At 44.6% G+C, this 140,399-nt stretch overlaps 2 protein-coding genes and 1 long non-coding RNA gene across 11 annotated transcripts; 1 reads left to right on the top strand and 2 right to left on the bottom strand.

The window, feature by feature from the left end:
• Positions 1–23,872: 23,872 nt before the first annotated feature.
• LOC140898580 (uncharacterized) lies at positions 23,873–33,866 on the bottom strand. Of its 4 annotated transcripts, XR_012155029.2 has the most exons (5): positions 33,802–33,866; positions 33,225–33,263; positions 26,370–26,499; positions 25,985–26,102; positions 23,873–24,284 (listed from the first exon to the last, which is right to left on the bottom strand). It is a non-coding gene; the product is annotated as an uncharacterized LOC140898580 (long non-coding RNA). The 4 variants fall into 4 exon arrangements; XR_012155030.2 differs by lacking the exon at positions 26,370–26,499; XR_012155027.2 differs by lacking the exon at positions 33,802–33,866 and having other exon boundaries at positions 33,225–33,742.
• Positions 33,783–90,931, top strand: GNB1L (G protein subunit beta 1 like). Of its 5 annotated transcripts, none has more exons than XM_073312574.2 (8): positions 33,783–33,959; positions 56,776–56,837; positions 63,530–63,667; positions 63,951–64,076; positions 66,953–67,115; positions 79,215–79,313; positions 83,475–83,690; positions 89,125–90,931. In XM_073312574.2, the coding sequence occupies exons 3-8, from the start codon at positions 63,552–63,554 to the stop codon at positions 89,431–89,433; spliced, it is 1,029 nt and encodes a 342-aa protein (XP_073168675.1). In that variant the 5' UTR covers positions 33,783–33,959; positions 56,776–56,837; positions 63,530–63,551; the 3' UTR covers positions 89,434–90,931. The 5 variants fall into 5 exon arrangements, with proteins under 5 accessions (XP_073168675.1, XP_073168678.1, XP_073168674.1 ...); XM_073312577.1 differs by lacking the exon at positions 33,783–33,959 and adding an exon at positions 34,036–34,125 and having other exon boundaries at positions 63,540–63,667; XM_073312573.1 differs by lacking the exon at positions 33,783–33,959 and adding an exon at positions 34,036–34,125.
• Positions 90,932–110,404: 19,473 nt separating this feature from the next.
• Positions 110,405–129,575, bottom strand: TBX1 (T-box transcription factor 1). Of its 2 annotated transcripts, XM_073312676.2 has the most exons (8): positions 129,445–129,575; positions 127,298–127,649; positions 121,318–121,419; positions 118,341–118,512; positions 117,096–117,251; positions 114,100–114,167; positions 113,753–113,853; positions 110,405–110,826 (listed from the first exon to the last, which is right to left on the bottom strand). In XM_073312676.2, exons 1-8 carry the CDS (start codon positions 129,476–129,478, stop codon positions 110,405–110,407), a joined length of 1,407 nt encoding a protein of 468 aa, XP_073168777.2. In that variant the 5' UTR covers positions 129,479–129,575. The 2 variants fall into 2 exon arrangements, with proteins under 2 accessions (XP_073168777.2, XP_073168776.2); XM_073312675.2 differs by lacking the exon at positions 129,445–129,575 and having other exon boundaries at positions 127,298–127,710.
• Between the last annotated feature and the right edge of the window lie 10,824 nt (positions 129,576–140,399).

Here is a 140,399-nt window from a genome sequence, read left to right as displayed (position 1 = left end):
ATGCCCATATTGGCCTAATTCAGGGATTTTTGAAATCAAACTCATCTCTCCAAGCTTACTTCACACTTAGCCACGTTATTTGTATCAAACACATTGCCTGCTCTTTCAGACTCAGTGCGCACTGTGTTAAGAGAACTTTTGTTTTTTAGCATTGCATAGAAGAATTTTCTAATGATGCTCCAGCAAAAAGCCACAACATACACACATGCAGTGGTTCCAGCGCCAAATTTAAATTATATCAGGGGGATTAAAAACCAGCGGTTTTTGCAAGGCAGCACATACAGGTTCTGATGTAATTACTTTAATTGGTGAAAAATTCTGAGCATTTCTGTCCATTAAATGTCAGCTAGCTAATTATATTTCCATCGTAGCACTCAGTCAATATTGTCAGCTCTTCTTAGTTCTAATCCTCTACATTGAAGTTTGAGGGGCCAGGTGAAATATTCCTTTCAGCACCTTATTGTAGCCCTTGTCAGTCATCTTGCCATGAGACACATGAACGTTAAAAAGACCCTGGCAATGTTGTGGTATTATGCATCAGATTTAACAGTGTTTAATCTTGTGTATGCCTTAAGAAAACATTGTTCAATCTACTGGTGCTCTGTAGCCCTGGATGGGACCCTACTTGTTGCGGGAACAAAGGAAAATGATCTAATTGTTAATGGGTATAATGAAACCCTTAAGCCATGTCAGCATGCCGGCAGGTTAGTGAACTTGCCAGTCTAGGGAGGAGTTAGGATAGTAAATTGATGCTAAAACTGAGCACCGTATCCCACACTGTCAAGTAAAATAATATGATTTCCTAGCTGTTTTTGCAGCATGCGGTTGTAAATCTAGGAATTATTTTGGGGAAGTTGTCTGGCCTGTGTTCTACAGAAGGTCAGACTAGATGAGCATAATGATCCCTTCTGGCCTATGAATCTATAACATGCATGCTAAAATTTCCCATTTAAAGAAATCTCTTTGCATAAAACTAGCCAGTTTGAGCTCTTCCTCAGCCATAAAGGTGAATTGATGATTAAGCCCATCTGAGAAGGAACAGGTGGAGTTAGTATAAAACCAGGAAGCTGGCAGTAGAAAAGAGCAGGGCTGCAGTGGAAAAGCCTGCAGTGACTCTCTGGGCATTAAAGAGAGAAAGAAGGAAAGCCTGGGGTGCCAACCCCTGAGGGAGGGGTTTGCCCAGAAGGGTGATGGTGTGAAAGCTTGAGAGAGGCGGAGTAAGAAAAGGCTCAGGGAAACAGTAGCAAGGTAAGATGTTGCAGACCTTAGTTCCTGATGAGAGGGTCCTTGAGCTGGAACCTGGAGTAAAGGGTGGGCCTGGGTTTCCGTGCTGGCCACTGGGGAAGTGATGCAGGCAGGGCAGTGGATTTGAGGACTGCCTGGGACAGTTTGTCCTGTGGGACTTTGATACCCCTGGAAGGGGAAGACACATAGCAACCTGGCTGGAGGTCCAAGCACAAAGAGGGAGCAGCCTGAATTACGCAAAGAGCATGGCTGTGGGGCACACACAAGCGACGGAAGGGGACGTTGGAGCTGGAAGGAGCTAATCTCCAGAGCAGCCAGGAGGAGGTGCTGCTCCTGCAGCAAGTGAATCCTGGGACAATTTGGTGGAGATTGCAGGCTCCCTTGCTCCAGCCCCCCTTTCTACTGCCAGCTTCCTGGCTTTAAACTAGCCCTGCCTGTTCCTCCTCAGCTGGGCTCCAACCTCAATCAGGAGTTAGGCCACACCTGAGGGGAATTAACTTGCGTAGGCTATCTGGTTAACTGGGCCCTTTTCAGCCTCATTCGCCCTCTCCAGTCTAGCATGAGGTGAATGCCTCATTTTAGTGACACTTTGTGTATGTTCAGCACCTACCTGACATGTTCAGTTCCATGCAATAATAAAGCCAAGAGCCATTACACGTCTGTCTTACAGAAGGCTTTTTATTAAAGGACTTTCAGACCCTTCTATACAATACACATGGAATTCAGATAGTAGCCTGGAGGCAGTTTTGTGAAGTGGATCGAGTACAGGACCGTGAGTCAAGATTCCAGGTTTCTAGTTAAAGCTCTAGTTTATGACACTGGCATCTCACTTCATTTTAACCGTCTGTAGAATGGGTATAAAGGCTTAATGTTTGTAAAGTGACATGGAACCATTAACCAAATGGCACTCAAATAAGAATGTGCTATTGTTACTGTATGAGTTGGACAAATATTCTACACATAGTTTGTCACTCCTTACTACCTTAGATTTCTGTAATGATTTAATGGCATTTAAAGGATGCCAAGAGGGCTCCCCTCAATATACTGCTCCTGTACCCACTCTTTATGGGTGCTTAGTATAACCACTATAACAGATTATTGCTCCTGATGAGTTTTGTGTATCTTTAAATTTATACTTTTACAACAATAATCATCCAGGATCAAAGCACTGGTTAAAGCCTCTCTTAAAAATATACCTTTTGAGAATTATCCTATAATCCTATTTTAGAATCATGGGAAGACCACCTTAGATTATCTAATCTACCTCCGTTCCAATCCAGCACTGGTCCCTACCATGCATTTCTAAGCACGGCATCTAAGTACTAAAGGTGCCATCATATTTTAATTCCTATAGGCAAGATCTAGCACATTTAACAACTGCTGGTCCTAAGTGGAAAATTAACATCATCCCTGGAAGGCTGGGATGTAAACTAACAAGGCAGGTTTCCAGAACCTGATTGCGTCAGTCAAAGTTACAGGATGGTGAGAAAACTGGATATTCCCTCAGGCAAGAGTGGAAATGGAGACCAGTCTTGTTGGAACAAGGTTCTCCGTATTAACTAGATGGAGGTATTGGAAGTTTGCAGCCTGTCACAACCAGCAGCTCCAAGGAAAACTTTGTTACAAGCAAACGTCTCTTTGCAATTCCGGGGTGGCAGGGGGGGAGTTCAGATCACCCCATGTATTAATACTCCAATTCAAGGCGACTGTTCAACATTCTACCCACTAACTACAAAACAGATTGAAACATGTCCGTGCTCCTCTTCTTCTTCTTTTTTTTTTTTTAATCATGTCTGAAGGCTTGAGAGATTTTGTTTCACTTTCTGCTTGTTTGCCTACCTTAGAAACAACAGCAGAATCCAGAGCGGCTTTCCCTGTGTGGAGTGTGGGAGCTTGCCCAGTGGTCAGGCATCATGGCAGTGCTCTTAAGTCTTTTACAGGCAGCGTTTTTCTCCCAAATCTTTGTTAACAAAACGCAACGAAAAACAAACCAAACCCCAAGATTTTAAACAATAAGACTGCAGAGCTCTGCCCCACACAACTGCTCATGTCTTTAGCTCATGTGGTGTTAAAACCCCACTAGTTCTCCAGCAAAACCACGGAAATAACCCCCCCCCGCCTCTATTGTAAGAAAAATAAGCGGGGAGACTTTCAGTCTTCTTTAAAATACATAAAAAACAAAGAGGGGGAAAAAAAAAAAACCAAGGGCACAGACATTTGTCCCCTTTGCAGGCCACCTATAAGAGACAAAGTCCAAAGCTATTGGCTACCTTGTCCTAGCACATGCTGTTTAATGGCCACAGGCTGTTTACTGAAAGTAAGCTACTTTATTCTGGTTTCTTATTGAAGTGTAAACGCACTTAAATGAAGTGAGGCAAGCTTCCGTTCAAGCTTATGTAACTAGTGCCCGGTTCCCATAGCTGTTTTGGGTTTATTCAAGAGGTTGAATAGTCTTATGTGGGTTTGGAGTCTTTAAAGAAACTCAAAGCACACAGGAATCTGGAATATTTATTTAAATATTTGTGTTTAAGAGGGGCTAAACAAGTGCGACAGTGCTTTTTATCACCTTTGATCATACTGCGCGGTCCCTTTCTGACAGGACGAAGAGGCAGTACATTAGTTTTCGCCTTCACATGAAGGCGGGTTGTGCAAACACAGCTGAAAACATCAGGAAACCCAGGTTTTTTCCCTTAGAAAAATGTAGTTAACTAATGCTCTGTTGGCAGGAGACTTCAGTAATCCAGAAGACATTGTTCTTAAATGCGGTGGTTTGGAAATCTTACCATTCTTAGTCTTTATATTGCTGTTCACTTTGGCTAGACCAGATGAATGGTTTCAGTAATGTATAAAGCAGCAATTACAAAGCATATAACAGGAAGCAATTTAAAGAGCACAGGACACTTTGGAGACCTGAGAAATGGCGATTTCGATTGCCAACGCCCATCTCTTTCTTTAAGTACTTCTTTTGCACTTGGCTTGGATCTAACTAGAGCTTGAAAGACCATTCTGATTTTTGCCTCTGCAATCTCTCCATCTAGTTTATGCCACACACCTCAATCCTATGGATGAAAAGAAGCAAGATTTTCTTGAGGCTTTGGACTGTGCAGCGGCAGGGTTGATCGGGAGTCTTAGCTTAGTAGTTTGGGTCCTAGTCTAAATAGAGTTTTACATGTACTCTAGGTCTTTAGAATCACCTCCTAGTGTAGCTCAGCCTTTAGAAGTAATGGAGGAACTGCCTTATATTATTCTGTATCTTTGTTCTTTTGTACATTACTTCTCCAGTCCATGGCTAGTGCTATATTTCCATATAGTCACTCAGCCTGATGTCAGTTAGCTTTGTCCCTGTTCAGTAAGTGCCTGGGAGATCCTCTTTATAGCTCCCTGAGCACTGAGGGATTCCCTTATTGTTCCTTCCTCTAAGTCCCTTACCTCTGTGGCTGCATATTTCCAACTACACCCTGAATCGGATGCCCATCACAACCCAGCAATGCTGCAACTGCAGAGGGGGCAGCTTTAAAACCATGCCGAGCATTTCCTCCCCACCGTGAGCTGCATGGACTCCCTAGGCAGTTCACACAGCCTCTTGTCTGTCTGAAGTGTAAGGGACCAGGCAAGCACTGAAACCCAGGCCTTGGGCATGGCACCGCTGGATCCCCTAAAGTCAATACGCATCTGATTCACCAGTTCTAACAAAAGTACCTTGAGATTTTAATGATCTGTGGCAGAGCAGAACATCAGCTAAACCCATCTTGCTCTGTTCCATTGAAGCACATGTCCTTGTCTTCACCTGCCCCCTTGGTTATTTTGACTTCTTAGCTCCCAGGGTATCATGCTAGTGAGCCGTAAACGCTCAGATACAAGCATGCAGCTCCCATGGACTTCAGTGGGATGGCGTGTGAGAGGCATAGACGCTTCTCTCATGCTGGTTTGTCCCCTTGCTTTGTGGTTTTGGAAGCATTGTTAATATCGCTAGGTTTACAAAAGCAGGTGAATGTTTACCCCCGAGCTATTGGCTTGAACTCCAGATAGCAAAGAAGAGATCACTTGAGTTTGCTTTACTGATCCAAGCTCTCTCCTAGCTCTGTACTTCAGCATAGTGTCACCAAGAACAATGTGAGAAGAGCTACTATAAACGACAAGGGAGTTTCTCCCTCTGTGCTGTTCCTGCATTAGCCTGGCTGAAGAGAAAAGAAGCAGATACTTGAGCTGCAAAGTACTTTTGAGCTGCAAAGGGCCTGGCCATTGCTTGAAGGGGGAAGCACATGAATGGCCCACTTGTCATCATGTTTTATTTTTCCTCCAGCTTTGACTAATGATGCATTTCCTCTGACCTCCCACGGGCTGTCCGTGGCTGACTTGCTTTGTCACTCTTCACGTCTGGTCGCTGCCTTCCTTGTCCACCCTGTTCCCATGGCAGGAACGCAGTGTCCTCCCAAAAAACACCCAGACACAAATCGTCTGTCATTCTCCCCACTCCTCTTTCAAATGGCCACTTCCCACTTTGTGTGGCCTTGCCGGCTGAAAGCAGCGAAAACACTGTCTGCCGGCCCCCACATGCCTGGAGTGCATGCCAAGTCTCCTTGTTTGATAAGGGAGCTCCTTCCATTAGTATGCCCTGTGAAAATACTAACGGGCCCTCCCTTTTAGTGTGTTTGGAGGATAAGTTGTCTGGATCAACAAGGAATTGTCCCTTTTAGCCTCTTTGAAGCCGACATTATTAGGGTCAAATTAGGTTTAACTCAAGAAATAAATTATTCCAAGAACAAATAGATTCATCCAACAAGTGTTTAAATTTAACACAGCCAAAGAGGGGAGAGGAGGGTAAGAGAGCACAGGAAGAATAAGCATCAAGGGCCAACCAATGTGTGGGAGAGAGAGGGTGATGGCAACATACGAGCACCCTCCTGAGCGGTAATGACAACCCTGGAGTCAGCTCCAGGCCACAGCCCTGTGTCCTGTGCTGGGTTTGGTCTCCTGCAGCCGCAAACTGTGAGAGTCGTCCTAGAAGTATGCAATGATGGTATTTTGCTTGGGAATCAGACTTGTCCCCGTGAAGGATGCACTAGGGAGAGCAGGCTATTTGGCTTCTTCCTGTAAGACTGTGGATTTCTGAGTGGATGCTTGAGTTTGCAGTTGCTTTACTTTCAAAGCTCTAGCTACCGACCTGGTAGAAACAGGCTGTTAAGGATTCTAATATCTTGGGCCCTTTCTATTAGAAGACTCTAATCGTTCCCCACGAGTATGGCACTATGGTCATCGCTTTGTTGCTCCACATCGCGTCAAGGCCAAGCTGAACAGGGAAGGCAGTTTGCTGGGATTTATTAATGTTACAGATGGTTGGAAATATGTTTGATGTCTGCATTAGTGCCAGGGAACTTTACATGGGCATATCTCTATTATTCTTTCACTTACAATGAAAAAATTATAATTTTTTTTTAAAATACCATGTTTTCAGAAGTCTTTGAGCTAATATAAATTAGCTCTGCAGGGCCACATCTCCAGATGGTGTAAATCTTTTGGGGCTACAACTGATTTATGTGAGCTGAGTATCTGGCCCTTAGAGATATTTTTGTACGCAAACCACGCTGTCTCACCTGAAACAGTGTCCTTCTGAGGCATTAGCTTCACTATCCTACATGCTCTGTAGCATTTGATTATCAGCTACCACCTGCTAGTGTAGCCACAGTAACAGTGGTTACGCTGACAACTATAAGGGCGAGATTATGGGGGAATATGACGTTTCTTTATTTCACTCTGGCAAAATCTGCAATTAATAGAATTAATTGAGAACGGTCATGTCATTCATTTTTTGTTATGGTGCAGGCTATACAAACATTGATTGGCTTTTGCTAAGAGGGGCCTGATTTGGATTATACTACAGCCAGTTTACACCAGTCTAAGTGGATTTATGCCCTGTCTATACCAGTGTCCCTGACAGCAGAATTGGTTCCTAAGGGACATTTCTAAGTCATTGCCCTGGTTATAAACCATTCTTAAGGGCCAGTCTACGCTACAAATTGGAACCCTTCTGTAAAGACTTTAGGGGACCACTGTGTTGTTTCCCCGGGTTTCTTGATAGGACAGAGGTTGTGGAGTAGACCGTATCTAGGAAGCAGTGCTGCCCAGTTATCCTTTCCAATGCTTGGGTTTCTGTTGCTTACTTTTTCCCAGCACTGTTCATCATGGTGGTTCTGCTCAGTGGGTGAATGAGGCTGCTGCCAACAGTCAAATTCGACCCTCAGACACATGAAAGCAAAGTATCCTAAAGTTCTCTGGGAGCTGTGTATCTATTGGGCTCTCGGAGCTCCAAAAGTAAAAGCTCTGAATCCTGAGCCTATAAAAAGCAAAAACTCAAGGTGTGCTGGATTTGCTCGTTATTGCTACAAAGCTCTATTCATTTGCTGGCAACAGTCGGAGATTGGCCTTTTTCCATGGCTAACTTCCACTCCCTTAGCCAGCCAAAACGGACGATGGGAGAAATTCATTCTTGTATTCATCTCATGAGACGTACTGCATCTACCAAGGCAGGACCCAGGACTTGGAACCATGGCCTGCTAAATCTGCAGCATGATCTTCTGCAGCAGGAACTAAGTTTTCAAGGACTTTCCCCTTCTCTTACCAAAACTAATTTTTTTAATCTCCTCTCCTTGACTCCTGATCCAGCCCCAGCTACAATGAACGATTGCCTTCAATGCTGATGAAAGATCTGTTCCTGTGCTATCAGCCATGCGTCTTTTGCCATCTCAATTTCGTACCAATTGCCTCTGCGTAGGAGCCAATGCAGCAGCAATAGTTATGCTTGGCCAAAGTAGTCTCTTGAAAAGGAGGATGATGGATGGCACTGAAATTATTTCCTTCAACACAGCTGGGGCACTGAGGATGTGTGAAACCCTTTTCTTTTCTTTTTTTTTTTTTAAATCTTGCCACATTTTTTTTTTCCTTCTTCCATGCTGGGATTTTTGAAAATGAATCACTGTGCTGATGAATGAATATCTCAATTATGTTACAATAACTTGAAAAAACATGTTTAATGGAACTACCTTGCGTCACTCATCTCTCAAAATCAAATTGTTATGAAGGAGTTTACTGTTGTAGATGGCACAGTGGGTTAATACATTTCGGCTTTCCACTTTGATGACCAAACTAGGACACAGTGCAAATGAATTTGATTACCATAGCCTTGGTCTACACTAGGAGTTGAGGTCGAATTTAGCAGCATTAAATCGATTTAATCCTGCACCCGTCCACATGACGAAGCCCTTTTTTTCGACTTAAAGGGCTCTTAAAATCGATTTCCTTACTCCACCCCCTGACAAGGGGATTGGGACTGAAATCGGCCTTGTCGGGTCGAATTTGGGGTACTGTGGACACAATTAGACGGTACTGTCCTCCGGGAGCTATCCCAGAGTGCTCCATTGTGACCACTCTGGACTGCCTCAACTCAGATGCACTGGCCAAGTAGACAGGAAAAGGCCCGCGAACTTTTGAATTTCAATTTCCTGTTTGGCCAGCTTGGCAAGCTGCAGGTGACCATGCAGTGTTCATCAGCAGAGGTGACCATGATTGAGTCCCAGAATCGCAAAAGAGCTCCAGCATGGACCGAACAGGAGGTACGGGATCTGATCACTGTATGGGGAAAGGAATCCGTGCTATCAGAACTACGTTCCAGTTTTCGAAATGCCAAAACATTTGTCAAAATCTCCCAGGGCATGAAGGACAGAGGCCATAACAGGGACCTGAAGCAGTGCCGTGTGAAACTTAAGGAGCTGAGGCAAGCCTACCAGAAAGGTAAACGGCTGCTCCGGGGTCGAAGCCCCAAACATGCCGCTTCTATGATGAGCTGCATGCCATTTTAGGGGGTTCAGCCACCACTACCCCAGCCGTGTTGTTTGACTCCTTCAATGGAGATGGATGCAACACGGAAGCAGGTTTTGGGGATGAGGAAGATGATAGCTCACAGCAAGCAAGTGGAGAAACCTGTTTTCCCGACAGCCAGGAACTGTTTCTCACCCTGGACCTGGAGCCAGTACCCCCCGAACCCACCCAAGGCTGCCTCCCGGACCCGCCAGGCAGAGAAGGGACCTCTGGTGAGTGTACCTTTTAAAATACTATACATGGTTTAAAAGCAAGCATGTTTAATGATTAATTTGCCCTGGCATTCATGGCTCTCCTGGATGTACTCCCAAAGCCTTTGCAAAAGGTTTCTGGGGAAGGCAGCCTTATTCCATCCACCACGGTAGGACACTTTACCACTCCAGGCCAGTAGCACATACTCGGAAATCATTGCAGAACAAAGCATTGCAGTGTACGTTTGCTGAAATTCAAACAACATCCCTTCTTTATCTCTCTGTGTTATCCTCAGGAGAATGATATCATTCATGGTCACCTGGTTGAAATAGGGTGCTTTTTTTAAGGGGACATTCAGAGGTGCCCATTCCTGCTGGGCTGTTTGCCTGTGGCTGAACAGAAATGTTCCCCGCTGTTAGCCAAGGGGAGGGGGTAGGGGGAGGGGTTAGCCACGAGCTGGGGGGAGGCAAAATGCGACCTTGGAACGAAAGCACATGTGCTATGTATGTAATGTTAACAGCAAGGTTTACTGTGAAAGAGTGTACCCATTGTTCTATAAAATGTGTCTTTTTAAATACCACTGTCCCTTTTTTTTTTTCTCCACCAGCTGCATATGTTTCAAGGATCACAGGATCTTCTCCTTCCCAGAGGCTAGCGAAGATTAGAAGGTGAAAAAAACGCACTCATGATGAAATATTCTCTGAGCTCATGCTGTCCTCCCATACTGACAGAGCACAGATGAATGCGTGGAGGCAGACAATGTCAGAGTGCATGAAAGCACAAAATGACCGGGAGGAGAGGTGGCGGGCTGAAGAGAGGGCTGAAGCTGAAAGGTGGTGGCAGCGTGATGTGAGGAGGCAGGATTCAATGCTGAGGCTGCTGGAGGATCAAACTAAAGCGCTCCAGCATAGGTTGAGCTGCAGGAAAGGCCACAGGAGCACAGCCCCTGTGTAACCAACCGCCCTCCTCCCCAAGTTCCATAGCCTCCTCACCCAGACGCCCAAGAACAAGGTGGGGAGGGCCTCCGGCCACCCAGCCACTCCACCCCAGAGGATTGCCCAAGCAACAGAAGGCTGGCATTCAATAAGTTTTACAGTTTAAAACTTTTAAAGTGGTGTGTGGCCTTGTCCTTCCCTCCTCCACCACCCCTCCTGGTGCTTCTCTCTTCCACCACCCCTCCTAAGCTATGTTGGTAGTTATCCCCCTATTTGTGTGATGAATGAATAAAGAATGCATGAATGTGAAGCAACAATTACTTTATTGCCTCTGCAAGCAGTAATCAAAGGGAGGAGGGGAGGGTGGTTAGCTTACAGGGAAGTAGAGTGAACCAAGGGGCGGGAGGTTTCATCAAGGAGAAACAAACAGAACTTTCACACCGTAGCCTGGCCAGTCATGAAACTAGTTTTCAAAGCTTCTCTGATGCACACCGTGCCCTCCTGTGCTCTTCTAACCGCCCTTGTGTCTGTCTGTCTGCTTAGCCAGGCGATTTGCCTCAACCTCCCACCCTGCCATAAACGTCTCCCCCTTACTCTCACAGATATTGTGGAGCGCACAGCAAGCAGTAATAACAGTGGGAATATTGGTTTCGCTGAGGTCTAACCGAGTCAGTAAACTGCGCCAGCGCACCTTTAAACGTCCAAATGCACATTCTACCGCCATTCTGCACTTACTCAGCCTGCAGTTGAACAGCTCCCGAGTACTGTCCAGGCTGCCTGTGTATGGCTTCATGAGGCATGGCATTAAGGGGTAGGCTGGGTCCCCAAGGATAACTATTGGCATTTCAACATCCCCAACGGTTATTTTCTGGTCTGGGACTAAAGTCCCTTCCTGCAGCTTTTGAAACAGACCAGAGTTCCTGAAGATACAAGTGTCATGTACCTTTCCCGGCCTTCCCACGTTGATGTTGCTGAAATGTCCCTTGTGATCCACCAGAGCTTGCAGCACTATTGAAAAGTACCCCTTGCGGTTTATGTACTCGCCGGCTTGGTGCTCCAGTGCCAAGATAGGGATATGGGTTCCGTCTATGGCCCCACCACAGTTAGGGCATCCCATTGCAGCAAAGCCATCCACTATGACCTGCACATTTTCCAGGGTCACTGCCCTTGATATCAGCAGATCTTTGATTGCTTTGGCTACTTGCATCACAGCAGCCCCCACAGTAGATTTGCCCACTCCAAATTGATTCCCAACTGACCAGTAGCTGTCTGGCATTGCAAGCTTCCACAGGGCTATAGCCACTCGCTTCTCAACTGTGAGTGCTGCTCTCATCTTGGTATTCTTGCACCTCAAGGCAGGGGAAAGCAAGTCACAAAGTTCCATGAAAGTGCCCTTACGCATGCGAAAGTTTCACAGCCCCTGGGAATCGCCCCAGACCCGCAACACTATGCAGTCCCACCAGTCTGTGCTTGTTTCCCGAGCCCAGAATCGGCGTTCCACCACATGAACCTGCCCCATTAGCACCATGATGCATGCATTGGCAGGGCCCGTGCTTTGAGAGAAGTCTGTGTCCATGTCCTCATCACTCACGTCACCGCGCTGACGTTGCCTCCTCACCCGGTATCGCTTTGCCAGGTTCTGGTGCTGCATATACTGCTGGATAATGCACGTGGTGTTTAAAGTGCTCCTAATTGCCAAAGTGATCTGAGTGGGCTCCATGCTTGCCGTGGTATGGCGTCTGCACAGAAAAAGGGCACAGAACGATTGTTGTCTGTTGCCCTGATGGAGGCAGGGGTGACTGACAACATGGCTGGCTTACACGGAATTAAAATCAACAAAGGGGTTGGCTTTGCGAGAAACAGAACGGCCCCCTCAAGAATAGAACTCAAAACCTCAAGGATAGAACTCAAAACTGGGTTTAGCAGGCCGTTGATTTCACGGAGGGAGAGAGGAGAAAATGAATACAAAACAAATCTGGTCTATTTCTTGTTTTGATCCACTTCATTTATCTTTATACATCTTGCTAGCAGCAGACTGTGCAGTACGACCACTAGCCATCATCATCTCCTGGGTGCTCGGCAGAAGACGGTGCAATATGACTGCTGGCCATTGTCTTCTGCTGGCTGCTGATTAAAAGACAGTGCACTGCCGGTAGGACTGAATCGCCATGAGACGAAACTTAAAAGGGAAATGACCTGGCTGAGTTATTCCCATGTTTGTCCAGGTGCCCCTGACCTCATTGAGGTCGGTTAAAAGAGCGCCCAGGACTAGGTCGATGATGGCTACCAGTCATACTGCACTGTCTGCTGCCAAAAGGCAATAAACTGCTGCTGTGTAGCAATGCAGTACCGCGTCTGCCAGCACCCAGGAGACATACGGTGACGGTGAGCTGAGCGGGCTCCATGCTTGCTATGGTATCGCGTCTGCACAGGTAAATCAAGAAAAAAGGCGCAAAACGATTGTCTGCCCTTGCTTTCACGGAAGGAGGGAGGGAAAGGAGGCCTGACGATATGTACCCAGAACCACCTGCGACAATGTTTTAGCACCATCAGGCACTGGGATTTCTACCCAGAATTCAAATGGGCAGCGGAGATTGCGGGAACTGTGGGATAGCTACCCACAGTGCAACACTCTGGAAGTCGATGGTTGCCTCGGTACTGTGGACACACTCCACCGACTACATGCACTTAGAGCATTTGTGTGGGGACACACACAATCGACTGTATAAAAACGCTTTCTACAAAACCGACTTCTATAATTTCTACCTAATTTCGTAGTGTAGATATACCCTAAGCCTAGTTACTAGTGGGCAATTGTTCACACCATGAATTCTGCTTCCTTTCCTCCCCACCATCCTCTGTACATAGAGATGAACAATTTTACATGTTGCCAGTCTTTGCTTCAAGAGATGCCTAGGGTCAGGGTGTTGTGGATCTGGTTTGGAATACAGAGCCAGATCTGTAAAAGGAAGCAACACCCTGCCAAGGTTATTGTCTGTGTTAGGGATTTTTGCACCAAAGTAGCTACACTAGTGCAAACACCAAGGTAGACATGTTGCACCACTGTAGAACAGGGCTTGTATCAGGGCAACTTACCCTGGTGTGTAGCTATGCTAGTGCAAGAATCGTGAATGTAGACAAGACCCATGATGGTTCCCAGCTTCAAAAACAGTCTCTCTCGTGTTCATGTGCATTGAAATACACCACAGTGCTCTCTGAAATCCATTTTGGATGCTCAAGGAGCTTCATTAGCCAAATTCATATCTCTAAGTTGGGTTTGGCTTAGTACAGTCCTGATCTGATTAACACAGTTCTATGGGTTCTGAAGGTCACAGAGACCAGCGGTATCTTTCTCTGTACCACATGGTACTAGCCCCTGCTGGAGACAGGATACTGGCCTATATGCACCACATACAGTGTCACAATTCCTTTGTTCCAATGGAGGACAAGAGGGGCTGTGCAGAGGAGTCATGGCGGAAGCAGGCAGAGTGAGGAGGAAGAAGCAGTTTGCCTTCCAACAACTGTGTTGTGCCAGAGGAGGACTCAGTACTGCCCAAATCTGACCTCGGGCTGGTGTTTGTGTTTTCTGAGATGACTGTTTCTAACCCTCACATTCTGATCGGGCCTGTGTGCTGCCTCCCAGTCTAACTGTAAAAAGGGGCGTGCGTGCGGGCGTGTGATCCCCATGTGCCTGTCAAAGACTTTTAAGTTCTGGAGAAACTTCTTCTTTACCCGCTGTAGCATTGCACCTGTGATCTGTTGCTCCCTGAAGCTGCTGCGAAGGGAACAGACTCTTCTAAGTGTCTTTCTTGTCACTCTTTTCAATAAATTATATTTTAAAAAGTAAAAAAAAAAACAAACAACAACAACAACAAAAAAACCCAGGCACCTGGAAATCCCCTGCGAGTTGTGCTGCACTGCAATGTGATTGCTTGTGAGAGCTCTGCTGGCACTGAGGTAGCTGGAACTGAACTGTGTGGGTTTTGTCCCATTTTGCGCTTGGCGGATGCCCAGGTCCAACTTGGCCCGCGCTCTAAGCTGGGCATCAGCAGCCCAGATGTGGAAACCACAAACCCAATTCATATGACCCTAAAGATTAAAAAAAAAAACAACCCTCAAATAAGCTTATAAATAAAACCAGACTTTTGGCTGATATGTTTCCATATTTGTCTATAATAGACCCTTCTCAATATGTTTGTTTTATTTGGTTTGGTGACCAACACAGGTATTTATATTTCCAATAAAAACTTAAATCAGAATAAAATGTACCAAATAAGCTTAAATTATTTGTGCAGAAGATGATTGCAACCACCTGACGCATGTAATTCCTTACATGAAATGTTAGTCCACTTTGAATAGAGATTTAACGGACTCACCATTTGGCTAATGCTCAATTTATAAATGAAAAGGAAATTTCAGACACAGTGTAGGCCTCCAGGATCAATCAGACTAGGGTTGATGAGTTTGTGCTTAAGGTACAGGGCTGGACCTCAGGAGACCTGGGTTCGATTCCTGACTTAGCCCCAGACTTTCTGTGTGATCTTGGGCAAGTCACTTAACCCAGTGGTTCTCAACCTGGAGTACATCAACTCATCTAGATATTTGCCTAGTTTTACAACAGGCTACATAAAAAGCACTAGCAAAGTCAGTACAAATTAACATTTCATACAGACAATGACTTGTTTCTACTGCTTTATATACTATACACTGAAATGTAAGCACAATATTTATATGCCAATTGATTTACTTTATAAATATATATGGTAAAAATGAGAAAGTCAGCAATTTTTCAGTAACAGCGTGCTGTGACACTCTTGTATTTTTATGTCTGATTTTGTAAGCAAGTAGTCTTTAAGTGAGGTGAATCTTGGGGGTACACAAGATCAATCAGACTCCTGAAAGGGGCACGGTAGTCTGGAAAGGCTGAGAGCCATGACTTTGCCTAACTTTTGTCGCAGATCCCTGTCTGTGACGTGGGGATAATAATCCTCCCCTTCATTTGGGGTGTTGCCAGGCTAAAATCTATTAATGACTGTGAAGCACTCAGATACTACAGAGATAAGAGCTATATATAAATACTTCTTGTTCATGACATTTATCTATTTCTTGCTTCCCTGGCAGAATCCACCACCCTGTCAGAGGGATACATCTGAGGATCTCCATTCACTTATTTCCTTGCCTTTCTCTGTCAAGTATCTGCACTGAAGACCCCAAATTCCAGCCAAAGAAGAGTGCTCCACAGTGACCACCTGGAATCAGTGGTGCCAAACGATTTGAAGCAAGGTGGAGCATGGCATTCTGGGACCTGCGTCTCCGAGGGCCAGTGCTCTGTATTGAAGGTGAGCTTGGCCACAGTCACCTCTATTTAAACACAGATTTGTGCGGGCTTTGGGCTCCCAGCAGGTTGCCATTGCACCTTGTGATTGGGCAAAGGGAGGGCCTCCTGATCTATTTCATCTCACATTTATGGTACAGTGCAGGCCTGGCCTGTTACAGAGTGAAATTGACCCTGTGTGTAGGGCTTGCACAAAGCCTATATACCACACAATGCCCTGTGAAGGCTTAAGTGAGACTCTGGCTCACAAACCTTAGGCGGGCTCTGTGAACAGGGGTGACTATCACCCACAGTGCGTAAAACTAAGCACCTCATTAGGTAGACAAGGTGACCTTTTGTACTAGACTTGCTCTAAGACAAAATACACCAAGAGCTCTCTTCTTCACGCTCAGAAAAATAACAAAGGAAAAACCTCCCATAGCTTTTGTTAGGATGTCAGCAGCAGAGGAAAGACACCAGAAGTTGTTCCATTCAAATGTCCAGTTTTTCTTTCCAATTGTTTCTCTGGGTTCCTTTTTAATTTTTTTCCCCCTTCAGCTGTTTGAGCAATGAACTGCGCTTATGAGACAAGTTAAACATCTCTTCAGCTTCACAATGGCCCTGACATCTCATTGTTTGAAAGGCAATAGGGTCACTCAAAGTAAACTCTCCCTCGCTAAATAATGTTTTTCCACATGGAAATGTTGGAGGGCCACTATGTGCTGCCAGGTTAGAGAGGCCAGAAGATGCCTTCAGAATCCCCAGGTGCCTTTGTGTTTGTTTTTTTTTAATGTTCTATCACATGTAATTATTATGTCCAAAGCTTCCCTGTTTAAATATGCTCAACGCGTCCAGTGCATTGCACAATCTACCGTAGGAAAGAATTAAGGGATAAAGTCAATGCCATCGTATATTAACCCCTTCTGCCTCTCAGAAAAGACTAAATATGAAATTCCAGAAGATTAGAAAAAAGCTAATGTTACACCAATATTTTAAAAGGTAAAAGAGATCAACTCCAAATTACCTTTGTCAACCAAACTTGTTATCTCACACACAAAAGATATCCAGTTAATTTCACAGGATGTATTTTCCAATTTGATCTCTTTCTAGGGTGAGATTTAGGGTGACCAGATAGCAAGTGTAAAAAATTGGGACAGGGGGTGGGAGGTAATAGGAGCCTATTTAAGAAAAAGCCCCCAAAATCAGGACTGTCCCTATAAAATCGGGACATCTGGTCACCCTAGTGAGATAACAAGTTTGGTTGACGAAGGTAATGGAGTTGATGTAATACACTTTGATGTCTGTACGGCTTTGACTTGGTACCACACAACATTTTGATTAACAAAATGGAATGACATAATATTAACAAAGCAGACATTAAATTGATTAAAAGCTGGCTACTGGATAGGTGTCAAAATGTAACTGTAAACAGGGAATCATTTAATTGGTGTGTTTCTAGTGGGGTCCTTCATGGATTGGTTTTTGGTCCTTTGCTATTTAACATTTTTATCAATGATCGGGAAGAGAACATAGTACTGCTGATAATGATGGTTAAATGAAAATGTATACATCTAAGAACAAAGAAGGTAGGACACACTTACAAGACAGGGGACTCTTTCCTGGGAAGCAGTGACTCTGAAAAAGACTGGGGGGCTGGGGTGGCGAATCAGCTGAATATGAGCTCCAAGTGAAACACTGTGGTCAAAAGGACGAATGCTATCCTTGGATGCATAACCTGGGGAATCTCAAGTAGGAGCAGAGGGGTTATTTTACCTCTTTATTTGGCACTGATGACATCGCTGCTGGAATAATGTGTCTAGTTCTGGTGTCCACAATTCAAGAAGGATGTTGATAAATTTGAGAAGGAAGAGCCATGAGAATGATTAGAAAACTTACCTTAGAGCAGGGGTTCCCAAACTTGGTTTGCAGCTTGTTCAGAGTAAGCCCCTGACAGGCCGTGAGAGGCTTTGTTTACCTGAGTGTCTGCAGGTACGGCTGCTCTCAGCTCCCAGTGGCCGCGGTTCACCATTCCCAGCCAATGGGAGCTCTGGGAAGTGGCATAGGCCGGGTCACCGCTTCCCGCAGCTCCCATTGGCTGGGAACAGCAAACCGCAGCCACTGGGAGCTGCAAGCAGATACCTGAGGACACTCAGGTGAACAAAGCATCTCACGGCCCCCCACAGGCTTACTCTGAACAAGTCTGGGAACCCCTGCTTTAGAGTGATCGACTCAAGGAGCTCAATCTATTTAGTTTAACAAAGAGAAGGTTAAGTGGTGACTTGGTTACAGTCTAAAAGTACCTATATGAGGAATAATTATTCTATAACGGGCTTTTCAATCTTGCAGAGAAAAGTATAACACAATCCAATGCCTGGAAGTCAAAGCTAGACATATTCAGCCTGGAAGTAAGGTGTAACTTGTCAACAGTGAGGGTAATTAACCACTGGAGCAATTTATCAAGGGTCATGCTGGATTCTCCATCAGTGGCAATCTTTAAATTATGATTGGATGTTTTTCTAAAAGATCTGGTCTAGGGATTATTATGGTGAAGTTCTCTGGCTTGTGTTATACAAGAGGTCAGACTGGATGATCACAATGACCTCTTCTGGCCTTGGAATCTATTATATGATTTGGTTAAACTGCAACAGAATTAGCTCGTGTTCCCTGGTGGAACCGGGAACAATAATTCTGTCCACTGCAGGAATTACTGGGTAAAATTATGTGCCCTGTGTTATGCTGGGTGCGGGGGGGGGGAGGCATCAAATTAAATGATTTAGCCTTAAAACCTATGAATCTTAAGATGTTGCTCCCTTCCCTATGGCCCACTCCACCTAAGGGCAGGAAATAAAAAATGTGCCCTATCCCCTGAAGGGCTGCCAAGCATGGAGTTTGGCAAACAGACACAATTTCAAGTATATGCTAGACTGCATTGCACAGAGTGTCCAAGTGCTGAGTGAGCGTCCAATGAGCCGTAACGAAATGCACGACTGAGTCAAAGGAAAACTGAAAATATTTCATAAAATCCATCTTTGCATCCCTTTTCTCTCTTGATATATTGCCCCTTATTCATGGCTGCCCAGGCCTTGGCCCAGGTGTAAATATGTCAGTGCACCAATGAGATGGAACATGGTCACAGGAAAATAGATGACTGTTCCTAGATAAAATGCTGAGCTGGAACTGAGGCATTTACTGTAAATAAAGGTCAAGGCAAGTTTGTCTTCAGGCTCCAGGGTCTGTTAATCCAGCTCCTTTCATGACCACCATGTGTGTGTGTGCAAACGTATTTACTTCCAGAATGCAGCATACTGATCATGTGACAATGCCCCATAATATTGTAACAAGTCTGTAGTCACCTTGGACTTCATGGTGCTCTCTATGCTGCACGCCATGACCATTCAGAAATTCACAGTGGTGGCAGGTGCAGAAGTTGAATTCTTGTGCTCCAAAACGCCAGCTTGATTTAAAGGCGAACCTCCATAAACTGGTAGCAGTAACGGGCCTGTGACACAGTTGAGCAGTCCTTGCTCATTTCAGTAGAGAGCAGTGGTACACAAATACTAGCCAATACATTTTGATATTACCAAGTGACTGTCTTTAGCAGATGTGGTCACTTCTTTGCTTTAGATAATAGTACAGTGGAGCAGTAGTTGTTCCCTGTTCCATGTACTGTGTACGTTTGTCATTTTGGGAGTTTTTAGATTATACTTCATTAAAAATTATATATTTTAAATTAAACTTGTATCTGTGAAAATCAGCCACCCGGCGTCTTGACTGGCTAGTACACTTGCCATTTGGCATTGTTCTAAATAGCCACCTGGAAGTAACTGGGGAGGCGCAATTGCCTACAAACTAGAACTCTTTCAAGCAGGGGGTGTCTGGGTGGAATCTGGTCAGGGTTATAATCCAAATCCCACTACCCATCACATTGCTGTAGTGGTGCCTCTTGAGAAATTTGCTGAGTCATAAAACCAGTAGCTCTTCACAGACCCTGACTTAAAGCCCCTTACAGTTTCACTATAAATGTTAACTTTTTTTAAAGTGGACCTTGCAAGTCCTCAGTAATATCTAGGATTGCTACAAAACATTAACATCTCCTATTCCTCCATCATAGGGAAATGCTACACTGGTGATTTCTGGATTTTTGCAATCTCTTCCCTCCACTGTTTCAATATCCTGTAAGTCAAAGATCCTAATGGAGAATATTAAAAATGTAGGTCATGAAGAAGGTAATTATTTTTTTAGCTTAGTTAGTCTTATTCATATATGTGATCTCATTTCTCTGCAATCAAATTTTAATACTAATAAGGAATACATATTAAAAACATCTTCATAAATCTTCATCTGGTAGTCTGACATGGTCTAACCTTGAATGAAGTAACTCATATGCAGATAATATGGAACAGTGACATCTGATAATATTTATATGCAAGACTCAGAGATCTCCAGCCTATACTCTTGTGATGACTGTAAATGCTTGGACCTCTAGGTTACCTAGTTACAAGAAAACTGGTCTCTGCATAAGAGAACGAGTCAGCTCAATAAGAGAAGGTAAACCAAAATGCGGATCTGCTTTTCCCAAAAGGTAGCTGCTGGATTTGTGTGGTCATTAAATGCTCTAGAGATTTCATCATCGACTAAAGGACTGATTTGCTGCTGAGCACCACAGTTCCTTTGAAAGTCAATGGTTGACAGCTTTAAAAATTAGGCCCCTGGGTCCTAAAAATAGCAAATGTGATTTCTCCAGGTTAGATGAGGTGCTGTTCTGATGAAATATCATTGAGGTGCTGTTCTGATGAAATATCATAGCAGACTAGGCTGTAATACATCTTTGCACTTGCCCATAGTAGGTCCTGCATGTTCCAAATGGAAACCGGTAGAATATTGTTGCTAATATGGAACTCACCTGTCTAATAATCATGGCATCCTGGTTCCCTGTTCTGTGCTCAGACCACAGCTCACATGCCTCGAAGAATCCAGACTGAGAACTGCTGTCATCGTTCCAGTAAAACAGAGAATCTGTGTGGTCTTCAACCTGTTTTGTGGGGGGGAGGTGACCCAGGGATCTCGTTTACCAATAGGCTTGGTCTTGCAGTAGTTCTTTGTGTTTCCTGCTAGGTCAACCAGCCTACCTTTTGGGATCCGACATCCCTCCTCTCCCCCCTGTGGAGGCCTGGCCTAATGGCATTCTGTCTTAATTTCTGTTATAAATCATTATTTCCTAATACCATCAAATTGTGGGAGTGGATAGATGATAGATTTGTCCATAAATTGGTTCAAGAGCAATAATTCCCCTCCCATTTTGAAGGATAATATCTTTGTTAATGGCTCTTTGGCAGCTTAATGGGTGCACATGGACTGGAGGCTTCTGTTTTCTCCTTAGAACCATGCGAGTCTGGGGAAATGCCAGGCTCAGCCCCTCTAGCACTGAGAAAGGAATGACTTGCATCAACCACCCCCAGTGATTTCCTGATGTTTGCTGGTGGAAAATGGCCCCATTTCACCCTGAAGAGCATTCATGAATACTCTTGAGTCTGATTTTATCCATGTAGCACAGAAGCTGGTAGCGTCATCCAGATCGGCTTCTCGTGGTGAGGGTTTTAGGGTTCACTCCGGCTACCACCCAAAGCAAATGCCATAGTTAACCCTCAGAAAGCCTGACATCAAACTCCTTAAATTTTGTTCTGCTAGAAACCGATTCAGTTATTAGCTGACACTGGCTGAAACAAAAGCCAAATGTTGATGAATGTCTTATCCGAAATGTAAACAGTTTGATTTTTCTTTCTTTGCAAGTCTGGGACCCGCAGGGGTTTTATCTGATTTTGGCAATCTCAGGCACATTTTGAGGCCCGAAGCATGTTTTTAATTGTTATATCACAAAACTTGCCAAAATAACGAAGTATACGGCTTAAAAACTCTCTCTTTATGAAACTTCTCCACAGTTTGACTAACACAATAATTGCTGGAACTAGATCGTATTGCCTGGTGGCAAATGGAACTTTTTCATAATGATGCTGTCTGTCATTAACTGCAGCATTTGTTCTTTTCTCTACAAGAGAATGACCAAAAATGTACAGTATCCTTTTTTTTTATTACAGCTAACAGGCCTGGATAGGGTAATCTATTATAGGTGTAGCTATACCGAGCACAATTTATCCTGTCCAAAACAAAAATGTGTTTAATTGGGCTGTTAATCATTTTGTAATTCTAATAAAGTTGGAGCTGTATAGGTTTATATTTTGCTCTGAGACAGCGCTAATATTTCCCATAGTATTTGTTGATATTGTTTTTTTCCAATAATAGTGTTTAATGGAAAAAATCCCCAAAATAAAATAATATGGTAACTCCATTCATTAGTAGAAGCCTTGACAGGCTGCAATTTACATGCCCTTCTCTTCTCTTTTTTTTTTTTTTTTTTTTAACCTCTGGACTAAACCAGGAACAATAACACACTACTCCTCCTAACGAGGTATCTCTGATTCTAGCAAGTACTGATCTTTTTGTTTCACTAAAAGTTTCTTCTTTACTATTTTTATTAGATGACAGTGTTATGGAGACTGATTTTACCAGGGAAGAGACGTCTAGTGATTACAAAACAAGACTGGAAGTCAGGAGTTCTGGCTTTTATGCCCACCTCTCCTACCGACTAGTTGTGAGATCTTGGGCAAATCACTTAATCTCTGTGCTTCTGTTTCCCCTTCTGTAAAGAGGGTATTAAGATATCTGCCTCACAGGAGTGCTGCAAAACTTGTTAAAGAGCTTTGAGATCCTTGGATAAAAGGCGCTATAAAAATGAAAAGCATTATGAGTTGATGGCCCCTATTACAACCTGTCTGAAAGCCTTTATGAGGGAAGAAAGGAGCTTTCACGTTACATGAGCCAAGTCATAAATGTGGAGATTATAATAGCATCGAAACTCCTCCCCACACTACAATTGAAACTGTGCGAGCAATAACGGCATTTTTCCAGCTGCAATGGGGCAGAGCTAAAGGATTTGTAGCTACAGGGGAGTAGCCTAGCAAAAGGGCACTTTGTTTTTCCTCTTTATCATTATTTCTTATTTCTGTCACTGTAACGTTCAGAGTGCTCAGTTGGGATCAGGGCCCCATTTTGTTGAGCATGCTTCTGGAATGTAAGTTCCACATAAATGAATCCTGATAATGTTAATATTTGAGAATTGACACGAATATGTTCAGACTCTCCTTCTGTCTGGAAGGGATAAAATCTCATGAAATCCCTACCTGCCTTCAACTGAAGGCTCCATTCTAGATTCTGTATTTTGGACGAAACTCTACTTTTGTTGTTCAGCATGCCAGGTTCCCCTTCAATTATATGTAATTTTTTTTAACCTTCGTTATACCTCATGACTACGTGTTTAAAACAATAAGCACTGCTCCTGCAATTGGAGCTGGATGTTGGCTTCAGTCGGATTTTGTGCGGCCCTGATTACAGGACTGAGACCATAGTGTGTACTAGCAGAAGAGGATCTGGAGTGGGTTCAGTTGGGTCTGTGAACGTTCCCAGAGTGTCCCTTTGCACAACTTAATGATTCCTGCTCCTCTCACTTGTGCAGACTTTGCGACGGTTAATTATCGCATTAAATAAAAATGAGAGCTTGCTATAATAACACCAACAGCCTGTGGTGGAGAAAATATGCGGCTACTTTGATACAGATCCCCTTTTAATGAGGACATAGTAGACCGGGAGGGCTGTTTTCCCAATATGTTAGTTGAAACCTACAATTCCTGGTTCACAGACATACCCTATTGACCCCACAGATTTGAATGTTGGATCAAATGATTTTATTATTGCTGTTTGTTGTAGCTGTTTTTGTCACCTCATTCCCTTGATTTTACCACTTGTCTCTGTCAAATGAAAAGATGGGAAAAGGAGACATGAATTGGCTGGTGGGGTGTAAATGAAACAGGTGTTATGTGTGAAGTATCTGCTTTCTAATTGCTGCTGTTGGAATTTGGGGTGGCGGGAGGGGAAAAGATGGCTACACTTAATTAATAAGGCAGGACTCACATAAGCTCCAGCTGTGAGCATGGGATCAGTCTTTAAAAGATTAAACTCAGGAGGTGGGGCTGAGGTCTTGATTTCCTCCTAATGTTAAACCCCAAGACATGCTGCTGCTGGGTACAGAGTATGTGTCCACTAAGCCTTTAGACTGTTGCGTTTGAATCAGAAATAGAGTATCCATTGCCACTCACCTACCCCTGTTCCAGGGGTGAGAAATAAATATAACTATGACAAAATCAAAGGTTGTATAGCTATATTTTAAATATGGAACAAAGCCTCCATACTTGGACTCTGATCTTGAACCCCTAAAAAGTCTGAGGATTTTTTGATCGTGTTTTGGCTCCACCTTTTATAAAAAGAGGTACCATTTGCAAAATGTGGATCCAGATAGGGGTTTGGATTCCAATTGTCTTCTTCACCCGGTACAAGGGGTTCGGATCTGGAGTTGTAGCCTGGATCCATCTCTAAGGTTTATGAATAAACATAATCACATCTGTGGTCGCTGCTGTGAGGGAGAACCCAATTTGATTGTGCTTCGGTGATGGAGAATGCTGCAGAGGTACTGTGGGGAGCTCTTGGAGGACCATGACGGTGAAGGTCCTAACATCATCTCTCTCTTTCTGAAAGATGGCAGCCATGACTTCAGGACTTGGCTAAGGCTGTGAGGGGATCATCAGGGAGCTGCCAATAATATGGAGAAGCCCCTAAAAGTACATTAAAACAAAAACATTTTTACCATAACGTAATGTTTATCTTGCCGTCTTCACCCACTGCCACAAAAAGCAAACAGGTGCATGATCACCACCAACGCAAGGTCATTCCGAAACCAAAGGACCGATTAAAATGGTGCGATGCTATTGATTTCAGTGGGGTTTTTAAACTGTTTACACTCATGTCAGAGGGAGCTGATTCAGACCCCGAAGGCGAGGCAATGTCACTGTGTTGGCTTTAATACTTTTGAATTAATCCACAGGGGAGTTACTTATCATTGGGGGTAACATTTCTGAAAAATTCAGGGATGGGAGGGGGTTAGAGTTGTTAGTATATAGAACATTACATGTGATTATATCATGCAAAGTCCGGGGGTGGGAGAGAGGGAAGAGTGGAAGACATGAAGTATATAAATGTATGAAAAGTTGGGGTGGGGGACCAAATGTTCCCCTTACCTCATCGCAAATTACGCCCCTGCTTATCACTTTAATTTGAGCTGAAGGATTCTTCATTTCTGCTTTGGATTTTCTGGGGTTTTTTCCCTTTTCCCCTGCCCTTTATTTTGAATCTCACCAAGCTCCAGGGGCTAATGTAATTTTTATGCTGGGGACACTTCAAATTTTCTGACTAGACTTTTTGTTGTTGTTTTGAATCACGGTTGGGAGAGAGGGAGGAAAGCCCAAGTCCCTACCAACTTCAATCGACTTGGCTAACACTAGACAGGGAGACCTTCCACCACACAGAAAACCCAATTCTAAATGTTACAGCATGTTTCCAACAAAGAAAGGTGGGGCCCCGTTTTCCAAAGCTGTATAAACAGCAGCTCTGAGACCTAACTGTGTTGCTGTTTTCAAAGGTTGCTTTCAAAGTGCTGACTCAGAGTAACGAGCCAGTATTGTTTTATCTGACTGAGATTAGGACTCAGAATGTTGTGGTTTTGTAACATAGACTCCAGTGGAACCAGCTGCATATTTGACACAGGATTGTTATTCAAGCTCAAATAACCATCTAATTTAAGGTTGAGGTGATTTTATATACTATTTTTTTTCTTTTCAGGAGTAGAGCAGTCATGTATGAAACAGGACTCCCACTCAGCCTCCCTTGGTTCCTAATACTTTCATTTTCATTATTCATTTATTTTAAGATTATGGCCTTGACTGGATAGTTGATAATATTTCCCTCTGTCCTTCCTTACACACCCATGAAGGAGGGGGGAAATTCTCTTATTTGAAGAACTTACATCTAAAAGTCAAGCCCGGGGCAGCTCCCATGCCATAAATAATATTTTATATCGTTATGTTAAATCTTTTCAATTTGCCTCCCTCTTATCTTCCTCTGATTTGAGAGGATGTATTATTTGGAAAATAGTCTTACTCTTTTGTTTCTCTTTATTCATTTGTTTGGAGGCCAAACATAAAATATGGGATGCATCTGAGTGAATTATTTGTCAAAAAGTTGCAAATAATAGTTAGGAAATGTGCAAGCATTATTTTGAGGGATAGGTGATTTTTCTGAATAATAGACATTTTTACAATGAAAATTAGATAAATTTGTACATCCCACTCATCATGTTTTCTTTTTTTAACTTGGCAAAAATTATTTAAATGGGTATAACAATTTAAGCCCCCAATTCAACAGCCTGTCTCTATTCAGCACTTAGCAAGTGCTTATCTTTTCACTCTTATTTACTTACCATTGATTCCATGTGCTTAAATGCTTTGCTGAATTGCAGCCCAGTGTAGTCAAAATAAGACGGCACATGTATCCTCTTGGAACTCTTTTTTTACTACCTTAACTCCTTTCCTGAGAACCTGTACAATCATAGAATGACAAAACAAAACTGTCACGTATCACTTGCCTCTCTCTTTCACTACTGATTGCTATGAAATGCAGCACTACTTTAGATCATACTTCTAATTGTGTTGACAGAGAATCACTATTTTTCACCACCAATTTATTTGGGGGAAAAAAATACATTCAAAATGATGGGGGGGGCAGCTGACTGACTCATGGGCTCTGTATCGTTTTACCAATCTATCACCTTTGATTTGAGTTGGTTAGTGATTAAAAGTGGTTACCTTATAAGGACAGATGTCCTTTATGAAATGACACTGTAGTCTCAGTTCACTGCCTATAATGAACCAGTTCTGGTATAGGACATCCACAGAATCATGCTCCTGAATCTCAGCTGAACCTCAGCTCTGAAATCTGAAGAGAGTATAAACTGCTGCAGTACTTTCAGCCTGAGTCTGAAGACAGCCTGCAACTATAGCTAGGAGACGAGTGAGCTGCTCTTATTCAGCTCAGTGAAATCTACTCATCTCAGTCTCTGACTGACTGCCCTGTCTGCACTAACATTGCCAGTGGTGGAGCTGAACTGGTGCTGGCAATGGTGAGAAATATTTCTAGTGCAGACAAGGTTAGTGGTCAGTCACAAATTGCTGATAATCCTCAGTATCGACAAGGCCAGGGAGTCTAGGTTTATTAACCCTCGCGCTTATACTACTAAACTTTTTCCTCCAATGAATCCATTATCATTGATAAATCAAGTGTCTCTGACTGCCGAATCAGATCTGGTGATGTACTCATAAGCATAAATCTGTTGTGTTCCTCTGCTTATGAACTGGCACATGCTGTCAGGGCTGTGCATGCTTCAGAGAAAGAGTACAATTTATGTGATATCAGCTGCTTGACAAATTTTAATATACATTTGCTATAAAACAGGCAGCAATTAACAAAATGTGATACCCAAATAAAAACCCTTGATTCATTTGCACAATAGATCTTCAATTTACTCACATTCATGCTAGAGACACCCATAAAAATGATATCCAGCCTTAAAATCACTTAGAAGCACATTCTGAAAGACCCCACATTTGCAAGTGATACTCCAGTACTTATCTAATGCTCATGTTTCTATGGCTTTGCCTTCATGATTCTTCCAGTGGTTCCTTTATGTTTTCTGGTATTCTGCCAAACACCTGTGACTCAGGGTGCAACAACTATTCTTACTGTTTAATTTAGCTTTGCACAGAAAGGCTGTATTAGGCCTGATGTAGGCCTAATCCCAAACCTCTAAAGAGGTTTAAGGAACTCTAGTTTCACCTAATCCCGAAACCTAAACCTAGAATCCTTGAAAACCTCCATAACACCACAGGCATGGGCAAATAAAGGTTTTCCACTATTAAATTATTAAAAGGACACAGTGTGTCTTTTGGATTTGAAACCTAAAGCTTTACCTAAGAAGCTGGGGACTACCCACAATAGAGTGTTTATTCTGAAGATAATAGATTGGAGGGTTTATTTGACTAAAGTCTTATCACTAAAAAACTAGAGGAGATATTTCTGTGCAAAGTATATCCAGGTTTCTGTTTATGGATAATCTAAATTAAAGCCTGATATCAGGAACACATAGAATGGGACCCAATGCAGGACTGGCACCTCAGACACTGAAGCTTGCTCACAGTAAACATTTAATATTAATATTACAGGTACAATTTTGTCCATGATGTATACATTGTTTTTCAAAATTTTGAATCCAGCTAGTTTTGGGGTGTCTTATTGATGATCAATAACATGTAAACACTTGTAACTTTAACTTACAAATTGCATCCAACGGCAATAAATTCTTGCTTATGTTATTTCATGCTTAATTAATTGAATTCTTCCATTCAAGAGGCCCACTAATCACTTTGTCTTGCCACACAACTCATTAACTTTGTGCTGTGAAAGGGGATGCTTAATTTTCAAGGAGACTGTAAGGAATACTAACTGCATCATATTCTAATGCACTATTTTTTTAACAAATGGAAAACCTCAGGATACAGTGACCATTTGGTTTTATAATACATAAATTTTACAGCAACAAATTGCAGTTTTAAGTCTCTTTTTTCTAAAGTGATATGAATTAAGACAATAATACATGAATCCTATTTGTGCATTGTACAATGCTGAGGATATTGTCTCTATTTAACAAATTGTTCATAATGAGAAATACAGAAGGTCACTAGTGTCCATGAGGTTGCTTAATCATGTAAATATGTTTAGAGGGTGCTGTAGTAGTTGGACTGAGGATTCAAGATTCCTGGACCAGAATACCACAGTGATAGGGTCTTATCACACCCAACTAGAATAGAAAAAATTACCAGCCTACTCCTCTGGCCCAATGACTATTTAAGTATTTATCCACAGTGGAATAGTCATTGGGCTGGAGGGAGAGAATGCCTCTGTAGATCAGTGGTTAGGGCACTCGTGTGGGAGACCTTGGGTCCAGTCCACTTGCTCTAGCCACTTTGTCATTATTTATCCAGAGTGCAACAGTTTCAACAGGAGAGATTGTGGGAGGCCACATCAGAATATCCATAGCTCAGTTGTTAGGACATGTTCCTGAGAGATAGGGTTTGAACAGGGCTCTCCCTTCTTCCCCGCTCTGGCACAGAGGTGGGGCAATCGAACTTGGGCCTCTCAAATCCCAAAGTAGTGCTCTAATCACTGGGATAAAAGTTATAAGGTGGGCACCTTGTTCTCTGGCAGAATGGGACCCTATCCAGTAGGCATACTCAGATACTATCAAATTGGGCTCTGTATGTGACTTGGGTGGCCAAACACCTGTCTTTCCCTGCTTTGTGTAATGCTCTGGGGTTTAGGTGGGAGGCAAGCACCTAGATGGCTAGAGTGAAGCAGCAGTGTGCATAGGCACAGGCAGAAGCTTAGGGGCCAAGTGAATGTAGATGCCTACAGGGTTCAGTGAGAGTTTTGTGGGTTTCAGTGAAGCCATAACTGGGACTTAGATGCCTAAAACCTGAGAGTTAGGTGACTATCTCTGTGGATCCCACCCTGTATGCCTTTGTTTGCCCCTCTATAACCCGGATAGAGTATTGCTTATCTGTCAGGACAGTCATGCTAGCTTTCAAAGGTGAGATCCTTAGATAAACTGCATTGAAATACAAAGCATAATTATAAGAATACAGATTATGGGGCAGATCCTCAGCTGAACCTCAGTAGAACTAGAGCAATTCACACTAGCTGAGAATCTACCCCTGAAATGCTACATAAAACAAGGGTGGTGTTTTCACCTCTGTGATCTGGTGTCATAAACAAATGAAACACGGTTTCTTCACTTTTTATTCCTTGCTGCAGCTCTGAGGATCTGTCCCATTTTGCCCATCACTGAGCCTTGCATCATAGCAACCATCCCTCTGGCTAAGAAGGCTGGAAGTATGTCCATCCTCAAGTTAGCCTAAATGCATTTGGAGAATGATATGAGACACTCCCACTTTCCAGGGTGGGAGTAGTATGCCTTTCTCCACAGTTGTCAACTACAGAGCAATGGACTTAGCTTGGGTTCTGAACTGTCTTCAGACTGCCAGTACAGCTGTTTTGGGAGTATAGCTCAGAATGTCACCAGAAACCCAGAGTTCAATTACAGTCCCACATACAGTATTTCTGCTATAACAGCAGAATTTCAATTTACTAGTCTGGTCATTTAATTATTGCCCAATATGTTGAGCTCTTCTACCGGCTCATTAATTACTGTTTTAACAAAACTGGTGCTAATTGCTCTCTGCTTCACCAGTCAACTTGTCACTTTAAGTAGTTTGTTCTGCAAGACAACAATGGTAAATTAATGTCTAATAGCAGTTGTGCTGGACTGAAATGTTTTGTGACAGTTAGCTTAATGGTCCTGCCATTAAAGGACTACATGAAATTATCTCACAAAAATTAGGATGGGTCGCAGCCTCACATAGGAGGCAAATTACCTCTTTTATTTAGAAGTGACAAAAATGACAAAGAAACCCTGAGTGAATCAATCAGCTGACAGAGTTCCTGGAAAATTACAGGTTTCAGAGTAGCAGCTGTGTTAATCTGTATTCGCAAAAAGAAAAGGAGTACTTGTGGCACCTTAGAGACTAACAAATTTATTTGAGCTTAAGCTTTCGTGAGCTACAGCTCACTTCATCAAGGAATGCTAAACTGTATTACACTGTTTGACCACTAGGTGACACTGTAAAATTCCTTATTTAAAGGAATCTCCACCATACCTGGCAGAGAATTAAAGAATCTTATGTTATGATGAACACAGCTGGAGTGTATAAGCAAGCTCTGTGACCAGTCCATATCTGGTACAGAAGTACATGACATGGTGTCAGGAGTAAACTAAGAACAGAAACAGAAGGAAAAAAGGAACAACAGTTGCAAACAGGTGGTGATACTGGATTTTTGAAAGGAGATCCAGTACAAATAACCTTAAGAGACAATGCTGAATCATTTACTGTAGATACAACTCACAGGATTCCTAGCCCGTTATGTCATAAAGTGGAAACTAAGTTAAAAAGAATGGAGTGGATTGGCATAATCAAGAAAATCTCTGAGCCAACAGTATGATATGTGCCAATGATACCAGTTATAAAGAAAAATGGAAAAATAAAAATCTGTGTGGATCTTAAAAGACTTAATGAAGCAGTTGTGAGAGAAAAATATATCCTCCCAACACTGGATGACTTCCTCCCCAAAGTGAAAGGAGCTATATTATTCTCCAAGTTGGATGCCTTGTGTAAATTCTGCCAAATTCCTTTATCCAAAGAATGTGCTAAACTGACTATATTAATCACATCCTTTGGGACATTTTGCTTTTGAATATTACTTTCTGGGATTACCAAAGCACCTAAAATTTTCCAAAGAAAGATGGCAGAACTGTTGATGAACATAAATGAAGTTGTAGTTTTCATGGACAGTATTCCTAAATCTAGTCAGTCAGTCTGGACTGAAGGTAAACAAGGAAAAATGCATTTTCTGTCTACCCCAAATTGAATTTTTGGGACAGACAACAAATAGGACTGATTCCATCTTTAACTGAAGAAAGTCAAAGCAATTAGAGAACTGAATGCACCAACTAATGTACCAGAACCAAGATATATATTGGGGATGGTAAATGACCTTGGTTGACTTCTATCAGTCCTTTGTACACTGAATGAACTGTTAAAGCCCAGCACATCTTGGCTCTGAAGGCCAAATTAAGAATAAACCCACAATGGTCAGTACAGGGTAAAGCAGCTATGGCCTAGGTTGTGTATTGTTGCAACAACATGGCTCTGAGTGGAAGCCAGTTGCATTTTGCTCTCGCGCACCCATAGAAGCAGAAAAATGATATTCACAGATTAAAAAGGAGTGCCAAGCAAGCTTATGGGCATGTGAGAACTTTTTCAGATCTTTGCGTGAACTGGCTTCATTTACGCTGATAACAGACCAGAAATCGTTTGTAACCCGCATCAACAGAAGAGACCTGGATCAAGCAGCACTGGGATGCCAAAGTCTATTGCTAAGGTTAATGTCATTTAACCCAATTGCTAAATATGAGAGATTACACCAGCAACAAAAAAAACCTTGACAAACATGCAACTTCAGGAAGGCTGCTGGCCAATGTATCTAAAGGACACTAAGGAAGAGACAAGAGACTACTCTGCGGTGTGTAGACAATTGAGTCAAATGGACTCATGATTACCGGCAATTGCATCATAATTCCAAATGAAATGAGAGGAGAAATCCTAAACCTCATCCATGAAGGATATCAAGGATTAACTAAATGCTGTGAACTGGCCAACCAGTCAGTGTTGTGGCCAGGCATCAGCAAGGACTTAAAGAATAAAATATCTGCATGTGGACACTTCAGAACTAACGGAACACACAGAACCTTTAACAATGCTTCTACTAGACAGACCTTTAGAAGAGAATAGTTGCAGATTTATGAAAACATTTACGAAGATGTCTGTCTGGTAGGTTAATTCTTGGTCTAATAACTTTGGCAATGTGCCTTTAATAGAATGTACAGTACTCTGAATTCTATCTCCTTCAGGGCTTTCTGTTGTGCCCATCACTGTGATAGAAGTACTTTCAAAATGACCTCTCAATCAAGCTTTCTGAGACCTTGACCTCCTGTGTGGTCTTATTATCCTGAGTCCATGAAAAGGAGCCAGCTAATCCAGAGTTCTAATTCTCTCTTTGATAGTGATTCCTTCAGTTTAGGGCAAGCCACTTCACTTCTTTTGCGTCAATTCTTCTCTTTGTAAAATTGTGATTCTACTATTTACAGGGATGATGTATTTAAAGGGATGACTGTCAGCAAAACACTATATGAGTGCTAAGTATTATTTTATAATTCTTGGCCATTAGAGATATAGCTCTAGAAAACTACCCTGAGTATAGTGGTTGCTTGTGTATTTTGAGCCATCAGTGACTGATTAAAAGGTAAATACACAGAGTGACAGATTTTGAAAGCTGACTGCCCACAAAATTATGTGCAAACTCCAAATTGGGAAGCTGGCTTGAAAAATCAGACCTGGAAAGACTGTAGCCAAGATTTTTAAAAGTGATTTAGGGTTAGGGGTGAGACACCTTTAAAGAAGCCTAATTTTCAGAAGGCAGGTGCTCAGCTCTTTCTGAAACACTGGATCTGTTTTGGGTCTTTCAAATGGGTCATCCCAAAATCAGTAGACAATTTTGAGAAACCTTGGACAGCCTGCTTTGTGCAGAAGCACCAAGCAGCTGCACACAGCCCTTATTTCCTCACTTTGGCCTCGGATAACCTTATTGTTCTCAAACTGTTAATTTATTTACTTTAGATGTTGGAGTGAATTTGGTTTGTAAAAGGAAACAACACAGAGGATCACAAAACAAAGCTTTTCCCACCCAACTACACCATCCGCGAATGATACTGCCAACTAATAATGGATTCATCCCTGTGACTGTTTGTTTTACTCTGGTATCTTTGGCAGGAGCTCATGTCTTTATTTCTACGGAAAGGGGAAAAAAAAATCAAGCTTTCCTCTTGCAACGTGGTAATGGGTAACTAACTTCCCCACTGGATTTTAAGCAGTTTTATTTACCTTCAGTCCTCACAACCATGTGTTAGAAAGTGGATTTTAAAATAGCATTACCGGGGGTATGAGATGATGGTCCATACATCAGGCTGTAAACTGTAAGAGGTAAAATTAGGGTGTCAGGTTGCTGGAGAAACAAGGAATCTCTTCCTCCCCCCCAGGGCCCCCTTCTGATTGTTGTAAATGACACGGACATAACTTATGTATACCCCAAAGCAGGGGTAGTCAAGAGGGAGACCCCGGGTCCAACCCAGACTGCCAGATCTTCATTTACTTTATTTACTTTTATTATTTTTATTTTATTTTCCATTTTTTTATTATTATTATTTTCTCAGGAGTCCGGACCTTGACCAAGAAATTTGGCCCTTGACAAAAACTAATGGGCCAAGGGCGCCCCAAAGCGCCATAACCCAAGGCGGCTGCTGCTGCTGCAGAAAGTACCACATCCCCCGCCCCATACTGCTGCAGGGGGCGGAGCCGGCCCGGCACCCCCCGGAAGCACCAGGGCCGGGCTCCGTCTGTGCAGCCCTGAGCCGGCAGCGAGCCTAGGAGACGCTCGGGCTGCTCGGCGTAATCATCCGGGCTCCCTCACAGGAGGGCCCCACCTCCCCGCTCGCGCCACCTGGCCCCTCACACAGGCCACACGGCGCATGCCCGCCGCTCTCCCCAAGAGAGAGGCGATCGCAGACTTGGCGAGGCGGAGGAGGGGGGGACCTAGCGCGTCACGTGATTTCTTATCATGGGGCTCGACGCTCTGCTGCCTCTGTCTGGTCCCCCAATGAATCTTTAGGTGTAGGTAGTAGAGCGCCGCGTGACCGATCCATTTCGTTCTCCTCCCTTCCCTTCCCCTAGTCCCCCCAGGCAGCGGAGGGATGCCGCGTCCCCCTCCCGCGGGCAGCCTGGTGAAGACCCTCTGTGTGTCCGTTACCTCCGGGCTCGGGGAGCACCTGGGGAGCCGGTCAGTGCTACCACGGGGCGGGAGGGATCCACGTTACCACCGTGTGGCTCTGGGGGCGAGGGGTCCGTGTCGCTGTGGCTGGGGGGGCTCCGTGGGGGCAAGGGGTCCGTGTCGCTCTGGGGTGGAGGCTCCGTGGGGACGAGGGGTCCGTGTCGCTCTGGGGGGGGGGGGCGGGCGAGGGGTCCATGTCGCTATGGTGGGGGCTCTGTGGGGAGTGAGGGGTCCGTGTTGCTGTGGGGTGGGGGGGCGGGCGAGGGGTCCGTGTCGCTATGGTGGGGGTTCTGTGGGAGTGAGGGGTCCGTGTTGCTGTGGGGTGGGGGTTCTGTGGGAGCGAGGGATTCGTGTCGCTGTGGGGTGGGGGCGAAGGGTCTGTGTTGCTGTGGGGTGGGGGTTCTGTGGGAGCGAGGGGTCCGTGTCGCTGTGGGGGGGGGCGGGCGAGGGGTCCGTGTCGCTATGGTGGGGGCTCTGTGGGGAGTGAGGGGTCCGTGTTGCTGTGGGGTGGGGGGGCGGGCGAGGGGTCCGTGTCGCTATGGTGGGGGTTCTGTGGGAGCGAGGGATCCGTGTCGCTGTGGGGTGGGGGCGAAGGGTCTGTGTTGCTGTGGGGGGTGAGGGGTCCGTGTCGCTGTGGGGTGGGGTTCCGTGGGGGTGAGGGGTCTGTGTTGCTGTGGGGTGAGGGGTCCGTGTCGCTGTGGGGGGGGGCGGGCGAGGGGTCCGTGTCGCTATGGTGGGGGCTCTGTGGGAGCGAGGGATCCGTGTCGCTGTGGGGTGGGGGCGAAGGGTCTGTGTTGCTGTGGGGGGTGAGGGGTCCGTGTCGCTGTGGGGTGGGGTTCCGTGGGGGTGAGGGGTCTGTGTTGCTGTGGGGTGAGGGGTCCGTGTCGCTGTGGGGGGGGGCGGGCGAGGGGTCCGTGTCGCTATGGTGGGGGCTCTGTGGGAGCGAGGGATCCGTGTCGCTGTGGGGTGGGGGCGAAGGGTCTGTGTTGCTGTGGGGGGTGAGGGGTCCGTGTCGCTGTGGGGTGGGGTTCCGTGGGGGTGAGGGGTCTGTGTTGCTGTGGGGTGAGGGGTCCGTGTCGCTGTGGGGTGGGGCTTTGTGGGGGGTGAGGGGTCCGTGTCGCTATGAGGGGGGCTCCGTGGGGGCGAGAAGGCTCCGTTGCTGTCAGGGGTAGTGTTGAGGGGATCCGTGTTGCTGGTGGGGGGACTCCTATGCGATATATGGGGGTGCTGGGTTGCTATCTCTTCTGAGGGGAAGAGGGACTGTGCGATGCCGCCACTTGGGTGACCTCTGTGCTGGGAGAGGGGTTGAAGGGCCCTGTGTCACTATTACTGGTGAATCAATATACGGTGGTTGCTTTTCAGGCATGACCTAATTTAATTGTCAGAACATTTATGTGAAATTGTTATCTCCAGTTTACAAATGGGAAGACTGAGGCACTGAGAGGTGAAGCAACTTGTGGAAAGTCACACAGCTAGTCAATGGAAGAGCCAGGAATGAAACCTATGGGGCTTCCTGTCTAGCAGCCCTGCTTCAAGGCAACACATTGACTGTACATACGTTCAATATATAAGCCCTTTGGAGCAGGGTCAGGGTCTTTGCATGGCACCTAATGCTTTGCACAAAGGGGTCCTGATGCACAGTGGGGCCTTTGGACACTACTGCAATACAAATATTAAATAACATTAACTTGTTGCACAATTATACCGTCAGAGATTAATTCAAAGCTAAATGAAATCAGGACTCATCAATATTTAAGAACCATGCCTCACATCACCTTCTCAGATAATATCATGGATTTTCCCTCCCACTCCTATCTCCCTGTGGATGGATTCTAGGTTTTTTCCTAATCTGGAGCCTCTGAGCTTCCTTCCATAAGAGACAACAAGCTGGCAGCAGTGAGATGGACACTGGGCTGTTGTCTGCTACTCCATCTTTGACTGTGTTCCCTCTAGGATCCCTCTCTCTGACTGTGTGGTTTAGATCCTGCCTTAATGTATCCCTACAGATGGTCACATTTAATTTGTTTCATATTCTCATTTTAGTTAATAATATTGACAGAAATGCATGGAGTTTTGAACTAGAGGAAGAGTAACTGGAGATGGGGAAATACTTCACAGGACAAATGTTTGTGAGGGGCCTAGTATCTTTGTCCTACATAACGATAATACTAGAGTGAAATAATAATATTTTGATTACCATCCAGGTCTTTGTAATTACAGTTAAACTGTTGCTCTGAAATATTCCTGCAAAATGTTGTTGCAGGTATTTGGAGGAAAGAGCATCTTTGGAGAGCCTCTGTGTAATGATTTCTTTCTTCTAGCAGCTGGCATTGGTGATGCTAATGCCTTTTGCCTGAGTTTAGAATATATCACCTCAGCTTTTTAATATCCGTGAGCCACAAATACCAAACAGAAATGTAATCTCTGTGCATTTATTTTATGATGAACAAGAATGAGTATTTTGTCAGGTTTTTTAAAGAGTAAGGTTGATGACCTAGGAGGATTTTCCTAGCCATTAAGGGACATTGCAGCTTGAAGAAGAGTGTGGTCTACTGGCTGTAGCAAGGTGGGACAGGGAATGTAATCTCTTGGGTTTGTACCCAACTCTGCTACTAATTTACTTTGTGACCTTGGGCATGTAATTTAACTTCTATAAGCCTCAATTTTCCCACCTGGAAAATTGTAATAGTAATACAGTACTAATTTATAAAGTATTTAGAGCTCTTCAAATGAAAAGCATTTACAAACATAAAAAGTATTATTATATTTGGTACATTATAGCTTTTTAGTATCAAATTTAGCCCAGGCAGAACTCCACTGAGGTCAGTGGAATTGCCCCTAGTTACACAAGGATTGAATTTAACCCAGAAACTTTTACTACCTGTTACTAATCCCTCTCAGAAGCTGGAAAATACTCTTTTCTTGCTAGATTTGTCATCTTCCATTTGGTAAAGAATGTTTCTCCTCATCTGCTTTTCTGTAATGGCTTTGCTGTACTTTCTCATTAGGAGCCTCATTGATATTGTCACAGTTTTGACAATATGCTTTTATTTACTTTTGCTCCCTCTACTGGCTGCCTGATTTTACAGCAACTGAGCAATATGCTACGAGATCATGCATAAAGTAGGTGAAGCCCAGTCTACAAATGGCTACACGATGCATGAGCATTTAGATTATCACGTAGAAATGTAAATGTCATTTCATGGGCCTGCCTATCTATTTGAGCACACAGATGCAGAATTTAGATTTGATATTTAGTTGCCCATATCTAAAATTTGCATTCTTTTTTTTGTATCTTTACTTGTTACAATGAGAATAGGTGATATTTTTATTTCATTAAAATAGCCTGTATTATCCCCTTGTGTACAAAAGTTTAAACTCTGTAATTCCACAGGGACTGCTGAATCTGCGTATTCTCCTTCCCATGCTCCCAGCCTCTGTTACCCTATATTCTCAGACAGAATTCCCTCTTTGCAAGATTTCTTGAAGAGCGGCCTGCAGTATTGGAGGAACAGGCTTTCTACCCCAGCTTGTTCCTGTCTCACCTCTACTCCTTTCCTCTCCCCCAATCCCAACGCTACTAACTTCTTCCATGAATTCAGTCAGAGGGAGCAGTGTAACTAAGAAGGATTCACAAAGGGACTTAGGTGTTGCAATGGTGAGCATCATGGCATCCTATCTTTTAGGCCCCTAGAAAATTCAGGAACAACACTGTGATCTGCAAGGCCGAGTTAGGCACCTAGGCTCCCAATGCAATGAATGGGGAGAGGAGCAAGAATGGGATCCTCAGAAGCAAGCCCACTAGGTGAGGAGCCACCTAAGATAGCACACCTCCCTCTCCTTAGCACCTCTTATTGGCTAAGCCCCTCCCCTCTCTTGAAGATAGAAGCTTAGCTCTGCTTAGTGATGCACAAACGGCCACCTACTGCCTGGCATCAGGCAGTTTAGGCGCCTAAGGTGTTTATTGCAGAAATGAGTTAGGCACCTATCTCACTCCACACAAGACAGCCGGAGGTGGAGGGGCATATCTTATAATTTCCAGAATCTCTCCTGTTGAAGCTGGTCCGCTGTGGATAAATAATGATAGTTGATGGAGCAGGGGGTCTAGACGAGGGGTTTCCTCCCTTCCAGGTGGATGCGTTATTTAAGTTTGTATCCACAGTTGAATAGTCATTGGTCCAGAGAGAATGACTCTATAGTCCTGTCATTAGGGCACTGACCTGGGAGGTGTCTAGAGGTTTGGTGAGAGTTTTGTGGCTTGCAGCAAAGCTACAACTGGGACTTAGGTGCCTAACACAGGGGCTTGGGTGCCTGAGTCTGGGGTTTAGGTGTCTGAATACTTTCGTGGATCCCACACATCTTACTTAGTTGCTTGCCCTCTCTGAATGGGTCTACCTGGTTTTTTCTCACCTGTACTGCACACCAGGGGAAGTATATGGGCCTAAGTTATTTAGACTGAAAAGGACACTCTCTTTGCAAGAATTTTTAATTGTAATTATTGAAAATGATGTCTCGTAGTACTTGTATTGTCTATTAATGAATCCTAATGAAATTAGCTCAGTTTACAAGGAAATATTTTTTCATAACCAAAATAATTTTGGAAACAAAATCTGGGCTCCTTCTGGCTTGTTTGTCAACGTCAGTGATAAAGATTCTGCAGTCAGAACTGTTAATGGTGTTGATGCATGCAACAGAATAGAAACTAGCTCCCAATCTTTCATGGCTCTGCAGTGCTAATAGGAGTAAAAACTGATTTTTGTCATTAAAATCAGCAGACTGAAGTCTTAATATGCATTGGGAGCTAACACGCTGAAGAAGATGATGTCATTTTTGACTCATTATGACTTCCCTGACCGTAATTGCATTTTAAAGTATTACAGATTACCTTTTGCAGCCCAACCCTTCACCAATGTCCTTTATGGGTTCTTACATTCCTAGCCAACAATTTTCCTGTTTTGTACCATGCAGTATATCTGGCTAGAACATGTCTTGTGTTCGCATGCCTTTTATATTTCAACTTGAATACTAATTCTCCATAAGCCCAGCCATAACAACACACAGTTCCCCTGGAATAGTAAGAACTGTGAACCAGTCAGTTGTAACTAGTTTCTTCACAAAAGCCAATGAAAACAATACTCACAATTCCCTTTTTCCAAGATGTATGTATTTTTCCAGTATTAAAGGAAACTTTAATGCTGACGAATCAAAGCTTGAACTTTTTGCTTTTGAGTTATTAATGCTGTCATGTTGCAATTTGCACAACTTTGAACCTAAGTAAAACATGTGTATGTTAAAAGAGAAAAAGTAGTTTAAGTTAAATGGCAGTAATAGCATTCTGGGTCAAAAAATGTATGTAGGTGGATTTATGGATCATTTTTTAAATATTAAAGTTTGACCCATTAAAATGCATTTGGTACTACAAACGAAGAGTTTAAAATTGCAGTTGCTCAAAAACCACTGTAATTGCTGAGCAATTTCAAAATTGTTGGTCTCTATGGAGCAGTAAAAGTGATCACAAAACAATCAGAATAAAATAAATCCATGAAAAAACTGTTCAATTTTTGCCACAGATGAGAGCTGAAGAAAAATTTCCTTTGAGTGTAGTATTTGCACACTGGAATGTGACAAAAAGTGGACTCTTGATGCTATTGTTGTATACCATGAAACCGCTCTAGATTGCCACTGTGATATAGGTCATTTAATGCTTTGTTCCACTTCTGAAATCAGAATCAATTGTGTTATTACAATGCTAAACAAACCAACCTATTTTCAAATGGTGGTGGTGTGAATGAGTATGTATATTTAATTTTTATATACACACATACTTTGAAGTAGCATGCAAGTGATGGTATCGTAGAAAAGATTTACTAATTTGAGTTTCTCATAGCTGTATTACTTACATGTGTGAAAGCCATGAATGAGGTCATCCCAAATGATCTCAAAATCTAATATTTCTAGTATCAAAAAACTTCCAAATATGTTATATTCATGTAAGTACTTCAGACATAACAGTTCAAAACGTGAATAAAATCCCCCTTTTTTCCTCCTGAAAAAAAACCCACTATTTTCTTCACAAAAAGCCCTGTTGAGAAGTCCTGTTATGATGCATTTTGATTATGTGCTTCTTATGGTAACTTTATTCAGTACTGCTTAACTTAGCTGGGTGGTAGTCATATATGACTTGCTGTAAAGCATTAGTGTATAAAGGAATTCTTCCAAAGAGATGGGTCTTTGACCGTTGTGAAGCTAGTACAGGTCTGCCTTCTGGAGAAAATATAACCCATTAAACTGCAGTTGCTAGATGAACCACGTTGTAAAAATTGGACATTTAGGTTCTATGTACACTGCAAATCCTACTGAGTAAGGGGACCCAGTAACAAAAAGGTAGTTCTTGGCATGATTAAAAACGTGTATTGCAGTGTAGACGGGACATATTAACTGTGTTCCCAAACTGAGCAAAAGTCTAGGCTGTAGCAGGGTTCAGAAACATAGTTAAAACATGATTCAGTCTCATCTACGCTGCAGGAATGAAATCTGTTATCGCTCGGTTGCGAGACAACCTGTGCTGTGAGCATGTCACTTAGTGTGGTAGGGAGGTGAAGCTGAACCGGAATTAGCTGAGGAGGAATGTAGACCAATGCTCTCAGTATGAGAGTTAGTCCACAATTTTTCAATAGGAACCAAAGACCTTTGATATTATGGGCGGGGGCTGAATTCTCCTCTAAAAATGTACCAGATAGGAATCTCAGGAAAGACTTTGCACATTCAGGCAGCTAGAACAGTTGTAGATTTCCCCACTGAGATGTAAAGGCAGTGCTACAAGATTTAAGAAGGTAGAAAGTGTGACTAGTTCAGTGTTTCATAACAACTGGGCCATGGACCAGCGCCGGTCCCTGAGATCTCCTTGATACAGTTTAGGAAGGCAGCAAGCCAGTCCCTGGTATCAAAAAGGTTGAGAAACCTGGACTAAAGTATTAAATAGGAGGGCCTTATGATATGAACAGGGTTCAAAATTTGGCTTTGTGTTCATCATAAAGCAGATCCTGGTATTAAAAATAACAACAACCACAACAAAAACTTGTTCCACCACTTCCCATACTTTTTCCTCAGGAGAAAACACAGAATATAACATAGGTAATAAATCTATTTTATGGCCCGCATGAGAAAGGGTGGAGAAAATCCCTTTACTCTGTTTTCTTCCCATAAATTGAAATGTGCATGAGATAGTATGGGGGATGCTGGGATTTTCATCCAACAAATTCACAGCTGGATTCTGCTTTATTATTTGTTGAAACCTGATCATTTGTCACTTGATTAGCTTCTGGCTGTCAAAACCATCACTTGCTCAGTGTCCTGTCTGGTTAGTAGGTGTGCTGCAGAAAAGATACTGTAGCACATGCACAGAAACATAGCTCAACTGGTCCAGTTAGTCAAAAACCGCCTCTCCTTTATATGCGAGTTTCCATCATCAAAAATGGAATTTGAATAGCAGAAGATTTGATCATGTGAGAGGTGGGGAAAGAGGAATTATGCAAACACATCAGTTCTGTGAACACTATTTTTTATTCTGCATCATAGATCAATGGGATCTGAAATCAATGGGATTATTTGTGGAATAAAGTACTATACAGCGTGAGTAGAGGTGGGAGAATAGACTAGACTAGACTGGACTAGACAACATAGCAAGGATGGATGACAAAGAAAGGAAGGGGGTAAGGGAATGCATGAATTAGATCAGGGAAAGATTGTGAGGTATGCTTGTTGTTATATATGCATTTTAACTTATTAACATGTGGGGTAGTGTCCAGAGTGAAAGCAGAGTGAAGGCCAGTGATCGTAGGTTGACCAAAAGAACTACATTGTGAGGGAGGACTTGAAGTGGGAGAGTGTGGCTGTGTGCTTTACAGAGTGAGTGAGGGTGTGTCGGGTGTAGTGTGCAGCATGAAAAAAGGCATGGACATGGGAGAGCAGGGGAGCAACAAGGTGAGCTGAATTGGCTGAGCATAGGTATAAGTGGGAGAATAGGTGATAGCTAGAAGTGAGACTTTAGCTGGGACAGAACTATGTAGAACCTTCTAGACAGAGATGAGCTTGAATTTAAAATGGAAGACAGGCAGATTTATCATAAAGTTGCCTCTGCACATAGCTCTTAAACATTTTATTTTCTATATTTTAGAGTATATACCAAAGAAACTCCTAACTTTTTCTATCCAATAGTACACGTATAGTGTCAAGGGACATACCTGTGTCTCTGCTCTTAACTGCCACCACAGCCATCTGAGTGCACAAACTGACAAGTTGTGTTACAATGAGTCACTGTTGTCTTTGGGAAAGCAAAGGTAACTTTTTGGCATGACTGAGAAGTAGGATGAAGAGTGATGCAGCTTTGTCCCAAATAGGAAGCCTGTGTGGTGTGAGCACTTAGCACTGTGTGCTTTTAATTATTATTTTAAAAAATTCAAAACCAGTTTGACACATTTTTGTGTCTACCGTTTCTTTATGATGACTGACATCTTCTCCGTTTCAGATTGGTCAGGGATTTAGAAGGTAGATGCAGAAAGCAAATGAAATTAAAACCCTGATAAGAAACCATAAGAGTAACATAACCTTGCTGCTACCAATACATTAGAAATCCTGACTCCTACAGGACTATCTGTCAGTTTTACGATCTGTTACATAAGTGGGTGGATGGGCAGGGAATGATTCTTTAATTATCAGGGGTTGGCAGAATATGCTTATACTGATATATTGCCCTACTGTTTTTTGATTAACAGCTAATAAGTTCCAGACCCATAACTAGAAGATTTGGCTCATTATGTTTTTTAAAAGTCACAAATATGCCTGATGTGGGCTAAATGGTATGGATAGTTTTGTAGCATCACATTAGCTCTGCTTGAGTCCATAAGAATTTAAGAATGGCCATAGAATGGCCATACTCGGTCAGACCAATGATCCATCTAGCCCAGTATCCTGTCTTCCCACTGGTGCCAGATACTTCAGAGGGAATGAACAGAACAGGACAATTATCAAGTGATCCATGTCCTGTCATCCAGTCCCAGCTTCTGGCAGTCAGACGTTTACAGACACCCAGAGCACGAGATTCATCCCTGACCATCTTGGCTAATAGCCATTGATGGCCCTATCTTCCATGAACTTTTCTAATTCTTTTTTGACCACTCCTTTGGATGTAGCTCCATTGAAGATTTTATTTCTGCTAAGAGACCTGTGAGCAGGGACTGTTATTTGGTCTGGGTGGCTGCGTGTGCATGTAACCACTGTAAACCATGACTATTCCCCGTTTAGATAATCCACAATGGAAACTGCAACGGGCCCACATAGCAGTCTCTCCAGTTCAGCCAGCTTCCATAATGTTCTCCCACTGCTTCCTTCTCAATATTCCTGACACTCATTTATGTGCCTAGCCCACTAGAATTTAGTCCATCATGCTCATAAATTTGTTCATTTTTATGATTAGCCCATTTTGACTTCTTGCACTTCGTTTGTCTTTAAATTTTATCGTTTGTGCCTCAAATTCTAACACCTGTTGGCAGTTTCACCTTGTTGAATTAGAACGATGACTGTGGGGATAATTATGAGCAGAAGGAACATTCGGGAATTGTTTCAGTTTTGTTTGTTTTTTCTAGTTGCATTTACAGACACCCCCCCCCCCCACTCCTTACTGAACAATTGAGGGTGTTGGTTACTTCCTTCTGTGTTTATGTAAGAAAGCTGTTTATAGTCAGTTTTTCCAGTTGGCATATGTACTTCCTTGACTGCAGTTTGACACATCATTCCTCCCACTCCCTCCCTACAAGTGAAGCTAATGAAAGTCCTTTTTTAATTATTTGTGATTGTTGGTGTTAACCATAGAAGTGGCCACCATTCCAGCTTGGAAGTGTGCTGCTTGACATACTTGTTTTTGCTTTTTAGTTCCCAGTGGTTGAGAAACCATGTACACTTCACTGGGTGCTCAAACAGTTCCGTAAACTGTCACACACCCTGGCTTGTTTAGATGAAATGAGAGACCAAATGGTTTATCAAAGCAGTGGGGGGTGGATAAAAATGGATTTTTTTTCTTTTTGTTGCGTGAAATTGTAACACCAACGGACCCCAGTCGTTGGCAGGCGGCATCGAACCGGGGACCTCTGGAGCTTAGTGCATGATCCTCTACTGCATGAACTAAAAGCCAACTGCCCCTTAGCTACGGCTGTAGAGCAGACTCATTAATGGCTAAGTGGTCTCGGTGCCACTAGAGGGGACAGGGCAGCACACCCGGGAGGGATGTGGGTTACAAAATATTTTAGTTTATTGTCAAATGTAAGAAATTTTTCAGAATGAGTTATAGTTCAGCCCATCCCTGCTGGGGTGCACAAGTTGGGGTGAGAGGATATAAGGAACTTCCTCACCCACCCTTGTGCACTTACACAGGAGCCTGGTTCAGTGGCAGCATTTGAGCTTTACAGATTGCAAGCTGTGCTCAGAGCTAGTTCCCGCAGCAACACTAGCTGCATCATATAGGGAAGGAGATGACAGGGCCATGCTCCACTTTACTGACTTGCACAACCACCCTGTTCTAGGAGGGTGCACACTGCACCCTGTCCTTGGATGGTGCAATATCTGGTTCCCCCTTACTTTAGGTAGGCCATGGTGTGCTGCTGCCCATTGTGCATCCTTGCTACCTTCTGTCCTGAACTGTGATTTAGCACCACAGTTGAGCCATTAGAATTAAACTGTTTTATCATCTGTCTTTTTTTCTATGACAGATCAGTTATTTAAATTGTTTGCCAAAGGAAGGGTTGTATATAATTTCCTACATTTTGGATGGTTTTCATGAATAAGAGTTAAGTATTGTAACTCATTTTTCCAATATAGAAATGCAAGATTTTTAATATAATCGTCAAGGTGATTTACAACATTAATGAACTGAGCCCTGACCTTCCAATAAGATGCATGCAGGCAGACACCTGTGTCCATGTGGAGCCCATTTGTTAGATGAAATTTCATTTAAAGGTGAACTGAAATGCTTCATAACTATTAAATAAGTTCTTCAGTCTTCAAGATCTTTGATATTTTCATGCCTCACTATACCTCAGTTTCCCTGAGTGACTAGTCATAAGTGAGGGGACACAGTAACTCTGTGGCCAAGTCAGGAAAGAAACTCATCTCCTCCTGACTGCCATTTCCCCCTCTAACCACTAGACAATACTGCCTTCCCACAATTAAAAAAAGAACACATTTCTGTGAGAGACAGGCACAGTATAGTCGTCTAATCACAGGAGTGGGTTTTAGGAACTCCTGAGTTCTAATCCTATTCTAAAATAGCTACTTTTGAGCCCTTAACAAGACATTTCATCTCTCTTGGACTGTTTCTCCATCAATATAATGGGAGTAAAACCTACCTCTATTTTACTGCTCCCTATTTATATAACAAACAAACACACTTAATTGTGTTATCTTTTACACCATAAATGCTGTGTAACCAGATGGCTCCAAAATGTAATTAAATATTTAAAATGTACCCTATATTTAAAAAAGGTAAGGAAAATCTCTATCATACCCATGAATGCATCCGATGAAGTGAGCTGTAGCTCACGAAAGCTTATGCTCAAATAAATTTGTTAGTCTCTAAGGTGCCACAAATACTCCTTTTCTTTTTCCATGAAATGTGAGTTATTGTACTTAGGTACTTGAAGTATATCTTCTTCTTAAATAGCATTCTTCTTCTGTGCCATGCTAATGCCAGCATTGGACAAGTAGAGCCATGTAGGGGAGTAGTGGGAAGTAAATGTGCTCTCCTATGTCCCCTTCCACCATCTCCCCTCTTGACCCCATGCCATGGCTGCTTTTGAATGCTTTGGAGGTATGTGGGAAAGGACAGACCATAAAGCCTGCATGCTTAATATTTCCACCACCACCACCCTGAGAAAGGGGGAGGGGCAGGAAATGGGCTCCCCTCTGTGTGCTGGCCTGAGGTGCTGGCTAGGAGTAAGGAGTGAGTAAGCTTCACCCAAACTTACTCTCCTCCCAAACAAGAAGGGAGCAGGGAAGGAATTGTGTGGCTCTCCAAGTCAGTTTCTTCCTGGTCCTCCTCCTTCAGCGGTGTAGCTACCTGCTGCCTTGACACAGGGCTGAGTCTCAATCTAGCCTGTTGCGAATATTTTAGAGAAGTCCTAATTTCTGGTAATTACTTTAATGCAATGTAATGTTTCTTCTGTCTGATTTCCTTTATGATGATTTTTATGCTTTATCTGCTTTGTTCCCTTCTTAGTTCTTCCAGCAACTGTGGAGGGTGCACCTTTAGCAGGCAGTGAGAAAGCTGCTGTTGAACACAATGGACTGTGAATGGGTCCTTGAAGAAAAAATCTGACATTGGACCTGTTTCTGAGAAATGCTGAAACTTTGAAACTACTGACTTCATCGGGAGTTGTGGGTGCACAGCAGCTCTCAGAATCAGGCTCTTGATGGTGTAAGGCCATTAACATTCCTCTTGATTGCCTGAAATTACAGCTCTTGTGGATGCCTGGGACTTTCTTTCAGAGCCAAGTGCTGAATATAAACTGAATCCAAAATGCCCAGTGCTGAATGGGTATATGAGGAATAGCTACAATTTAGGTTTCAGAGGGTCATCAACACTATTTATTAGAGACTGGTAATAATAGTGAACAGATACTTTCCATACCAAGCTCTCCAGGGATTTAAAAATACCCGAAGTCCAGCCAGTGAAATCCAGCCAAGTTTTATAAAAATTATAGTAGTGGCTTTTATTAAATATAATCAGTGCATTTAAAATGTATAAAATATTCAGTTTACTTAAAGGAGTTATTTTGCCAAACCATAAATGTACCAATAACTAAAGCAAGGAATAACAGTTTAGGAAATCTAAATTTACAGTGCCATAAAAAAAAGCTTTGACTTTCAGATTTAAAAAAAACCTCTCTGCTTAAGCATGTGATTCATATTTAATCCTGGTTATACTGAATTCACATTTGTATATATGTTTATAGTGGGGTATATGCGTCACATGATGTATGACTTGTCCCCATTATCACAATACCAACTAGGGTTTAGCTATTTTGAGCCCTTGTTTAGAATACAACCCTCTATTCTGTTATCTTTTACATGTGGTTTTGAAATCTATCTCCTCTTTTATCCACAAGAAATTAATGAACACACATTTCATAGCATCCAATAAAACTTTAGAATAACATTCTGCAAACATAAACAAAGGTCATTTATGTAGTAAAAAGGTCCTAGCCTTAACCATGAAGAATTTATTGCAATAGTGGATATAATACTCTTGGCACATACATTCTTCCGTGAACCCAGTACTTGCAGTTTTTGCAAGAGCAAGAGACTGAAGATCTTGCAGGGTAAATTATAATACTGTTTTATACAAAATATATGATTTTGAAAACATTTATGTTTTGAGGTCCTTTAAAAATAGTCACCCAATGAACATTTCATGGTTCTGTGATATAAACCTGCACAAACATTATTCACGTGAATAATCTGTCAAGTTACTTTTGTCTTGTCAGCATTTGGAGGATAGGGCCATTTTACCACTGAGGAAACCGCAAAAGGGCGTTGCCTTAGAATATTCTCATATGTAAATAAATACACAGTTTTGCAACTTGTGCAGAGGTGGGTTGCCAGCAATTTAACAAAACTGGGCTTCATTTCTCCTTGTAAAAACTGTGTTGGAAATATGGGGCCTTATCCCGCAGTCTTTATTCAGGTTAAACTCCAGGTTTTTTTCTATTTGTTTGTTTATTTTATTTAGGAAATTTTAACTAGTTTACAAATCCTTGCCATATAAGTATCAGAAACAAATCTACACCAGTTAGTTTTTGTTCAAAGAACCGTTATCCAAGAATATTGTCATTAGATCTTTCTTTTTAACATGGTGTTTATATAACAGAGTCAGCATCATTACAACACCTATAATATGTCACTTCTAGTGATTTTATTAAATTGAGTGAAAAAATTTGGTGGGAATTTAACCTGAATAAAGACTGCAGGATCACTCCCATAATCATTTGAGGGCTGGGATGTTTCTGAGACAGTCCATAGGAGAAAGAGGAATGGCCTTACTGCACCCTGGCTGTTTCCTGTTCCTGCAAGACCCATACATACTATGAAAGTTGGGAATGTGAGTTAGGGCTGCCCTAGCCTGTGCCACAGGCTGAACTGCCCCCACACCCGCAGAGTCACGGAGATATGGACACCCTCTCCTTAGTTCCTGGAGCTGGAGTTTGGATGAATTTTCTCTGTGATACTTCCTGGCTGTGCCTATTTTTCTTTTCAAAGCTACACTGTATGTGCCTGTTCACATCATTATTACTCCTTATTTTTTGATCAGACATTTAGTTGCACGTTTTTATGGAAATTAAGATGATGAGAGGTGCATATAAGAAATACCCATTCCATCCCCAGCTTTACATATGACACCAAAGTAGGGCAGGATATGTCCATATGTAAAATACTCCATTGAAATGCAGCCAACTCTGGAGTGGAGAGTGGTAGCCAACTGGTATGCTGCACTGTACTGTGGAGAACAGAGATTTTGGCCAACGCAAACTCTTACAAAAAGTGCCAAGTGTTCTATAGTGTTGATGCAGAACAGATAGACTCTTTAAAGGTCTCCACTGAAAGATAAACACGTGGTAGATGGAAGCGGGCTGTTTAATGTAGAAGGATGAAGGACTGAGTCATTCTGCTGGGATTTTAACTGGTAGTTCCAGGAAGTCTGTGTATTTAAACTACTATGCCATTTCTCCAGCATTTGAACAGTACAATCACCATCTGCTTGCCCAAGTACTCACCTTTACTATTTACCCTTTTCTCACTTGCTTAGCCCTGCTACAGAAATCTTAAAATTCTTAGAGCTCAGGAGAGACTTATGTTGGGTAGACTAACTGGAATAATATTTATTCAATAGAGAAACACCTTTTTCCTTTAAAAGGCACATCTGATTTTGATTTTTATAACTTTTTTTTAGTGATACAAGTGACATTGTAAGGGGGGAAACTCCACCTTATGCTGGAGCTATTCGTATGACCATTAGAGCTTTATAAAGGGAAATGTAATAAGAATATTTTGTACTGTGTTAATATTGATTTTAATGGATGCCTTATTAATATGCTACTTGAAATATTTATACTCATTTCAAAGTTGGAGCCATTGGTATTTCAGTACCTATCTATTGCTAATTATAGTTATAATGACCTTTGATTGGAAAAATACGAGACTTGGGATGTTAGCTTTAGTAGCTTTTTGTTGTTCCTGGCAGTGAGGTTAAGTTACTTATGAAGGGGAAACTGATCCAGGTGCGGATGTGCCGCGTGATGCCCTGTGCACCATGTAAGTCCTGTAGAGGGACGTACATGGAAAATTGGAGTGGAGTAATTCCACGGAGTACCTCCACACTCCCTGCGTGCTGCAGAGATGTCTTCATGAAAATTCCAAATAGACCAGCTTAGAGGGAACTGCAACAGGTGGATTGGAGAAGAGGCCGGGGTTTAATGCTTCCGTGTCGCCAAACCCTCACATAGGAGTTGCAGCCACGATACCAGTCCATGGGCTTCAATAGCGCCATAGTGGGGCTATGAGGTCCCTGAAGATGTGTGTGTGTGATTCCCACCCATTTCCATTCTCACTTAGTGCCCTGCCACAAATCCTGATCATTCAGGCTATTTGCTAGTTGGGTAGTATTTCACCCTAAATAAATTGAATGGTTGTTTCCTGTAAAATAATTAACTTCTGATCATTATTAAACTTTTTGTTGGCTTTAAAAGTGATCTGCAAAGGGGATGCTGGATGAGGAAATGAGCTTGTGCCTTCGTAAAACGTTTCTAAGGTAAAATATGAGCAGACAAAACATTAGGGACATCATGTCTTGTATTCCCTGTTTTTGTTGGAGGACTCGCTTTGTTTACACTGAAATTTTTTACATAGCTGCACTGCTGTATCTGTATCAGGACAAACCCTTAGTGTTGCATTGGTGCAAGTCATAGCATGCACCAGTGCCTTTATACCAATGCACCATGTCTAAGCTAGGGGTTTGCACTAGTGTCTGAAAATCCCAGTGTAAACAAGACCTCACTAGTGGTCTCAGCTGTGTATTGTGACTACACTCTCTGCCTATAAGAGAAAGGGTGCTGAATCCTTAACACAGACACCTTTTTATTTCAAGAGTTTTGCTTAAATATATGTTAACAAAAACAAATTTTCTCAACTAATGCATCCGATGAAGTGAGCTGTAGCTCACGAAAGCTTATGCTCAAATAAATTTGTTAGTCTCTAAGGTGCCACAAGTCCTCCTTTTCTTTCAATTAATTAAGTTTCACTTCCTTGGTATCTGTGATGTTGCAACCATGTATGTTTTCCAGACATCTAAAACCTTCCAGAGAAGAATTTCAAATATAGGGGAAATATAAATAAATAAAAACCCATCAAGCCTTCTTTATACAGGCATAAGCCCATGTTGGGGGTAAGAGGGGTTGTTTTGTTTTATTTGTGCAAGTCCTCCTTAAAAGAAAAAAAATACCTCTGGTTGTTCCAAATTATAGCAATACCTCATTATTATTCCTTAAAAATGTTAAATTGTTATATTTGCAACCAGGATGCCATTAGCTTCCCTATTAGTATTTAGTTCAAAGGAAGACTTATAAGTACAAAAAAAGTTCTGTTGTATAAAACTGAATGTGTGTTTGATATCACAGTAGTTTTGGGAACAATGCAAAGGTCAATTATGTTGCTTGCTCTCCTGTCACATGATGTGCATGTGTATATGAATGCATCCCTGGAATTCCACTGTGGGATCTGCATCTTTGAAGCTGATGCTAAAATTACTGCCTAGGCTCTTGCAAAGGCGGATACTGATAGAAGATTCAATGAAATCGAAGGTCGCTGGTCTGGTAGGTGTTGAAAGATACCTGGCTATGATACTATTTCTGATTTAATAATGCGAATGGGAGGCTAGTCTTTGTAATAATTAGGACTAATTACTGAAGAGGTGTTGACAGATGGGCTAAGAGGAAACAAACTGCCTTTATCCAGTGGTTTAGAGTCAGATTACTGGTCTTGTGTTATCTGTTTCTCAGAAAGTAGAAGCTTCAATCATTCACTAAGTCTTCAAAGGGGAAAGGGATCCTAACAATATACAGGATTTGGGATGAAGTTATGAAATAAATCTTTGACTCAAAATGGCTAAATTAATCCCTTTTCCGTAAATTATTATAGTTTTTAAATTTGAGTTACAGATGAAGAATCTGATTATACTTCAAAGTGAGTCAAACCATTATTGGTGACCTTTTTTTTTTTTGCTGCTGTTCATTGATTAGTTAATACCTGATTCCTTCCTCTCCTGAATGCTCGGTTTCCTCTTTAAAGAATGATCTCTATGGCTGATATCCAATTGGAATAGGGAGGAAAAGGCAATTGCTTAGGACTTTCTCTTCTTCTTAGTACATGAAACATAAGGGTTTTTAGCACATAGACACAATATCTCTGTATGAAAAGCATGTTTACCAAATTTCAGTTATCTAGCTCTTTATACAAACAGACAAGAAGTTGGAAATTTTAGCAAAAATTGGCAGATTTTGGTTAGTTTTGTTAGTCTGGGAATTTTTTTTTACCATTGAATATTTTTTAAAAAAAGTTCTTCCCTCCCATATTCTTTCTGATCTGACTTCCATCCCCTCAATCTGGAGCCTCTTGCCTAAGCAGCTGACATTGTCCGTCAGATCTTTGTCTGGTGGGAATGGGTTTAGTAAAGACATTAAAGAGTTAATAATCTTTCACTGGAATGAACATTTGGAGTGGCTTACTTCAGACAAATGATTTAAAACTCTAGCTATCCTCCATGTTCTCAAATGACTCCCTTTTATATTCACATCTTCCCACCATCCACCCAATCTTGACCCTGATTTTCTGTGAAGCAGTGGATAAATATGGTGGACTTGGATAGTTTTATAAAGAGAGGTAGCTTTCAATTATTTATTTGCTTTTTAACAATGGAGGCACTTTAATTAGTGTTTAAATATTTATAATCAGTTTTATTGTGCTGTAAAATCTGTTATACTTTGATCTAGATTTTCTGCTTTGAGATAATGATGCTTGTAAAGGTTTTCTTAATGAATTTGGTCAGAATTTGACATAATCTGATTATCTGATGAAAGACTGACACTTCAGTTCCTGCCAACATAAAAGAGCAGTACAAAAGGGGGCTGTTCAGAGCCCATTCAAAGGCTGGAAGTTCAAGTTCAGGTACTGCAGGCTGTTTCAAGGTTCAGAATTAAGATGGTGAAACAGTTTTAGATTTCACTGTTGGGTTTTGTTTTTTGTTTTGTTTTTCTGATCGATTGTGGTTCATACTGGACAAGGAGACTGAAGCTTTAAATAAGTAATAACACTTTAAACATGTTAACTGTCTTCAGGAACTTTTGGTTTAGCAAGCAGAGAGAAATAAACAGCTAATGTTAAGACATGACCCCTTAAAAATATGGAAGAGCTAGCTGATCAGAATGTGCCAGGCATCTGTAACATTTAATACTAGAAATTCTAGTATGAAGGTCATTGAAGAATTATTGAACTGGTGTTGTAGTTGTTCACTCTTTATTAATATCCTTCACATTTTGACTATTTACCTGTTTGATATTGTTGTCTCAGGAATGGGGAAAATAAATATTGCAGGGTTGTAGCTATGTCGGTACCAGAATATGAGAGAGACCAGGTGGGTGAGTTAATATCTTTTAATGGATCAACTTTTGTTGGTGGAAGAGACAAGCTTTTGAGCTGCACAGAGCTCTTCTTCAGATTTTACCAAAGATATTAAATATTTAAAGATATCACCTCACCCCACTTGTCTCTCTCAAAATAAGTATATTTAACAACTCCGTCCTACATGGTCATGGAAAATGGATCTAGAATTATGTGATCAAATTCACATGGAAGAACAATTGTGGTTTTGTATCTAAAATCTAAGATTAGACTAAGCAGTTAAAATAAACATTTGTTGTATTTGATGATCAGGTGACATTTACCCTGTAAATGTCATTCTTGTTTGCACCAGAATTACAGTGCATTCTTGTCACATTTCTTGGACTACTTTGCTATCTGATAACGTGGCTTATCCAAATAACATCTACATATATTGTATCTGATGGGAATCACAGTGGACAAAAAGGAGGTGCTGATACCAATTCATGTTGAATTTTAATGAGACACACAGCAGAAGAATGCTTTTTCATCTGCTTCTCTGAATCCTAAATTTGAAATGGTTGATATACATGACATGGGGCCTTTTTAAACAAAAAATAAAAATTGATTCTTGAAATAGTAAAGATTATGGACCAAATTCTACAGTCCTTATTGAGGCAAAACTCCCACTGACACCAGTGGGACTTCTGCCTAATAAAGCCTACAAGTTTTGATCTAATGAATTAATACAGAGTAGAGGAACCTCACACAACCTTATTATACAATTTGAAGAGTTCTCTTTTCTTAGAAAACTTTTAGTGAGTTCACTTTCATTGTGCTTACGGAAGGGTTTGAGCACAGATCTGGGAGACCATAAATCCTATGCTGATCCTGGCTCTTTCAGTGACTCTCTATTACCATGGGCAAATCACTTAGCTTCTCTGCCTCCGTTTCTCTCTGTCTGTAAAATGATTTATAATAATACTTGCCTCGCAGCAGTACTGTGGCTTAGTTAACAAACATAAAGATTCTAAAGAAGGAATGAATTTATAGATATTATTCCTGCACCCATAGAGATGAAATAATTTAATATCTTGATTTAAGGGCCCAATTCTGCAACCCTCACTCACTTCAAAGGGATTGCTCAAGTGAGTAAGGATTTGCAGGACAGGGTCAAAAATGTGGAGTATGAAAACAAGCAGGAACTAAAACAGCTGATTTACTATTTGATTACTTCAACGATTTGTGACTTCGGTGGGTTTTTTTAAAAAAGTTGTCTGAAACCTATCTATAAAATAAATCTTAAAAACCAGAAACGAGGTGAAAAAAATAAATACAGTATTCTGTTGTATGTGTATCCTGAAATGTGCCAATGCCTAAAGAATTTCTTGCTCAGTTTAACCATAAAAATGCTTTCCTTCCTCTCCGCCTTTTCCAATGATTTTGTATTTTGTCAGTGCTGTCTAGGCGTTTTAGAAAATGGGGGAACAAGGATAAAATAAAATATTTTGGGAGCTTTTTCAGATAGCTCGGCCAGGAGATAGTTTGGGTACAGTTTCTTACAGTACACAATGAAATAACCTTGCTCCCTCTAGAACTAGGATCATTTTGGATAAGTGGTATCTGTGGTCAATGTTGTATATTTTGTAGCAGAAAAAATAGCATAAAATCCAGTAACTGATTCAAAAGATTTAAAGAATATGAAGTAGCATGTTGCTTCCACATATGTTTTTAAAACAAATCCCTTCTCAATTCCTCCTCCTGAAAAAAATACACACCGAGATGGGGTGCCAACTTTGAGGTGACGGCCAGTGCTAGGATTTTAGGAAAGGATACACTGAAGAAAGTTTAAGGCCTCCTAACAGTAAAGGGTCAGCAGTGGCTTGTGGGATTTTTTTAATGGATAGTTTTTACCTCTAAAATGGTAAAGATGGGAACAAAAATACCACTGTTACTTCTATTGGTAATATTTAAGTACATTTTTGCTCTAACATTGTTTAGTACAAACAGATACCATTCCTCCAGAAATAATTATTTCTAAAGTGAGGTGTGAGAAGGCTTATTTTGGCTGAAACTTGTGTAAGTCCATTTTTTTTAAATGGAGGCTAAAATTACACAGTAAAAGTTTAATTTGGGTAAAACTGATGGAGACATTAAAATAAATGTCGTATTATGTACGAACTTTGTAAATTAGTATGAAAGATTTTATTTGACCCTTCCTCCCCTATTGTCAGTTATCACGGGACGATCTCCTGTGCTGGAACTGGGGGTCAATAGAGTTAACCCAGTTTACTCTAGCTGAGGGCCCGGCCCTGTACGTCAATAGTCAATTGACTAGCCATTTTGTGATATATGTTAGACCTATAACATCATTTCTTAAGAGTTGTATTTTTATTATATAGTATCATATTGCATATGCATTGATACTGAATTAAAGCAAGTTTTATGTTCTATTTCACATTTAGAAGGAGAAAATCTACAGAACACAAAAAGTTATCCTGTGCGTATTGTGTTTCATGTTCATATGCCCTGTGGGAGGAAAAGAAAAGTAATAGAACAGACAAATAAATAAACGTGGTGTTGAAACTGGCATTACAGAGTCTGCTGTTGCACAATAGAACCGCAATCAATTTACTGTCTTTATTGGTCGACTGCCAGAAAAATAGTATAATATTATACGAGGCTAGATTAATTAAATAGTAATTATAAGGGAATAAATCAAGTAATCATAAAAGTTTATCATGGGAAAAATATGTGTCTAGAATTAATTAGTTTTCTAATAAAGTATGTATTTTAATTGCTCAGAATTACGGAATCCTTAATTGCAGACATGTAAGTTTGGCCCGATTAATTTCAGTTGCTGTAAGAACTTGATATATTTCTTCTCTGTCAGTTTGCTGTTTTTTTTATAGTTTGCTACTAAACAAGAGTACTTCAGGAAATGTCTGCTAAAATGTCTCGAAGGTGTTTAATTAAATCTTTGCAGTCTGAGGACAATATTAACTAGTTATTGCTTTTGGAAGCAAGAGATTCATGCCTGATGCTGAAGTAGGCAGCACCCCTAATTTCGGAGGCTGGGTAGACAGATCTCTGTTGCTGACAGATTGCTATGCATGGCTGAACTGAAAGGCTACTCAAAACAGCCTTTTGATGGTCCTTGGCTTATCAATTTTCTGCTAGATTGCAATGATTTATCAAGTGTGCAAACTTGAATTCAACTTTAAGCCTGAATGTTGTGTTGTACAGAGACAATTGTGTGAAGCCTTTTTTTCATTTATTTTGTGCATTTTCACATTCTTTAATTTTTCAAGGAGATTTGGCATTAGAGGTCCTATATCTTTTTGCATTAGCCATATGGGGAGTCTGTTTTGGAGTTGAACTACTGTGTACTTTGTGTCAGATTTCTTTCTCCTAAAACAAGGCTTTCTATAGTTTTATCATTGCACTTTACTGGGCAATTAATGGCTTCATAAAGCAAAACAGATGGGTTTCTTTTTCTTTAATCTGGACAATGAACCTGTTTATGAAACACTAAAATTTCATCAATTTCAGCTGTGTTTTCATGCTGTGTTTTAGCTTGACATATTAAAAACAAGTGCAATGGCATAACTGTAGCCATGATATTCGGCTTTCTCAAAAATGTTTATTTCAGTGAGATTTGCAATGCCTAAAATGTTTAACTGTGTTAAGAAAGGTCAGCCAGCTGATAGCTAAAGGCGAGTATGTCAAAATGAAAGACTGAAAAAAAATTATCATTCTGACACACCAGGAGTATTAGAATGATTAATGTTTATGTTAATTTATGGCTTTTACATGTTGATTAATAGCTTTTTGTTTCAGTGACTAAAATGTATAGGGGCAATGAGATCCATATGCTAACTCAGTATTCTTAGTTTTGTTCCCATGCTGAATCTGTGTTTTCATATGGAAAATAATTATAGTGAATTTTTTAAATTGCAGATGGAAGTATTTGGACGTTATCCTCAAGATACCAGCTCAAATCCCAAATATTTCTGAAAATCGTATGTTGAAATTTACATGCATTTTCTTTACAAACTTAATTATTTAAAGACATAAGTGTATTGTGTTTTGTTCTCTGTCAGTTAGATGATGACTAGTTAGAGGAGAAAAGGTGTTAAAAATGTAACTAGTCATTCTCTGACTGAAAATGATTGAAAAAAATCACATTGTATTGCTATTAGTAGCCATTCCCCCCCCCGCTTTGACTGGATTTCTTGGCATATATTTTTACCAGTGGCTGATAAACAAATCAGTTTGCTCCCTAACCATTTATTGGTTTATACAGTGAAATGTGGAAACCTCCGTTGTTCCCTAGATGGGGTCAGGAAAGAAGCTAACTTTGGCGCAGATCCTGAAGGAGGTTGAGCTCCTAGCCTCCTGTTTACTTCAATGGCAGAGGGAGCTACTTTGCTTCTCTCAGGATTAGGCTTATAGTTTTGAAGTCTTCTTCTGAGCAGTCAGTCATTAGTGGTCATTAACAACTATTTTGTGACCAGTTAGAATGAAAACTCTGGCAGCACTGACTTCCCAACCTGTAAAAATCCAGGCCTCTAGTCAGTTGTAACATAGGATGTGTGGCAACAGGTTAATGGTATCCACTAATACGGTATTGTGTAGCTTGGTCATATAAATCAGCAAGTCCTGTTTGATGCTGTTATCTCTCTAAATTTAAATTTTCAAAACCAACAATGTTATGTCAGAATGGAAATCTCTTGGTTATGTTATTTTTTGTTCATATTTCCATTCACACTAGTGCATGCTTCCAGTCCATTGCCATGATTTTATTTTTGCTTTGTTTTTAACATGGATCTTTTAAGGTACAGCGTTGTTGCTTAATTCCTACTTTGACACTGATGTTTGAGGATGAACGTAGATAAAGAATAAATGCACAAAGTAATTAGCTAATGCTAATGTAAAGCACTGGATATACACATTGCTAAAAGGAATGACTCTTTCATTTGTACGTTTTATGTGTCAAATCATTCTATTTGAAACCATTCTATTTACTTAATTAGCTTTTTAAACATAAACACTAAAGCATGATATATGGAATTAGTATTATTATAATATTAGCAGTACAGCAAGAAAGATATCAAACAGATCTATAAAGTAAAAAACTTAATGTCACAGTCCTGTTTTCTTGGCATATTTTTCAAAAGTTAACATAGTGTTCACATGTCTAAAAGCAAGTCACGTGTCACATACAGGCAAGCTTCCCTCCTACCCCCAGTTCTACCAGTGTGCCTCAGTTCTGACCTCAGGATACTGTGCAGTTTCTCTTCTGTGTTTTACTTGAGGAAAGATTGACAATTATATCAAATTATGTGGTGAAGTTGTGATGTGTACAAATGAGGTCCAGGATGAGAATGTAAGCTCCTGTTCCTTGTAGCCTAAATCTGGATTTGAATTCCAAGTTGCTTCATTTGGTGGGGGAAAGAAAAAAAAAGTCTTGTTATATTTTTAGCTTATTATAGAGTACAAACTAAACATACTTTTGCTCAGATACTTTTCCCATTTCAATGTTCTTCCCTACTTCTGTGTTTTTATGTAAAGCTTATAGGATTTTTAGTGTCAAACTCAAAGGCAGTGGGCTGAAAAATTACTACAGAAGGCTGGTGGGCATATGTGTTTTACCAAATATTTAACCTGCTTTTAGAGCACATTTTCTTAGTATGTAGTAAACTTCAAATACTCATCTTTGAGTTCAAATACTCTGAAATAAGCAGTTCAGTTGCTTTCTGCAGATGTATCTGGAAGCTGCCAGACCATCTGTATTTTAGTTATGTTTGGATAAAATGGTTACTTGTAATCCTGGACTTTGATCCTTTGCCTGCTAGAAATGCCACATGTCCATACAGCATTTGCCCCAACTACTGTTGTCTGAGGTATGTGCAAGTTCCACTGTGTTTTGGCATTTCAAGTAGAGTAGATTTAAAGGAAGGCCAATCAACCAAGGGTCTCTGTTGATCCAGCCTAGCTGCTCAAATGGATCATGCAGCCAGCCAGCATGGTGGTAGCCAGCTGAGATGGGGGAGGTCCACAATTTTTAAATGCAGCCATGCACTATGGGTACTGCTGAGGGCAGAAGGGGAGATTTCCCCACCATGAGAGCTCAACTCTCTGTTATGGTTTATAGGCAGAAAGCCTGGACAAGACTGGCCTTATGGGCCCTTTAGAAAGCTCATACTGTAAGGGCTACCTACCATATTTTAAAATTGAAAATGGAGTTGGATTATGTGCTTTGTACTATTAACTTAATAAAACTGCCCTTTCCAGCAGTTTTCTTTGAAATTACATACTGTATATTCTTACTGAATGCAGGTGCTATGTAGTCAATCTAGTTAGTTAGCTATAAGATGTGGGAAACGTGTCTTAAAAATCATCACGAAAGGAGCAAAGTTACCCTTTGACCCAAGTGGAAAAGACAGAAGAGAGAGGAGAGCTCTGGAGAGGAGCTTTCATACATGAGAACAGGGAAGAAAAAAGGTTGTTCATATTTTTACTGACTAATTCTTTAATCTTACTCTTCTTTGGGAGGCTGGCACCTGGTAGGCTTGGAATTTCCAGAAATAAAAGGGATTTCATATATTTGATGATGAGCACACCTGGATGTGTTGAATATTTTGCAGTCATAATTATATCTGCACACCTGCTAGTTAGAGTCCCGAGTCAGTTTGCCAGACGTGCTGAGAGAGATTTATCTCTGGCATACCTGAAAAATCTCTCTTTAGCACCAACTTTTTGCTACTTTGTAAACAACTACAGAATCGGAAGCCTTTTTTAGTCTTTGCTGAAGCTGTCTGTATCTCAGATTAAATTGTGGGGTTGTGGGGGAAGGGGTGCTTGGATGATAGTTTACTAGCAATTTGTTTTTGCTTCGATGTGTGATGAAAATACAAATGACAGGAGTGGGAACAGGAGAGTTGTTGAATTCAACTGGAATTTTTCCTGTGGGAATCTATTAATGTTTTTAATTCTCTGTGAGATTTTTCTAAGGTAATCTTTCTGACATTTACATTTTTTAATGACTATTATTAATTGAAAAATCAGCTTTTTCTATTTTTTTTTTTATCAAATGCTAAAGTAGTGCATTTCTCACTGCATAGAAACTCAAATAACTTCAGGAAAGTTCCCTAAATTACACACGAAACAAAGTGGGGTTTTATAGATGGTATTATTGGTAATTTGTTCTCTAAAGTTATATAACTTTACATTTTTTGAAGAAGACTAAACAATTCCCAATTTTAGTAGAAACATGTTCTGCATGGGAAAGCTCTTTACAATACAATGTGTGATGTGCACAGTCATTTCCTAACTGGAATATCGATCTGGACACCTGGATTTTCCAATCAGCATGTAGTTGGTGGTGGATCAAGAGTAATCAACATAATATATCTGGAGTTTGTATTGTACCCTGTCAAAATAACTTCTGGAGCACAGTTTGGTCACTGAAGGAGGAGAGTGTTACCAGCACAGGAAAGGCTAGGGGAAAAAAAGAATAGGATTGATGTCTATTTAAAATAACAAGACCAAAGTACGGCAAGGAGGTGTTGCATCTCTCAAGGCTGGTGTCCTCTTACAAACAAATAATGTCATAAGCAAAATTTAATTCATGTCCTCCAATGTCCTGTCTTGGAAGCCAGTGCTCACAACATCTAGGTGCCTGTGTGTCAAGCACATAGTTTAGGACAGAGAACTTTTTTGAAAGCATTTATTATAAATTTCCTTCTGTGGGTCTCACTTTGCTGCTTAGAGCCCTAGGGCCTGATTCTGGTCTCACACTGGTGTTTTGACAATGGGACTTAGACTCTTAAATCATTTAGGGACTTTTGAAAATTTTGAAGATAGGCACTTAGCCTCCTAGTGAGATTTTTCAAAAGCACCTATCTGCATCTTCAGGCACTTAAATACAGTACCTTTGAAAATCTTCTTAAGTGATGTTGCCGAAGTTCACAGAGGGAATTAGCAACAGAGGTGGGATTAGAATTTAGGAGTTCACTGTTCCCGGACTGTTGCTCAAACTGCTGTGTCACAACTAGTGCCGAGAGCAGTAGAAAACTTAAAACTTAAAATTGTTATGCTGTAACTTCTCATCACCGCTGTCTTTTTTGCTGTGCAGCCTCTGATGATTTAGCAGTAGCAATTAATAATAGAAAATACCTCATTCCCTAGCAAAACACAACGGGGGGCTATTGATAAAAGCCATATACTATTAAATACAGATTTCCAGATTGATGTATATAATCGCAAAATCCCACTTCCAAAGATTGACAATTTACTTTGAATCCATGAGTGAATAAAGTATGTTTACTATTATTTTTTCCCTATATCCCAGTCTGAGGAGTCTTCTACAGTATTGTCCTTGTAAAAACATGCATTAGGAGTGTCTGTTTCATGCCAGCTAATACCTTCCTCACATCCAGGCACACACAGTCTGTCAGCAAAACTTTTGTGTTGCTAATTAGAAAAATGCTATTAAATCCTGCCTCATAATCCCAATAGCCTCTGGGCTGACTCAATTCCATTTTGTCTCCCTCCCTCTCTTAGAACTATACTTTGGAATCATTCCTTCATAAAAAGGGACACCTCCCTATAACATGCTCTGTGTTAGCTACATTAAATGTCCAGAGGGTTACAAAGACAAATTGTCACTTTGAGGGTGATTAGAATGGTTTTGGATACAGTTATGGAGCTCTGATCAAGTGACCTTCAATGACAAAGCGCTTATTGTAACAGACAGCCTCATAATAAGGATGAAGTACGTTACAGATAGGCACTGAAGGGTTGAATCTCACCATGGGGAACAACCTTGTACAAGCGTGTAATCATCTGAAAATTTATTCCTGGCTTGTCATGAGTCTGGATCCTCAGATAGCATCATAAAACAGATGAATCAGTGCATTAAAACATGGAAGTTATGCACTGAGCTCATTATTTTTGTAGCTTACTGTACAGTACTATTGAGGAAGAGAGAGATGTTAGATTGTAAACGCCTGTTTCATGACCAGACCTAAAATATTTGTTTAATTAGGAATTACAGATACGGTAGTGATCACTGTTCTATAAATAACAAAGATAGAATTAAATCTCTCTCATCTCAACTGAGTTGCAGTAGTCAGTGCATCCATTTAATAAAGGAAGAGTCAAAGTCTGACACTGATGCATCATGAGTGTCTACTTAAAAACTGAAACGTTTTACTTGTCCATGTAATGCTTAGTTTTACTTCTGTGTTACCATCCTCTTCTGTGACCCATCTGGGAGAAAGAGTCCTGTTGACATTCACTTATTTAACTTAAAAAATGATTCTTTGGGCTGGTGGAACCCATCCAGTAAACAGCTTTTTGAAAGAGTCATGATTATTGACATCCACCATGACAGCCCCCCCCCCCCTTACTTTTCAATCTACTCATTTCTTAATGTGAACACAGGCAATAAAGTAAGAGATAGAAGTGTAGGATATATAGGGCATGGTCACTAATTTCACACAGGGAAGACTGTCAGTAAAAACCTGCTTATAATGCTCACTACTGTGTCATTTTCCAAATTAATTTAAAGCTCATAAAGGCTGCTAAATTAATAGATATGCCTCAGCATTGTTCTGGAGGATCCTCTCTAGCAAGCTGAAGTATAGTTCAGTCTTCATTGCCATCCAGTCTTTGTTGTCTTTGCAAAAATTGTCTACATAGGTGTTCATTTTGATGGACATTTTTGTGCTGTGAACATGTTTTGGTAAGGCCTGGATCGATCCAAGCATTCAAGAATGTACCTAACTGGGTCATATGAGTAGCTCTTTTGAATTCAGCAGGATTACTCAAGTGCTTAAAGTTTTATGCACATGCTTAAGAGCTCTGTTGAATTGCAGCCTGTGATCAACCACTTGCTTTACATAGTCCCCCAGCCCAGTCATCAAATAATAATTTTTTGATTACTACTGATGCTGGGCCATATTTGAACCAGTGCCTAGAGGTGAAAAGATCTATATCCATTTCCTGATCCTGGGAACAGTGCAAACTCCTCTGAATGCAATATTTAACATAGTGTGGTCATAAAGTTAAAAAGAAATGCTGTTTTGATTTTTTTTTAAATATAACCATACCTGGAACCAAAAGTTGGAACACTGGGGAGTAATGAAACTCTGGGGTAAAAATGAGTATCGCTCTAATCTTACCTGAAACCTTTTCAGTGGATATATATTCCATGGCAAGAGAGCACAGTGAAAGGATTATTTTGGGAGGAAGGGGAAAGAATTTGCCAAGGGCCTAACTGGAATGATAAATGTGCTTGCTCCACTAAATTTGTGTGTCCAATTCCTTGCATTTTGTAGTTGTCACTTGTCAGTCCAGTTTGCAGCATGGAGAATAACTGAACACATTTGTATATTCAAATATATGATGAGTGCATATTCATGTAGCAAGCTCAGCATTTCTCATAGTTTAGCATGGATGGATAGCAATGAGAAACAGATTTGATAGATTGCTTGATCCCGAAGTGTAAGAGGGAACATTTTAGTTTGGATTATATGGCGAATAACCTCAACATAATGCTAGCTATAAGGGGAAAGTACAGATGCTTAAGCAAAGCAACTGTCTGAAGCAGAGCACAGTTGCAGTACTGTTGTTCATAATATATGCTGCTTAACACTATGTGATTAAGAAAATCTTGTGCTTTTCTTTGATTTCTCTTCTTGGAAAGGTGTCTCTAGATTATTGCTGATATGGCTCTTCCACCTCCAGATCCACAGTTTGTTCTACGGGGTACTAGTGCTGAAGTCCATACTCTACATTTTTATTGTGGAGGCCAAGAACCTGATTACCCCATTCTCTTCTCTGGGTGAGTAGAAGCCTTTAAGTAAATTTCCCACCAGAAGCTGTTGCAGAGATGAGCATCCTTCAAACTCCCCCCCCCCTTTTTTTTTTTTAAAGAGAACATATACTTTAAGTAAATTATAGCTGGGAAAAACAACAAAATGTATTCCCAGTAAGTGATTGGTGCATTGAATGAAGCCTGTGTACATACATAACACTTCAGAGTCCTAGAAGGCGGAAGAACAGCAAAATTTCTTATTAAATTTTACATGATTGTCACAGAACATGCCATCCATTCCCTCTATCAGGTCTTCCAATGGGCTGATCCATGTCTGGAACCTGAAGACACGCAGGGTGGATACAATTCTAGATGGCCATGGAGGAAAATCTGTGCACTGGGTGGAAGCAATCTATGGCAGAGACAGGCTCCTCAGGTCAGTGGAGTAGTCAAAAGGGACAAGAAATTGTGGTGCTTGTACTAATCTTGTTGCTGTAACATACTTGATAAGAAGGCGTCACTTATTTCTGAAGTCGCTGTAAGTCTTGTCTCTGAACGTACAAGACAAAGTGTTACATAATTTACAATAAAGGACCAAATTTAAAAGCCACAAAATAAAAATTGAGAATGCCTAAAATAATGGGTTCAATTTATTCAGAGTAAATACTGCTTCCTGTAACTACAGCATCACAATTCAGTATTTCTGGTGTCCTTTAGTACATCAGTGGAAGTGAGGTAACCTGAAGTCTTTATGTGAAGAAGGGAAATTTGGGTATAAACTGACAAATGTTTCACAATAGTTTTCAAAAAAGAAAAATACAGAATAAGATCATGTCTACACTAGTGAGCTGTGCCGCTGTAAGATTGCTCGTGTAGCCACTCTATGCTTCTGGGAGAGAGCTCTCCTGTCAACATAATTAAACCACCTCCAACAAGCAGCAGTAGCTACGTCAGCGGGAGAGCATCTGCTGCCGACATAGCGCTGTCCACCCCAGCGCTTCTGTCCGTGAAACTTATGTCACTCAGAGGGGTGTCTTTTTCCACACTCCCCAGTGACATAAATTATACCAACAAAGTGCTAGTGTAGAGATAGCTAAGTTACAAGGTAGAAAACCATAAAGACAAAGGCGATAAGTGAGTTCAAGAGATAGGAAAAGTAAAGGATTGAAGGATGTGTGGGAAGAGCCGGATTGGCGGATTAGTATCTACCAAAATTGAACAAGAATGCTGGGTTACATATTCATACTCTGTTGCAAAATATATTACGTTCTCCTGCAAGGAGGGATGTTTGCAAGGTTACTGTGTTCCTTGGAATACACAGGTGATCCACCTTCTTTGCAGCAGATGCCAGAGCATCTGTGTGATTTTTGAGGTGTTCTGACATGTTTATCAGGAAAAGACATCTCTTGTAAAGTACTGTAGAGCTCATTAGCATTTATATTTGTTGTCTGCTTAAATTCTGTTAACACCCTGAAGAAATTTGGTATTGAACTAAAATTATTCATCTAATTATCCAGTTTTCCCCCTCATCTATTCCCTGCTGTGTATTTATAACATTATGATGCTTTAAGTATCTAATATAATTCCAGGGCTGCTGTTACCTGTATTTTTCCTTCTTATCTTCATCTAAAATTTAACCAGAACAAACCATTTTTCCCATCTCCTGATAAATTCTTAAAATGTAAAGTCTCATGAGCTACAGAACTATTCAGTACAATTTCTGTTTTATGAACTAACTGGGATTGAGGAGTTCATGAAATCAAAGTTTATAAAATTGAATATTTCAAAATTACAATAGGTGCAGTGCATAACTTAATTTATTAATTGTTCAGTGATAATGTACATTACCAATTGTATATAGTGTGCCTGGTTTTCCTTTTACTGAGAGAATAACCTCTCTTCTTTGCTGCCAAATCTGTCTTTTCAAACCTGTACAGTCACTTAAACATTGGCTGAAGGATTCAAGTCACATTTTACGGCAGGAAGATGACAGCAGCAGCAGAAAAATGGTTCATATGAGTGATGTTCATAAAATCGGGGTGTTATTGTACATGACACTGTTTTGCTTAATGCTTCTGTCAAGTGAGAAAATTGTTAGTAAATTAAAAATACTTGAATTTGTATAATTTAATGTATGGAAGAAAGGCTTGGGGGAGGCTCTTATCCCAGATGATGACTTGATGGCAGATACTGTAACTACTTGGATACTTATAGAATATATTTAATGAATTCATTGTTTCAGGCTTGCATACCCAATATTTGTTGTCAATACCTGCAATTGCTTGTAACTTGACCCTGAAATAAACTAAGTTGTTGCTCTTACTTATTGACTATGTATGTTCCATCTTTAAAAACGATGTGAAGATTTGATTTGTGGGAAACTGAGGTGTTCAGGATATTGATATTGGAATATGGAGCTTCATTTTCAGACTACTCCACATCAGTAGAGACTGATAGTTATTACTATCTGATAGTGGTTCAGTGACCTGTGTTGGATGAGACTGGTCTCAGTCCACTTCCTAGGGTTAAATCCATTATATCTGCGTAAAGTTTTGAATATTCATGGTCTATACCTGTGGAATGCAGAAGGTAGGGGAGGTGGAATGCATCCCCTCTATCCAGGGCCAAGATACTGTGCTGTTTTAGCTTATGAACTGGAATAACAACCACACCTTCTGTGCACCAGAAGCACAATAGGGCAACTGGCTTCACATAACTATGGAACTATTAATTCCCTCCCCTACATTGTGACTTTCTGTGTCTGAGTATGTGAGACCAGCACAAAGCCCCTGTCTGTGGCAACTAGGAGGTGTGACTTCTGTGCATCCTTTCCATCAGCAGATCCACAATTTTGGTTTTGGCCCACCACACCGTGGAAAATTTCAACCTTATGGCTCTAGTTTGTTAACCCTTGTTACTCATCATTTTACTGGTTTGTTTCTCTCCCATTAACTCTCCATGGATATACAATATTCCTAGAATCTTTTGACATAGTTTTTACCTCTTTGCATGTATTATCTTTGTCTAGTTTGCCTTATCTAGTAAATGGTGGGTTTTAGTTTTGTTTTGTTTTGCCCCTGTTTTACATAGTCCGTATAGTCATTACTATTTGCCTAGTGCGTTTGATGACACATGTAAGAAGTTTTTATTTCATTTCTGGGAGAAACTGTGTTATATGGGCTTTTTTTTTATGTTTGTGATTCTGACCTTCATAATTATATTTGAATTATTATAACTTACTTATTGTTATTATTGCAAAAACACTCATTTGTAAATGATCACAAACAGTGTATTTATTTTTTATTGTAAAAGCCAGGGTCGTAACCAAAAGATCTGCCTCTGGGATTTGGCAGAAGGAAGGAACACAGTGACCGATTCTGTTTTGACTGAGAACGTGGGATTCTGCAAATGTTCACTGCTGAGGGTGGCACAGGGACACTGGCTAATGGCCATGCCAGGAAAAGACCTAGATGAGGTAGGAAATCTGTTCCCTTCTGTTGCTTGGAGGGGGGAAACATTTAGCGTGCTTTGTTCCTTAAATTACCTGACATGGATGAAGTTGCCCCTTTTCAGACTAATCTGTAAAAGAAGAGACACAAGGAGCTCTTTGTGGCTACTAATTGGACCTTCCAGGGTTATGGCTGAACCATAAATCATGCTCTAATAACAGAGCTTCTATCCTGGTTTTATCTGACATTTAAATATTTGCAGCTGATGATCCTATATATGCGGAGTTTTGAAAATCTGTTAATACAGCTATCTGAGTAAGGGGGAACTAGTGATCGCTGGCTAACTTTAATGTTCAAATAGTTCATCATATTGAGGTACTGTTCTTTCATCTGAAATGTAAAGTAGCATTATAGTGGGACATTTGGATGGCTGAGGGATTGGTAATGCGATAAATAGTGTTTCACCCCTCAGTTAATGGTTTTACTAAGACCAAGTTGGAAATAGTTGAAAGTTATCACTAGCTGATGGATGTTTAGTGAAGTCTGTGTGCCATGATTTGACGGTCTCAATCCAGTTCCTACTGGACACACATCCGTATATCAAACCAATTACCACAACTGCCATTATTTGACAGGTTCTTAGTAGTGTCAGTAGGGAGGCCAAAGTCGGAATGGATGTGGAAGTTGAATCCCTCCTCTATAGAGGTGATCCCTTCAAAACAGGGTTGAGGAGACATTGTGCAGTAGTTTGCACTGCCACTGCCCCGGTGGACTTGTTCTGGACTTTTGTACTCTGTCTGATCTCTAGTGAAAATTAGCCAAAACCTTTTTTAAAAGTAACATTAAGTTGGGTGATACAACTTGTGTGTTGTATAGTGTCTATTTTATCAATGTTATATTGTAGAAATCTTTTTTATTCATTTTCATTTTGTTTGGCATGCAAAAGTCAGATAACCTTTTTGAGGGTGGTAAACAGATAAATATTAAAATACATCCTCATCCAGACATATGACATTAGAATACAAAAAAAAAAATGAAAAACAGGGGAAATGGCATATAACTTCCTATATAGATAATAACAAAACGTGTTGCTAAACATCACAAATAGGCATCAAGGACAATTGATTTTCTGGGTTTCAAGGCACATATATGTGAGGTAAAAATAATAAATGGTGCCCAGATAGCAAGAAAATATGGATTTTTTTTTTTATTCTTTTAAAGTCATGCACATACTTTAGTGCTTTGCTGGATTAAGGCCAGAATGCTCAGCACCTTGCAGGAGCAAGCCCTAAGCCTGTGAGCAAGGCTAATGTAAGGTTGTCCCATATTAGTTCAATAAGAACAAAGTACTACAGAGCAAAAACTTCATCTTAAATCTGAAAGGAACATATTCTGCTGCTGGGAATGGGGATGGGGGCATTGGTCCTTATATACATATATTTTCTCTCTCAATGAAGAATGAAAAAAACACCTAATCCAACAAGAGGAAAGTTTTTTACCCCCTTTCTTACAACTCATCTTTGTCTTTTTTGCATTTGTGTGCATGGGCCCTGAAAACTGATGATGATTTGCTATCTCCCAAGGTAAAAAAGTTCCACTCTGTGTATGAACCTTTACATTAGACCTGTTAAATTCACATAAGTTCCTATAATGTATAGTACCTCCAAATAGGCAGGACTATGTGAGACAGAGTGAGAACTTTTGTGGCTTATGATTAAAATGAGACTTAATAAGTGTTTATGCTTGGCTGGTGCCCAAAAAAGAGTAATTTTGTCTAAAAGCAGGTTCAGTCCATAAATAATAAGATCTGAACAGGCATTTATTTGTTCATGATTACATTTAAATCACAAATTATGAGTTACATGCACTTCTCTTGCCAATTTGCCAGAAACATGTTAAAAGCTTTATTAATGTGAAAAAGAAAAAGGGTGTGTTTCCTTGTGGCCGTCTTTAGCCACCCAGGAACAGTATTAACCTCAGGCAAAGGCAAATCTTTCTTCTATTAGGGAAAACCAATATAAACACAGAACTTCAAGTTTTAAGTTACAGTTGTCAAAATATATGAAACAGTATTTATTTCTGAAGCTTCATAGCCATTAATGCAGTCTCCTTCTCTGGAACAGTCAACCCAGCAAAGGCAGATTGTGCCTGATTGTCTTCTCCAGACAGCTCTTTTAGTCTTCTTGCTACCCTTTGTCCTTGGCAAGAAGTTTAATTCTCTTCTGAAGCATGCTATGGTGGGAGTAAAGGAAATCTTAAAAAGATGCAGCAATGCACTTAGCACGATGACATCTCTTTCTCTGAACACTGCAATTTCAGTCTCCTGCTTCCTTTGCTCTATGAGTTAAAGCACTTTCAGATTCAGGGGCAAAAGATAAGTGCAATTCTTTCTGCTATTTCTTTTCCAGCTATTGTTACATCTAACTCATTGGTTACCAGTGGTGGCAACGGAGTCTCCAGAAAAGAGCATTTTTAGTTATAGTCCGACTCCAGTTAACAAAAGCTCCCAGCTGGCCAAAATTGAGTGTGCTCTCTGCAGTTGTCCTGTTCTTGGAGATGGCTCCTCATCACTACAATCTGGAAATAGTCTCCTCTTCCATTGTTGATTGGGCTTAGAAAGCTTCCCTATGTTCTTTTTAGTACATTCTGGCTTCCCCAATACTGGAGAGCAGCTGGCTTTTGGCAAACCAGCTGACAGCCTGTGGAATTGAGGAAGATGTCCTGGCAGGCTTTGAAGTAAAGATATGGAAATCAAAGGAGACCACAGCTGCCTCTGGCTTGATTGATGGCTCCCCAAGGAGAGAGAAACTCTCATATGGCCAGTATCTCAGATGGATTTGCACAACTCACATTGACTAGAGTTGAAGTTGTATGCTTGTATCTGAAAGCAAAATGTGGCCCCAAAATATACCAGAATGACCCAGGCTGGTAACCCTTGGAGATAGCAAACATTTACATTCCTTTTTCATTCAGAAGTAGAGATTCCAGACAAGTGTTTGTTTAAATAAAATTAAATGTAACCTCAGTAATTAAACGTACATTTGTGCTGGGGGGAAATATGAATAATGTTTCTGACAATAAATATTTGTTATGTAGGAATTCGACTATCTCAGTGCAAATTGACATGGACAGTTTTGCCCATTTATTATGCCATGGGACATGCACAGAAATTAAAATTCTAAGAGCTTGATCCTCAGCCCCTAATCCAGCTGTTTTGCATGTAGCACAAAGGGGCTGGAAAGCTGCACTAAACGGACAGTCAAGGATTCTCCCCGCTGTAGGAGAATCCTCAGACAATATAGAGCTGGCTATGTTGGCTTTACACCATCCATTTCCTCTCCTCGCTTTTTCCGTATAAGGGGTGTGGACAGAGGCAAGCTATGAGGAGGGCCAGAGCACATATCCCTTGGCCAGTACAACAAACCCTATGACAGCCACAGCCAGCATAATTTTGAGCAGTCTAAAGGGTTCTGCAGAGTTACTGGGGTTTATTTCAGAGCCTCCTGGACCCAGGATCAGGGGCACTAGAAAGATTACTTTAAAACCACCATCCTCTCCACTGTGCCAGTTATGAGCATAGATCTGCTGAGGATATACCCCTAAGTGTGAAAGCTCTTGGGTTGACTGGAATTATGCAGTAAGATCTAAATAGTTTGAGAATAGATAGATCTAAATAGAACAGTTCTTATAAAGAGTTAATTAATTCTGTGCCATTAAAATCCAATCACTTGCATAGCCTTATTGAGTTAGCTTTCTGTGGTAAATATTATTACTCCTGAGGGCATTCTGCACCAAAAGATTAAAAATTCAGCACACAATATTTTAAAATTCTGCAAGTTTTCTTTGTCAATAAATAAATGCAGAGGCTTCAGCATGGCAGTGGGGAGCACAGGCCACTGGCTGCACAAAGGTGGAAGATCACCCTACACCCCCCTGGGGCATGGACTCAGCGGTGAGGCTGCACCCAACCCTGACACAGCACAAGGCCTGGGCCTGCCCCAGAAACACCCTGCGGCCCTGCCCCTCTGCACCAGGCGCACCAGGTGTGGGGCAGGCAGGCTCAACAAGACAGGATTCAAGTGTGGAGGGGCTCAGTGTGGAGGGATCCAGCTGTGGGGTGAGAGGATTCTGTGTGGGACAATCCGGGTGCAGGCAGCTCAGTGTGGAGGTCTAGGTGTGGGGGGATCTGGGTGCACAGAGGCTCACTGGGGGGCGGTTTTAGGTGGAAGGGCAATGGGACTCTGCAGGGTCTTCTAGGTGAAGGTGGTGGGGCTCAGTGGAGGGGTCCGGATATGAGGGTCTCAGCAGCTGAGTGTGGGTGCTGCGGGAGTGGGGCTTGGTCAGGTGGGGGTCTGGGTGCAGCTAGTTGGTGGTCAGTGATGTGGGGGCTCAGGGTGGTGCAGAGGGTGGGGCATCAGGGTGGGGGTTTTAGTGCAGGGAGCTCAGTGGGGGGTGGTCTGCGGGCAGGGGTGGGGGTTCGGAGGCAGGGGGCTGGGTGCAGGGGGGCTCCAGATGCAGGGGTGAGGTTCAGTGCATGGGGTTGAGGTATGGAGGGCTTGGGGGCGTTCTGGATGTACCAGGTGAGGCTTGGCAGGGGTGTCTGGGTAAGGGAGGTCCAGGTGCATGGGGGTTGTGCAGATGGGGGAGCAGCTCCCCGTACAGTGACCCCTCCCCCCACAGCTGAGGCACGATGCGGGCAGGAAGCAGGGGAAGATGCTGAGCTTTCTGCAGCTGGGGGAGGTTTCTGGGGTCAGTCTGACACAACCCCAGCCACTTCTTGCAGGGGAAAAGGAAGTCCCATCCTCTCCTGCCTCCAGCACAGCCCAGCCGGGACTAGCAGCTAATCCCAGCTCAGGGTAGGAGCCACTGGCTGGGGTGTCCCCAGTCCTATGGTGATTTACCGTTCTGCTGGCTGCTCTGAGTGCCTGAAACTATGTAGCTGCGCTGCTAGGCAGTGCTGTGTGACTGCTTTTGCAGCTTCCCTTTGCTTTCCTGTCAGAAAGTCATTTTTCTGTGGGGAAGCAAAAAAAATCTGCAAGGGGCATGAATTCTGCGCACGTGCACTGGTGCAGAATTCCCCCAGGAGTATAAATATTATGGCACAAGCATTTAACATAAATGTCCCCAAAGGTAACAAGAAATTGGAGTCTTGCTTTTAATGTTCTATGCGTTTCTTGGGTGATTGTATTTTTATTAATTTAGTTTTATCCAGAAAAGTGATTTGGCTGCTTTCAACTTTTGTGATATCACAGAAGAACAGTACTTCTGTCGATTATCAAATATACTGAAATAGGGTTGTTAATTTTCTTCTGCTTAAATTCACAGCTGTTTAAGGCTTTGCTGTGTGTGTTTATAAACTTAAAAATATTGATTGTAAAACAGATTGAAAAGAGTGCTTGGATAAGGCTTTCTTGAAATAGCCCTTTAAATGCAGATTTAAACCTTTTTTTAATAATTAAAGTTGTATTCAAATTTTAAATCCTCTGTGTTATTTACCCAAACAATACAAATAACAATAGTGTGTTAGAATCAAATAGCCCCAAATCCTGTCTCCAGACTGAGCAGCTGTGTTGAAAGAAGAAATCCTCCTCTTGTCCCAAGACTCAGAGCAGCAGTATCCTCTGCCACTGTTGTCTTCCCTTCCAGCCTCAGGGCTTCAGTCGCCTCCAGAGGATGAAGAAGGAGTGCGATATCTGTCTGAAAGCATGCCTAAGGGAGTTGGCACTCTCTCCAGCACTGGAGCAATGGTCCAACTCCGCACCGAGCACGGCAGCCTCCATGTACGATGCTCCGCCAGCACCATCCACGAGCCAGCACCTGTCCTCCTCCATGGCGCCAGTCAAGAAGCTGAAGAAGACTGAGGGGAAGATCTCCTACCTCCCGTAAGGGAAAGGAGAGGGCTGGGGGCGAGCCACAACCTGTGTCGAACACCTCAATATCCCCCTCAGGAAGTTGGGCCCCAGCTCAAGTCGAGCAGTGCAACCCATCCCTCACTTCACCTGTGACTCCAGGTAGCAGTGCAGGCCCCAGCCAGCTTCAGGTGCCGTCAACGTCCGAAGCCCTTCAAGCAGCTCAGGAGATCCTGATGCTCCCAGTGCCACCCACACCGGCTCCAGCAATACCCCACTCTCGGAGAAAACCTGCGCTTGAACCTCTCCGTGTGCCCCAGCCTCAGTGGCACCGTTCCCCATCAGGAGAGGTGTCCTGCCATCACTCGCCCACCCGAAACCGTCATGCCTCAGGACTAGAGAGGCAAGCTCAGTGGAGCTCTCTTCGGTCACCGCACTGGGGACACCAATCGAGGGACTCGAGGTGTACCTCTCCGGTAGATTGGCGCAGACCCTCTGAGGCATGAGTAACCCAGCAAGAACGTCCAGGCCGGCCCTGACTCTCTCCAAGGGCCTGGTACTGATCACAGGACCAACTGAGGATTAGAGATCACAGATCGCTGGGCCATCATTGCCTGTCTCCTAGCAGTAGGTCGCCCTATTTGGGAAGATCCTCCTGACAACCGGCCCATATTAGCTCCCAGTCCTGTTGGACGTCCCGGTACCGATCGAGTAGCGTGACGTGTGGAATGCCATGTCTCAGACGCAGATCCGCTGAGCGCCACTGGTCCCGAGATCCCGACCAAGACACCCGTATCGCTCGGACAGGTCAGCTTTGGGATGCAGAGACCAGCACCAGTTGGACAAGAGCCACCGCTCCACTCGATCCTGGTCGCCCAGTACTGACTGCTCCGTTTATACCTCTGGCATGGAGCAAGGCTCCCTGACTGCGGGACAAGCCCAGGTACCTGAGGTGCCGCCTACATCATCAGCACCAAAACCTGTCCCATGGTACCTGTGGAACCCTTAGGGGTTCACCCAGGCCTCCCGGTTGGTGTCGGGAGCCTCAGAGAGGCCAGCGGCCTCAGTATCCCATCCCCCTCTGGTGCTCGAGGCTTCAGTGGGTAAGACCCCACAGGTCCAGGAGGACCCAGGGGAGCAATCTGCTGGACCATCAATGGAAGTAGAGGTACCTGCGGCACCGGCATTAGCCTCGTCATCGCGAGACGAGGCTATCACAGGGCCCCCTCACCCAGTTCCTCAAGATAACACCAAAGTGCATGAGGAACTTTTGAAAAGGGTCACGTCCAATCTGGGGCTTCTGGCAGGGGAACTGGAAGAGCCCTCTGACTTCTTGTTTGATCTCTCTGCTCCTGCCAGGGTGGCTCTACCCCTTCATGAAGGGGTTTCCAAAATCACTAATACCCTGTGGCAGACCCCCCTCTTCCCTGGCCCCGTCTCTAAAAGGCCAAACACAAGTACTTTGTGCCAACCAAGGGGCACTTATATTCCCACCCTGCCCCCAATTCCCTCGTGGTAGAAGCTGTTAACCACAAGGAGAGGCAGGGACAACCCGGGACCACCCCTAAAAATAAAGATTCGAGGAGGCTGGATCTCTTTGAGCGTAAGATTTATTCATCTTCCACCCTTCGGCTGAGGGTGGCAAACCACCAAGCCCTCCTTGGCTGATATGACATTAATATTTGGCAAGCCATGGTCAAGTTCAAAGGGTCACTCCCTGAGGCTTCCAAGAAGGAGTTCCGAGCAATCCCCAATGAGGGCACGACTGTGGCCAGGGCGGCCCTCCAGGCAGCATGGCTTCCACTGTCTCCATGCGATGAGCCTCCTGGCTGCTCCTCTCTGGGTTGTTCTCTGAGACTCAGCAGTCAATGGAGGATCTGCCCTTTGACAGCCGGGCCCTTTTTGAGGAGCAAATGGACAGCAAGTTTCCTGGCCTCAAGGACTCCCACACCACTCTAAAGCCCTGGGTCTCTACGTCCCAGCCCCAGCGTGTAAGAGGTTCAAATTGCAATAGCCTCAAGGCCAGGGGAGCCAGCCTCGGCAGGACCAGCCCCACAAATGTGCCAAGTGCTACAAGTGCAATCCGGGCCACCCACCTCCATCCTCTGCCCCATCGGGCTCGACCTGTGCCAACCAAAGGGCTAAACAGTCATTTAGAGGGTGCGTCCAAGAGCGACCTACCAGACTATTCCTCGGATCCATCTGTCCCAGTGTTTGCCAACCACCTTTCCCCTTTCCTCCCTGCTTGGACCGCTATAACCTTGGACCAATGGGTCCTCAGCATGGTGGAGCAGGGTTGTACCCTACTGTTTGTTTCTACCCCCCTTCCCACCCACCTTTCCCATCCCTCTTCAGGGACCCCTCTCATGAGAGTCTCCTCATGCAGGAGGTAAAGGGGTTGCTACAGGTGGGTGTGGTGGAGGAAGTTGCTCTGAGTACAGGAAGAAGGGGTTTTATTCCCAGTACTTTTTAATCCCAAAGGTCAAGGGCAGTCTATGGCCCATCCTGGACCTGCGAGACTTCAACAAGTACCTAAAGTTAAAGTTCTGCACGTTTCCCTGGCTTCTATTATCCCCTCCCTGGATCCGGGAGGCGGGTATTCCACCCTTGACTTGGAGGACACATACTTCCACATAGCGATCTTTCAAGGGCACAGACTCTTCCTCCAGTTTACAACGGGGCCCCACCACTACCAGTTTGCAGTCCTCCCGTTAGGCCTGGCAACAGCACCGAGAGTGTTTACCAAGTACATGTCAGTGGTAGCAGCTTACCTCGTGCACTGACGTATCCAGATCTACCTGTACCTCAACGACTGGCTCATCAAGGGCAGCTCCAAGTCTCAAGTCCGAAGGGATGTTGTGGTGCTTCAAGCCAAGTGCCGCTCTCTGGGCCAACTGGTGAACAACAAAAAGTCGACGTTCGTGCCGGTGCAGAGGATAGAATTCATCGGTGCGGTCCTCGACTCTACCTGCGCCAGAGCGTTCCTGCCACTAGAAAGGTTCCACGCATTGACGAACCTCACCACGGAAGTCTCCGCATTCCCTTTGACCTCAGCCAGGGTCTGTCTGCGCCTGCTGGGTCACATGGCAGCGTGCACTTAGGTGGTCCATCATGCCAGGCTCCGAATGCGGCCCCTGCAACAATGGCTGGGAACGGTCTATTCCCAGTCCTGGGACCCCCTGGAAAAGATCATTATGATTCCCCAGGCTCGCTGCAACGGTGGACCGACCGCAGGACAGTCCTGGAGGGGGTTGTGTTCGACAACGCCCCTCACTCCATCGAGTTGGTGTTGTACACTTCTGACCTCGGCTGTGGGGCACATCTCGGCAACCTACAGACACAGGGGATGTGGTCCCTGGAGGAGGCGCAGTTACAAATAAACGTCAAAGAGCTCCGAGCAGTCTGGCTGGCATGCGGAGTCTTCCTGCCCCACCTATCAGGCATGAGTCCTGACTGACAACACAGCCTCGATGTTCTACATCAACAGGCAAGGGGGAGCGCGCTCGTCGGTCTCTGTCAGGAGGTGCTCTGTCTATGGGACTTCTGTATCAGCCACAAAATCCACCTGGTGTCAGGAATACGCTGACAGACCAGCTCATCAGGGACTTCTCCTCTCACCATGAGTGGTCGCTCTATACAGAGGTAGCCTGCATGATCTTCCAAAGGTGGGGAACTCCCTGTGGACCTGTTCACTACTAGACAACAGGAAATGCCACCGGTTCTGCTCTCGGCAAGGTCTGTGCAAGGGCTCCCTCTCCAATGCCTTCCTCCTGTCGTGGTCAGGGAACCTGATGTATGCATTGCCGCCAATTCCACTCATTGGCAGCGTCCTGGCAAAGATCAAGCAAGACAAAGCGCAGGGTGTCACGGTTGACCCGGCATGGCCTCGGCAATACTGGTTTGGCATGCTCATGATCTTGTCAGCAGCCCACCCTGGCCCCTGCCCAACTGCCAGAACCTGCTGTCACAGGACCACGGTTGGCTCCCACACCTCAACCTCCACCTCTCGGCCTGGATGTTGTATGGCTGAACCTGGAGGAACGGACCTGTTTGGAAGGAGTCCAGCAGGTCTTCCTAGAGAATAGGAAGCCCTCAACCAGACTGACTTATGTGGCCAAGTGGACAAGGCTTTCCTGCTGGGCATCCGAGTGTGGCATCTCTCCCTCGCATTCTTCCATACAGGCTGTCCTGGACTACCTGCTCCATTTGAGGAACAGGGCCTGGCACACTCTTCTATTAGAGTGCATCTCATGGCCATCTCCATTTTTCACATGTCAATCCAAGGACAGATGGTGTTTTCCCATGACATGATGGTCAGATTCTTGAAGGGGCTCAAGAGACTCTTCCTGCAGGTGCGGGCTCCTGTCCCACAGTGGGATCTTAACTTGGTCCTCTCTAGGCTCACTGTCCCGCCCTTTGAGCCACTGGGTTCCTGCTGTTTTTCCCACCTGTCATGGAAGGTTGTGTTCCTGGTGGTGGTGGTGATGTCGGCGAGACGGGTCTCTGAAATTAAAGTCTTGACCTCAGAACTGCTGTATACCATCTTCTACAAAGACAAGATTCAGCTGCAGCCCAACCCAGCCTTCCTACCAAAGATGGTATCCACCTTCCATATGAACCAGGACATCTTCCTCCTGGTGTTCTGTCCCAAACCACACAAGACCAGTGAAGAGAGGCGTCTTCACATGCTGAACATCCAAAGGGCCCTGGATTTTTATTTAGAACGTACCAAGCCTTTCCATAAATCATCTCAGCTCTTCATCGCTACAGCAGATAGGATGAAGGGCCTTCCGGTGTCCTCGCAGAGGATTTCTATTTGGATCACCTCATGCATAAGGACCTGTTGAGACCTGGCAGGGGTTCCGCCGCCACTGATTGTCAGAGTTCACTCAACGAGAACATAGGCGCCTTTGGCTTCTTTCCTGGCGCACACCCCTATCCAGGACATCTGTAGAGCCGCAACATGGTCCTCTGTCCACACGTTCACGGCGCATTATGCCATCACTCAGCAGGCCAGAGATGACATTGGGTTCGGCAGAGTAGTGTTCTAATTGACACGTCCATGAACTCCTACCCACCTCCAGGGGTACTGCTTTGGAGTCACATAATATGAAATGGACATGAGCAAGCACTCGAAGAAAAGACAGTTACCTTTTCTTTAACTGGTGTTCTTTGAGATGTGTTGCTCATGTCCATTCCATGCAGGCGCCACTCCAGAGGGTGCCAGAGCTGGTCCCCTATGAATATGCTAAGGGAAAAACTTCCAGCACAGGTGCGTGTGATGAGCACACACACCTAATATGGAATGGACGTAAGCAACAGATCTCGAAGTACACCACTTACAGAAAAGGTAACTGGCTTTTCCTATTGCCCCAACATGCATCCCAGGCCATATTGCACAGCTAGACTCCCCAAATTTTACAGCACTGCCTTTCCCACAGCACTGCAGCGGAACTGCACTAGTTCCATTGCAGATAGCGTCTTCTGTACCCATGCAGGAAGGGCTAAGATTTGCCCCATAATGACCTTGCCACACTAGGAAAAGTCAGACCCCTAATTCACTACCATCATTGCGAGCAATGGTGGATGCTGTTGTGTAGACAAAGGACAAATATTTAACGCAGTGGTGTTCGACCCTATTCAAAATAGGGTCAAGCTATACGGTCATAAAAGTTCCTGTGTCCTGTCAGTGCTACGGCTTGCACCGGTGGAGAATTATGGATCTGAATTTTGCCAGTGTAGACTCAGCCAGAGGAAAAAACTATGTGAAATCAGTATGATGATGTACCCCGATACATGACCGTCATGTAGCCATAATGTAAGGGATGAGGATGAGATAATACAAGCATCCACTAGTGAATGTAACAGACACGTTTAACAACAGAAATATAGGAAGAGGAAACAAGGGGAGAAAAGGGAAGATTTTTAAAAATAAAATCAGCCTGCATTAACATCCAGTTGTATTGGAGATGATTGCAAAATAGGGAGGAAATAGCAGAAAGTGGAAGAGGAAGTTCTGTTATATCCCAACAACTTTGTTTCATTCTCTTATAAAACAATGTGTCTGTCTAGATAATGATTCTACAGCTATCAGGCTTCCAAAAGCAACTTAGGTCCTGCTTAGATTTAAGACTCCTTCCCAAATTCCCCCTAGAGAGTGTATTTTAAAAAATCAAAGAGCTTACACCCAGCCTTAATCACTTTATAAGGGTCATGTTTGTACAGCAAAATTGTGACCTGGAGCCTGACCAAATAAACTTGCTTCCCTAATGTCAGGTTCAGGTTTTGGAGCTGCCATCCAAGACGTCAGTCTGTACCTTGAAGCCAGAGGCGGATGCCAAACCAGGCATGGCCATGTGTCTGAAGCTATGGCAGGTAAGGTAACCAGGCCTGCCAATTCTGAAATGTTTTCCCTGTGCTTCATTTTATATGGAGCACATAAATCATTCTTCACTCAGGTTTTGATTTATTGTCAAACAATCAAGTAATAAAGGGAGCGGGGAGGGGGAGGCAGATACTTGTGAACATCCCTAGTGAAACTTTCTGAGTTAGCCAAGCCTTAATGGAAGGTACGTGACTTGCAAATGCTTACTGGAGGCTTTGCAACCTTAGAATAGAAGCAAGATTTTTGCCTCAATCAAGAAGAAAATGAGCGTAGTAGATGCCAGGCTTTTGATATGGTCTCTCATTATAAAAAAGGGTGATGAGAAGTGATTTGGGTGTTTAAAAAATAGGTTGCACGTATCCAGTAAGAAAATAGGTTATTGAACATTTTTTATTCTAGACATGGCATATGGACAAAGTGTTTATGCCTTGTATTTACGTTGGATGAAAAATAGAAATAAAACAATTATTTTTAAAAGTCTTTGTAATTATAAGGTAGGTATCGTACCCCAGCTGAGGAAAAGAAAGTTTAAGTGATTTGCCCCAAGTCTCACAATGTAGTGGCGGCTGCAGTGGGAATAGAAATCCGGATTCACAGTTCCCTACTCTAACCACTTAGACCACATTCCCTCCCAGTGTTTGTTAGTGCTACATCACTGGAAATTATTTACAAATTATCAAATGCTTGCAACCAGATCCTACCATTGCTCCACACTCAAAATTCCCATTGACTTGCATGGAAGAAGACGCCTTATGAAGCAGATGTGGGAATGGGGCTTTAGTGAGCTAGGGCCCCATCCTGCTTCCCTTGAAATCAAAAAGGAGTTTTGCTACGGACTTCAGCCAAATGAATATGGGCCCGTAGATCTAACCCTAAGGATTCATGTACAATCAGAAATAAATTAAAATGGTACTACTGCATTTTTATTAAGCCAAGTAACATTTAAAAGGTCTAATAAATGCTCAGCTCAGCGTTTGAGAGAGTGTAGGTTTAATTCATTAATGTTTGTAGAACTATTGGAAGTCCTGGGGTGTAAGGTACTCTAATTCTTATCATTATTATTTTTTATAGTGAAAATACTTCTCCTTCAGTTTCGCGCTTTCATTAGAAGCGTCCTGATGGGTTATCTCATTGTGAACCTCTACAGTAAAACCATAGACTAAATGAACACCATTCCATGTGTCCTATCCTCCTGCATGCTAGTTCAAAAATGTTCTGTGAATCAGTGAAATAATACTCCTACTGGGAACAGCTTTACTTAGACACTGAGCTGTAGAGTGGGAGGAAATTGAGGCTTAGGTTAGACTTGTGGTTTAAGAGACATTGGCTTCTCCCTAAGCAATTAAAGAGCAGGCATCAGCATATTTTGCCATGTCAAGGGCAGAATAAAAATTAAGATATCATTTTACTAAATCTCTATTTATAAATATTGATCCATGATTGAGACCAGTATTTTTTCCCTCACAAAGGAGCATATTCATAAATGCAAATGATACACAGTGATTGTCTGTTGCGCTTCACACCTTCCAGACATTACTAATTGGGTGTGGTAGGATTTGCAAGAGTGAGGATGTCCTCCCTTAAATTTGTTTTTTGCACTCCTTGGGAAAGGCACCATCTTGTATAATGGGACAAACAAAAAAAAACTGAACAAGAATAATACATGTAGAAACTGGAAATGCAGAGTTATTGCTTTATATAAACTATAGCAATTATTCCTGCCGAGTTGACAGCGGATCACCTTTTCTTCCTTCCTTGACAATTATCCAAATGCAAAAACAACAAAATGTTCTGCTTAAGAGGAAAAATATAACTTACTTATTAAAAAAAAAGTTTCCCCTAAAACCAGAAGATGAAAGCTGAAGATTTTTTCTTTAATGAGGCCCATTACTGAAGCAAATAGGTTATTGTGATTTATTGCTTTGTAAGTAAGGGATCAAACCTAGAAATCCAGCTGATTTCAATAACTATATAATAACTTTGCACATATACAAGCATGTGTACTTGTTCAAATATGAAACTTCATGTAATTTGTATTACCCTGTACAAACATTCTCCTCTTCATGCAAAACTTTATTTATTTTTAAATGAGACCAGTTTTGGCTATAGTCAGTTCATAGTGGTTATTTTCACTCAGAAAACCAAAAAGTTGGAGCCAAATTTTCCTCAAATGCTCAGCACCCAGCAGTTCCTAGTATTCTCAGTGGGAACTGCAGGGTGATGAGCACCTGTAAATATTTGCCCATTAAATTATGAAAAAGACAAAAGGACCTGACAAGCTGGCCCATAGATATCTTGCTTTATTGACTAGCGAAAGTTATCTACATCTTGGAGATAATTGCTCTTGAAGAGTCATGTGCTGGTGGTCATTCATTGTATGAGCTGCTCATAGAGGACAGTTCCAACCAGAGAACGAGCCAAGCCTGGCCTTTGCAGAAGAAAGAGGACTCTGTCATTTAAAGGATGTGGCATCCACAGGATCCCAGCCTTCATTTGGAACCAAGGTCAGCTAAGGAGATCACACACACATGCCTGGGCACTGCCCCTTCATAAGATAGGTGCAGGGGATTTTGCTTTGTTTTCTTGTTTTTACAGGCCACTTTCAGTCCAGTTCTGTGGTTTTGCCAGCCCTGATATTTACTTCAGGATTCCTTCCCACACTGAGCGCTTACTTAAATTGAAAGAACATATATCTTGGGGCTATGAAGAAAGGATCAGGGCTCTAACTGCTAGCATTCATGAAAGGCCACTTTCTTTCCCTTCGCTTATCAAGGAGAGCTCTTATTAGCAGGACCACCCATTATTTGTTAGTTTAGCTACTCCTAAAATGAATGGTTTAATAACTAGTGTGAGAGTAGTCTGGAAAATTAAGAGAGACGGTGAAGATTTGGCCAGTACAGATTTGTGTCCTGCTAGTGAGTCTCTGGTGATTCGAGAGAGCGCCCATATAGTGACACAGAACAGTAGGTGATAATTCATTCTCTGGAAACTTCTTAGAATTTTATTTTAAAATCAAACACCAAACACAGTAGGCACATAGGATCAACAGAGAGGTGTTTGAAAATAATAAAATAAGCTAGCATAGGCATTACTGGGACAAGACATCCCTATACATGCTGGTGTTAAACTTGGGCCTATTCTGGTAGCTTTTCTCCTATTAAAGACATAGTTGGCATTTACACACGCTTGTTTTTCAGTTGCTTTTCATTAGGGATTTGCATCCTAGCTCACATGACCAGTTACTGATTACAGGGTCATTAGCCTTTTGGCTAGTGCAATGATGAATATTTTCCTTAAGTGTGACATGTAATCCAGTAACGTTCCCTTCTTTGAGTTATTTCAGAGGCTTAAATAAATTAGGTGTCTGCCCAGGGTGCCATGCCCTTTGGCTTGTGACATCATTAATCAAAATATCTCTCAATTGGTTACAGTGGGATTCAGACCTCTGTTAACTCTTTGGTAACTAACAAAGAGGTTTTCAAATAGAGGTTTAGCTGTTGGGTCTTAACAGTGCAATGCATTTGGAGAAATTATCTGTATGCAGGACTCATGGGTGTTTTCACCTTGGCAAAATGGAAGTGGAATCTAATTAGTGGGGTAAATGGACAAAAGTAATCCAAGAGATTATGTGAGATTGGAAAGTGGTATAAAAACCCACTTCTGTGAGAAAATGGAGCATGCATCTTGGTAAAATATTGAAAATGTAAGTTTGGTATTGTATCTTAAATTCTTAAATAACTTTCTGCGAACAAAATGAATTTGGTTCTCATAGCCTGGTTATAACTTGGTTACTATGTGTAAATATTTACTGAAGAGCCCCACTCAAGCTTATGCCATGAACTATCTCACTATGAGATTCTGACATTTTGAGGGTCATGATGTTTGAATCAAGTGGTAAAGAGGAAAATTATTTAGATTTTCAGGGAGGGAAGTAATTATGTGCTACAATGATGGACACTTCAGACATGATTTAACAGTAATTGTTCTGAATTAACATGTACGGAGCACCAGAGGTTACCTTTAGTGGCAGCCTTCTGGAGCTCTCTGCTCTAATGCTGTTCACTTCAACATGAGATTTTTTTCATTACTTTTCTGAGTGCTTGGGCTAAAGCCTGTCTGGGGATATAAAACTTTTTGTTGTTTCTGAACAGCCTGACTTTGGTTCATGTCCTTTTCTTCTGGCTGGCTACGAAGATGGATCAGTGATTCTGTGGAATTTATCAGGGGGGAAAATATTAAGCCGACTTGCTTGCCACCAGGAGCCAGTGATGAGCCTTGACTTTGACTCTGAAAAGACAAAGGGGGTCTCGGGCTCATCTGAGGAGGTGCTTACCGTCTGGAGCCTCGATGAACAGCAGAACTTAAAGGTCAGAATCATCAGCCCCTCTGTGTCATTTGTCCCGCTTTGCACTAACAGTTTGATAGACTAAAAAAATATTTAGTCATGAAGAGGAGTTGTTGCAGATCTCTAACTAATTAATCACAGACTGGTTAGAATGCAGGAGAAGGCTGTCCATGCTGTTAGGCTATCGTTGAAGAAAGGTAGGGATTTTTTTTTAAACCTTTCATGTTTCTGGTTTTACCAAAGCTGTGTTTAAGCAACCGACACATAGGTCTCCCATTCTGCAAGTCGCTATTTTTATACATTTCTTTATCATTACATTATTGTCCAATACTCAGAGCACTTAATAAATGAAATTATTGTAAATCAAAAATTGTTTTCATAAGGATTTTGCTTGGGTGCCTAGAGTTTTCCCTTTACCTTAGGAAAGAGAAACATTTTAAGACAGTTATAAATAAAAGATTAAGGCTAGAATAAGTGATTTACTTGCCCAACTAATATTGGAAATCAATGGGATTTAAGCACTTTTGAAAATTCCATCCTAAATTGAAAAAAAGTTACTAATGTCAGTTTAGATACTAGAACACTCCGCTTGCGTAGGTTGGCTCCTTTACTAAGATATGGCCTAAGAAACCAGTTGAGCCTAATGATGGTGAATGGCATTGACCATGGCTTAATCTGGACATCATGAGTAAAAGTTGTTTCAGTGCCAAGGGATTGAGTGGTGGAAATTCTACGATCTGGTATTCTAGTACAGAAGTAGCCAGATGATTGTGGATAAAATTTATGAAAGTGTAAATGGGCCCACAAGGCGTTCTACATTGCCTGAGTATCTCTTTACAACATATGAGTGGAAGGGTCATAGAGAGGGGCCTTTGCAACTCCTGTGTGAAGCAGAGGGGTGCTCTGCACTAATTCCAAATAGACCTGTCTGCAGGGATCCTTTGGTGTAGGGGCCACTGGATCTACATTTATACTGCCTCCAGGAGGAGGAGCAGCTGCTGTTCAAGATCCTGCGTTTCCTGCAGCCAGGGCCGGCTCCAAGCACCAGCGTTCCAAGTGGGGGCTTGGGGCGGCAGTGTTTCCGCGGCGGCGGCAATTCGGCAGCAGCCCCTCAGTCCCGCCGGCCGCGCCAGGAGTTTGGTGGCAGTCCCTCTGTTCCACCGGCCGCAGAAACACTACCCGCGTCTTCTCCCTTTTGCTGTCCGCGGCGGCAGGTTTTTTTGACTGCTTGGGGCTGCAAAAACTGTAGAGCTGGCCCTGCCTGCAGCTTTGTGTGCTCACACTGTAGAGGGAGAAGTGAATTTCATCCTCGGAGGAGTAATTTGTTTTTATTCAATATAGCTATCTTACACTGCATTTTCCTATTGACATTAGTCTGTGATAAATCAAGTAGGAAAGAAAGGGATGTTTCCATCACAGTATCCTCTCAGTTATGTGTTATGAATTAACCTTAATGGGAGACTACAGGTGTGATTTGAGGGGTGAATAAACTCTGAAGTTGTTCACCTGATGGTATTTCAGGTTTGGGGTTTTTTTAATGGGTTGTAGCTCCAAACTTATATTCCCAATAGATACACAGTTGGTTATTGCAGCTTTAACTGACAGTAGTTTTCCTTGGATGAAGTGCTATTTAAGTGCAAAGTATTAAGCCATAAATAACATTTTTCACTTCATGCATAGTGTGAATCCACTAATAAAATAAATAAAATGTGTCTCCCACACGACTGCTAGAAATAGTCAAGGACACAGATTAAGTTTTTTTCCACTGTTGCATTAATAACACGAACCAGATGGGGATTTTTCCTGACATTCCAGGTACCTGAGGTAATGGTAGTATTTGGAAAGCCACTCAGTGGCACGCTATTTTTACTCTAAAAAGTTTTAATAACTAAACTTGGTGCATAGCTATCTGCCTTTGGAGAAATGATGATGCAATGATGGCACTGCTCTGCTGTTTTATGTGGCAGTGTTCCAGTGTGTCAGTGAAAAGACGATGAAGCTAACTAACTACGAGGCTTATCCCGAGGAGGGAAGCTGGCATATTGTCTGGTACCAGTAAGTTGCTGAAGTCATCAGTATTAGTGAATGGCTGGGCTGGTTATGAGGCTTCTGATTTGGAGGAGATAGTATAATTAAGGGATAATGTTTGTGGCAGAGGAATACAGAAGGCAATAAACAGCTCTTGCGGGTGATTAATCAGCAAAGCAGAGCTGTGGCATTCAATAATTGCAAAAGCTCTTTACTGCTCATAAAGTCCACCTTGTTCTAGTTATATAATGAAAAGGAAGATTCAACAAACCACAATGTAAATCATCAGAAAATTTGTTTTTCTTGTGTCTTTAGGCTTTAAAAGCTCAATGTTCCTGCTGCCTTCTTGGCTAGATGGCTAGAACAAGGGCACGGCTAGATGGCTAGAACAAGGGCACGGCTTGAGGGAATACGTGTTTACAGGTGGATTATTTAAAAAAAAAAAAAGTCTCTCCTGAGTGAAAAGGGAGTGGCAGGTCAAAGACTCTGGCCATAGTTAGGATATGTGACTAGCCTTGGCCATGATTGGCTGAAAGCATAGAATCCAGATCTCCTTTGGTTCGATTCTTTCCTTTCTGGATCATGAAATGGTTTTCTACTTTGGAAATTTTTCTGATGTGTTTTTTGGTTATATTCATTATCCATGAGCTTTTAAGGCGGCTCACTCAAATCCCCTGACCACAGCGTCAGGTTACTAATTCCCTGAGTGTTTGTCCAGGAGTTTTATCCTGGCTCTCCTCTTGTTCTGGTGGGTCTCTAGCAGATACTGTTACTTCCTTACCATTCCTTAACCAAAGAACATTACCATTACAGTCTTCATTGTCAGCTTGTAACTTGCTGTTGACATGTAATTCCAATTATCTTCTCTGGACAGATCTCGTCCATCTCTATTGACAGTACTACTGCAGTTCTCAGAAGTAGGCTTTGGTTAGGCCCAGGTTCACAACCTCTGTTACTTAAGCCAGGTCTCCAACACAGACTGCTGCTGGTATAGCTGTGTTGGTCAGGCGTGTGAGAAGGTGTGATCCCTGACTGACATAGAAGTGGCAGCGAAAGCCTCTTGTGTAGACACGGTTATACCAGCAAAATGATACTTTTCCTGGCAGTGTTTATTTCTCTCAGGGAGCTGAAATAAGCAATACCAGTGGAAATGCAGCTTTGCAAGTATAAAGTGCAGCCATGCTAGAAGTGCTTTGCTGGTATAGTATAAAAGAGGTTCTAGTGTAGATCTGGCCTTAAGCCTTGTCTGTACTAGAAAGGGTTTGAAGCTATAGCTATAACGGTATAGATATACTGACAAAGGATCACTCTGGAAAGACGCTTATACCAGCAAAAGAGCTTATGTCAATTCCCTGAACTAAAAAACTATGCTAGCAAAAAGAAAAGGAGGACTTGTGGCACCTTAGAGACTAACCAATTTATTTGAGCATAAGCTTTCGTGAGCTACAGCTCACTTCATCGGATGCTGTAGCTCACGAAAGCTTATGCTCAAATAAATTGGTTAGTCTCTAAGGTGCCACAAGTCCTCCTTTTCTTTTTGCAAATACAGACTAACACAGCTGCTACTCTGAAGCCTGTCATTATGCTAGCAAAAGGTCTTTTTGCCAGCACAACTGCATCTACACTAGGGCTTTTGCTGGCAAAACCACGTTAATAAGTGGTGAGGTTTTTTCAAACTGCTACTCAACATAGATATGCTGCCGAAACTTAAGCATAGACCAGGCCTCAGTAACACTTCCAATTTTGCTTTCTTGCCTCCGGTATTCCTTCCATTTGGGTTTACTACCCTTATTCTTGTCTGTTTCAGGACATCTCCATCTCCTGTCTTATTTTGTGTGGTGGATGCAGAAAGTACATGCCAGGTTTTGAATTAACCATTCTCTTTAGGAATTTGCATTAATATATATAATTTAGGTATTGGAGTGCTGCTTAAAAAAATAAACAACAAACTAGTGCTTGGATAATTATGAGAGTTTAAAAATACTGAAACTTGTTTTGGATCTGATCGTGCAAGGTGCTGGGGTGTCATCAGCTTGATTGTGTATATACTTTCATAATTTAAATAAGGGATTGATCTAGATTTTAACTACATTAGTAGACTTGTTAAGGAACTAATATGATTTTTAATTGACCTCATTCTGTATATAATGTACCAATTATGTATCATGGAATGCTTTTTGCAGAGGAAAAGTATACACACTGAAGAGCACTTCAGTACAACTTTCCCCTTAGGAAAATAGCTACCACCCACAAATTTATGTAAACTATAAATTGAATTATGTTCTCTGTGTGTTTTATTTTGTTTTTTACAAGAGAGTTACTTCCCGAAGAGTGTGTTCTCCCTTCAGTTTATGGAGGAATTTATGTGTTATCCCCTAGTATAAATGGGAGTTCTTTGTGTGTATGTGTGTGTATATATATACATAAAAATTAGAGCACACTGTGTGGTCAGAGTATACCCCCGAAGTCTTTTCCTCTTTTCAGTGTACGTGCTGAAATGTACTAGCTTTCTTATATATTGACACTGCCTAAATAATGATAGTATCTGCACTAAGTGATAATAGAATAGTTATTAGTTTGATACTCAGTTTAAGTCTGTTTTCTATGCACTCGCACACCCCCTCCATAACTGAAACACTTCTTTTTTCCCCCAAAGGCTCAATCCTGCAAAGTGCTCAGTAGCTCATTAGGGATGCTAACTGCCCTCAGCTGTTGCAAAAGCCAAGTTGTGCACCTCACAGGTGTGAGCCCAAAGAATCCTCTAACAACAGCAATAAAATGCTTCCAAGTTTGAAATCAGTGCCTAGTTCATAATCCCCTTCTCACTATGGGGTACATCAAAAATCTCCTGAGAATGAGTTCTGGAAATATAGATTTACTGACCTTGTGACCTAATTCTTGGAATCATTCCTTTCTCAGGGCACTATGTAGAGTGCCATCACAGCCTATCGGTGATTCAGGGGACCACATCGGTAGGAAGCAGTAGCAGATAGTTTAATACTAGCCCAAAAACCTTTCATAGGAATACCCCTGAAATCTGGAAACAAGGCTGTGGCTCTAAACTTTGCAGCTCAGGCCCATCTCTAAGAATAACAAAAGTGAGAGCGCAAAGCTGTATAGTCTGACTATTCTCATTTAAACCAATTTTTCAGTGATGGCAAAGTATAAACCATTTAAATTGCAATAAGTGTACAACGGACACCATTTTTTTATTTTTTTTTTTAAGAGACCAGGCTGAAGGTAGACTCTTGTGGTCTTCTGTCTCGATCTACTGTTATCCTAACTATTGCATCACCCCACGTGTGGTTTAAAAGTTGGGATACCCACTAACAGGCAAATTGATACCTGTGTGTTTGTTGCTTCCTCTAAATTCACAAAGATTTTGTTACCTTGCGCTCACTTTAAATAACTTTAACTTTATCGCTCAGGTTCAGAAAACACACAAACTCATCAATGCTGGGATTGCTGATGTTGCCATCCGCCAGGACAAGAAGATCCTGGCAACAGCAGGGTGGGATCATCGTATCAGGATCTTTGGCTGGAAGAAACTGAAGCCCTTGGCAATACTGGACTACCATACAGCTACTGTCCACTGTGTATCCTTCTCAGATCACAGTAGGCCAAGTGAAAGACTGCTGGCAGCTGGCTCCAGAGACCACCGCATTAGTATCTGGTCAATCTATAATCAAACCTCAGGTGCTCTGCACTGTCCTTTGGAAACTAGAAAGCCGGCCTGATAAATCAGAAATTGTTGTGTGATTAAAATCTGGGGATGGGGAAGTATTAAACCATCTGCAGTTTGAGTGCAAGTCCCCAGAAGGACCTGTTCACGACAGAAAATGTTTTGTTGTAGAAGGGAAAGCCAGTGCTAGGAAGGGAAGAACGGATAATCATGCATTTAAGGCAAAGGCCTAGCAGAGTGGGAGTCTGTTGCGTCCTCTCTCACATGCTTCTTTTGGCAAATTGTTTTGATTCTTTGTGCCAGTTTCCTCATCTGTAAAATGGAGATAGGTGCTGTCACTCAGGCGTGGTGTGGTCTAGAGTACACTGGTTTCCAAATCATATTGAGATCCTTAATGTACGTAAGTGCAAAGAATCAGTTTTATGTGAACTTGAACCCATTAAACCATCCATAGAACTTTCTCATGTCAGTTACTTTTTCTTCCCCATAACTGAAAAGCTATCAGACCAACCTTGATTTGTTCACACTTCTGTCAGTTTCTAGCTTAAGCCAACAGCCAAGAATGTGACTAGGGATGGCCTTTGGCATTTATGAATTTCATTATGTCCCCTGTCACCTCAAGCCTTGCAATTAATCATAGAAAGAAAAAGGAATCTTTCCATGCACTGCATTTTAAAGCTATGTAAAGCCTTTTTCAGAGTCAGTGCTAAATCCTTTCCATAGACTGACTAGCAGAAGGATTTAAACTGAGCAATCCAATTAGCGCCCTTCTCCTTGGAGATTTGGGGGGTAAATTTCCAGTATGGTGAGGCAGGGATTTGGCTACACATCTCCCATTAACATTAATGGGAATAGCATGGATAAAACCTTCTGTACTATCCTGAAAATATACCCTTTAGTTTGTCATCTCCATGGTCGTGGAAGCTGAAATCCATTCCAAAAGTTGATTGTTTTTGCTTGAGGCAAGGCACAGTGCTAGCATTCTCCTTTTCAAATATATTTGAGCAGTAACAGTCTGTTCGCAGGCCAGGAGATCTCACCACTTAATTAAGGTTTGCCAGTAAGGTGCACTTATATCTACACCGTAAAAGCAATTAACAGTGTGACTTTAAATACAGAGTAATTTAGAAATGCTAGGGGGTTCTTGGCATCAGAAATATTTAGCATCAGAAAAAAAGTCTGTTCTGCAAAGGGGGATTTTGGGGATACCAGTGCTGTTCTGTGGATGTTTTTTTGAAAATGTTTGTCCCTACCAATTTATGGGGCTGGACATCAAAGGGGAACTGGTCAGAAGCATCAAAAGACGTCAGAACTACATTTCAAAAACCAAACTCGTGTAATGCTGATGCCAAAGCTAAACATCAAACCAGGGCCTGCTGTACACCTGTACCGTACATGCAGGGATGATCTTGTTGAAAAAGTGCTTTCTAACTCTGTACAGGAAATGTTCCTCAAGGGCCAAGCCCCAGTGTTCTTTCATTACAGAACATAAAACATACTGCAACAAGGCTTTTACTAATAAAACTCTGCAATGTTTAAAGTGGTGTCACACACTGAAATGTGTTCCTGTGCTTCTTTGGTTCTTTTTCCCTCAATACTTAGCTCTGTGGAGGTTTAGTCTGCACGTGCGAGTCAGATAAGGCCTGATCCTGAGCATCTTTGAGCCAGTCATTGGGAGTTGCAGATACTCATTACATCTAGACCAGGGGTGGCCAAGCTGCGCCTGAGAAGGAGCCACAGTTTACCTATGTGTATTGCCAAAGAGCCACAGTAATACGTCAGCAGCCCCCCATCAATTCCTCCCACCTGCCAGCAGCCCTGATGATCAGCGCCTCCCCCTCCTCCCCCATGCCTCCTGTGGCATGCAGGGAGGCTGTGGGGGAGGGGGAGGAGCGAGGGCATGGCAGGCTCAGGGAAGGGGGCAGGAAGGAGTGGGGGCCTTGGGGGAAGGGGTGAAGTAGGGGCAGAGGCAGGGGTTGAACAGTAACCCCCAACCTGCCGCCACATTGGAAAGTTGGTGCCTGTGCAAGGAACCACATATTAACTTCTGAAGAGCCTCATGTGGCTCTGGAGCCACAGGTTGGCCACCCCTGATCAAGACGGTATATGTGTATGTGAAATGATCATGCCAGGATTGCTACATATCTTCCACTTCCCATGCAGAAGAGAGGGCCAGGGACTCAGCAATCTCCATCGCACCATCTTCCTTAGATCTACAAGGAACTGCACACAGTTTTCCTCCCCACAAAAGAGATGGAAAGAAAGCCACTGTTTCTTATTCTGTTGTATTAAATTGCAGTGGTACCCCCTCTGATCTCAGAGACTCACCTAATTTGACAACAGGACACCTCCTGCTGAATTCACATGTATTAAGACCCTGCACCTATTGAGATGAATGGCAAAACTCCTACTGACTCCAGTTACACATGATTAAACCCTAAGAGATCACCCTTCTCCAGGAAAGTCCTTGGTTTTGATTGGAGTTTTACCAGATTAAAGATTCAGGGCCAGCCTCATAGTCGCTGCTTGATTTAGTTGTTTACAAACCAGATAAAGAGGGGTTGGGAGTGTTAAGGTGAACACTGAGGCTCTCTCTCCACTGCCACTTTCAGCCCTAAAACACCCCCCCGAGCAACAAAAGTTTTAGCGCTGGAAAGCGCCGGTATAGACAGCGCTATATGGCTGGGAGCCCGGGAGGGCTACCACCCCTCATTCAGGGTGGTTATTTTTTATCACCAGGAGAGCTCTCCCCTCGCGATGAGGTGTGACTATACTGCCCAGGTCACAGTGCTGCCCTGGCCATGCTGTAATGTGGGCAGTGTAGACATACCCCAACTTTTAGGCCCAATTTACTTCTCTCCTCTTTATAATTAATGTTTCCTATATATCTGCTGTCACTTGGTTTTCGAGTTGATGAGCTCAGTGCATGTCAGTATGTACTGCTTCGAATAGAAAGTGAGTCTTTGTTCAGCTGTGCTAAGATACTCCATCTGCAGTGGACTCTTTAAAAAAAAAAATACTTCTAGCTTTTTAAAGAATTCTAGTTGCACTGATGTCACTGAAACATGCTCGAGTATCTCACAAGCTGATCCAGTACCTCCAATTGACAGGTTTAGGATGACATGACACCTTAAGCTTATTGAAGATTCATTATTCATTAACAGCTCTTTCAAGCCTTCTCCAAGCAAGGATTAATATGCAAATCACTTGCTAATTGAGAGGTTTCAGAGTAGCAGCCGTGTTAGTCTGTATTCGCAAAAGGAAAAAGAGGACTTGTGGCACCTTAGAGCCTAACCAATTTATTTGAGCATAAGCTTTCGTGAGCTACAGCTCACTTCATCGGATGCATTCAGTGGAAAATACAGTGAGGAGATTTATATACACACAGAACATGAAAAAATGGGTGTTACCATACAGACTGTAAGGAGAGTGACCATTTTCCCTTCCCCCTCCCCTCCCCCCGCTCTCCTGCTGGTAATAGCTCATCTTAAGTGATCACTCTCCTTACAGTCTGTATGGTAACACCCATTTTTTCATGTTCTGTGTGTATATAAATCTCCTCACTGTATTTTCCACTGAATGCATCCGATGAAGTGAGCTGTAGCTCACGAAAGCTCATGCTCAAATAAATTGATTAGTCTCTAAGGTGCCACAAGTCCTCCTTTTCTTTTTGCTAATAGGCAGTATTGTTTGATCTGGGCTTGTAGTTGAATCTCTGTTCACTGACAAATGGTAGTACCGGCTGTCTATTTTTCTCTGGCCTTGAAGGCAGCCTTTGTAGTCAGAGTTCACTGTCTGTCATAGTGGCGGAGATGCTCAAGGGATTCTTAAAGTAGCCTGATATTTACTATTTACTAGTTCTTTGCAAATATTCTTATATGTTCCTTCATGATCAAATTATTACCCTTTGCTTTAGAAGATGTTTATATTTGTTTGACTAGTAGTTTAAAAAAAAATCCTGCACAAGAACAAATTAAAAATAAGGAGATAAACACACATCTTTAATCCCACAAACAGATACACACATCAGGGCCTGGAGTGTCATTGACTTTAAGAGGAGGGAGGACATGTATGTGCAGGACTTGCATTTTGCCTCTTCAAGCTGCACATAGTAATAAGTACTTCATAGGTGAAAGGGTTAATCAGCACTTTACATTAGCAATGATATTTTACTTTCATCCTAATAAATTGTGGGGGGTGTTAAATGCATTTTTTAGTTTCCATCTAAGTCACTGGTTCTAGAGAGTTGCTTGATACATTATCTGACTTAGATACACACACTGACAGCACAATTTCAATCTGGATCACAACTTTCCTGAAATGTATGAAGTTATTTACTTCAGGATCAAGACATGAATTTCAGTCTCAGACCTGAACTTCCCCAAAGTAAAGAAGTGTTCAAATCAAAGGGTTGGTTTGGGCCCATCTCTGTTAATACAGGACTATAAAATGTAGCTACCTGATCACATCTAAGCAACCAGTGTAAAATATTCCCAGAAGAATTAAAATAGCTTATTAAAATGTAATATGATCATGTTTATCTCACTGAAGATTTCAGCTGACTCATTTGCTATCAGGAAGGTTTTGAGTAAAGAACCACCACAAACTGATGGAGTTAGCCCCTGAATCTCACCTGTCAGAGAGGAAGAGGACTAGCCTGTACTTGGCCTAAAGGAGTCAAGAGCGAAGGTGATGACAGCTAAATTGTTGCAAAAAGGCTTCCTCCCCAGAAGTGGTGTATCTGTCACTCTGGGGGAGGGGGTGGGAAGCAACCAACATTTATAAGCTAATTGAAATAAATCCCAAACACTAGCATTTGTACAGCAATTACATGGAATATTTATCACCAGTGGAATGAATGCTGACCTCTGACCCTCAGATGTTTCCTGTAAATGAATCTGTTAGTTCCAAGCTCTTCCTCTGCTCTGAATGTGGTGAGCAGGGTGTTGAAGTGGAGATGAGCTAGGGAAGAGGAAGATAGCTGGCCATAGTTATAGCAAAGAGCTAGAAAGAAGTCAGTGAGAGGGCCTGTGAAAAGAGCAAATTGTAAAACCTTCCCTCCTGCACTCTGAAATTGAAATTAGTGATTAGTAATAGTGGCATAAATTACACACCGTGGAGCCCTATTGGGACTATTGCAACTTCTTTTAAAAGACGCATAGCTTTAAAGTCAATACTGTGTGATGGTTTCTAGTATGTTTTAAATGCATCTTACAAAACTTAATTTTGTCCAATGCTAGCAGACAAAACTACAACTTCATCAACTTTTTCTTCTCTTCGGTGTCCCCAGTAGAGATAAAGAGGTGAAGTGACTCACTAGCGCAGCAGCCAGGCTAATTATCTCAGGAAAATGCAAGAATTACTGAGCCAAAGATCAATGTATTTCCTTATCGAGCACTGTCACTGTGGTGGGAAAATGTGGATCACTGTGTCCTGCCTGGATTAATAGGACAAGATATGTTAACACGACAATATGTGTTTCAGACGAGGTGATATATACAAAGCCTTTAAGCAGTGTGCTACCGCGTGAATTATGGAGATGAGCTGTTACGAAATGCAGGGAATTTCTGTTATTCACACACAGTTTGGAAATTCTCGTCTATGGCCCAGTGCTGGAGGCATTTTTCCAGCTGAGCATGTGTCTTTCCTTTGCCACATGGCAGCATCAATTTGGCCTTTGAGAGCAATTAAATAGTTGTGTACAGCCACAGAGGAGGACACACTCCCCAAACAGCTCACTCCTTCCATTAGTCACACCTGTTAGGCCAATTGCATTGCTGGTGTACCTTCACTGAAATCACTGCAATGGCATCAGGGACGTAGTTGGCCTATAACTCCAGCACTTTTTTGAAGCATTATAGGTACTGAAAGCATTACAGAAACTGCAGCACAGACATTAAGTGTGACTAAGGCCCCTGAAGGAGCAGTTAAGTGCCTAAGTCAACATTTAGGCACCACTGGCATGCACAAAACTACTGCTCAGCTGCACCAAATCTCTGGGCACCCGTTTCTGCCAGAGGGCATATGCACAGCTGCCTAAGTCCTGACACTGCTGAGCAACTTGGCACCAAGCTCATACCTAAGGCTCAGTGGGATTCACAGACCAGGTGCCTCTTTACCTGTCTGACCTGCGGAGCCCGATTTAAGAGCACACCACACCCACCCAAAAGATGGTAGGGGAGGGATTAAATATTCATTGGAGCAAGGCTATGACTCCCCCAGAGTGCCCTCACCACAAGGCTATAAAGTCATTCTTGATATCACCTTCTGGGCTGATGATGCCTGTTCATGCATTTCATGCAAAGTGGACGAGGTTCAACAGGAGAGATTGTGAGCAACCCATCCCAGAATAGCCCTGGCAGCCTGTGTTTGAGGGTTGTCAACTGCAGCACCGCTATGGTGCTTGTTTTCATTTGGTCCCTAAAAATGTTTACATAATGTTATCGGATACGAGGATTATTTGGGTTGAAGCAGCTGTTTCCTCCTTTTGTTGGTGTGTGTGCTTCTTAGATTCAGTTGCATTTACTCAGCCTACTGAAAGGAAAATCTTAGACTGAGCAGTTTTTACCAGAGAAACGACCCCTCTATATTTAATGCACATGCCTGAGGAGGTTCATTCTAACTTTTAGCTATTAGTGGTTTATTCCCTCTCAATCCCATCCATCATGCGGCCGTTGGCACTTTAATGTATTATTAAACCACATAGCTGGGAGTGTAGCAACATAATCCCTGAATTGTGAAGGTTTTGCCCATGTGATTAATGGTGTGAAATATATCTGTGCATGTTTTACCAGCGTTATGATGTGTGTTGCTTTATTCTGACTTTGCCCCAAGGAATCTGATGCATAGTTCAGTACTGTGGCTACAAATGTGTCCCTTAGGTGATATAAAGATCCTGGGAAACCTTAAAGTTTCCCAAAGCAAACTAATTCTACAGTATCCACAGGTAGCAGATTCTGATCACAAGCCTTACGAGGAGCATTGGGGTGGGGAAGAAGCCTAGCTAGAGATTTGTCCTGGAATTTAGCTGTCCTTTTGTACCAGTAAACTAACTCCATCTTCACACTCATTTGCTCTTTTTATTATAATGTTTGCAACGTATTAGGAAATGATGCAAATTGCAACCTGAAAAGGGTCTTTTAGAAACCATGCACACACATCTGACAAATTGTTGTGCCAAAACTGGACCTGCCTGAAGGACTGCGTGATTGCCACTGTACTGCAAATAGTGGAAAATCCAAATGTTACAATAATGTTGGTAATAGAATTCATACCTCCTGCTCCAGACAGCACAGGCCCAGCCATTTTCACTACCGGAGAATCTCCACTACGTCTTAGGAGTATAGCGCTTAGGGCACACACTTCAGCAGTTCTGCCACCTTCCAGTAGAAGGGAGAGGTACATGTTTGGTAGCCAGTTTGTTACATCATGTTACAAAGCCCAATATGGAATAGAACGAGAAAGGCAAATAATGCTTTCACATTTATGATTAAGAATGTTTTGTTTAGAAGTTGTAATTTAACAACACTTACTGAAAGCTAGAGAATATGGGACACATTCTGCTTCAATTAAGTTTCCCCCTGAATGTATGTACATTAGAACTGCAAAAAAGCAGCATTAATCCCATGCCAGCATTCTGGACAGCCATGGCCCTATCCCTCCCAGCTCCCACCAGGAGCAGAAGTAACCTGTGGACATGTGGGATTGCAGCCAGATCTGGGCACATGCAGTTTGTGCCAAAATGCACAGCCAACAAAAAAAAAATCAGGAAATAAGACTTCTGCCCCGTTACCAGCCCTAGCCATGGCTTTTCTCATGATGCATACAGTCCCCAGTTGTGTGACAATATCTGTGGGAGAGACGTCCAGGCATACATGTCGGCGGCAAGATTAATGGTTGGTTTTACATGATAATTTGAACTTGGTAGAAAATGCAGACTGGCATCCTTCTTGGTTGTAATTAAAAAGCCTATAATTGCTGGTATTAAATCTTAAGTGGATCCACACCTACACTGCTTTTAACTTAATGCCTATTGTAACCATTGTCTTTTACTTTTTGCCTTGGGTTCTTGGTGGCATGCAGACTTGGCACCAAACTCACCAGAGAGTGTGAATCTTTAAAGGGTTAGCATGTGCGCCATTCTGGTTTGAAGTAGCGAACAGCAAGCAGGAAAGGGAATTGATTCAAAGACTCCCTTCATGTTTGCTGAAACGTGCAAAGTGGTGCTGGAAAAACAGAGCTTCCCCACTCCATTTTCCCAGTGCTGCCTCTCCCCTTTAAAGGGGGCGAGGACTAGAGAGGAGTGGGCTTGTTCGGCCTCATTTTGAACCCATCAAAACATGATGGGGTTTGAGCATGTGACCTGACAGCTACTATTATTAAGATTTGCAGTCTACCCAAGAAGAACTTGGGGAGGCACTGAAGAATTGGGGCAGAATAGAGAATGAAAGCCACTGAAAGGAGCGAGTGACTGGGTGGGGAGCAGCAGGGTGAAAAGCATGTACCAAGGTAGAAGTCTTGCCTATACTATACACAGTGCACCAGTTTAACTAAAGTCATCTAAAAATTGATGTTGCAAACTCCTGATGCAGATGCCCTTCAATCGGTTTAACACCTTGCTCATAGGGATTTAGCTTACTTTGGTAACTGACGGGCATACAGTTATAGACCAAGGCACTCAGAGCACTTTACAAAGATGGATAAATATTAATGCCCATTTTACAGAGAGGTAGCATGCTGCACAAGGACTTCATGACTCCACCATTAAAATCACCTGTTCTAACTTTAGGGAAACCACCTTCATTTATTATGGCCACCTTCTGTGTGAAGCATTTGCATATAGTTCTCAGTCTGCCAAGGCCCAAATGTGGGATGCGCTGTGTGACAAAGACCCCAAATGAAAAAGATATGCAGGAAAGGTAAAATGTGGTGGGAGCCATTCAAAGAAAGGACTTTCCCTGAGCTCAGTTTCATTATTCTGTATTTCTCACTCCTGAAAGGGATGAAGTGCTGGTCTTTGAATTGGGACCAGAGAGCTCAAGTCCACACTTTACTTTAAGCCAAGTGGAAGTTCCATCTCGTTTTGTATATTCGAGCATGTGCTGAGCCCTTATTCATTTTCATCGAAAAACCAAAACACCAAAAACATAGGTAGAAGACAGGGAGCAATGGAACTAAAATGAATGGTAGCCCCAAAATGAGGTATGGTCATATGGCATGTTTCTTCAGCCTCACAGGGGTGATGGGAGGCTTAATTCATTATCACCTTGAGATCTTCAGATGGCAGTTGCTATATAAGTTCAAGTGCTACAATAATATAGCATCCAGTCCTGCAAAAGCCTCAGAGGTAGACGTCTCATTGACTTTAATGGAAATTCTGCATACAAAACCCTTGCAGAATTAGTCCTCAAGTGTGAGTTTCCTGGCTTTTGTTCTCTGTCACTTTAGTATGTGAAATGTATAGATTTATCATGAGTACAAGAGTGTGTTTGTTGTAATTATTTTATTAAGACTGCTTTTCATAAGCTTTTCTTTTTTTAAATCTGGAAACATTTGATTTCCCATATGGAAAGAACATTTATCACACTTTACACAGATCATATTTGGCTAATCCTTTTGCATATATATATGCAAAACGTGACATATACAAGGCTATTTGAATTTCATAAAACAGAAAAGCAAGGAAATGAGATATAATAAGTATATTACATAAATATGTGTGCCCAATTTACAAACCTATAGTATCTTTAGTAAATGCATAATAGGCGATTTCTGGGGGGTTTTTTTAAATGTGTTTTTTGGCGCACACACAAGGTTTTTAAGCTCTTAACCACTGAAATCAATGGAAGTTAGAAGTGTAAATTCACACTAGCCCACAGATCCTCAAAGGTCACTTTATTGACTAATGATGGATTTAAATACACACTAAATTCATAGCAATGGTCACTATTGAAAGGTTAAAGACGTTTTTGCTTTTACCAGATCATTTCAGCCCCTGTGGTAAATTATGTATCTAATTTACAGATGAACTGGAGCAGAGTAATTAAAAATGGAAAAAAGCTAGTTACTTCTTTATAGCGCAATTTATCAAGGGCTGGGTTCTGATTTGAATCATTATCAGCCCTCTGATTTTTTAATAACATGAAATAATGTATAAACACAGCTGCATATTGCTGCGTGGCCAGTTATTCTGGAATCCTACACAAATAGAAAGATATTTCCTTACTTAGGCATCTGTGAAACACCACCGATCTTTGTGTGTGTCACATGGTACCTTGTTAAAATGTACGTTTTTTTTCAAATCAGTTTGTACATCTGCAAATTCATGCGATATGCAATGCGCAGCTTCCTCTGTAGTCGGCGTTTGCTCTTCAGCCACAGCTCGGAGAGAATGGTTCACTTGCTGGGATTCATTTCAGAGCCAGCCAACAGCACGACGGTAGGGTGGATGGGTGAGTGTGGATGGGTGTGTAAAAGAAGGAGCTTTCTTTAAGACAGCAGTTTGACTAGGTAGAAAAATAACCTGATGTTCCAAACTGATCTAGCCACAGAAGCACTTACAGATCTACCAGTGATGTCAGCCACAGCAGCCCCTCAACCGCTTCTCAAACAAGCCAAGTTCTAGTTTAATTTCTTCTAAAGCTGAAGCGGGAGGAAGTAAAAGTAGTGAGAATGCGGAGGAACCCACAGGTTGACTTTTCTCAGGCTGAAGAGGGGATAGAAGAAGAATAAAACGAAATAATCCGAGATCCTTGGGTGGAAGAGGCTAGAATCCTGCTTTACACATATTAATTCATTCGCCTTCCTAGCCCCCTCCAGGCTATTAGCGCCTTTCACCAGCGGAGAAGGGGCCACATGGTAGGATGTGACTGATCCTCTTATGGAAGCGGACAGGGACCTTTCCCATTGCCCCTGCGGGTGTTGGGAAAGCCCCCCTCGCTGGTGCTGAGCTGAGCCTTTGTCTTTGCTGCGCTCCCGGACCAGCAGGGACCCGCCCCGTCTGGAGCAGCCTGCCCGGGGGTCGGACCATCCCACAGCGCTCGCTGGCCACCGGCTTCCCCTGCCGCCGGGGCACTGAGCCTGGGCCAAGGCGCTGGTCCGGCCATGGCTCGATGGGCCTCGCCGCAGCCCCGCCCGGCCCAGCCTGGCGTCCCTCACACAGACACACGCGCAGCGGGGCCGCTGGAGGGGCACAAAGCGGCCCCAAGCACCGGGGGATCGGGCAATTGGCATCACCTCGCCCCCCCCCCCGCTGAGCCAGCTGCGTCTGCCCCCCCCACACCCCGTATCTCTCTCTCGCACCCCCACACACTATTTCTCTCTCGCTCGCACACACGCACCCACACCCTGCACCTCTCACACGCACCCACACCCTGCACCACTCACACACACTGTCTCTCTCTCTCTCTCACACACACACCCTGCACCTCTCACACGCACCCACACCCTGCACCTCTCTCACTCTCACACACCCTGCACCACTCTCACACACACTGTCTCTCTCTCTCTCTCACACACACACACACCCTGCACCACTCACACACACTGTCTCTCTCTCTCTCACACACACACACACCCTGCACCTCTCACACGCACCCACACCCTGCACCTCTCTCACACACACTGTCTCTCTCTCTCACACACACACACACCCTGCACCACTCACACGCACCCACACCCTGCACCTCTCTCACTCTCACACACCCTGCACCACTCACACACACTGTCTCTCTCTCTCTCACACACACACACCCTGCACCACTCACACACCCTGTCTCTCTCTCTCTCACACGCACCCACACCCTGCACCTCTCTCACTCTCACACACCCTGCACCACTCTCACACACACTGTCTCTCTCTCTCTCACACACACACACACCCTGCACCTCTCACACGCACCCACACCCTGCACCTCTCTCACACACACTGTCTCTCTCTCTCACACACACACACACCCTGCACCACTCACACGCACCCACACCCTGCACCTCTCTCACTCTCACACACCCTGCACCACTCACACACACTGTCTCTCTCTCTCTCACACACACACACCCTGCACCTCTCACACACCCTGTCTCTCTCTCTCTCTCACACACACACACCCTGCACCACTCACACACCCTGTCTCTCTCTCTCTCACACGCACCCACACCCTGCACCACTCACACACACTGTCTCTCTCTCTCTCTCACACACACACACCCTGCACCACTCACACACCCTGTCTCTCTCTCTCTCACACGCACCCACACCCTGCACCACTCACACACCCTGTCTCTCTCTCTCTCACACGCACCCACACCCTGCACCACTCACACACACTGTCTCTCTCTCTCTCTCACACACACACACCCTGCACCACTCACACACCCTGTCTCTCTCTCTCTCACACGCACCCACACCCTGCACCTCTCTCACTCTCACACACCCTGCACCACTCTCACACACACTGTCTCTCTCTCTCTCGCACCCCCACACACTATTTCTCTCTCTCTCGCTCGCACACACACACGCACCCTGCACCTCTCACACGCACCCACACCCTGCACCTCTCACACACACTGTCTCTCTCTCTCACACACACACACACCCTGCACCTCTCACACACACTGTCTCTCTCTCTCTCTCACACACACACACCCTGCACCTCTCACACACACTGTCTCTCTCTCTCACACACACACACACCCTGCACCTCTCACACACACTGTCTCTCTCTCTCTCTCACACACACACACCCTGCACCTCTCACACACACTGTCTCTCTCTCTCTCTCACACACACACACCCTGCACCTCTCACACACACTGTCTCTCTCTCTCTCACACACACACACACACACACTATTTCTCTCTCACTCACACGCACCCACACCCTGCACCTCTCACACGCACCCACACCCTGCACCACTCACACACACTGTCTCTCTCTCTCACACACACACACACACCCTGCACCTCTCACACGCACCCACACCCTGCACCTCTCTCACTCTCACACACCCTGCACCTCTCTCACACACACTGTCTCTCTCTCTCTCGCACCCCCACACACTATTTCTCTCTCTCTCGCTCGCACACACACACGCACCCTGCACCTCTCACACGCACCCACACCCTGCATCTCTCACACTCTCACACACCCTGCACCACTCTCACACACACTGTCTCTCTCTCTCGCACCCCCACACACTATTTCTCTCTCTCTCGCTCGCACACACACACGCACCCTGCACCTCTCACACGCACCCACACCCTGCACCTCTCACACACACTGTCTCTCTCTCTCTCACACACACACACACCCTGCACCTCTCACACACACTGTCTCTCTCTCTCTCACACACACACACACTATTTCTCTCTCACTCACACGCACCCACACCCTGCACCTCTCACACGCACCCACACCCTGCACCACTCACACACACTGTCTCTCTCTCTCTCACACACACACACCCTGCACCACTCACACGCACCCACACCCTGCACCTCTCACACACACTGTCTCTCTCTCTCTCACACACACACACACACTATTTCTCTCTCGCTCACACACACACACACCCTGCACCTCTCACACACACTGTCTCTCTCTCGCTCACACACACACACACCCTGCACCACTCACACACACTGTCTCTCTCTCTCTCTCACACACACACCCTGCACCTCTCACACGCACCCACACCCTGCACCACTCACACACACTGTCTCTCTCTCTCTCACACACACACACCCTGCACCACTCACACACCCTGTCTCTCTCTCTCTCACACGCACCCACACCCTGCACCTCTCTCACTCTCACACACCCTGCACCACTCTCACACACACTGTCTCTCTCTCTCTCGCACCCCCACACACTGTCTCTCTCTCTCTCTCACACACACACCCTGCACCACTCACACACACTGTCTCTCTCTCTCTCTCTCACACACACACAACCTGCACCTCTCACACGCACCCACACTCTGCACCTCTCTCACTCTCACACACCCTGCACCACTCACACACACTGTCTCTCTCTCTCTCTCACACACCCACACCCTGCACCTCTCACACACACTGTCTCTCTCTCTCTCTCACACACACACACCCTGCACCACTCACACGCACCCACACCCTGCACCACTCACACACACTGTCTCTCTCTCTCTCACACACACACACACCCTGCACCACTCACACACACTGTCTCTCTCTCTCTCACACACACACACACCCTGCATCTCTCTCACACAGACACACCCCCACCCCCGTCTCTCTCTCTCTCACACACCTGTCAGTCGCTCTCTCAGACCCTCACACCTGTCAGGCAGAGTGTCTGTCACACACACACTCCCGTCAGTCTGTCGCTCTCACCCCCCCCCCCGTCACGCGGTCTGTCTGTGACGGTCTCTCTCCCCCACACACTCGGTCTGTCTGGTTCTCTCGCAGGCCCACACACCTGTCAAGCCGCGGGTGTGTCCGTCTGGCGCGCTCGCTCTCACACCCACACCCCAGGCAGTGTCTGTCTCTCTCCTACCCCCCGGGTCACCCTGTCTGGCTCACACCCCCCCCGGCCGCCCCTTCTCCCCCGCGCTCAGGTCTCTGGCAGCGCCCTCCCAGCCGGGGGTCTCCCGTCGGGGGGCTGGCAGGGTGGCCAGCAGAGCCCAACCGGGAGCCCCGACGGGCTCCTGCCGGAGGCCCGCCCCGCTCCGCTCAGCAGCGCTGGGGGCAGCCCCCCCCCAGCCAGGCGGGGTGGCGAGGGGGCCAGGCTGCGGCGTGGCGTGCACCCCCCTCGCCGCCCGGCCCTGCGCCCCGCTCCCCGAGGGACGCCCCGGCCGGAGCCGCGAACACCTTGCTCAGGCCCCGCCGGCCAGGGAGGCTTGGCTGGGGGCGGGGGGAGGCGAGCCCCGCCTGGGGTCGGCTCAGGGCCTCAAGCCACCTTTCGCTGCCAGTGATCGCAGGGTGAGGGCAGGCGAGCCGCCCGGGCTCGCCCGCTGGAAAACAGCAGCATCCTCCCCATCCCAGTAAAAACTTTTCAGAAGTGGGTGCCTAAAGCCCTGAACGCCATATTTAGCCAGCGAGCTAGAGATCCTGGCTGTCCGAGCTGCTGAGCAGGCACCAAAAATCAATTCGTACCTCCCCACGGGTCAGCTCTCAGAGGGGGCCACTCCCATGCCCCAGCTGGCAGATTGAGGTGGTTGGGCCGCGTGTGCAGAGGCATGTTTCCCCGTCAGCGTTTAAATGCGGATGTACCTCAGGCATCCCCTTTTGGAACGGTCCCCGAGCTCTCTTAGGACTTTTGAAATCCATGAGAGTTTTGCCCTTGCCTTCGCTGACAGCAACATACAGCTGCATGAGTGACGGCCAGTTTGACAGCAATTGGGTGTGTCTCTGCACTACAGTTTAATAATTGGAAAAAACAGCATGTGCCTTTGTAGTGTACATCCTGGTTAAACCAGATCGCGAACAGCTCGAAAGATCGCATGGCTAGCATGACTTTAAATGATTCCCTGGTGCTCCATACTAAAGCTTTGCTATGACATTTAAAAAGCTTATGAGGGCAATGCATAATATAAAATCATAGGGCTGGAAAGGATCTGGAGCGGTCAGCTAGTCTCGCCTCTCCCCCAGTGCTGAGAGAGGAACAAGTAGACCTAGCCCATCCCTGACAGGCGTTTGCCAAACCTGTTCTTAAAAACCTACAAAGACCTGATTCCACAACCTCCCATGACAGCCTAGTTCAGTACTTAACCGTCTCCCTTGCTGCAGATTAAACTGATTATTTAGTGTCTTACCTTAAGCGGACATGGAGAACAACTGATCTTGGACATCTTTATAACAGCCCTTAGCATGTTTGAAGCCCTTCCTCTGTCTTCTTTTCAGAAGACTAAATATGCCCAGTTTTTTTAACTTTTCCTTCCAGGTCGAGTTTTCTAAACTTTTTTTTATCATTTTTGTTGCTCTCCTCTGGACTCTCTCTAATTTGTCCACATCTTTCCTAAAGTGTGGTGTCTAGAAATGGCCACAGTGCTTCAGTTGAGGCCTCACCAGGGCCCAGTAGAGCAGGACTGTTACATTCGGCATCTTATATAAGACAGGCCTGTTAACAACCCACTAAAATGGTATCAGCTGTTTTCGCAACTGCATCACACTGTTGGCTCCTATTCAGTTTGTGGTCCACCATAACTCCCAGAGCCTTTTTAGCAGTACTATCACCAACCCAGTTGTTCTCACTTTTGTATTCATGTATTTGATTTCTCCTTCCTAACACCAGTACTTTGTACTTATCTTTATTAAACTTGATCTTGACACATTGGAGAATTGGTCAGAAAACAAGATGATCTTGAATTCTAAACCTGTCCTTCAAAGTGCTTGCAACGCCCCTCCCCCAGCTGTGGGGTTAGCTGCAAATTGTATAAGCATGCTCTCTCTCTCTCTCTCTTTCTCTCTCTCTCTCTCATTACCCATATCATTAATGAAAAATATTGAATAGTACCAGACCCAGGAAAAAACCCCTGTGGTGCCATTAGATAGGGCTTCGCATTTTGACAGTGATAACATTGATAACTATCTCTTTGCATATGTTTATTTCAACCAGATGTGCAGCCACATAATCATTTTATGAGACCACATTTCCCATGTAGAAAGGCTTCCATGCTCTCTGTGTGTAGCACAGGGGGTCTCTAATGACCGCTCCAGATAAGCCAATGTGCTCACTATATGTGTGTGTAGAGGGAGGGACAGCAGCTGATATGCTAGCTTTTAAAAGTACCTGTGGAGTTAGGGATGCAGTACCCTAAGACATCTCTTTCCCTCTAATTTATCTGTTGTGAAAGGCATGGCCAGTTCCTTTTATCACATCTGCACAGTTGTGTGACATAGGATGGACAGAGGGATTAGCCATTAATGAGGCACTACAAGTCATAAAGGCCCTAATTCAGCAAGATGTTTAAACATTGCCTACTTTATGGTGGGAAAGATAACTGTGACTTAGTCTAGTCACTTGAAATTTAGGAGTTGGGATCTCTGCTGGGAAATGTCTCGTGGTCGGGTGTAAGACCAGTACAGCACATGGCAAGCTCTATTCCATGGTTATCCATGTACATACTTAGCCTAATTAAATGTTGATTCAAATATTGTTTTGCTCTTTATGTAGAGAAGTCTGGGCCTAAGTTCTCAGCTTCCCTTATCAACAATACATTTAAACATGTGAAGTCAAATTGGATTAAACAAAGCATGGCCTTAAAGATTTTGCTGACGCTGGGCCTAAATCCAGGGGTGGGACAGCTGTAGAAATACCCTTTAAGGTTTATAATTCCAGCCATTCCTAAATCTGCATTGTCTCTGTCACCCTTTCAGATGCAGAATTACCTTAGTGGTCCTTGTTCTAAAAACGCTGAGGGGATAGTAGTTTAATGATCTAAATTTCATGCTCAGATATGCTTCCCAGAGTCAAAAGTTCAAACCCTAACAAGGGCTTCATCCTTCCAGAGGAGATAAATAGAATTCCATGCAGTTAAACGAATGGACTGTTTGTTCTGCATGGACATTATAGAAACAAAACACATTTTGTAGGATCAACCCTAGTGTCCTTACTCAGTTTCCTCTCAATCCCCTCCCCCATGCTATGACGTGCATTAGGGACAAGTTTGTTACCAGTCACTACCCCAGAACTGGCTGGGTTTCCCTGCTACAGTAAGAACATAAGAAGGGCCATATTATGTGACACCAATGGTCCATCTAGCCAAATATCCTGTCTTAAAAACAGTGGCCAGTGCCAGATGCTTCAGAGGGAGTGAACAGAATGGGGCAATTTATCAAATGATCATCAGTCCCAGCTTCTAGCAGTCAGAGATTTAGGGACAGCTGCAGCATAGTGTTGTGCCCCTCACCATCTTGGCTAATAGCCATTGATGGACTGAACCTCCAAGAACTTATCCCAGTTATACTTTTGGCCTTCACAACATCCCCTGACACTGAGATCCACAGGTTGGCTGTACGTTGTGTGAAGCAGTACTTCTTTACATTTGTTATAAACCTGCTGCCTATTAATTTCATTGGGTGACCCCAGTTTGTGTATTATGTGAAGGGGTAAACAACACTTCCCTATTCACTTTCTCCACACCATTCAAGATTTTATAGACCTCTATCATATCCCCCTTTAGTCATCTCTTTTCCAAGCCAAATTATCCCAGTCTTTTTAATCTCTCCTCACAGGAAAGCTACTCCATACCCCATATCATTTTTATTGCCCTTCTCTGTCCTTTTCCCAATTTTAATATTTTTTTTAGATGGGGCAACCAGAACTGCACACAGTAGTCAAAGTATGGGCATACCAGGGATTTATATAGTGCCATTATGATATTTTCTGTCTTATTATCTATCCCTTTCTTAATGGTTCCTGACATTGTTATCTTTTTTGACTGCTGCTGCACTATCCCCAATGACTCCAAGATCTCTCTGCTGAGTGGTAACAGCTTGTTTAGACCATAACATTTTGGATGTATAGTTGGGATTATGTTTTCCAATAGGCATTATGTTACACTTATCAACATTAAATTTAATCTGTCATTTTCTTGTGAGATCCCTCTGTAACTTCGCAATCTGCTTTAGACTTAACTATCATGAGTAGTTTTGTATTATCTGTAAACTTTTACCACCTCCCTGTTTACCCCTTTTTCCAGATCATGTCTGAATATGTTGAACAGCACTGGTCCCCCAGTATGTACGCATCTGGGGAAGAAAGGCGCCATCTGCATGCAAAGGAGTTATTGTTCTAGTGTTACTTGCAAATTAAAGCCTAATCCTGCAAATTGTTCCACACAGGTATTTCTCTGCAACCATGTGAAGCCTCACAAGGCACAAGGATCTGTTTGGTTATACAGAACAACTTATAAAATCAAGGCCTAACACTGCCTTTTTTTTTTTCAAAGTGACCTCACTTTGTATGGGGAGAGATGTTTTGACTTCAGAACACACAAACTGATCAAACACACCCACACACACAAAAAAAGAAGGAAAACCATTTATAAATGTCACTGTCCAATGTCTTTTCAATTGAACTGTAATAAGATTATCTACACATATCTATAAATATCTACAAGTATCTACACTGTTTGCAGATATGACTCTTTGGTTGTCTTGCCTTTTTCCTACACTGCAACTATTATGAAAACAAAATCAAAAACGTTTGTATAATCTCTGAAAGAAAAAATAAATATAACAACTTCATTTTAAACAAAAGCTTTGGCACTAATCAATGTCCAGGTAACAAATCATAGTGAAAACTCTGAAATAACAGCGACAAAGCAACAGGGCATGTCAGAGAGCAGTTTCCAGCTGGCTAATAATATGCACAAGTCTATTTCACATCAGCCTTTTTGAGAACAATTATTGTGTAGTCGGACACTAAAAATTTCACAATTCACTGCAAATGTCAAATAAAAACACATGGTTCTTGCACAGATCTTCACAATTGATCCAGATTTTTGTAATGGAAAAAGTTACAGAAAATATTCACATCTGCCTGTATCTCTTCTTGATAGAGCCTATTGCTGAAGATTGGATAGACATTACTATGTGATCTTAACATTTGCCACCTTCACAAGGTAAGGAATCCCCTTTCAAAAAGATACCAAGAGAACACTGTGGAATTTGCAATGCAGAGGCACAAATATGGATGAATCGGAGGACATAAAATATAACCCATCTCTTTCCACAGAATTCTGTGGAACAGGGGGGAGAAGGACGGAGGCACCCACATGGTCAATTAGCTGTTAAATCCTTCTCTGAAATACAGGACTGGCCTGACAATTGGTGGAACACCAAGCAAAAACATAGTCTGGATATTCATAATGTGTAGCTGGAGACATATGCCAGAAGCTAAATTTTGGGATGTGGACCATCTCCACAGGAAAAGCAACCTGAGGGAAGACATAAAAGGTACTTTCCAGATGTAAGAAGGGGCATACAGCAAGCAGCCATTGCAAAATGGTCACTGTAAAACTGCAGCTCTGCCAGATTTAAAGGGCCAGCCCCTGAAAAGCATGCTGGGGGGAAAAATCCTCTAAAAGGCAAGGCTGCAGTGGAGAGTATTAAGAGACCAGGAAATCACCAGGCAAGGTAGAGTTGTAGGGCTGCCTTGGTGGTGTTCTCATCACCAGCAATCACGACCCCTCTGAGAATACAAAAATACGGCCCAAACTTTGTCTTTTTTTCCTGTATGCTTAATCCCGATTGTTGTGGGAAATAAAAATCTGTAGCACTGTTCTCGGCCTTGGGCTCCATTAGAGAAGCGCAGGGCCCCAAACTGTTGCTTGTGTATAAAGTTGCCCCCTACAACCTCATCAGTCATGAGGAGATGGGCACTGGGAAGGACCTAGCTGGGGAGGGGGGGTCACCTGGCAACATCAAAACATGTCCTAACTTTAAGGCCTACCTCCACCGCTAGTCCCCTGGAAAATACAGGGGAGGAGGTTTAAAGCCAAGGGAGCCCCAGTCCTCCCCCTCAGTCAGTCACAACACTTAGGCGGCTCTCACTAGGAGGAGGAGGGGCAGGGGCTGCAGGGGCCCAGGGCCAGCCGCGCAGCACAGGACACCTCCTCCCCCGGTGTTAACACGATGCCCCCCCGGGCTGGCGCAGGAGGGCCAGGGCCGAGAGTCTACGGCTGGCTTCGCCACAGGCTCGCCGAGGGCGAGTCGCTGCCCCTTCCCCGGGGCGAGGCAGCCCGGCCGGCCCCCTCGCCGGGCTCTGGGCGGGCGCGCGGGCGGCTAGCGCCGGAGCGGGAAGCGCCCCCTATGGCTTGGTGGCTGGAGCCGGCCCTGCCCCTGCCTGGCTCCGGCCTGCGGCCCGGCCGCTCTGCCCGGCGAGCCAGGGGGCGGGTGGGCGGAGCGGCGCGGCGCGGCGCGGCGGCCCTGCCGGGGCGGGGCAGGGCGGGAAGCGGGAGTTCTCCTCTCGGGGCCGGGGCTCTCCGACGGCCAGGCGCGGGCGGGGGGAGGGGCGCACACCGGGCGGGGGCGGCGGGGCGCGGGGGTTACCGCGGCCCGTAGTCGTAGCTGGGCGGCGCGGCCGCCGAGGAGTACACGTTGGCCGCCGGCGGGCCCATGTGGTGGTGATGGTGGTGGTGGTGGTGGTAGCTGTGGCCCCGGAGGCTGGGTAAGGGGTAGGGGGCGGGCCGGCTCTTCGCCCCCAGGTAGTGGTCGTAGGCCGCCGCCGGGTACTTGTAGGGGTGGTGGTGCAGGGGCTCCGAGGCGGGGGGCTCCAGCCGCAGTTCGTGGTGCGGGGGGCTGGGCCGGCTCCCCGGCGTGCTGCTGAGCTGGACCAGGCCCCCCGCGCCGGGGACGGGCAGGGCCGGGCTCAGCACCCGCGACATGAGCTGCTGGTGCGCGGGGTCGGCGTGGAGAGGGGTCCCGCTGGCCGCTTCCCGCTCGTAGTCCCGTCGGCTCTCCGCAGCGTCTGCAACACAGCCCGGGACACGGAACGGGCAGAGCAGCCGGTTACAGCCTGGCCAGGGCCCCGAGCGCCCCCCCAGCACCGAGCCAGGGCCCCGAGCTCCCCTCCCAGCATCGAGCCAGGGCCCCGAGCGCCCCCCCCCCAGCCACTGACCCCCCCAGCACCGAGCCAGGGCCCCCCAAGCGCCCCCCCCAGCACCGAGCCAGGGCCCCCCAAGCGCCCCCCCCAGCACCGAGCCAGGGCCCCGAGCTCCCCTCCCAGCATCGAGCCAGGGCCCCGAGCGCCCCCCCCCAGCCACTGACCCCCCCAGCACCGAGCCAGGGCCCCCCAAGCGCCCCCCCCAGCACCGAGCCAGGGCCCCCCAAGCGCCCCCCCCAGCACCGAGCCAGGGCCCCGAGCTCCCCTCCCAGCATCGAGCCAGGGCCCCGAGCGCCCCCCCCCAGCCACTGACCCCCCCAGCATCGAGCCAGGGCCCCGAGCGCCCCCGCCCAGCACCGAGCCAGGGCCCCGAGCGCCCCCCACCAGCCACTGACCCCCCTAGCACCGAGCCAGGGCCCCGAGCGCCCCCCACCAGCCACTGACCCCCCCAGCACCGAACCAGGGCCCCGAGCGCCCCTCCAGCTACTGACCCCCCCAGCACCGAGCCAGGGTCCCGAGTGCCCTCTCCAGCTCCGAGCCAGGGCCCTTCCCCCAGCGCCCTCCCTGCGATGTGCCCCAGCCACTGACTCGCCACCCTCCTTGAGAGCCACTGAGCCCCCATCACCAAGCCAGCCCCCCCCAGCGCCCTCCCTGAGATGCGCCCCCCCCCAGCCACTGACACACCCACCGCCCTCTCTGAGAGCCACTGACCACTCCCCCCATCACCCAGCCAGTGCCTCCGGAAAGTGGGGGAAAGGGAGTCCCAAAGACGTTGACCCCATTACCTAGCTACAGATCCCAGCACCCTCCCTGCGCCTCCCGCTGGCGTTAGTGTCACGACACCTAGCCACAGACCCCAGCGCCCTCTCAGCTTTAAGGAGAATCCCCTAGACACTGATCCCCCCACCACAACACCTAGCCACAGACCCCAGCGCCCTCCCTGAGCCTTGGGGAGAGTCCCCTAGACAGTCAGCTCCTACTTCTCCTGGAGGTGTTCTCATGCACTGGACCCAACTTTACCCAATACATTTCAAGCACACAGGTAGTTGCGGATTCAGTTACCCTTAAAAAGGGGAGGGTGGAGGGCTGCTCTTAAATTCTCACCCACAAATCCTAGGGAGAATGCACATACCGCATGGAAACACCCATTGCAAAAACTGCTCGTTGTAAGCATGAGAAACTTTTAAAACTGCTTTAAAATTAATCCCAGAATGAAAAGAGTCTCCCTTGGAATGAGTGGGAAGCAGAGCAGATCTGAATCCATGAGTGTCACAGACTTTCAGGGAGTTCAACAGATGCACAGATTATGCTGAAGATGGGGGGCACAGGATGGGAAGTTATTATTTCATGTCCCTGTAAAAATATAGAGCCAAACTATTCTGCAGCAACAGTCCAGACCTCAGCAGTTACAACTGATTGAAGTGCAGCATTGTAAGACTTCCATAGCATTTTCTTCCCAGAGAGGGGTCACATGCTGTCACCCTAACTCATGTTTAAAGTATATTTGTCTGTGAGTAGTTGCATTGAAATCAGTGGGGGGGGGAGCACAATCTGGTCTGATGAGTGTATTTTTTGTCCTGGAACTTTTAGTCTGCACCAGCCCCAACAATCACAAACAGGGGAGCTTAGAAAAACCTCCCTCTACCCGTGTGAACTTTTCCATTTAACGCCACCACTTTAAAAAAGGAAAGCCTTCAATTCGTTTCACTGCAAAGACTTTATGTTAAAAAAAATCCTAAAGGAGGGGGAAGAGGGGAAAATCCAGGGGAATAAAAAGCAATGATTTTTAAATGAAGTGTTTAAACATTGTGTTCAACAGAAATCTGTGCTCCTGGGACAATACATTCTGACTGTGATAAATAGAGCTGAATTGACTGACAAGTTTGTACACGCTTGAAATTTTTGCAATTGTGTAACACTAAACAAATACAGACTTTTCTTTATTTTAATAGGCCTGGAGTGTGCTGGGAGAAAGGCCCCTGGTTGTCTTTGCAGTTGTTTACTCTGTGTAATGGAAAAAAAAAAATCAATGAAAAGTTCCCAGTGTGTATGCTTAAACCATGCACTAGGTTAAATTCAGCTCCTGAATATTATGGGATCTACATTGAAAACATAACCAACTTGCTTTTTCAAAAGGGCAATGCATGCAAAGCATCTTTAGGATATATGTGATTGTGGGTATGTCTCCATCTGTAAACTAAACATTTTGTCAAAATGCCTGACTGAAGGAAACTCAGAATTAGAAGCATATTAGGAAGGAGGGTGAATTTTAAATTGGAGGGAAAGACCAGTGTCAAGTAGTGTAGATAGCACACTCAGAAACTACAGTGGTGGGTGTTTTAGAAATAATTTAAAAGATTAGATTAGGCCCAGAATATATGTTTTATTTAAAAAGAAAAAAGTTAAGATTTTTTTGGGGGAAATATAATCCCTGTTATCAACAGAACTGTTTCAAGTTTTTTATATGTCAAAATAATTTGGATTTAAGCATCCCTTTTCTGCCTTGTGTCAGTGCATGAAAACCGAAATTGAAGCTGACTGTAAATATAAAAAAAATGAAATTAACTTGTGCAGTTTTACAGCCCTTACTGATGGAAGTAAAAACAACAAAAAACAACCAAACAATACCGCCAACCCCTCCCCCCACCATAAATGGCAAAAGGTAAATGAAATTTTTCAGCCTCTTGATTTTGATTATTAATAATACCAATAAGACACTATACAGGATATTTATATGTCCTTTATGTCAACTGACAGTGTGTGTAAGTCTGTGAAGATGCAGGAAGCTCACCTTTCTCAGTCCCATTCTGATGTGCAGGGGAAGACACTGGATTCCTGGACCTGGCAAAAGCACTCATCAGAGGAAGGGCCCCTGGTCTGTGATTCCTGGGCCTAGAACAGGAAGAAAAGAGTAGCATAGCACTGTAATTGTTTCAGTCTAAAGGCCACTGCCGACACATTAGGGAATTCTATTGCTCTGACTAACATGGCCCTATTAATAACTCCAGTATGCAACTAGGACCTGATCCCACCCCACTGAAGTCAATGGGACTACTCAGGTGCTTGTAGCTAAGCAGATGCTTAAATTCTTTGCAGAATGGGGGCCTTAATATGGTTAGTAAAGGACAGCAGACTTACCAGTCTTCTGGATCACAGTCTCTGAATCCTTTAGCGAAGGGGTTGCTGGCAATCTTGAGTTGTGTGATCTGAAAAGGGGGGGAAGGGGGAAAGGACTTTGAGTGGCACTTGCAGATATTTCTGATTAGAGAGTGCCCTACCCCTTTAAACTGGCTTCTGGGACAAATCAACCAAGTTTCACCCAGTCTGATGGAGGGGGCCCAAGTAGTAGCAGTCCTGGTTCCTCTTGGAAAATTATAGGCACCAGCAGGTTTGAGAGCTCTCTTTGCTTTGCAATAGGGACATGTGGTTTCCCTCTGCTCGAAAATGCAGAATTGTATGCTATCTAATACGAGTTCAAGGCGAAGGGAGAGGCAGCCCGAGACTGCTGCTAAAGCTGTGTAAATGCACTTGTAAGAAAATGCCACATTATATGGGTCACCACCAGAGCAGCTAAGACAAATCACTGGATAAATCATACTTATGTATTTATTTAATTCGCCAGGGAGAAGGCAGGACATTTTCTATATTTAAGCAAATCCACGGATAAAGTATGTGATTGTGAGTTTCCGGAATGGGTTGAAAAACAAACTTTAAGCCCCTCAGTGACAGTTCCAGCCTTAGAGGTCAAACTGATAGAAAGCAGGAGAGAAAGAGCAGCTGTCCTGAGCCATCAGGCAAATGCCAACTTGGGAGGGATGGGGGAGCCCCTTAAAGGCGCAGCACCCAGCTCTCAGCCCAGACGTCTTTGAATATGTGGGGTTTGGATGTTGTCCAAATAATAATTGTGGCATGTTTTTTATCCGTGTAAATTTGTTTATTTTAAAAGCTTGAAACAATTACAAAGGGTGGGAGCTACACCTTTTGCTTCCTGGGAATAGGCACAATTAACTGTGCTAATAAAAATATACAAATAATCAAATAATAGATAACAAGGCGTTTTAACCTTCCTACAAGACCCCAAAGCTACAAAGGGAACAAGGAATCTGGCATTCATTCAGCTCTCCGACTTGGATAATAATATTTTACCTTGCACTATTGGAAAAGATCCTTAATTTGAAACTCTAATTATAGGCACGATTTGTTCCTCGGTTTATACTACATTAATGTTATTTTTAAAAGCGACTGGATTTAATGCTACCCAAAATACGTTCTATTATTTGTGTGTTCCTAACGAACAGACCCAGGGTGGCAAAGGCAGATAAGTAAAATAGCATAATTGTCCAAACAAATTTTGAGTGACATTTCGCAGCGTGAAGACTGTAGTTTCCCAACTAGCCCGGGTCTCGGGTTTACATAGGTAATGATGTCCCTCTGGGTTTGAGGAAGTTTTCTATGGAGTTAAAATTGCAAATCTGGAGCTCACGCAGCTTCCTCGGAGTGCAACAATGTAGCTTTGGAGCAGGGCTCCCTGAGCTATCAGATTCCATGAAAAGTCAAGGAATGGCTTTAGCAGATGGATAGGAGGACATCTCCCTAGACACCTTCCACAACTCGAATGGAGACTCAGAGACTGACACTTAAAAACCCCAGTTCAGCTCAGCCGTCCCATGCCCCAGACCTCGAGGAATCTTCAGCTCGACAGAAAAGGACAGCAGATTGTTTCGGGGGGTGGGGGGGAGTCAGTAAACGCTGTTAAGCTGATGGACAGTGGCTCGCTTACCCATAAAAGCTAACCGAGGCCAGTTCCAAAGTCCAGTGAAATTGACTACAGCGGGCTTTGGATCAAGCCCTAAATGGTTTGCAGTTCAGAGATTTGGTTTATGATTTGGTCTCCTTTCTCTCTTAGGTAATTTAGGATCTTCTCTGAAAGGAGGAGGAGATCTCTAGTTCAGGCTTTGGGGCGACTATAAAATAATTTAGTACCATAGCTTGTTGTACACATGAGAAAATTAATGCTTAAGATGGAAAGTGTGTTTCTAATGCAAACAGCAATTTCGCTTCCCTACAATTATAAATCACCCAGATGACTGTTTAAATAATAAAACTGTATATTTAAAAGGTTATATATTATCATTCCAGACTAACTTGTGTTTTAGCCTGACATTTCAAATATTAAATTGGTTTTGGATCCAATGATCAACCTAAAGCAATGGAATGATGTCTGTGTTCTCTTTGTTATAATCACATCTTTGTTATTAATGTTCGATTTGGTTTCCCACTGAATGCTTAGTCATTTCTACTGGATCACACATACCTATTTCCCCCTCTTCCCCTTAACTAAGTCTATAGCATAGTATTGTATTTACTAAGAAGATTTTCCCTCAAACTCTCCTTATGCTTTATTATAGGCGGTAATATGACATCTACAACAATTCTCTGGAGACTATAACAAGGGGTAGCCCTCTAGCAATCCCTGTTTCAGTCAGTGCCTGTGACCCCAAAGGGCTCTTGCTTCACACTTAATGAATATACCTTTTTCTTACAGAGTCCGAAATGCACATTTGAAATGCTGCTTTTGGGGCGGGGGGGGGGGGTAGAGTGTGTGTGTTCCTTTTTAGCAAGCTGTAATTATTCTAATCGAGATAGACAGCAAAACAAACAAGCAAAACAAACAACTCAATATGACTCTTCAAGTGCGTGTTTTAATCAAGGTGATGAAAAAAGTGCTTAAACCGAGAGCGGCTGGCAGCTCTCTGCTTGGAAATTGAATCTGAGTTTTGCAGATCTGGCATAATTCATTTTTGTTTAACAACTTTTTTCTTTTTTTGCATTGAGTTGCTTGAAAACCTTATTTAGAAAGCCACACGGTTTGTGTGTAATTAAAGAGAGTGTTGAAAGGTGATTGCATTTACCCCGTTCCAAGAAGCTAAAAACCCACTGTATTTATTTGTATACCAACAAAGTTCCCATTGGCCGGGTATTACCTTTTAAGCATTGACTGCTCTGAATTAATATCCACCCCCCCCCCAGCACCACCCACCGCCCCTTCCCGGATCTCCATCCGTCAAGGGGAAGGTTTTGATAAATGAAGTATCGGAGGGTTTGTGTCTCAGTAATGAACTCCAGATCCTCACCCTGTGATTCTGATAGGCGGTCACGGCGGTGAAGCGGGTCTCCTCGAAGACAAACGTTTTAAAGTTCTCCTCTGCATACTTCTCGCTGTCTTTCCTGGGGTCCACGTAGACCACATGAAAACGAGGCTGGTATCTGTGCATGGAGTTCAAAATGATCTGAATGATAAAACGAGCAAGGAGATCATAATTGATTCATTCTACACCAGGCAGAGCGTTGAAAGGAGAGCACCGCGCATCCCCCGCCCCGTCCCCCCGCCGCACAGTGTCAGGCTGGCAGCTTGGAAATGGGCTCCTTCGGGGGGAAAGGGCTGGGGGGGGGGGGATTCAGAGAAACAACAGGATTGCAGCTCCTCTGAGGCTACGGCGGTGCATAGTATTAATTAGGGTTAATGAAGGATTGAGTCTTGTAGGAGGCTATGCCGTGAAACGCTCCGCACGTTGCTCTGCGCTGCCGACTGAGGTCCGATTTGAAACGCTGGGCACAAGCACTGCTAAAAAACACTACGGGGTGTGTGTGTGTGTCCCCAATCTGAGCAGGATTCCCCAGCGAGCCTGCGCCCTTTAAAGAGGTGATCTCACTGGGGACCGGACAGTTCCGCAGGGAATAGGGAGGAGAGCGGCTACAAGCCCTTCGGATCCACTATTAAATATTAAAAAAAGGAGGGCGGGTGGGGGCATGTACCGGAGCTACCGGGGAGCACTGAACTGAATGGAAATAGGCGGAAAAATCTTGGGGCATACCCATTATATGGAACAGGAATGGGCGGGTCAAATGGCTATCAAAAGAGAACAGCGTTTAGTTAACTCCGGGCTCCAGCATGTTTTCCTTAAACACTCATTATTCCCAATGCAGTCCGTTCCCATCAAGCCAGTGGAAGGGGTGGGGATGCAAGGAATGGGGGAATCGGGCCTGAGGGAAAAGTTCAAAGTTATAACGTAAAGGGTCCTATGCCTCCTCCCTATGGGCCCGATCCAACCCCTGGAGTCAGCATTGGGCCTGGCCCAACGCTCACAGCAAATATGAAATTTGGGGTGTTTCCAATCACAATGAGCAGCTATTGAAAGGACCCGATCCACCACTGCCAGAGTCTTTCTAGGCATTTTGACCCCAGGCCTTATACTTGGTAAGTGGTGCCCAGGGGTTTCTTTTTGTGTGCGTCAAGAAAAATTCACGTGCTGGAGATTTCACGTGCCATTCTCCTCCCCTTTCAGTGCCCACAGTTGGTTCCCCTCTCTAACACTTACGTGCCCATTGTCATCCAATAAATTATTGGTCAGTTTCAGTTTATCGAAGGATACTATTTGTTTCATCCACTGGGCCCCTTTAGCAGGAGAGTCGGGGTGATAATGAACTCTCCCGGGGGTAGCAGGGTCAGCTTTGCCGGCCACCAGCCAGGAGGAGCTGTGGAAGGCGTATCTGCAAAGGAGAGGCAAAGTGCAGTCAGTGGCTGCTCCTGATCCAGTTGGTTAAACACGTGCCAGGTAATCCAGAGTTTAATCTGAGTTCTGCTCTGGACAAGAGAGGAGGCCATCGCGGGCCAAGTCCCTACGTAGAATTGCAGGGGTCTCTCAAGTCTTTCCCCATCCACACCATGGGGATGAGAACACACGAGGGCTGATCCTGCCCTTATCCAAGTCACTGGTAAAATTCCACCGACTTCAGTGGTGCAGGATCGGGTCTAATTAGCTAAGGCCAGATGCTAACACTCTTACCCAGTGAGCAGTCCCATTCAGCTCAACGGAGCCTGAGTAACCATAGCAGAATTTAGACTCTAGTATTTGAGTTAAGTATTATTTTTGTCGGTGGGTTCCCTATAAAAACCTCTGGGCTGCTCTGGGACCGGAAAGTGCAGTTTTTACACAGTTCAATCGAGCTGTAAAGCTAGCCTGCCGAACAGAAGGAGAGCGCTTCCCCACTAATGAAGGTAGCCTCTCGTTTCTAGAAAGCCAGTGGGAAAACGCCAGACTTGTTGACAAACAAAATGTTTTCCTTGGCTCTCTGGGGGAATTCGCAAAAAGGGAAAATCTGCTCGACTGGGGACATTTATAGCTACCTGCACATATTTGGGATGGAAGCCAGAAATGCTACCGAATAAATACAATTTAAAAAGTGAAAGGAAACCCTTTACACAGTAATGTTCTGGCTTTAAGGTAAAAATGGACATTTATGTGCAGTTTAAGAGCGGATCCAGAGTTTAGCAGTCTTGCTACAGTCTTTCAAAGTCCATATTCAACAATAACATTAAAAACAGTGAGACGAATCTTCTATGCACGCGTTGACTTTAAAAGCCAGTGTATGCACGGGGGCGGGAGGGGGGTGTGTGGAGAATTATACACCATTGGAGTTGAGCAGAAACATTACTTTTTTTTAAAAAAAAGATATTCTCAATTGGATGTTATATATCCCATTTCCCCTGACAAGCAAACGTTTCTGTAACGCCCTCAGAATTTGATATCTGTCTAAATATTTATATATTCGACGCTGAGATTCATATGCACACTGGCTTTTAGGCGTCCTGATCTGAAGAGAAATGGATAATGAGCCTTTCACTGTCTTCAAATTAAAGGTGTTACCAATCAAACCGCATCATCGATTTGTGAGCCGCCGATTTCCTAGGTCGCCTTCCTATGTTCTCAGTGAAAACAGAGAAAGAATTTGGAGAAATATGCAGTTGGCTTTGTTGGTGATTTTCCAACGTGGCCTCAGGCTAGGACAATACAAGCACTTTTCAGTGAAACACAAAGAAAACTAGTCTCGGAGGTTAACGCACACACAGAGCAAGGCCCATTCCCTTGCTGTACACAGTCACCCCCCAAAAGCAAAAGCCTGTTGGGTTCTTTTATATGAGGCGAAAAATGAAATTTGATTCTTAAAAAGAGGTCCCTCCCGCGTGGAATCTACAGGAACATTTATAAATAGCGAATTCTACAAACACTTTTCCTCCTAAAAACTCGGGTCTATAGTTATTGTGCTGAGAAAGCCATTTTACAGTCAGCAATTAGCCTGATTTAGGAGATCGAAATTTCTCCCTGCAGATGCAGTTTATGAACATAATTTTAATGTTTTTTTTAATATGAGAATTTGGGGTGGGTTTTTTTTGCCAGACATAAGTAAAAGTCTCATAATCATGGATTAAAGGGATTTTTTTTAACCCAGTAATGTCTGTGTTTTGACTGTGCGGGTACCTGTGGAATATCCTCTTCGGATAAGGGAATATTTTACTTTAAAACTTCGGGCCAAATTCTGCTCTCAGTTACACCGACGTACATTCGCAATCACTCCTAAACTCACCGGGGTGATATGGGATTTACACCGAATCAGGCTGGCTGCTCCCAAAGCTAACTACAAAAAGGGGTGGCCCCTTTTTTATTACAGCCCAGATACTGTATTTTAAAACAGAACCCCGCACCACGTGTGGCATTTGGAGAAATCCTTCCTTGCACTGAGGAAGCCACGACGGATTCAAAACAACAAATCAAGCGTTTCGATTCCAGAGCTAGTCCACTAGACTTTTAACTTCAGCCCCGATTTAAAGCACATCCAGATTCAAACTAAATAACGGGCCCCCGATAGAGAAGAACGCTTCCATCATTCTCGTCCTGGGGCTTAGTAGGTGATGTCACAGAACCCGGAGATTTGAAAGACAGGTCAAAAGGGGAGTTGGAGGGCAGGGGAATGGCCTGAATCCATTGCTGGACAAGGAGATCTACATTTAATTGCAGACTCCAACCTAGATCCAATCTATTTTTTTAAAATAAATATTAAACCTTGTGTGTGTGAGAGAGAATGACTCCCAGGCTGTTGTGCATGATCTCCAAGCACCCTTGTAGCTGTAACCAAGCCTAATTTATGATCTGTATGAAATATTAGGAGAAATTTTAAACCCCCAGTTCAAATACGTTGCAATTAGAAAAATTCTCTCCCTCAGCATCTTGCGCGGAGTAGACAGTCACTGGGGTGCGTTTCACACCGGAGAGCTGCTGGCTTTAAGAATAAGGCTGGGAGAGGAGGGGGAATCGTGTTAGCGCTTCTGTTCTCCCTCCCTTTGCCATTCAAAGGCAGGGATGAGCCTGATCCAAAGCCCACTGAAGTCAGTGGAAAGCCTCCGACTTGCTGCTTTGGGCACTGAATCAGGGAAATACCATTCCAGTGTGTCTCTTTCCCTCGGCGCCCCATCGCAGTCCCGGCTAAAGGACTCAAGGAAAAGCTTATTCTACTTGCCGATATCTTTTGTCGTCCACGGGTACAAAATCCATTAACAACATGTAATCAGCCATGGGGTCCATTCCAAATATCTTCACCTGGAAGGTGGGGAACATGCGCCTGCGGCAGAAGAGAAAAACCACAAGGCGTGTGTCAGAATAACCACCAGCTCCTCGCCTGCCGGAACCGGGGACTCGCGTCTGGTGACATTGCACCCCCTTCCATCTGCGCGGGGACAGTGTCCCTCTTTCAGATCAAACCCCTTCCTTCTTTCTGGCTGTAGCTCGATGGCCCATAGCACAGAATAGGTGAGGAACGAGGGTGATTTAGAAACAATATATTCACCCCTGGACCTGGGAGAGCTGGAGGACTTTACAGATCAAAGGTTTATAATATTGTGGGCTAGAATCAGATGGTGGGGACGCTGAAAAGGCAACAGGTAATTGGAGGAGGGGGTTCCCATCTCCCAGCCATGGGAGAGACATAGGGCCCGATCCTGATCGCCTCCCCCCAACAGACCCACCAAGACCAGCCCCTAGGGCATGCATGAAGTTACGTTAGCCAAGTATTTTTACACTGATGTCAAATTGCCTTCTAGGAACTGGTAAAACTTTCCTATTTAAAGGCTTATAAGAAGTCACCGAAGGACATGAAAGAGCTGGGAAGTTAGATTAAGTCCAGAATACCTCTATGGGTTAGCGCGGCTAGATGAAGCTAACACAAGGCTCCTGTGTTTTAATAACGAGCTGTTATTCGGGGGGGCTTAGAGATGCGCCAGGCTGGCGGACAATCCGAGCGTCTTTCTAGAAAACCGTAGCTCTTGGTGGCGCTGTCTGTGTCTCTCCTCCTCCCCCCGCCCCATTTCAACAGTGGGTGAGCGAGGGGTTACTTTCCCTGCCATTTGGCAACATCCCCCGACCCCGCAAGCTGTTTGCACAATGCTGAATGCTCGTTAGTTTCAAGAGTCTCTTGCAGGGCTGTGCACAAATGCCCGATAGTTCCCGGCGGCTGAGGTGGGGTGGGGGACTTTATAAAGGAGCCCCCAGAGGAAATCTGTCTGTGAACTCGCACATAAAAACGTTGGCTGAATATTAAAGTTTGATTTCTGAGTATTCTACATACAGCTATAAACCCTGTGAACCATCACTTAGAAATCAGAATGTTACTAGCATGCTAGAGTGGCGATTATTTTAAATTCCCTTTCGGGGTCTTTCTGACCCAGCTCCACATCTCATGCTTGCTCCCCCCCCCCCAAAAAAAAACAAAGCAAAAAACAACACAACGAAAAACAAGCAAACCAAAACCCAACACCGCTCCCCAAATAAAACAGATGAAATCTGTGGGGGTAAATAGCAAGACAGTAGACCCGCAGCCCCCCCACTCTCACACACAGTCCAACGGATCCTAGAGCATCTCTCCTATTAATTCCCAGCCAAATTAGCACCGATCTAAAGAACTGCTGCGTTTGTGGGGTGTGAACACGCGTCCGAGCTGCGCACACACTGTCGGGCTCAGAGAGGCTCCAGTTTCGCTGCTTCTCTCTGAAACCCTCCAGGAATTTCTACCTTTTCACACCCACTTTGCTCGGCTCCCTGAAGCTAAAGCAGGAGTGAAGCGTGTCTGTATCCCTGTCTCCTCTCCGGGACGAGCTTGACTGGCCCTGTAGTCTTAACAATGGCAAAGGAAGACACGTGAAATAAGCCCAGAAGCCCTTTGAACTCGTTTACTTTCTAAACCAGGCTAGCGGGATAGGTGAGTTACCCAGTGTCATTTCTGACATTCCATCCCCGCGGTACCGAAAACACAGGCACCAGGCCAGTGGGGCAGCGTGTGTGTGTCTATGTCTATGTGTCTGTCCGGGGGGGTTTCAGAGCCTTCCCAGCTCCCTACATTTCCTGAGGCGATAGTCACTTGGTTCCCACAACGGTGCTTTCTCCTCGGACTCACCCAGCGCGCACAAACTGGGGGACAGGCGCTCCCTCCCAGCGCCGAAGGGGCTCAAGGCCACCAGCGCTCTGTTCGTTGTGCAGCCGATTGACCAAATTTGGTCTCGGCATCTTTACGCTTCCGCAAACGAATGGTGAAATAGCCCCGGCTAAGCGTGCGCTCCGCGGCACTGTCCCCAAGCCAGGCAAGCGAGCCTGGGACACCTCCCCTCCCAACCAGGCGACCGAGAAAAGTGGAGAGGGGCTTTTGTGGGTCTCTCTTCCGCATTTTCCTCTCTTGACTTATACCAGGAAGGGGCTCGGTCTGCTTTCGCACCTTGACCCGCACACACAAAACCACCCAGCAATGCTTTTGGAGGCCAGAATTTTCCAAAGGCTGCGAGTTAAAGGTGAACTCAGATGAGCTAGTGAAATGAAAGATCAACCCACTCCCCACCCTCGTAGGTAACAAATGTATCAGTTGCCTTTGTTCCATTTAGAGCCAATGCTGGGGGCTGTTTACCCCAAAGCTTTGGTCTGCTTTTCCTTCTGTTTTAGGTTTGCTTGTTTTGCAAGGCGAGCAACCAGCGTGTGGGTATTGCAGAAAGCAAGGGCGTGCAAGCGAATTTTAACCCACCGGCTTTTAAATGTATCCACACTGAAGCTCCAGGGAAAAAGTAAAACAATTTACATTTAGCAAGGAGGCTGACCAAGAAACCTAGCCCACTTCCCTGGGCTTCAATAGAACAAGCATTGAAACGCGTTAGAAAGGCAAGTTAGTTCCATTACAATTTTTTTTTTATCTCCAGTAAATTTTAGCCCGGCTCCAAACCCATAAGTTCTCGGAGTTTTTGGAATAACAATTACTGTTGCTTATTCTAAACAACCTAAAACGACACAAGCCTCCATGAAAACACAGGGCGCTCCAGAAACCACCGGGAGGTAGCAAGCTAGTCTAGAAGCCAATTGCGATGCGTTTTGTTGTTAAAGTTCTCCCAGCGCCTACGGAAAGCATAATCTTTTCACACGTTACTGATTTGTTTTAGCAAATCAACAGGGACATTTAAACCGCATTCTATTTAAACCGCATTCTATTTAAACCGCATTCTATTTAAAATATTTAAACCCTTATTAACCTTAACTCCAGTGTTTCTTTCTTCTTCTTTTTTTTTTTAAACGAAGCTTTAAACAAACAATTTAGCTTGATAAACCCCGGCTTAAAAAAAAACCAAACTCTTAAGGCCAACACAGGCAACCGTGAAAATAAATGAATCCATTAATAGAGCGCAGGAGGGCTACCTGGAATCAGCAATCTGCCTTTCCGGGTTGTTTGCATGTTTTATTTGTTTTACTAGTTTTACACCCTGGCTCGTTCAATTAACCCTTTCGTCATTTAAACCTACTCTTTATTTTAATCTCACCTCTGCACTTGACACAGTTCGTTCACAAAGTCAAAGTCTCTTGTAGAATCGTTGCCGGGTTATTTATAATGCGGATTTCTTCCCCCTTCCCCCCCTCCCCCGTCTGTAAAATGGAAAGGACACTTCAGAGCTAAAAAAACATTGTTTTCCCGAAAGGCTCAGCTGTTAGCTAAAATTCCCTTTTCCGTTAAAAAAAAATTGAGAGAGAGACTCAGATGCGATTTGTATTCAGTGACGGGGGGTACGGGTGTCACTAAAGCATTTAGGGAAATAAGGAACAAGCCTAGGCAACAAGGTAGAGGCTGCAACACGGAGCGAAGAAATCTCCTGTCGGAAGGACTAGTCTAATCCAGAGCCCAGTGGCGAAGACTAGAAGGAGACGATATACTCCGTATGAGGCCTGGCGCTGAAGGTACGGGCCTGGGCTGAGGAATGCCCCGTCTAAATGAGAACAAGCCCCCGGGGGTAGGTCCCCACCAACCCCCCCACTGTAACCCTACCAAAGCCGTGACTCGAGCCTGAGTTCTACAACGCTCCTGCACCGAGCTTTGGAAAACACGGGTTTTTTCTCCTCTCCCCTTCATAACCCTTCAAATCAACAGAGGCATCTGGCCAGTCTCTGGGACTGAAAGCAACCGCGTGGCTTGCGGGGTGGGGTAGAGATTCTGAAATCTTTTCCCCGCTGTGTTGGTCACAGCAGCGGGAAGGACCCTGGGAATGACTTGCCGGATTCCGCAGCCTTTTCAAGATGCAGTTACAAGGGGTGCCCTTTGCTAACCTGCTCCTCAAGGTGTTACTGCGCGATAGGATCTACGACATTATCACCGACCTGGGGGAGGGGGAGGGGGGCGAAGTCAGTCAACATAGGACACGCCACAAGTACAAACTCCGATGGCCACAGTCAAGCCAGCCGGGGGTTTGTTACCGCTTGGACAGCGGAGAGAGCGTCCAAAGGCCGCACAAAAAGAGTGACGTTTGCAGACACAGCCCCAGCGGGCCGAGGTTTTAGGAAAGTTTACACGGGAACACATCGCAGTGAACGTGCCGACCTGTGAACCCTCTTTATTCTCTCGCAAATGCTGTACGCACCCAAGGAGGTCACAACAGCTCCATACCAACGCAACTCAGGGTCAGTTGAGCTATTTCACTTGAGCTCGCAGTTAAATGGTGTCTAATTAACAGACAGGGTCATCATCCTGCCCCCCCCCCCGTAGCCGTTTAATTAGCTGAGTTGAGAACCTTCCCTTTTAAACACGATACAACGTTCGCTTCCTTTGTTAATTTCGACGAAGAAGCTTTATGGGCGTGCTGCCTTCTTGGGTTTACATTGGTGAGTTGGATCCGGCTCTCCTCAAACTGGTAAACTACCCACTGAAACAGCCGGGAGATTTACCGGAGAAAAGGATGCTGGATGGGGCCTCATAATGAGTATTCTGGATGCTGGTCATTTGTGGATTCCAGAGAAGGAAATGTGGCAAGTACTAAGAGGTGTAAAAAGAGCCCCTGAGGTTTCTTATCTGTAATCTCTCCAAGAAGGCCCTAAACCAGCAAAGCGGAGATCCATGTCTGTCCCACCAATGCGTGTGACCAGAGGTGGGTGTTAAAGGGATCCTGCTAATCTTGCTCCTAAAGAACAGTGTCCTCTGCAAATAAAGCTGGTTTTAAATCTCGCGTTTGAGAGTCGGAGGCAGTGTTAATGGTACTGACTTTGCCATAATACAGTAATCAGTCTCCGACAAGTTACATAAACCCCCACGCCCACTTTCCGATTCGAATCCGACGGCTTTGCTGGGGGGTTGTGTACCTTTGAATGCACCGCTTTTAACTCAGGTATCTGTGCGGACTTTCACAGAACTTCCCAACCCTTCGCTCCACAAGACAATTGCCGATTCTGCTCTTAAAGAAGTGCGGGGTTCAAATTACCGTATTGGGGGCTAGCAGACAGATTACCCCGACAGAGTGGATTTTTAAAATCAGTCTATTTTCTTCTGAAGAAAGCAGATAAGTAACCGCCGCCCGGAGAGGGCTTTGCTCGCTAACATTTCACAAGAACCCAGGAGGGGGAGGCTCTAACAAGAGCCCCACATTGCTCTTAAACCCAGCACCAACGTATACGAGGCATGAGTCATATTCCGAAAAACGACAGCGGCTCATTTGTTCCGGATCTAACCCCGCAGCCCTGGCAGAAAGGGCCCGAGCAGGACACCCGCACAGCGAGGAGCAGCACCCGGGGCGCTGTCGATAATTTCCTTGTCCCACCGGGACAGGTCCCGCTGGCGGGGCTATAAACCTTACGATGTTTTAGGCGCGCAGTAAAAATGTATTTTCCTGCGCTCGTAAAAGGGACCATAAGGAAAAAAAAAAAGCCGCGGAAGCCCTAGGGTAGGTGAAAAGGGTGGAAGCAGGGTCCGTTGGGCTGACAACTCTGGGTGCAGGGCTGCGCGGGGCGCAGGGAGACGGACCCTGGCGGGGGCCACCCTCTGGGGTTGCAGGCTGCTGCGTGCGTGCGGGGGGGGGGGAGGGCACTGAAAGGGCTCCCAGCCCCCAGCCCCAACCCGCGTCTTCAAGCCGCTTCGCTCCCGGCGCCCCGCGGGCCGAAAACCCCCTCCCCGGGCCTGCCCCAGCCCCTGCCAGCGGGGAGGCGCCACTGACCTGCCGGCCTTGGTGACGATCATCTCGGTGCCCAGCTGGTTGAACTCGTCCCACAGCGCCTTCATCTCCAGCTGCACGCTGACATTGGCCACCTTGGGGTTCTTCTTGACGGGCGCTTTGGCCGCCGCGCCGCCGCCGCTCTCGGGGGGCCCCGGGCCGGGCGGCGGCGGGTTGGGGCCCGGGGCCGGGGCCGGGCCGGCCGCGAACGGGTAGCCGTGTTGGTGCGGGTGCTGCTGGGCCGAGCAGGGCTCGTAGTGCGGCGGCTCGGGCTGCCCGTAGGGGTCCCCCGGGGAAGGGGAGAGGTGGTAGCCGCCGGAGGCGTTCAGGCTGCTCAGGCTGTTGGCCGTGAAAGCTGCAACATCGCAAAAATGGGACAGCTGGGTGAGCCAGGGGCTGGAGATGGCTGAAATCATTCCAAAAACAGGCGGTCAGGGCTCGGCTCCGGCTCCCCGCTCCCCCACTGCTCTGCGCGCCCGCCGCCGCCGCGCCCGCGTCTTCTACTGCGCTCCCCGGGGTGCCCCCCCCCCGCCCCAGCCCCGCCTCCCCCCCCCCCCGGGCCCCGCGGGAGCTGCTCGGCCCCGGCCGCGCGGCTCCCCCGGGCAGGCTGAGCTCGCGCTGCGCGGCTGCCAGGAGCCCAGGCGCTGCAGAGCCCGGCTTATCTCTGCAGAGGGCCTCCCCTCGCCGCAGAACCGGTTCTTATTTCTATTTAGATAAGGCGCTGCAGGTAATGGGCCTTTCCTCGCCTAGGGACTGGAGCCCTGACGAGTTGATTGACAGGGGAGTGCGCCTTTTTAATAGCCCGCCTGACACCCATTTTTCACTCCCGAGCCAAAAAAAAAAAAAAAAAAAAGTTAAAAGAAGCAGGCATCGCCCACAGGACCCTCCACGGATAGACGATCTAAACGCGCCCCGGGCAGCGATCTCCATCCCCCGGCAAACCGGCACTGGAGTAAAGCGAACTGCCCGCCCCCATGACGGCGCAACAACCGCCTAGTCCCCGGGAAGCGCTGGAATTTGCGTTCCACAATTAGGAATACGCTCTTCTCCGCCTTGCACAAGCTGCAGGGCTGAAACAGTCCTGGCGACACACTCCTCTCCCTCTGGATGTTTGTTTCTTAGATGATTATCCTCGCCTAGCCGCTCCCCCTCCACCCCCTCCACCCCGCATATCTTTGGGAAGGATTTTTTTTTAAAAACCCCAATCAACTCTGCATCTGCACTCGAAAAAGCGAGACAATGTCCTACAGGATGCGTCAGTAGCCTGCAAATGGGCGATTTTTACCCCCCCTTTTTTCCCTCCATTCGCTGATCCCTACAAAATTTAGAAGGGAGATGCAGACCCCTTTGGACGTCTTAGACCAAGTCTGCGGACCCCCCGGGATACAGCTTGAAAGCCGCTGCTCTCCACGGATATGGGCAAAACGAACAGAATGGTCGCTGATCGGGATAACAGAATGATCAGAGTCGGAGAGTTTTGTGTTTAAAATAAAGCGCGGGAGGAAACAGAGTCAATTAAAAAGAAGAGGGTGACCAGATCTTTCTAAAGAGCTTTGACATAAACACGGTACCGTTTCAATTGCGGGTTTGGGGCGTTAGCAAGCCGCTCTTTCGGTTCCAAGCCTTGCTGGCTGGTAAAATCTCTTCTCAGTCAAAACTTCATTAAAAACAACACCGATCTTTGACAAGCCTTCCTAGGCCTCTGCCATTTCCACCTCTTTTCGTCTCGGAAACACTGTCTTTTCCCGTACCTTGTTGTTATTGCTTACTCGCTACAGCTGAGGGCAGGTCTCTTAAGCAGCCGGGAGTTGCTATAAGCAGTTGTTTTTTCCCCTTTACCGGCTGGAATATTTTTTTTTAAAGTTTTGACGCAGCCATGGCAGGGAAATCGGCTGCAACCCTCCCCCCCCACACACACATACACACATTTCCCCACTTACATTCAAAACAAAACCCCGGCACAGCTGCTCAGAGGAAATTCCCCGAAAATCCTGCATCCCCAGGATTTGCTCCACCCCGCTTTTTTTATTTTTTTTTAATGCATTTCCCCTCGCTCTCCAGTGGGGCTTTGACTTCTTAGCTCTCGGGCTCCGATTTGCAGCTGCCCGCAGGAAGCTCAGGTCCTGCGCCTAGGTCCGGGCTGCACGTACCTTCCATGTCTCTGGTGACGGTGCTGAAATGCATCTTCTCCGGGTGGGAGCCGGGGCTGAAGGGCTTGCTAAGGCCACAGCTGGGCTCCTCCAGCGCTTCCTTCCCTGCGTGCTCGGCGGCGACTGAAATCAGAGAGGCGATACTGAAAGCATTTGCCTTGGGAGACAGAGGGCTGTTCTCGTCCATAGGGGAGACCGATGCAGCAGCCTCCCCCACCCCCTGGCCTCGCCAAACGCTCCCCCCGCTACCACACCATCCAGCCAGGCACCATGCGCCGCCAAGACCGCTGCACCGCCTCGAAGGAGGAAGCCGGAGAGGAAGTTTTCAGGGCGCCCCCCCCCCACCCCCGTCGTCCGTTTCTGCGCTCCTTCGCCGTCTGCAGAGGAGGCGGATCGGGCCCCGCCAGGCGCGGCTCCCGGGCGAAATCGGCTCCTCGGTGATTTATTGATGGGTTTCTCGCCTCTCTTCCTCCCCCTCCCGCTCGCAGCGGGGAAAGTGGCCCCCCGAGAGGCGCGCGGCCCCAGCCCGGGGGTGGGTGATGTCACATTGGAAGCCCGGTGCCTTTGCCTGGAGCGGCTGCGGGGGGGTGGGGGGGAGCCGCCGCCGCCGCTGCGAGTCTGTCAAAGGGCTCGGGCCGTTTCCGCGCCTGCTGGGCACGGGCAGGGAAACACCGCCGCGCGCACGCTGCGGGGGTGGGGTAGGGGCAGGTTGTATTTAAATGGCCCCCTGTCAATCACGGCGCCCAGGCTGCAGGGAGCAGGGGAAGGAGGGGGGGGGGAAAGAAGAAAAGCGGAGCGTCACTGCGGATGTCCGGTGGAGCTAAATACTCAGTGGTTCCCCCCCCCTCCGCCCCCCGGCGCCCGCGCCGCCCTCCTCCTCCTCCTCCAGTCGGGGGGAGCTTTGACACACTGCTGGCTGCTGGACGCCGCTCCCACCAGGCTCCGAAGAAGCAAGACAACAACGATTCTGAATCCTTCCTTCGGCAAAACTCCAGCCAGGGCTTCAAGGATTTCTGCTCCGGATGGAGAATCCTGCACACGGTGTATTGATTACCATTACCCCCAGCGCTTCCTCGGGCGAACTCCTGCCAGGACGTTCGGCATTTTGCTCATGTCACAATGCATTCGTTAATAGTAAAATAATAATAAATAATAATAATTAATAATAAATTAATTAATAGGAAAGCAACCGTTCTTAATGATCAGCAGCATTGTCATGGGCTGGGCTGCAAAACCAAACAAACAAACAACACCCCCCCCCCAAACCCTGTGTGTCCTCTCAAGCTGCATGTGTATGGTACAGATGATTATTATTATAGCAGAGATTCCTCGCCCTTCTTGGCGTGGGTTGTTTTTTTGTTTTTGTTTTGTTTTTTTTAATTAAAAGCCATTTTCCTCCCTGCTGAATCCGGAAAAATAAAGTGTGACTGTGGTTTGTTTCTAACATACAATCTGTTGATTTAAAGATTTGACTGAGACTTCTTCCGAAAGTTTGCAAAAATGGCTGTGTGAACCTGCTTCCTGTCTCATGGTATAATTCAACTTGATTTAAAAAACAACAAAAACCGCCTATCAGGGGAAAAAGTCGTCGTTAAAACAGGACTTTACAAACAGGTGCTCCATAATATACTGTTCTTAGATTATATTCATATTATTCATCTAGATAGCTAGATATATAAATCTGCTTAATTGGCAGTCACGTGCAAAGTTATCCTTGAGCGGGTTTCACCTTTATCAAATGCAACGTTGTAAGGCCAAGCAGGGAAACAGTATCGCCTTTCATTGCTATAACAGACCCAGCATATGTGCAATGGGATACTCACTCCAACTATACCAGCCCATAGGATAACCCAAGGCAAACACAACTTGTTTAGCCGTCCCTCCTCCTCTGCAACAGAGAGGGTGAGGCATTGGACCCGAAAGAGTCAAAACTGCACCTCTGGCTGCAAACTGAGGAAGGCAACCGAAGTCCTGCCAAGTTGCTTCCAGGTGTGTGTCCAACGTGAGACCTATGCGGGCACTCCCGAAAGTCACGAAGCCTCGGGGAATGCGGAGCCCTTTCTCAAAAACAAGCCAGCAGTGTCTCTGGAAGAGGCAGTGAACCAGGAGGGAACGCAGTTCTGATTGCACAACCCCGTCAATGCAAAGGAGGCTCTGGGGGTGCACTGGGTTTATAGAAAATTAATTGCTCTGTACGTAGCCTGAGGGGTCGATTCTCATCTTGGAATATTGTTAACTTTGGACGTGGTAAACCATCTGCAGAGCATGCATCCGATGAAGTGAGCTGTAGCTCATGAAAGCTTATGCTCAAATAAATTGGTTAGTCTCTAAGGTGGCACAAGTCCTCCTTTTCTATCTGCAGAGAGACGTTACAGAATCCGGTTCCATATTTGACCTGTGGTTTTCAGCTAAAGGCATAAGGCATTACATTATATTATGTTCGTTATTATTGTATATGGTTATTTCAGTCAGCAGCTTTTCAGTTCCCCAGTCTAATAACTGAGCCATGGAGGGGGGGCTTTTATATCTGATAATCCTCCTATCTTTTGGAGATGAGCCCCACGGATTTTTTGTACACGGAAAGTAGATTAAAAATGGCACCAGTAAAATCGTCGGTGTGACAACGAAGAAAATCTCAAATCTCTGACTAGACCGTTTATTCTAACAGACTCTCAGTGCCATGGAGCGGATGGGAGACCATTACCTAGAAGACAATTCCGTCTCAGCATTCCAACCTACTTCGGATTTCCCTTAAATGCCCACTTTCGTTTAAACCGAATTTACAAGCATTCAATTTTATCACCCTGTCGAAAAATCGCTCGATGAAAAAATAAATATCTCCCAGGTGCAAAAAACAAAAACAAAACAACACAAGAAAATCCACCCAATCCAAAGCCCCAAACTGTTTTTAAAAAGGAAACATTTCACAGGGCCTTAGTGTTTCCTTTTATCTCTCTCTTTTTCACTTTCATTTGTCTGCCCGAGCAGTCTTATCAACCTCCCTCCCCCGATTCCCCTGTAATTTTCTTTTTTGGCTAACTTCACTGAAGGGCTGCTTATTAGGATTTGGCCTTTTTCCATTATACACGTCTCCCGACACTTTAAAGAAAGGGTCTTGACACCTCCCTGTTCCCTGGCAATCTCCTTTCTGACTTGGTGTGAGTAGAAGTCTCATTTAGGAGCGCTCTGTTTTAGGCGGACTGGGCCCAATCCTGCTTAGTCGAACAGTTTGGCAATGGAAGTTGTGCCCATAAGGGGGGGATAGACCCCCCCCCCCCGCCAGTCCATCACGATCGTTAGATTAAGTCTGCAAAGCCACCTCTTCAAAACCTCGGGCAGCGCTGAACACCGAGGTGAACCAAAGCAGGTTTCAAAGCAGTTCCTTTAGCTTTAAAATAATCAGCCCGTGGCTGGAGGGATGGGGGAGATTTCCGGTAACCACTCACTGTCTAGGATATTCTTGACATGACACCCCAGAGCTACTTCTCTATTTCACGCCGCTGAAAATGTCCCAACACGGATGAGCCGAAAACCTCACCCACGCGTGAAATGAGCAGCTACACAGCCGTGTGCCCTCCTCCAGAGACAGGAGCAAGCTTCCTCCGTTACTTGCCAGTCGTTTGCACTGGATTGCCCTGAAATCCGGGCTGCACTAGGAAGTCATAAAACACCGTCAAGAAATGGAAGAGAAAGCCTCTGTGTTTAGCGATGCCCTGGAGGTTAGAAGTCATAAACCCCCCTACAAGTGGAATACTTTCACTCGGCCGGCTCCTTGCCAACGGCACGGTGCGTGGGGCTGGTGGCAAGGGTTTACCCGAGCTGACTCTCTCCGGGTCCCCAAATCCTAAATAAACCCGAAAAGCCCGGATCCAAGGGCAGAGCTCCCGGGACACTTTCCTCGCTGGTGGGCAGAGATCAGTGACACAAAGGGACAGTGGCACCGTCACGCGCCCCCAAACTTTTCACTCGGCCTTCTCTGAGCAGCTGCCGAAAGCAGCGAGGCTCTGTCCTGCGGAGACATCTGGTGAGACTGGTGACACATAAGGAACCGTAGGCCGAATACTGTGAAAGGGGCGTAAATTCGCAAGAGAGGAGAATCAGGCCTTAACAAAACAAAGGGATTCAGTTCCTCCCAGCCCAGCCTGCAGGGCTAGGGTGTGAGATCTCAGGGGGAAATACTCCTTGCTCCTCGTTTAACTCTGTAGCCCAGCTTTTCCGGGCGGGTGGAGGGAATCCTCTTCCACAAAGACTGGAGAGGCCCCTGGCCTTCTTCAGCCTCAGTAAGGCTTAGGGCGAGCAGGCCCTTGGACGAGCTGGGAGTGAGCTAGCCCTGCATTGAGGTGCAGGCCCAGGGCTTGGAGACCTAACTGAGATAAGAGTGACATGGGGATGCCTTCCTGCTTCATGTGTGTCACCTACCTGCTGCTACAAAGCCCCTAAATCATGAACTATCCAGGTCATAAAAGACAAGAGTCGAGCCTGGGGGATGAGGAGGAGGAAGGCAGGGAAAACACCTTGCCAATAAGAGTCAAACGGAAGGAAAGATGCAATGTGCCAGAGTTGGCTTTTTTTGGTTAGAATTGTCACTCCGGGATAAAACGATCCCCGCCAGATTTATTCCAAAGAACACAATATGAATTCCTCGGCAGAGACTTTGCTTTCGGGCCTTGCCATCTGGGTGAGGCAAAAGCCACTGGTTCTTCCAAAGAGGACCAAGTCAACAGTTTGGCTCGGTGGTTTCCTCCCGGCCCTGTGGGCTCGGCTTCGGCTTAGTCCCCTGGGTTCTTGCTTAGAGGCGCGCAGCTTTCCGCGCTTCACCCTTTGGCAGTTGTTACGCGCAGTTTTCCCCGCGGCGCTATTGATTTGTGCGGATCAGCCTTTTGAGCGCTGCGAAAATGGGACTGAAAATTGAAACGGCCGGGGGATCGGACCCCGCTGCAAACTGCGCCATTAGAAGAGGGCAGAGAGGTTGAGAGCGAAGGACAGAAACATAAGATCACCCTCGCCCCACGCGATTTCCGAGCTCCGCTTTCCCCCCAGAACGCGGAGTTTTCCCTTTCCTCTCGTAATTGCGTTCCAGCTCCGGACCATCGGTAACTACCCGCTGTACAAACCCTGGCTACGGCAGATGGGTAACACTGGGAGAGGGTCTTTCAACAAACGGAGATGCCGTAAACAAGCGAGGGGAAAACTTGGCCCTTCCCGGCTAGAAAGAGTTTTTGAAGCAGGGAGAATCTTCAGGGCCAAGAACTCCGCAAACCAGCGCTCCCAGTATCGGCGTAGAAACCATTCTGAACGCAGCTGTTTCGTATTTAGCATTAGTGGCTCCTAAATGAGGGGCTCAGAGTTACCTGCTCCCCTTTCTCCCTGTTTAACTTTCCTTTGGTTTCTGCTGCGACTGCCGGGCACCGGAGGTAATGTCTGAGGGGTCGGAGTCGGAGCAGTTCCCTGTCCTTATTGCCGTGAGAGGACCGCCGTGCAATCCCCACACCACCAAGTTCGAGTCCGGTACCTGACAAGGTATTTTCATTTATTTAATTTCAAAAGGTGGCCCGCAGAACTGGAAGTGGTGAAGGCTGGCGTGTCCGAACTGGGGATCGCAGGGAGCGCTCGGCGCCTGCCTTACCTAGCTCGAGGTGCTGAGGAAAGGAGCAAACAGCAACCCGAGTCTCTCAAGCAATACATTGGCTAGCTTCCCCCTTTGCAAAGAAGCCACTGGGGACATGGGTTGCCTTAATGCATAAGGCAGACGGCACCTCCGGTTACTTTCTATATCAACCGGTAGCTGGCCCAGGATTGCACTGCATCTAATGAGCAGCAAAGGCGTTTGTATCGACTCAACAGGTTTACATGTGATAACCCCCCTAGTTGTTTGCCTCTCTTGAACCAAGTAATTGCACATGGAACGTCCACTCGCGGTTAACCATTTCCTTCCTCTTTCTGATGACATCAGCTAACAATTGACAGGGTCACAATGAAGCATATTCTCCACTCCGGCCTTTACAGAAAGCGCTAGAAACGTTTATTTCGTACAACCTCAAGACTTCCATGCAGGAAAAACAAATGCATGATTAAAAACACAGCAACAGATATTTCCTCTCCAGGGGTTACCTCTTAAATGCCTGCAAAGGGAGGTGGGAGACCAGATAAAAGCAATACCAGATTTTTTTTATTTGCACCCCCACCCCCTCACTCCTTTGATGTTTCCCCAACTCTCAGCCATTTAAAAAGACGGGCGTCGATCCTTCCCCAGCCTGGAAAGGGGTAATGCCGCCTAGCGAGGGAGACGTCTGTAAAAAGAAAGGGATACTCACGACACCGCTCACAGAGGGTCAGCATTCGCTGCAGCTGCTTCGGGTCTGAGCCCCGGAGGCTGGGGACGGCCTTTTTATTGGGATGGTTCCCCCTGGGCTGGGGAGTCGCGGGACTTTTGTGTCCCCATTGTCCTAAGCCGCAGAGAGCAGCCGGTGCTGAACCCCGCCGGCTGAGGCTGGGGGCTTGCCACACGCCCGGCCCTGCAGACTGTCCCACAAGGGAGTGGGGCTATCTACCCCTGCTCCTGGGGGGGGGGTCTAGGACGTGATGGGCCCCCTGCCTCTCCCGGGCGCAGAAGGGACAGCGAAGCAGTAGTGAGTGGCACGGGGCTGGCTTTCCCTGCCCGGAGTCCTGTCAGTGAAGGTCCCCGGCTGGCTGTCCTGTGCATTGTAACCTTGGAGGGGGCCTTTCCTCCCTCCCCCCCCCCGCCCCTGCACTTCCTGTTGGCTGCGCCTCTGGCGCCTCTCCGCTCCGCAGCCAGGTGCTCGCTGCCTGCCCCGGCAGCTGTGTCACGCCAGCCCGGCCCCCGCGCGCTTCCCCCCCGGCACCCCCGATGGCTCAGCCGCCCGCACCCCTGGAAGGGAGCTGGGAACCAAGCTGGCCGAGAGCCTCCCCCTACACTTCTGCAAAGGGATGGATGGAGGCGGGGAGCGAGGCCTACAGGAATCACCCCGCTCCTGGGGCCAGGCGGACAGAGGAGACGGGGAGCTGGGGCTGAGGAAGGGAAGGAGCAAACTCCCGGGGAGTCAATCCCCAAAGTAGCGCTGAGTGCGGCGGATGTTCCCCAGCCCAGTGGTGCGCCTGGAGAGCGCAGGGGACAGGGTCGAACCGAACCTGTTCTCTGCTGATGGGATCAGGTGGTTGCTGAGCAAAGTGCCTAGTTCTTGCAAATCCCACTGTTGTTTACCACTTCTTTAGCCAGCTCCCGATTGCTGTCATCCAGTTGTGTCTTTTCCCTTCCCTCCTTTGACCCATCTTCTCTTTCCGCCCCCTTCGGCCTCTACCTCCCCCCCCCCCCCACCCACACACACACTTCTTTCCCTCTCCTGCTTCTCACTCATAAATACATAAACCCGCCAGTGTTACTGCGCTTCTACCGATCCCATTTTCAGGCAAACCCCTTTAGTTGAAAGGGCTGCGCACACATTAACCCACCCCAGGTTTCCCTGGGTGCTCGGCCCTTTAAAACTCTTTCTTGTGTCCCGTTCAGGCCGCTCCTAGCTACACATCACCCAGGTTCTTCGGCTGCCGGCGGCATGCAAAGGTTCATCCCCGACGAGAGGAAGAGGAAGATTTATCACTATTTTGGAGCTGACCCAGCTGAGCTGAGGTGCGGGGGGACGGGAGACACCCTGGGCAGACTGCGATCGGACATTGCAGGACAAGTTACTGAGCGACTGGCTTGTAATGTGGACTCAGGCACACAGAACTGCAGCCGCAATTATATTCTGGCCGCTGTGCAGAACCGGCAGAGGAAACCAGCTCGTTCGATCGAGGCAGCTGGATTTTAAAGAAGAATAAATAAATACACGGGGGCAGATGTCTGCAGCAAGCACAGAAACCTGCGGTCTGAGAAACGATTAATAATAACAAGAGGTTTTATGCGTTCTTAAAAAACAAACAAACAAACAAACAAACAAAAAAAACAGAGTAGGAGACTGTAAAAACCGGCGAGACTGTCCCATAACATCCATCCGCCGGCAGAGCAGGGGGTGTCCTCTGTGTCTTTAAACAATTAGTCCCCGGGCCCTCACTTTATTTGCACAACACACAGTTGCTGCGTGAAATCAATCCCCTGCCCGCTGAAATGCCACTTTCCCATTTCAGGAAATCTAGACAGACCCATGTGAGAGGCTTTTGCAAGCTCAGGGTTGTCTTTCAGTTTAGAATTGTACTGGCTGTGTGGGAAGGGAGGGGGAGAGGTGGGGAGAGTCAGACTGGGGAACCCCCCGGCTCTGGGAGAGCAGGAGAAAAAGGGGCTTAGCTAGATTTGAAAACGTCCAGGGGAAATGGATTCGTTTTAGCCGTACTCTCCATACCAGCAGCAAGAGTCAAATCACATTCACTAAATACAATGAGCCTGTTAGTGCTTTAAAATTGGCTTAGAGATCGATAGTTGTTTCTTTGTCTCTATAGGTGCACTGCACACAAGTCTCTTTTTCTTCTTTCCTGCCACTTCCCAATTTAGGGTCCATGACTTTTCTAGCCTTCTTCCAAAACTCATGGCTGGACGGCTGTCTATTGTGCAAACTGGTCTCTCCAAGGTCCGCGGACATCCTGTCCATGTACCTAAGTCTTTGGCCTCCCCCTTAGTCCTCTTCCGTCCAGGACCGTTGCAAGGGCCCGCCCAGCCTCCCTCAGTTTGTCTTCAATTGGGACAATCCATATTAATCTCCTTCTACATATACATGTACAATATATGCATGCGAGTGTGTGTTATATGTATATATTATATTCTAGATACCACATACACATATATACTTATCCATATGTAACATTCTTATACTTAACACAGGTATATAAAATTTAATAATAATTCACACACAGATGAGTGGTGTGCAAAATCCATAGTAATACTGGAAGGCTCTATTAAATGACATAGACAGACGATTAAAACCTATAATTTTGCTCCGCATATCTACAAGTATTTTTGGTTCAGTGAAATGCTAAGCAGTCCTGATCCTGGGTTATTACAAAGAACATCAGCCAGACATGGTGAGCCCAGTTATTCCAGACTTGATTTTCTCTATCAATAAAAGATGTAAGGTGGCGCTGCTAAAAGGGAGGGTTGCCTTGGAATTATTTGTCCATCATTGTAAGAGGGGGCGAGGAGGGGATTTCCTGTCATGTGAAGGCGCAGGGCCCCCCGTCCTCGCACAAGCAGAAGAGGTGCCCTGTGAGTCGATATACTATTAGATGACTGTATGCTCAGCGATCTTTTGTGAGGCGAGTGTGAACTTCAGAAACCACAATTCAAAGCAGTTTGAAATGCATGCATAAATAGAAGACCAATTGCACTGGGGCTTTGGGGTGAATTGCTCTTTGACTAGACGATTTCTGTGGTTTTCTCTGCGGGAGTCATTTAATCAGGGACCTGTTTAATTTTTCTTTGTATCTTTATGCCTAGTGGATCCCCATGACACATGAAAATGAAGAGGTTTTGTCTACTAAATAATCCTCTCCTATAAAGGTAGATAAACATCTAGCTGCCTCTCTGTCAGGGCTTCTGATCATAAAGCCCTTCTGAGTGACAGGTCCTTAGGATATTGACATATTCCCCCTCGCGATAAAACACACTTTCTTTGTCATGTCTATTCAAGAGGGAGCCTCTGCTTCGGTACCGCTGAGTCCCGGGTCCCGCTCACTCAAACATCCACTCGTGTTGTTAGGGGGGACCCTTTAGCCTGATTTCATTAAGTCGGTCGCGTAACTCCCCCACTGATTTTCGTGGGAGCGGAATCGCATCTTCCCGGCTAACTGCTTGTGTAAACCTCAGTGTTGCTGCAGGCAGCCTGCGCTCAAGCATTGTTCGCGTTTAGAAATTCGTGGCAAGCAGAAAGTATTTTTTAGAAGAACATCGTTTGGATCTGAGAGGTTTCAAAACTAGACCGGATTCCAATTGACCCTCAGATAGTGAGTCGCTTTGCTAACGATCTGGGAGGGATTTTCAACAAGTGAATGAAGGGACGGTCTGTGACTTCGGACACTGACCTGTCGCTTTGACACCGACAGACCGCTCGTGGGGCAAAAGATGGTAAAGATTTTCCTCTAACGCCCGAGCTGTATTTGAAATTGCCTGACTCCAGGAAAGCGCAGCGTACGCTCACGAATATCGTTTTAAAATCGAATATAATACATGGATTCCTTTAAAGACTTTCCCCCAAATCACGGGTCCCTACGTGTTGACATTTTTGCCGAGGACTGGGCGTACTCGCTGCACAATCAACAGCGGAAACAATTCGTGGGAAGCCGAATCTTTCTCATGGACACTCACAAGAATGTCAGGGAAAGTAACAGAAGCTGCCGTGTATAATGTGCTCGTTGTCATTTCTCAGTGCACTCGGACTGCCGAACCCAGTCTTGCTGTCCTGAACAGTGTACAGGGAGCAGACACAGGGAAGCCTACTCTCTAATTAGTCGGGTTGTTTTCCAGCGCAGGAGAGGTTGGAAACATACGATTTCAACAAAAAGAGTCCTTTCTAACCATCCCAGTTATTGAAAATCCCGGGCACTTCTTGCTCGTAATGTAAGGGTTTTTTTAAAAAAAATAATCGTTGGCTTCCACTCGTTATCCGGCTCACGATCGTTTTCCCCTGCTCTATCTCTATTTAGGACAGGCCCTGAGAAATCCCCAAGAGCCTGAACTGCGGCAGATCCCTTCGAAAGAACCCAGGGAGTGCAAGGGATTAGCGCGGGGAGATCTTTAATGTCATTTCTCTGGGTGAGGCTTTGCAACTGGAATAATCAGCCTTCGTCTATTTTCTTAAATCGCCCCAAATACGTCCCACGCCTTTCACCGTTCAGATTCCACTTTTGGGGGGGGGGTGTTTCCACTGAGGGGTGTTTTAATCTAAATGACACCCTTCGGGACAGTACGCTGCACATTCTGTCTCGCTATACAGTCAATGTACCTCATTAGT

This window comes from Lepidochelys kempii, chromosome 15 (assembly GCF_965140285.1).
Source record: "Lepidochelys kempii isolate rLepKem1 chromosome 15, rLepKem1.hap1, whole genome shotgun sequence".
In the NCBI taxonomy this organism is placed as follows: domain Eukaryota; kingdom Metazoa; phylum Chordata; order Testudines; family Cheloniidae; genus Lepidochelys; species Lepidochelys kempii.
Note: the sequence above shows the minus strand (reverse complement) of the source record. Positions and strands in the feature narration are given on the sequence as shown.

Coding starts and splice junctions, on each gene's coding strand:
- GNB1L (XM_073312574.2), top strand. CDS start 63,552: ATGGCTCTTCCACCTCCAGATCCACAGTTTGTTCTACGGGGTACTAGT. Junction 64,077..66,952: donor GGCAGAGACAGGCTCCTCAG/GTCAGTGGAGTA, acceptor TTATTGTAAAAG/CCAGGGTCGTAACCAAAAGA. Junction 67,116..79,214: donor CAGGAAAAGACCTAGATGAG/GTAGGAAATCTG, acceptor CCCTAATGTCAG/GTTCAGGTTTTGGAGCTGCC.
- TBX1 (XM_073312675.2), bottom strand. CDS start 127,710: ATGATTTCAGCCATCTCCAGCCCCTGGCTCACCCAGCTGTCCCATTTT. Junction 114,168..117,095: donor CCGCCTATCAGAATCACAGG/GTGAGGATCTGG, acceptor CCCCCTTTTCAG/ATCACACAACTCAAGATTGC. Junction 110,827..113,752: donor TCAGAATGGGACTGAGAAAG/GTGAGCTTCCTG, acceptor GCTGTGTTGCAG/ACGCTGCGGAGAGCCGACGG.